Consider the following 144,179-nt stretch of genomic DNA (forward strand, 5'->3'; position numbering starts at 1 on the left):
CACTTCAGGAGGTTTCTTCACATACTCCTGTTCTTCCTCTTCTTGTTCTTCCTGATCCCATCCCTGTTTCTACACCTCCGGTGTCCAGTTCCTCCCCTACAGTTGATTCTAATGTTATGCCGACGTCAGCGCCTTGTGCAGTCCCTCTACCTCCACCATTGAAGCAGTATCAACGTCGGACCAAATCTGTTGCTCATTCAGCCCCGCCCGAGCCATCATCATCTCAGCCGGAGATCCCCACTTCTGAGGTACATTCTGACTCTCCCATTGCCTCTCGCACTCGGTCTCGCAATACTGCTCATCTCATTTCCTCTTTTGTGTCTTATGACTTTCTCACCCTTGTATTTCGTAGTTTTGTTTCGTCTTTGTCCTCTATTTCTCTACCTAAGACTCTACAGGAGGCACTTGATCATCAAGGCTGGCGGACGGCTATGGATCTTGAGATGCAGGCCCTTCAAGTCAATCAGACATGGGATTTGGTCCCTCTACCATATGGTGCTCGCCCCGTTGGTTGTCGTTGGGTTTATGCAGTCAAGCACCTTCCTGATGGCACAGTTGAGCGCCTTAAGGCTCGACTTGTTGCCAAAGGGTACACGCAGACATATGGGATTGATTATGGCGAGACTTTTTCACCAGTTGCGAAAATTCCTTTTGTCCGTGTCCTGCTATCCCTTGCTGTGAATCATGGCTGGCATCTTCATCAGTTGGATGTAAAGAATGCTTTTCTTCATGGTGATTTGGAGGAAGAGGTCTATATGGAGCAACCTCCTGGATATGTTGCTCAGGGGGAGAGATCTTCTCTTGTTTGCCGTTTGAGGAAATCCGTTTATGGTCTCAAACAATCTCCGAGAGCCTGGTTTGGGAAGTTCAGTGCTACACTTATTCGCTTTGGCATGAAGTAGTGCGCAGTTGATCACTCCGTCTTCAGTTTTCAGTCTCAGGCTGGTTGTGTTCTGTTGATAGCATAGTTGTAAATTCCGTTTCGGTCGCCATTTCGTTTTGGCCACCGAAACGGAATTTCGGTGGGATTTCGGTCATTTCGGTGCATTTCGGTCGAAACTTTTCGTTCACACAAAAAATATATTAAAAAATATGAGAAAAATCCAAAAAAATAAAAAATCAATAGAAAAAGATGAAAAACTAATAAATAGTCCAAAATATGTGTCCCAAAAGGCATATTCATTACTTAAACACATAAAGTCTTGCACAAGTGCAACTGATAGTCTGATACATAGAAAAACATTAAAAAAAAAAGATACATGAAAATGAAACATAAACAATAGCTAGTAGCAACAACTCTCAGTCATCATAACCCGGATGATCATACTCAATGTCTTCTTCGTCGTCGTCGTCGTCGTCGCCGCCGCCGTCATCACCACCTGGACCACCAGTATGGACATCTTCTTCAAGAGGCATGAGAAAGTCGTCGTTGTCGTCCCCGGCCCCAACCACAACAGTAGGTGCTTCAAGATTTTCCCACCCAATGTCTTCCGGCGTGAATATGACATCTTCTTCTTCTGCAACCCAATCCATCATGACATCCAGATGGTCTATGCTCAAAGGGTCACTAGTGGTAGATGATTTCCTCAACAAGTCCCTGAAAAGGAAAACATTAAGTTTAATCAATGTCAAAGGTTAAACTTAAAAGCTTAAAGTGATGAGATGAGAGTTGAAAACATTATATTACGTTGTATACCTTTCTCGAAACTTAAGATTGTAATGGACAAACACCAAGTCATCTAATCTCTGGTGCTCCAACCTATTTCTCTTTGCAGAGTGAATGTGTTCGAAGGTGCTCCAATTCCTTTCACACCCAGTCGCACTGCAGGTCTGACTGAGAATTCTGATCGCAAATGTCTGTAATTCTTCCACGTCACCTCCGAATTGATTCCACCATGCAACTGTAAAGTAACAAATAGTAAATCATTATTTGTTGAGAAACTGAAAGTTAAAATGAATTATACTTAATTAAACAAAAAACTCAAATATACCTGGTCCCAACTTCGTTCGGTTGCGGATTGCAAGCTTCATTCCAAACATACCCTTAGCCTCTCGATAATCCTCAATCTGATTGGTGATGAGGTCTTGTGTACCTTCATCAGGTACCAATCGAGTGATGCATGCCAACAAGCCTCTGGTTACTTCACTGTGCCTAGAGAAGGTAGGAGTGAAAAAGAGAGCAGGGTTAAGAAAATATCCTGCTGCATGGAGGGGACTGTGGAGTTGCCTATCCCATCTTTGGTCGATGATCCTCCAGATGGGATTGTAATCTGATTTTCTCTTCAACCTCTCCTTGATGTTCTCTTTGGCCTTATCCATAGCCTCATATAGGTAACCCATCGCCGGTTTGTCCTGCCGATCTACCAAGCGCAGCACTCTCACTAAAGGCTCGCTGATGTTTAGAATGTACTTGCATTGGTCCCAAAAAGATTTATCCAACACAGTACTAACTACCCCTTCACTCAGTGGGTGTTGGACAAACCTACTAGTACTATACTCATCAGACACAAACATCTGCTGAAGTGCTTTCCGATTCAACACCAGACTTTGTATGCTAATGAAATTTGTAGCAAATCTGGTTGCAGCAGGGCGGCACAACTCCTTCCCTCCTGTGAACTTCTTCCTCATCAAATTCAAGAGGCTTCCATGGTTGTAGATGAACTTTGTAATCGTTCGAGCCCTCTCAATTGTGGTTGCTATGTGAGGAAATACAGTCGGTTTGCACAGATGCTCCAAGATGAGATCTAAGCAATGAGCTGCGCACGGAGTCCAGAAGAATGTACCAAACGCGGCTTCTAGTCTTTTCCCAGCAGCTTTGTAACTTGGCTCACTGTCAGTTACAAATTGCACCACATATTCCGGATTCACCTCTCCGACAATCTTTGCAAAGATATTGTATAATTCATCGGCATTCTTCACTATGCCAGATGCATCAACGGATTTGAGGAATATGACTCCTTTAGGGCAGTACACCAAAAAGTTGATTAGGGAACGTTGTTTGGTGTCTGTCCATCCATCTGCCATAATGCTACAACCAGTGTATCTCCACGACATCTTAATTTCCTCCAAGTAGTTGTTTACCTCATCCACTGTATTCTTCAAAATGGGACCCCTTAAAGCATGATAAGTAGGTGCCTTATAACCCGAACCCACGGCATTCACAGCGTCAAACATAGGTTGCCAGAAAGGTGAATTGGCAACGTTGAAAGGGAGATTGGCATCGTAGCAAAGCATGCCAACCGCCATGTCTGCTCTATCCATTGTTTCTTTAGTAGCCAAAGCACTTTTAATGCTTGGCTGGGCTCCAGGGGTTGTTCGTGCTGCAAAGAAATTCCTGATCCCTCCTGTGATTCCCTTCTTCTTCCTTTTTGTACCACTCGGTTCTACAAGAACTTCCTTACCTCTTCGTTGAGGGACTTGAGGCAATTGTGTGCCAAGGTCTTCTTCATCCTGCTCTTCTTCTTCGTCTGGTGTGCCATAAAAACCTCCAACCTCTGCTCTGGATATGCTCATCCTAGCCCTTTCTTTTCTCTTTGCATCTAAAAGGTGCTTCATTCGATATTTTACATCTTCAGTCACTTTTTTGCATGATGCTACTTCACCAGGAACAGCCGCTAAATGTTCTTTCAAGCGGGTTATACCTCCACCCGATATGACTTTGCCACAGAATATGCAAGTTATTTTATTTCTTTGACCCGGAACCAATGTACCGTAAGACCATGCCGGGTCATCCGATCTAGCGGGTGCCGAACCAATAGAGGATGCTCCTGCAGAAGGTCCCGAACCCGACCCACTCATTCTGAAATGAAGTAGAAGAAGGGGAAAAATGAATTAGAAGAAAGAAAATTGAAACAAATTACAAAAAAATGAAGTAGAAGGGGACAAATGAAGTAAGAAATAAAAGAAAGGAAATGGAAAGAAATAAAGAGAACCTTGGGGTTGAACTTGAGTTGAAGAGAAGAAGAAAAAATTAGCCTTCACTCACTTGAAATAAGCCTTTGGAAATAGTTCTTGACTTCTTGTAGTGGTAAGTTGAATATATGCCTTCCCTTTGCTCCAAAATAGACTTGGATTGAGTTGAAGAAGAGGGTAGACTTGTAGGAAATTTAGTAGAATAGATAGTGTAAGTGAAAGTAGAGAAGAGAAGGAGAATCACTTATGTGAAGGTGGAGGAAAAGAAGGTAGGGAAAATGCTATTTATAGAGTTTTTTATTAATTGTGCATTTAAAAATGACTAAAATACCCTTCCCAACAGCTATAAACGGTCACATTTTGAGGTTAAAATTGTCAAAAACCAAAAAGAGCCGTTGCAGGGGCATTGTCGTAAATTCTGCAAGTCAAACTAGCCGTTATGGACGATTTCGGCCGGAATGGAGAATTTCGTCCGGAATGGACGAAATTCCGGATTTCGGAAAATTTCGTCCGGAATGGACGAAATGGAACGAAATTTCGTCCGAAACGAAATTTTGCCAATTTCATTCCGGAATTTGAACGAAACCGGTTCGTTTCGTCCATTCCGGACGAAACGAAACGGTATTTACAACTATGGTTGATAGTATATGTCGATGATATCATTATCACTAGTAGCGATACAGGTGGCATTCAGAGGCTCAAATCCTTCATTCAGACAAAGTTCTCTACTAAGGATTTGGGTCGTCTTTGGTATTTCCTGGGCATTGAGGTTGCCTATTCGACTAGGGGTATCTACCTCTCACAGAGGAAGTATGTTCTAGATCTTCTTGATGAGACAGGTTGTTTGGGAGTCAAGCCTGCCTCAACTCCTATGGACCAGAATATGAAATTACTTCCTGAGGAGGGAGTCCTGTTAGAAGATCCAGGGCGATACAGACGATTAGTTGGTAAGCTCATTTATCTTACTGTTACACGTCCAGATATTACCTTTGCAGTTAGCGCTGTTAGCCAGCATATGAGCTCACCTCGCACTTCACACTCGGCTGCTGTACTTCAGATATTGAGATATCTGAAGAGTTCGCCAGGTAAAGGGTTGTTATTTCAAAGGCATGGGCACCAGAGAATTGAAGGATACACTGATGCAGACTGGGCAGGTTATCCGGCTGATAGGCGGTCTACTACAGGATATTGCACATTTATTGGAGGTAATCTTGTTTCATGGATAAGTAAGAAACAAGATGTCGTGTCTAAATCCAGTGCCGAGGCAGAATATAGAGCTATGTCTCATACGAGTGGGGAACTCATGTGGCTACGTTCCTTACTTTCAGATATTGGATTTCGTCCTTCTTCATCTCCAGCTCAGTTATACTTTGACAACAAATCTGCCATTTACATTGCCACGAATCCAGTCTTCCATGAGAGGACCAAACATATTGAAGTGGATTGTCATTTCATTAGAGATTTGATTCAGCGTGGCTACATATCTCCCGTGTTTACCAGATCTACAGATCAATTAGCAGACATGTTCACGAAGCCTCTAAGTAGAGCTAAGTTAGTTGATAATTGTAACAAGCTAGGAATGTTAGATATCTACATTCCAGCTTGAGGGGGAGTGTTAACAGGTCTTTAGGTCTTTATTGTAATGCCCATCGGCATACCTGTCTTTGTACTTCACTCTTTATTATTTATATTACATGAGTGAGGGGGAGAACCCTAACTCAATCTTTTCTCTCACTCTTTACTTTCTCTCTTTTCTCTACCTCTCTCTACAAAAACATTTATTATCATTAAAGGCTTAGTATAAGCAAAACAACTACTCATTAAAATAAACGTAGAAACAGAAGTAGAAGTAGAAATATAAATAGTAATAGAGATAGAAACTAAAAGTGCAAAGATGAATGCATGAAAAGAAAAATGCATGAGTCTACCCCAAGACCATACGACATTTCAAACCCTTTTTTCATTTTCTTTTTCCCCTATTTCTCATTTCATGGCATTTATATGCCGGCCGTTGATCTTGACCATCAAGGCCCCCACCCATATTTGGGTGTAGCCTAGGTAGGATTTCCTCGGTCACCCTGTGTACCAGGTCCACCTGAATGCATCACCAACCCAATGTTGTACGCTCTCTTCTGGGTGGCTTTTGGCATCTCGCCAAGGTTGGCTCTCTGCCTCCCTCCCACAATTTACAATGCAATGCATGCATGAGTTTATACGCACTTCTTCCCTCTCTCATGAGGGGTTTTTCCTTTTTACCTCCACCTGCATGATTAGTACTTGGCATTGCCACCATATTATCTCAACAATTTATCAAAATAGAACTTGCTATCTATTTTAACAATTCAAAAGAAACAAGGAGGCAAAGAGACTAATCATACGAAATAAGATTATAATCACAAAACCATTTTTGAAGCCATTATGGTACAAATCACTATCACTTGCCTTATAGTTTGAGTATAGAATGAGACGTGAGGCTCTATGTATCAATCGGAAAGGAGCCTGTAAGGATTACATGTCAAAGTGTAAATTGATTATTCCAAGTGTTACAATTTCCAGCCCTTTATTGGTGGTGATTTTGATTGAAAACATTGCTAAAATGCATATATGATATATATCATGTCTTTCATTTAGGATTTATATATCTATTTTATAACATGTATGGGAAAAATATCACACACAACAGTCCCCAATACCACTGTTTTGTGTGCTGATTTTTTGAAATTACGCCCTCTAAATCGAACATAACCTTTTACCATATCATATCCTTCATACACAACAATATGCCTACATCATATGTCAATTAAACAACAAGGTCTTGGAAAAGCAATCCCTAATACAAGCTGATTTCAATTAAAAACAGTGACAAATCCCTTATAAAATCATACGCATAGGTTAAATTGATAAAAAAAACAAGTCCCTTAACACTTTGAGTTACTCCTAGTGGAGTTTTACATAAAGAAAATATATTATAAATAGATTTAGGGCACAAAACTTCAAAAAGAAAATCAATACAATGTTCTTGATTAGAAAGATCATACAAATCAAGAAACCTAGTTAAAAACCCTACTGTAGCCAAATCAAGATCAAAGGAGAATAATTATACCCAAATCGAATGAAAAATATGAAAACTAAATTTTTCGGGCACTTACTCGAAGAAGAAAATCAATTCGATAAAACCTAGCCTTTCCTTATTTTATTTTTTTCTTTCTTTGTCTCTTTCTCTCGGTTTTGGGATGGCGTGCGCAAGGGGAGGAAACCCATGTTTTGAGTCCTATAAATAACCTTTTTATAAAAAAGTTTCCTATCCTAAGTCTAAAAGGAATGGTAAGTGTTCAATTTTATTAGGTCTTATTAAATAAATTAACTACAAAATATATATTAATTGGTCCCACTTGCTATTCATAGTAAAAACGGACTTACTATTTATAGTAAGTTTGGACTTACTATTTATAGTAAAAACGGCCTTACTAATAGTAAGTTCGGACTTACTATTTATATTAAATACGGACTTCCTATTTATAGTAAGTTGGGACTTACTATTTATAGTAAAAACGGACTTACAATTTATAATAAGTTCGAATTTGACAAATCGAAAGACTCCAATCGAAGATCTAAACCGTTGATCTTCGACCGGGGGATCTACGACCAAGATTTTGATAAAATCATTAACTTTCCCGACCCTTGGTGGGGCCGGGTGTTACATTCTACCCCCTTAAAGTAATTTCGTCCCCAAAATTTGACTCCCCAAATTCCTTTAATTAAAATTTTTTTTCAAGTGTTAAAGTTACAATACTAAGGTGATATGCAAACAACACAACCAAAGGAGAGTACCTCTCCAACCAACTTTGAAAATTACTAAGTTAGATACAGTTTATGAATTTGAAGGAAGATTCAATAATTAAACATACGACATATTATAGAATTCATTAGTGTGTGTCTTAAACAAACAATGTATCAAGAAATTTAATTATAAACAAACTGCGTATTATGATATGATTTGGTCATTATTTGTGTTGTCAAATGTGATCATGTAATGCATCTTGGTGTGATGTTTTCCTTCAAGTGTATTATGAAAATCAAGGGGGAGGTGCATGACTTCACAACGTATCAAATTTCTTAGAACCTAATACATCTCACTCTATTATGTGGGATCTTACAATCCTGCCTCCTTGGGGCCCAACGCCTTCATTGGCACATATAACGGTAGGAGACACTCTGAATATATGTGAGAATACTAAATTGCCCTTGGAGCTCACAACTAGCTTTTTTGACTTCTACTGACATAACTCCCTCATATGTCGAACCAGGCGTTCCCGGTGCACGTGAGTCATGCGGTTCTTCAGATTATTCGGAGAGTGGGTAGGTTTTGTCTTTTCCCATTTGATTTTCTGCAGATTATTCGGAGGATGGATCCATGAATTTTCAGAGATGGGGTTGAAGGTGAAAACATCGGGTTCAGAGTGAGCTTTGTGTGAAAACAACTAATTACTCAAAAGGCTTAATCTGTTGGGTAATTAATTAAGGTTCATTCTTGGGGATTTTTTTATGTATATGAATGTCTTTTCTGCTATTGTTTTTTTTTTTTTTTTTTTTAATTCTATTATTTTCTTTGTCGCCCTTTGTCAATTTAACAGAAAGCCATTCAGCAGCGCACTTTTTCAGGAGAGAACAGCAACCTAGCATCAGACTTTGACATTCTCTGTGTGTATGTGTGTGTATTTTGACTATTTTCTCCCCCATGAACTATTGACTTCCAGCTATTGATTTTATCTATGACTTATGTTCAATCTGGATGGATTTTAAATTTTTTTACATTTTAGTTATTAGATGTTAAGAAGTTGACTCCCTGTTGTTTAAGATATAAAAGAAACTAGGCTTTTCTTTGAGACATTATTGAATCCAAGCACATGAATTTGATTAACTTCACTTTTGTTCATGGTTTTCTAATTGCAGTTTAATTTCTCTTAGTGGAATCCTAAATGAGGCATTAAGGATCATCAAGGGCCTACGAGCATCCGATAAAGGTCGTTTCCTTGGCATTTAGCAGTGCTTAAAGTTTCTCCTGGGATTATAACGTGGTTTGATGGTAAAAGTAAGTGGGGGCATAAATTGTTGATATAGCTCCTTTTATTCCATTTTATTTGATTTTTCATTTTTTTTCTTCTTCTTCCTTCTTGATTCTTTTATTCCATAGATGGGCTTATGTGTATTTTTCTTTGAAAAATTCAAGTATATTTTTAAATATGCACACACATGCCAATACATCAGTGTACCTTTCAATAATGAAAACACTGAATTATTTTGAAATCTAACGGTTTCTGTTCACTTTTATTTTTATTGTCTTGGTGCTTTTATTTTGAGACCGATCTAGCGGAGCATAGCTTTTTTATTTGTTTTTATTTTATTTGGAGTACCTTCCCCATGCTACTTTTCAAGGATTTAGATGCTTGCAATATGTTTGGATTTTGAGAATGCTTGGAGTGAGTATCAGGTCTCAAAATCCAAGCCCCTGTTCAATTTGGATTTTGGGAATTGATTTTGCCCAAGGGATATTTCTTCTTTGTGTTATCGAGTGCATGTAATTTTGTATTGCATTTTGGTTCTCATTCTGTTTTATCTTTGCTGAAATTTGATTATTTTGGCTACCGTTCCATCTTGGATCTTTGCTTTTATTTGAAGTTCAGTTATTAATGTTGTTGAGCACTGTTTGCAGGAGTGTCTGAGAAAGTGTTCAGATAAACATGGCTTGCAGCTGCATATGATTTATTGAAAAGAAAGTGCAGATTGGCTCTTATTTTGGGTTCAGGGAACTTTGGGCTTGGTATTTGGCATTTTTGCTATGTTTCCTAATTCCATTGCCTTCATAATTATGTAACAGAAAACTCCGAAATCTTTGATGTCCATTTATTTCAAGGTATGATAAACATTTCTTTTATCAATTGTCCTCCATTTTGATATGTTTTAAAATTTCCTTGGCTCTATAATTCTTTAACAGCAACCTACAAAATCTTTGAGCAGCCACTGAGCATGTCCTCCTTGCAACTTATTTATTTCTAATTTTGTTTCGGATTCATGATTTGTTAGGAGAAATGTAATGAATTCCTTTGTTTTTGGGCTATTCATTATTTTATTTTTTCAAGATATATGTCCTCTGGATGGATTTCTTATGGCCCTTTTGTTGAAATTTTCTCTATATGCTACTTATGAATCGCACGGCTCTGCAACTAGTTTTGATTATAATAATAGGTTTTGGGCTCAAAATCGGTTGTCACAATCTCAAACCAACAGGCCCTTCACAGCTTAAACTTTTAGATTAATTGGTTGTTTCACAACTATAATGGCTTTTTCATTTTTTTATGTTCACCGACAAATCCACTAATGTGAATTGGCTTTATGCGAAATTTCCTCCACGCCCAAACGGCTGCATGCTTGTGGTGGAGATTTTGGTGAACTTCAATTTCACGAGATCCCATATGCTAGGCAGTTTTGTGGAAAGGCATTTCGTGCTTTACTTTTACAATAGAAAATAGCCACGTCAGATGAATAAAATTAATAAGACAGAATCTGCTAAAAAGTGAGCCTGTGGTTGTTCTCTTATGCGCAAAATGGCTTTCTGCGAAATTGCCTAGCAACTCCCAGAATATTTTCGCCAAAATTAGGGATTTGCTAAGGTACATCGCAAAAGGATTTTCGCGGCTGGTCTGTTGCACGTCTGATGTGCAACAGACCAGCCGCGAAAACCCTTGTGCAATGGACGCTAGCAATTCCCCCAAAATTATTAGTCTATTCCAGTGGAGGTAAATTAGACGTGTTAACTCACTTACCCTTTCATACCTTACCTGCATGGGTGAGGGAAAGTGAAAAAAAAAAAAAAATCATAAAATTAAAAAATTAAAAGTAGGAAAAAAACTTAGAAAAAGGTAAATGACCTTATCATATCAAAAATGACCGAAATACGCCATTTTCATAAAAAATACCAAAGTACATTTATCTCATAGAAAGGGAAATGTTATCAGCACTACAGTATTTTGATGAGGGCACTCCTCACTTTATTAAAAGTAGGGTATGGCCCGCACCATAGGATCATCCAAACCGTCCATTAAATGGGCCACAGCCTATATAGGTTGTGCCTCAAAAATCATTTCCATAGGTTGATCCTAACCCTCCGATTTGAATGTTAGAGGGTTGTTCCTAACCCTCTATAGATCGGAGGGTTAGGATCAATCTATGGAAATATTTTTGGGGGCCCATCTAATGGACGGTTTGGATCATCTTATCGTGCGGGCCATACCTTACTTTAAATGAAGTGAGGAGTGCCCTCATCAAAAAACAGTAGTGCTGATAAAATTTCCCCATAGAAAATGTCCAAAATATCTTTATCCCATCAGAATAGCCAAAATGCCCTTACCTAATTGAAATTGACCAAAATATCCCCATTCCGTGGAAAATGTCCAAAGGATCTCATGAAAATAACCAAAACACCCATATATCACAAAATTACCAAAATACCCCATTTTATAAGAAAACAATCTAAGTAGCTCAATTTCATAGAAAATTGCCAAAAAATAATGGCCAAAATCCTCTTATATTAAAAAAAATAACAAAATAGCCCTTAGTCAGAAAAACTGACTAAAATACCCTTATTGCATAGAAAATGACCAAGGTGCCTCTTTCTCATAGAAAATGGCTAATATCACCCTTATTTCATGAAAATTAACCAAAATGTCCTTTTCTCATGGGAAATGGCCATTTCCTTAGGTAGGGATACTTTTGTAATTTTCTATGAGATATATGCATTTTAGTGAATTTAGGAAATAGGGATGTTTTTGTCATTTTCAGGAAGTGGGTGTATCTTGGTCATTTTCTATGAGCTAAGTGCATTTGAAATTTTTTGTGAGATAGGCGCATTTCGGCTATTTTCATGGACACTATTTTTATGGAATTTTAGGTTTTTTCTCAATTTTCTATTTTTTGTTATTTTTATTATTCAATTAAAAAACCTTTTCATTTCGATCCTAGATATATCTATGAAAATTGAAAAGGACCACATACTGGAGCCCACTTATTTCAATGATCCAAGCCATTCAATTAGTGATTCTTTATCCTACATAGGTTGTAACCAAGGTTTTAAATTTCGGCTGAAATGTCGGATTTTGGTGAGGACTGAAATCGAAACGTTCTGAAACCGATAGTACCGAAATTTACCAAATTTGTCGAAATTTCAGGAATTTTGGCAAAATTCTTGATAAAATATTAATTTTTATTCCTTTGCAAAAATTTCAGCCGAAATTACCAAAATTTCAGCCCAGGACAACGACATTTCAAGCGCTTCAACCGAATTTTGGCTAAAATTTCAATTTTGGTGACGAACGAAACTACCCTTGAAACCGAAATTTAAAACCTAGGTCGTACAGACAAATCTTCACAGGAAAAATGATCCTAGCCCTTAAAACTTAGTGACATATGAACAATTGAGAAAAGTTATAGATTTAGTTTTAGGAAAATGATCCTAGCCCTTTATAATTTGGTGACATATGAACAGTTGAGAAAAGTTAATACATTTAGGGCATGTTTGGCTCCTGAATTTTTTATTTTTTTTTGGAATATTAGCTTATCCAAAGGTGAACGAGGGTGGGAGAGGGACAAATATGAGAGGGACTGAGAGATGAGAGGGTGAGAAAAGCTCGAGAATCCAGGAAACAAAAAACTCCATCGAAAATGATCGACCTTTTCGTGGTTTTTTAGCCACTCCTCACTTTCCAGCCAATCGTGCCCTCCCAAGTCTCTCCTTTTCCCAGACACCCTACTCCTTCCTCACGCCTAGGAGAAACCAATTTATCATGAAAACAATTAATGGCCTTAGGGCACGTTTGACGACTACCATGAATTTATTTTCATGATAAATTAGTTTCTCCAAGTTGTGAGGAAGGCTGGAAGAGGGATTTGTTTTGTGGAATAAGTGAGGGACTCAGTGAGGAAAGGGCAAGAAAAACAAGGGAAAATAACCAAAAAGCTCCACTGCAAATGTGATCGACCAAGGGGCGATGCCAGAAATTTTGCACACGGGGGGCAAAATTTATTGTAATTTTTTCTCCAAACAAATGAAAGCAATATTATAAAAATGGTAGGAGGATTTAATTGGTTTTGGAATGGAGAAGGATTTACTTGGGAAGGGAAAAAGATATTTTTTTAGAAGGAAGGGATATAAAAATGGGAAAATTAAAATTTTAAACTCATTTTCTATCTTAAGGATGATTGGAAAGGGGGGCATATTTTTTTTAAAAGGGGGTAAGTATAAAAATATATTAAAAAATAAAGATATTTTTTTCCCCAAAAAGTTAAGGGGGGCAACTGTCCCCCTTCCCTTTCAAGTGCCATCGCCCCTGGATCGACCTTTTCCTAATTTTTTACGCACTTACTCACCCTCGACTCATTCTTGCCCCCGCATATGTCTACTCTTCCTACCTGCCCTACGCCTCTTACACCACTTGGAGACACTGATTTATCATGAAAAATATATTCTTGGCAGCCAGACACAGCCCTAGTTTCGGGAAAAATTCAATAAAATGACATGATATGAACAGTTGAGACATGTTATCCATTTAGCCTTGCAACATTTATAACTAGAACACTATAACACTAAACACAAAGTTCAGTGTTACCATCAGATTATTTGTTTTCCAAAGACACTCTCAAAGACGACCCCAACATGTTTCCATCAAGTTAGTCAATTATGTAACTCAAGGTTATTGAGCAGTGGAACTCTTAGGGGCCGTTTGCATACATGGATTTTAGAATCTTGGATTTCATGAAAATCATGAATGGGAGATAAGAGAAAAAGGACTCCAGCCATCATTTTCTAATTTCTCGCCCTTCTTTCCAACAACAAGAGATCGTCCCATGTTTCCAGATTTTAAAAATCTCAGTATGCGGGAGAGATCTCTATAACCTGGATTTCTTACTTAAAATAAGCATGCAGCAGCCTGATCATGAACTCTCTTTACACGGTTTTCAAACTAAAATCTGGATTCTAAAATCTGCATATCCAAACGGCCCCTGAGGTTTAGCGCTCTGTTTTGTCCATCCGATGTTTTGGGCCTTCCCCTCTCGTGTTCCAAGCTAGGGATGGCATCTGTACCCATGAATGTAACATCTTCTCCTTATCTAGTAAACCTGCAGGGGTCCATGCCAAACCCGGGCCACCAAAAAAAATGAACACAAGTCTTTGTTTAATTACGTTGAAATTATGGATAAACCACTTCAGATTACCCCCTATCACCGCCACTGAAACAACCAAAAAAAAGTATTAATATCTAGTAAAGCAAGGGTATTTAGATAACCCTCCCCAAATCCCGAATCGGATTTCGCCTGGAAGGAGAGGAAGGAGCAAAACTTTTCGTTTGCCTTTTCCTTTCTCTGCAATAAAGCCCCTCTCTCTCTACTGCTGCTGAGAGATAGAGATTCTATCCTTTGTTTTGTCTTTGAGGGAAAAGAAAAGAGGAGTGATGGGAGTGTCTGAAACTCGGTTCGTCCAAGAACTGGTGTTGTACGCGGCGAGTGCGGCCCTGAGTTGCCTGGTTCTGTTTGCAGGGCTTCGCCATCTGGACCCAAACCGCGAAGCAACCAAGAAAGCCCAAGCCCAGAAGAAGGAGCTCGCCAAGCGATTGGGCCGACCCTTGATCCAAACTAATGCCTACGAGGTTAGCTTCCTTTTCTTTACCTTTTCCTCTCATATATATATATATATATATATATATATATATATATATATATATATATGAGGAAACTGTTGGTGAGCTTAAGCTCACCAAACTTATGGTGAGCTAGCTTGCCCAATCACATGGGGGCCCACTTTGTTAGGATGATCCAAACCATTCATTTGCAAGGCCTTATCATAGATGGGGGGTGTAGCAAAAATCAGCTCCATAGGATCATCCTAACCCCTCCATTTGTGGAGGACAAAAATGGGGCAGATTTGTGTCTGTCCATTTTTGTCCTCCACAAATGGAGGGGTTAGGATGATCCTATGGAGCTGATTTTTGGTACACCCCCCATCTATGTAAGGGACTTTCAAATGAATGGTTTGGATCATCCTAACAAAGTGGGCCCCCATGTGATTGGGCAAGCTAGCTCACCATAAGTTTGGTGAGCTTAAGCTCACCAACAGTTTCCTCTATATATATATATATATATATATATGAAATGGTTTCTGTTTATGTGCAGCTGCACAGATAAGCTATCTGCACAAACCATGGGGGTCACATTTTTTGGGGATCCAAAGCATTCATTTGGAAGGCCCTTCCATGGATAGGGTGTGCACCAAAAATCAACCCTTTAGGATCATCCTAACCCTGCCATTTGTAGTGGGAAAATGTGGGCAGAAACAGTGTCCGTCCATTTCCCCCTCCAACTTTGATTGGGTTATGATGATCGTATAGGGCTGATTTTTGGTACACACCCTATCCATGGAAGGGCCTTCCAAATGAATGCTTTAGATCCCAAAAATGTGGCCCCCACTATGGTTTGTGCAGCCATGCATAGATAGCTTATCTGTGCAGCTGCACAAAACCATTTCCCCCCCCCTCTCTCTCTCTCTCTCTCTCTCAAAAAAAAAAAAAAATATATATATATATATATATATATATATATATATATATATTTATTTATTTATTTATTTTTTATTTTTTTTATTATTCTGAATTCTTTTGGTTGCTTTCAGATGTAATTTATTGGTTTTCTGAAGTGGGTTTCTCTTTACATGTTGGTATTCGAATGTATTGGTTTGCAATTTTTTGGTTCCTTTCTGAAGTGGGTGCTTCTCACTATCTTGTAATTTGGTTGCACCTGTTTGTAATTAGGGTTTGTTGTGTCATCTCTGTTGTAAATGTTTGATGGGTTTCTAGGTTGAGTTGCGGTTTCCATCATGTAATTTATTGGTTTCCTGAAGTGGGTTTCTCTTTACATCTTGTTATTCGTATGTATTGGATTGCAATTTTTTGTTCCTCTCTGAAGTGGGTTCTTGTCGGTATCTTGTAATTTGGCTGCACCCGTTTGTAATTAGGGTTTGTTGTGGGTCATCGTTGTTGCAAATGTTTGACGGGTTTCTAGGCTGAGCTGCGGTTTCCATCGTTAATTGGGATCGGATGCTGTTACGGTCCTGAGGGGGGACTGCCCAGGTATGGGACTAGGTGAGACCCAGCCTGTTATGGGACAGGTTTAAAAGGCCTAGCCTAATGCGTTTCATCAGCTCTCTAGAGCTTTGGGCATATTGGTTAGGTACCTAACACCTAACATTTGGTATCAAAACAGCCCCCACCTCCTGTGTTCAATTCACGGAAGGGGCAACATGTAGAGATGACTACCTGGTAAAAAGCCAGAGTGAAAGCCGCTAGAGTGAAGTTGCCACAGGTGGGCTGCGGTGGAAGGTGCGACCTGTGGAAAGGGCTATTCGGAAAAAAGGGCAAGACTGAAAGCCGTCACAGAGTGGGTTGCCGAGGACAACGGATGTAGAAGCGTGGTCGTATTTTATGGTCCTAAGTGGGGGCTTGCCTAGGTATGTGACTTGGTGAGACTGGCTTATTAGAATGAGATCATTATGTGACCGTTCTTGAGTGACCGGCTCTACTAAGTATCTGTTTGGACATTGAATTGAGTACTTATTTTGTAAGATATGATTTGATTGCATAAAATGATGTGATATTTAATTCTGTGTTGATTTGTGTCATTGTTCCATTCATGTGAAGTTTTTAATTGGTTTCTTAGTTTTGTTGTGAATGATAAATCTATTAGTACTTTCTAGTTCTACTTTAAGAATGGGGCCAGCTTATTGGAAGATTCTTATTATAGTATTTAAAAATCTGTTCACTTCCTTGATTGAACTTTTTTTTTTTTTTAAATTATTTTGCAGGATGTAATAGCCTGTGATGTTATAAATCCTGACCATATTGATGTTGAGTTTGAGTCTATTGGAGGTTTGGAAAACGTTAAGCAAGCATTATATGAACTAGTGATCCTTCCACTACGGAGACCCGAATTGTTTGCTCATGGAAAGCTTCTCAGTCCGCAGAAAGGAGTATTGTTGTATGGACCACCTGGAACTGGAAAGACAATGCTTGCTAAGGCAATAGCAAAAGAGTCTGGAGCTGTTTTTATCAATGTGAGGATATCTAATTTGATGAGCAAATGGTTTGGTGATGCGCAAAAGCTTGGTAAGTATAGGATTCTCACACTACTCCACTAGATGCATTTAATTTCTCCAATTCTTTAATAAACACCTAGTATTCTTTGCTATCATAATTGCGAGTTTTGAAAATCTATGTTTATCTTCATCACTTCCATGAATGAATAAAGCTTTTAAGTGTTTAGGGAAGGCACCACGCGCAACTCGTTGTGCAGTAGTAAGGCATCTTCGTCTACGCAACGGGTAATGATGGCTTGAACTCTCTTCAGGAGTCGTACTTCGAAAATCATTTCCTCCTTTGAAACATTGTATTCCTCAAAAAGTTGCACTACCTCATCTGATAAATGCGTCTTTTGGCATCTTGGATGAGCCATCCCTGATCGATTTAGGAAGACCGTTCTTCGAGAAGGAAGTGTGATTTTCTTTCTGTTCTTTAAAGTGAGATAAAGTTCCCAGACCCGATGGCTCTTGAAAAATCCTCACTACTGATTATCTTTGTCACAAACAAATAATTATCATCAACCACTGTGCTTTGTGCATTGATGATGCAGAGGAGGGGAGTAAACGAGCCGAGCCGAGCCGAGCCAAGCTTGGCCAGGCTCGTTAAGCTCAAAAGCTCGGCTCGGGCTCGAACCAGGCTCGAGCTCGGCTCGGTTCGGTCAGGCTCGGCTAGGCTCGTGAGCCTTATCGAGCTCAGGTTATATTAAGTTCACACCCTTCATCTTCCCTGGACAGCCCTATCTAGTGTAATTTGACTACTCTTTTTACACTACGAGGGGTGGTCCAAGTAACAAATGGGGTTCCAAAAAAGAAGTGACATATTTTGCCTCCCCCTTTCACTCCCTGGACAACCCTTTTAGTGTATATATTAATATATAATATATATATTTAAATATATTAAATTCTAACGAGCCTTAACAAGCCGAGCCGAGCCGAGCCTGGCCTAGCTCGGGCTTGGCTCGTTAAGCTTAACGAGCCTGGCCAGCCGGCTCGGCTCGGCTTGGCTCGTTAAGGATTCGAGCCGAGCTTTTTCCAAGCCGAGCTCGAGCGAGCTTCCGAGCCCGAGCCAAAATTGACACCCTTAATGCAGAGTTTGTCAACCACTTTATGATTCATTGTAGATTCATGCGCAAGATTTAGAATTTCATTTTCGGTCTTCTCAGTGTTAGATGGGTTAGTCTAGGTCATTTGGCAGATTTCCTTAAAGCTTGGGATTATGCCCGTTGGCCATCTAGAGGCAGAGCACTGTGGAACCTTACCTTTGTTGGTGTAATTTGGTTCGCTTGGAAGGAAAAGAATAGAAGTGTCTTTAATGGTGTCTCTTACATTAGGCATAACATTCAAAGTCAAATGACTCAAATCTTGTCTTCGGTGACCCAGTGGGCTTCGTGCCTCTCTATGTTCAAAGACTATCTTACAACCACTTTATAGATTTTCATATGAGATATTGTTGAACTATTTTAGGAAGGAACACCCCAACCCAAGGTGGGATCCTCCTCTCGGATTTTTGAAGTTGAATTTTGACGGTTCAAACTCTGGAAACCTGGGCCCAACGGGCATAGGGGCTATTTAGAGGAGCTCTGGGATAGAGATTAGGTGGGCCTTATCTGGGCCCATTGGTGAGAAAAACTACAACAAGGTGGAATTGAGGAACATGGTAGCGAAGAAAAGAGAGAATAGAAAGTCCTATTCGTTGAGGCACATGGTGGCAAAGAAAAGAGAGAAACAGGCTTATAATTTGCACCCCTCCAAAAATCCAAAACAACACTCACATCATCATTTCGTCGATCCCTTTACATGGGTTCTTCTTGATTCTCACTTTTTTTAATCAAGTGGAACCCAAGGAAAGGGATCAACGAATGATGAATGTGAGTGTTGTTTTGGATTTTTGGAGGGATACCAAGAACAATTTTGGGACTGTTATCAAATTCAGATTGGAATCCAAGGGTCGGATTGGGTTGACAATTTGAGATTTTACTCCCAATAGAGAATAGAGAACCGTCTCGGCTTGATCGGGTCATTTGATTTAAAGCTATAGATAATTGAATGAAACTGACAATGTATTTAAACAGCCCACAAATTTTAGTGTGTCCAAATGTCAAGTTCAATAGAAGAATAAAGAAGCAAATGAAACAAAAGACCTGGGAAAGCAAAGATATATCATATGTAAATAAAGGATAGATACTAGGCATCTAACCGCTAGTGTTCTCAAGGCATTACACCAAAAGTGGTGATGGGGACCATCGTAGGGCTGTATTATATATTTTAAGTGTGTTTTAGGTGTCTTTTCAGTCCTTTAAGTTATAGCAGGGCTATTAGTGTCTTTTTACATCAAAATAGCTTAAGTTCTTTGAGTTGTGTATGTTTTAAGAGGTCCCACATGTGTATTACGGGATTTTTAAGTAGGAAGCAAGTAAGAGGGTAGTTTAGTCCAAAGGTATTGGTTTTTAAAGGGTTTGAGAAAGTTCTAGTTGTCTTCTTCTTCTTATATATTGTAAGCCTTTGGGCACTTTCCAAAAAAAAAAAACGAATGCTATGTTATGCTATGGATGAATGAAAAGATTTGAACTTTTTTCCTCTTGTGTGGAAGTCATGTCTACTTCTTGCCAAGGTGTGATGCCTTGATCTTCCCTATGGTGTGATGCCTAAGAACCCTTGGTGCAATGCCTTGGGTTTTGTCGGTGAGATTCCAACCTTCCTTTCATCTCTTTTTCATGTTTCTTTTCCTTTTGTTTCTTCAGTTTTCCTCCTATAAATCAACTTCCCAGAAACCCTTAACTTATCTTGTAATTTTCTTTTTCACTTATTTTCTACCCCAAAACCCCTAAAATGTCCATTAATTTTTTTTTCTCAACCGTAGAAACACCATTCAAATATATCCCCATCCCGCTCCTCTCTTTTTTGTCCCAAAACTCATTTTACACCTTCCTGGCATCCTTCTGAAAGCTTCCCGACATATGTTTGCATCACCCAAACCTATCCTAAACCCCGTAGAATTATGTCCTCAACCTAATCACCTATTTTAGGAGCCAAAACCCTAATTTTCACACATTTTTTTCTCCCCAACATCTCTTTCTAAGAATCGTCTTACATGAGATTTGATATCAAGTCAAAATATCAGTTCAACATTCGATCGCCGTGCATCAATTTGGTATCTGAGCTCAGGGTGGAAACATGTCTTCTAGATGCACTGAAGCTCGAATAGTTGAATTGTTGGAGGGCTCAGATGCCAAACTTGACGGGTTGCTATCCCACTTGGATTGCGTGGGTCATATTTACCAAGATTTTCATGCCCGTCCTCAAGCCGTAGCAACTGACTTCACAGATTGCACAGAGTCAGGAGATCATGCTGGAACAACCTTTGTTGATACCTAATTTTGAGAGCACAAAATTAGAGTAACGAAATAGAGCTACTAGTGTCATACAAAGCTGGTTACGACAGATATTAGCCCGTGAAAACTACTTGAGAATCAAAAGGTTTGCAATTATTACCCAACATGCCTGGAACAGGCGAATCGTTTGACATACTCAGCATGAAGAGCATACACAGCAACAAGAAACTGATCCAAGATGATACTTTTGACATGCATTTGACAAAGTCAGCAATTTTAGTAATTGGACGAATTGCAAAGTTTTAGAGTGGACGTCTAAAGATCTAAAGAAGCAGAGGATTTGAGTTTCTTTCATCATAAGCTGATATGTTATATGGAATACATTGAAGGTGTGCTTATGATCATATTACATTGAATCAACGAAATGATTGCCCGCAGCTACTTGTGCGTTGGAAGCATGGTTTTAAATTTCGGCCGAAGCGAAACATTTCGGCCGAAATATTTCGGTTACAGCACAAACCGAAACGAAATTCACATGAAGTCGTTTCTTTACTAGATTTCGCCGAAATTTTACCTAAGTTTCACCGAAATTTTGAAATTTCGCTAGAATGAAGCCGAAATTTCATTTTTGGACTTTTTACAAAACTTCCACCAAAATTTTAAAAATGAACACCGAAATGTTATAATTTCCACCGAAATTTCAACAGAAATCTCCAAAAATGACACCGAAATTTTAGACGTTTTGGTCGAAATTAAAAAAATAAACGAAATCATAATCATATTTTTACATGATTTTGGCCGAAATTTCGGCCCAAAACCGAAACAATTCGGTTTCAACGGTGGCCGAAACCGACACTGAAACCGAAATTTAAAACCTTGGTTGGAAGTACCTAGTTCGTGGGAAAGGATGACCGTATGAGACGTGTGAAGATTCAAGTTGAAGAACTCTCACTCGGCATGCCAATCATTATATTCGACGGGGTCGAATCTTTTCAAGTGGGGGGGAGTGATGACGATCGTTGTAGGGCCATATTATAAATTTTAAGTGTGTTTTAGGTGTCTTTAAGGCCTTTAAGTTATAGTAGGGGTATTAGAGTCTTTTTACATCAAAATAGCTTAAGTTGTTTGAGTTCTGTATATTTTTAAGAGGTCCCACATGTGTATTACGAGATTTTTAAATAGGAAAGTAAGAGGGTAGTTTAGTCCAAAGGTATTGATTTTTATTTTAGAGTTTGATTTTAGGGTTTGAGAAAATTCTAATTCTCTTCTTCTTTCTTATATATTGTAAGCCTTAGGACAGTTTTCAAAAGAAAAAAAAGAATGCAATGTGATGCTATGGATGACTGAAAAGATTTGGAGTTTTTTCCTCTTGTGTAGATGTGATGTCTGCTTCTTTCCAAGGTGCGATGCCTAGAAACCCCTTGGTGCAATGCCTTGGGTTTTGGTTGGTGAGATTCCAACCTTCCATTTATCTCTCTTTCATGTTTCTTTTCCTTCTTTTTTTTCAGTTTTCCTCACATAAATCAACTTCCTGGAAACCCTAAGGGGCCGTTTGGATACGCGGATTTTAGAATCCGGGATTTCTTCAAAATTGTAGCTAAGAGACAAGAGAAGAAGCAGACCAGCCGTCGTTTTTGACTCGTTTTTTACTTCTCGCCCTTCTTTCCGACAGCAAGAGAGTAACAAATACTCCCATATTTCTAGGTTTTAGAAATCTCAGGATGCAGGAGAGATTTTTAAAACCTGAATTTCTCACTTAAAATCCAAGAAACACTGTCGGGACAGCATACAATTGTTGAGCTTAAAAAAAAAAGTGCAGCCCAATGCACGAGGCTCCCACCATTGCGGGGTCTAGGGAGGGTTAGATGATCTTGCAGTTTTCTTTTTCACCTATTTTCTACCCCAAAACCCCTAAAATATCCATTAAAAAAATTTCTCAACCGTAGAAACACCATTCAAAACCATCCCTATCTCGCGCTTCTCTTGTTTTATCCCAAAACTCATTTTACACATTCCCGGCATCTTTCGAAAGCTTCCCGGCATATGTCTGCATCACTCCAAACCTATCCTAAACCCTGTAGAATTATTTCCTCCACCTAATCACCTATTTTAGGAGCCAAAACCCTGATTTTCACACACCTTTTTTTTCACCCCAACATCCCTTTCAAAGAATCGTCTTATATCAGTTTCAAGATTTGATCGTCCTGCATCAATTTGGTATCAGAGCTTACGGTGGAAACATGTCTTTTAGATGCATTGAAGATCGACTAGTTGAATTTTTGGAAGGCTTTAATGCCAAACTTGACGGGTTGCTGCTATCCCACTTGGATTGCGTGGGTCATATTTACCAAGATTTTCATGCTCGTCCTCAAGCTCTAGCGATTTCGCAGATTGCACAGAGTCAGGAGACCGTGCTGAAACAACCTTTTTTGATACCTTATTTGGAGAGCATGGAATTAGAGCAACGGCCTAGAGCCACTATCGTCATACAAAGCTGGTTCCGACAGATATTAGCTCGTGAAAACTACTTGAGAATAAAAAGGGCTTCAATTATTATCAAACATGCCTGGAAGAGGCGAATCATTTGGCATACTCAGCATGAAGAGCATACACAACAACTACAACAAGAGACTGATCCAAGATGATACTTCTTTTGACATGCATTTGACAAATTCAGCAATTTTAGTAATTGAACCAATTGTAAAGTTTTATGATTCAATCATGAATGTGAGAGTGGACGTCTACAGATCTAAAGAAGCGGAAAACTTGAGTTTCTTTCATCGTAAGCTGATATGTTATACGGAGTACATCGAAGACGCACCTTATGATTATATTATATCGAAGCAACGAAATGATTGCCCACATCTACTTGTGCGCATTGGAAGTACCTAGTTTGTTGGAAAGGACAACCGTATGAGACATGTGCGAAGATTCAAGTTGAAGAATCCTCACTCGTCACGACAATCATTATATTCTACGGGGTCGAATCTTTTCAAGTGGGGGAGAATGATGGGGACCATCGTAGGGCCATATTATAAATTTTAAGTATGTTTTAGGTGTCTTTTAAGTCCTTTAAGTTATAGCAAGGGTATTAGAGTCTTTTTACATCAAAATGGCTTAAGTTGTTTGAGTTATGTATATTTTAAAGAGGTTCCACATGTGTATTACGGGATTTTTAGGTAGGAAGCAAGTAAGAGGGTAGTTTGGTCCAAAGGTATTGGTTTTTTAGGGTTTGAGAAAGTTCTAGTTCTCTTCTTCTTTCTTATATATTGTAAGCCTTAGGGCAATCTTTCCTCTTGTATCGATGTGATGTCTACTTCTTGCCAAGGTGCGATGCCTTGATCTTCCCTATGGTGGGATGCCTAGGAACCCTTTGGTGCGATGCCTTGGGTTTTGCTTGGTGAGATTCCAACCTTCCATCACTTCTCTCTCTCATGTCTTTTCCGTCTTCTTTTTTTTTCAGTTTTCCTCCCATAAATCAACTTCCCGGAAACCCTAAGCTTATCTTGTATTTTTCTTTTTCATCTATCTTCTACCCCAAACCCCTAAAATATCCATTAAAAAAAATTTCTATACCGTAGAAACACCATTCAAATACATCCCTATCCCGCGCCTCTCTCGTTTTCTCCCAAAACTCATTTTACACCTTTCCGGCATCCTACGAAAGCTTCTGACATCCTTCAAAAGCTTCTTGGCATATGTCTGCATCACCCCAAACCTATCGTAAACCCCTTAGTATTATTTCCTCAACCTAACAACCTATTTTAGGAGCCAAAATCCTAATTTTCACACATCTTTTTTCACCCCAACATCCCTTTCAAAGAATCGTCTTACATTAGATTTGGTATCAAGGCAAAATATCAGTTCAACATTTGATCGTCCTGCATCAGGTGGGTTTGATCAAGACATCACGGGTGTGATTGGATAGGTTAGGGCATCTCACCGCCAAGTAGCCCAATACATTGGGCCAATGGGACCAAAGGCATCACACCAACGTCCGAAGGCAATAGAAGCCACATCCACGCAAGAGCCAAAGGTTCAAAAATTTATGTTCATTCCTCATTCATGGCATGGGCCTTATATTATGTAGACTCTTGGTGCATGACAAGCTAAAAAAGACTCTTGGTACATTATGTAGACTCTTAAACCAACTTAGAAACTAGAATCCAATTCCAACTTGAAACAGAATCTAATTAAATACACTTTACCTTATTAAAAACAGAAATAAAGCAAAATAAAAACCTAGATAGACTTGACTCTAGCTTTTAACTTGAATCCTAAGAGATTCTAACTCGGACTCCAACCTTGTGACTATCTCAAGCACCCCCTCCTCCCTTCCTCCCTCCCTCTTATTCCACTTCACGTTGTATTCTAGTGGGGGTGGGGCTGCTATATGTGTCCCACTTGATTTCGAATTTTGATGGTTCTTCTCTCCTGGAGTCCTTTTTCTTGCCGTGGATGGTCCCCCATCAGTTATAGTTCCACCGAAGCTTCCAAAAGTTGTATGAAGTTGTAAATTGTATGTTGAAGGAGCAAAATCATTCATGCTTTTGCTTGATAGCAGATTTAGGGGGAAAAAGAAAGAGGTGGCATGGTTGCTACTATATGCCATGCTAGACATCGTTGTGAGTGCAGGACAGGATCTCAGCATATGGATTTCGTATTGAAATACCCAAGTAAGGGTTCAATGAAATTAGAAGAGTGAAATATACTGTTAAAAAAAAAGAAAGAGGGTGGAAAATCAAATGGCGAGGAAGGTTGGGAAGCTTCTGTAACATCTAGAAGTGCTTTATAGACCTTTATGTTTGTTAAGAGATATGATAGTTTTTATATAGTTTTCATAAATGTTTTTTTACGGAATTGGGATGGGGCCCATCATTACTTATAGTGGCATGCTTGTAATTGTGTTCCTTTTTTCTTTTTGGATTTATAAAATGAGTTTGTGGGATTCTGGGTTCTCTCTCAAACCTCTACGAACCTCCTCAATCTTTTCTTCTTCTCCCTTTGTTCTCTACTTTTTCCACAACTTGGGTGGCCTCCTTCAGGTACTTTCTATTTTTCTTTTTATGTTAACGTAGCATATTTCCCCCCTCTTTCGGTGCTAAATCAAAGAGGAATACTACTAACATAACTGTGTGCTGCCTTACCTAAGGAAGTCAAGTGTTGCTGCCCAGTTCATGTGTTTTTTATGGTGTTTATGTGGGGCATATCTTGTACTCTGCCCATATGCATGGAAACTGAGAATTCATGTGACCTATATGCTGCTTGTATGAACTCCATGCATCAATACTAGTGTTTGAAAGCTTTAATTTGTGGGCCCCTATCTGGATAATTGACATGTTTTCCTATTTGTGGGTCTCTTGCTGCAGTGTTTATGTAAATATATCATTGCCCTATTTGTGGATTTTAAGGCGTGTACCTTGTTTATTTAATCTCCCTACCGATTCATTTGTATGGAGCAGTTGCGGATCCATTTGTTGCTATCTTGCTAGTGGATTTTCAGGTTGCTGCCATACTTGTGTGATCTACGTGCTGCCTTCTTTGTTTGGGTTTGTTGTTGCCCACTTGCCCTATTTATGTGTCACATTTTGAGAAGAACGAAAGTAATAAGAAGAGGAGAAGAGAATAAAATCATAGGGGAGAAACCATTAAAAAAAAATCGTTAGGGGAGAAAAAGAGAGAGAACATGGGGATTATCTCATGATCTCCCTTCTGATATATTAATGTGTGGTTTTTTTTGCAAAATCCACAAACTTTCCTTATTTACCTAACACCGACTTTAGCCACAGACTCACCTTATTTACATAACACTGACTTTAACACCCCCATAGCTGGAGCATAAACATCATAAATGTGTAGCTTGGAACAAATGAAATCCAACTTATTTAAACTTACAACCTTAGTCAAAATCTCTTCCAATTGACTTTTAGAACGAACAAAGGGAGTTTCTACTTTGTTTATCACTTTGTTTCACACAAAATGCTTTAAAACTCAACTTTTCCATAAAGTAGCCAAACCAGCTCACAAGTAGTATGGGCCATAATCCTATTGATAGGGACCATCATAGGGCCATATTTTAATTTTTAAGTGTATTTTAGGTGTCTTTTAAGTCCTTTAAGTTATAGTAGGGGTATTAGAGTCTTTTTACATTAAAATAGCATAAGTTCTTTGAGTTATGTATGTTTTAAAGAGGCCCCACATGAGTATTACAGGATTTTTAAGTAGTAAGCAAGTAGGAGGGTATTTTGGTCCAAAGGTATTGGGTTTTATTTAGGGTTTTAGAACTTTCTAGTTCTCTTATTTCTTCTTATATATTGTAAGCCTTAGGGCCCTTTTAAGAAGGCTATGCTATGTTATGCAATGGATGAATGAAAATGATTTGAAGTTTTTTCCTCTTGTGTGGATGTGATGTCTACTCTTGCAAAGGTGCGATGCCTTGATCTTCCCTATGGTGCGATGCCTAGGAACCCCTTGGTGTGATGCCTTGGGTTTTTGGTTGGGAAATTCCGACCTTGCTATTTATCTCTTTCATGTTTCTTTTTTCTAGTTTTTCCTATAAATCACCTTTCCGGGAACCCGAAAACCTCTCTTGCATTACTTTTCGCTCATCTTCTACGCAAATCCCCTAAATATTCATTTAAAAAATTTCCAACCTTAGAAACATCATTCAAATCCATCCCTATCCCACGTCTCTCTCATTTTGTTCCAAAATTCATTTTACGTCGTCCCAGCATCCTTCGAAAGCTTCCTGGCATCCTTCGAAAACCTTCCAGCTTTTGTCTGCACCACTCTAAACCTACCCTAAACCTAGTAGAAATATTTTCTAATCTCCTAACTTATTTTAGGAACCAAAACCTAAATTTTACACGTCCTTTTCACCCCTAGCGTCCCGTCTATAGACCCATCCTCCATCAGATTTGGCATCAGAGAGAAATATCAGTTCAACATTCGTTCGTTCTGCATCAATTTGGTATCAGAGCCGAGTATTTGTCCAACCTTCGATCATCCTGCATCAGATTTGGTATTAGAGCTCAGGGTGGAGAAATGTTGTTTAGATGCACTGAAGATTGAATAGTTGAGATATTGGAAGCCTTAAACGCCAAATTTGACTGGGTTAGATTGCATGAATCGTACTTACGAGGTTTCCATGGACCTCTAGCCAAGACTCCACAGGTTGAAAAATTCGGGAGTTTGTGCTAGAACAATAATTCCCAATGCCTTTTATGGAGAGCGTGCAATTAAAGCAACGGACTAGAGCTGTTATCATCATACAAAGCTGGTTCCGACAGCCCGTGAGCACTACTTGAAAATAAGAAGGGCGGCAATTATTATCCAACACGCCTAGAAGAGGTGAATCGTTCAGCAAACTCAGCAGGAAGATCTTGTCCATCAACTACTACACACGCGAGCAGACGTCTGCAAACCTATTGAAGCTTCTTGAAGACTCGAGTTTCATTCTGCCGAAGATGACAGGTTATAAGGAATACATCAAAAGCGCCCATGGTGATTGCACTAAGTCATACCAACGACGTGACTGCCTGAAGCTTCTTATGTGTTGGTGTAGACACCCCATTTTGTCAAGATCAGACTAATGATAGTTAGCTGCAAGGATGACTTCGATGATGATTCCCGAAGCTTCTCTAGTCATTCTCTCAATCTCTCTCTTGTTTTCAAAACAACAGGTGGTCCGTTTGTCGAATATAGAAAACAAGTGATCCCCTTAAGGTTAAACTAAACTCCCTTCAAACCCACCCAAATCCACCAAAATCTTTAAACCAAGCCCCAAGCTGGCCAAACCAAGTCCCTAAGCCCGTTTCCACGCAGCATCCTCTCCCCACCTTCTACGGCAACCGAAAACCCAACCAAAAACCCAGAAAACTCCACAAAAAAACCACTTTTTGGGAACCAAAACACTGCAATTTCAAGTAATCGCAGGATACCCCTCCGATTTGATGTTGAGATTACTTTTGGAAATCGCAAGGGGTATCTTGCGATTTGATAATCGCCGGCAGTGTATTTCGATGTCTATAAATAAGTGATTTCTGGTCATTTGTTAGGGGATAAAAAATCTTTTGAGAGTTTTGGTTTTTTGAGAAAATTTGTAAGGGAGAAAGAAAGTAGAGAGAAGGATCCGAGGAGCTTCGGAACGCCGGCACTTTGCCAAAAACCTGAGGGCTTAGAGCGGCACCAACTTTTGCTAAGGAGCGGTGAAGGGATTTCTCAATTCCTAGGTATTTTATTTATTTATTTACTTGCTTTCTTTATTTTATTTTTTGCTTATAAAATTTTCTAAGGGGTGCGCCCCCACACCCCGGCACCCCAGTGAGTCACGCACATTAGTAGTAGCTAGGTTTTGGGCAGGGTAGCTATAAGATTTGAGGATCCTCTGGCCTCAAGTCGGATAGCTAAAAGCCTCTCCTTTTTTCTCGCTTTTTGTCATTTACTTTCTGTCATTTACATTCCTTTTTCAGTTAAGGTTACTTTTCTTTCTCTTCTGACCCACCTACTCCATCTCGGGCCCCACCATAGGTCGTGAAAGATAGAGAAGAGAGCTTGACGCTCGTTAAGGTGAGGGAAAGAGAGAGAAATGAACTCATTTTCCTGCTTTCTGTCATTTACATTCCTTTTCTTTTGAGCGGACGTCTAAGATTTGGGGATCCTGTAGCCCCAGGTCATATAGAGAAAGCCCCTCCCTTTTGTAGTTAGGAATAAACCCACTTCCTCATTTCTCGCGTTCCTTCCTTTTTCTGTTAATCCCAACCGGGGGATAAGCTTAATCGTAACAAGGGTTTAAAACCAATTTTTACTAAGTTTTCTCATATTCGCCAAGTCAAGTCAGGAGACCGGGTTAACCCGGGAATGGGGGGTGCCTAATCCCTTCCCCCCATGTAACCACATCCCTTGCTCAAATTTCTGTCGAGACCATGCTTACAGAGTTAATTATGGGTCCTAGGCCCTAACCTAGGTGGCGACTCTGGTCATTATATTTTTTATGAAATTCGAATTTTATCCCAAGTTCATGAGAAACGCAAATGTATTCAAAATCAACTAACGAGGGACAAAGTGAGTGCGCCAATAAAACCAAAAGAGAGAGAAAACGCACTCCCGAGACGAAATTCCCGTGTGGGGCCGCTCGAGAGGGATGACCTCCCGACGCCGGCTCCATTGTTTGAAATACTTGGTTCATTGGAAGGGTCAACCATTTGTAGATCGTGGGAGGATTAGAGCCGACAAATTCCCACCTGCCATGCCGATCATGATATTCGACGGGGTCGAATCTTTTCAAGTGGGTGAGAATGATCGGGACCATCGTAGGGTCATATATTAATTTTTAAGTGTGTTTTAGGTGTCTTTTAAGTCCTTTTCGTTATAGTAGGGGTATTAGAGTCTTTTTATATTAAAAATGCTAAAGTTCTTTGAGTTATGTATATTTTAAAAATGTCCCACATGAGTATTACGGGATTTTTAAGTAGGAAGCAAGTAGGAGGGTATTTTGGTCCAAAAGTATTAGGTTTTCTTTAGGGTTTTAGATTTCTGTAGTTCTCTTCTTTCTTCTTATATATTGTAAGCCTTAGGGTACTTTTAAGAAGGCTATGCTATATTATGTATGGATGAACAAAAATGATTTGAAGTTTTTTCCTCTTGTATGGATGTGATGTCTACTCTTGCAAAGGTGATGCCTTGATCTTCCCTATGGTGCGATGACATGGGTTTTTGGTTTGTGAGATTCTGACGTTGCTATTTATCTCTTTCATATTTCTTTTTTCGGCAGACCCCAAGTAGTTTGGGACAAAGGCTTCGTTGAGTTTATGTTTATGTTTTCTAGTTTTTCCCATAATCACCTTCCAGGGAACCCAAAAACCTCCCTTGCATTACTTTTTGCTCATCTTCTACACAAAACCCCTAAAATATCCATTTAAAAAATTTCCAACCTTCAAATCCATCCCTATCCCGCTTCTCTCTCTCGTTTTGTTCCAAAATTTATTTTACATCTTCCCGGCATCCTTCGAAAGCTTCCGGAAATATTTCAGTTTTGGTGGAAATCTTGTAAAATCATGGGAAGGTATGGAAACGTATCCAAGTGATTGAATTTTAAGATGAAACTTCAGGAAATGCTAGAATAAGCACAAATACACTTAAAACCCATCACATATGCAAGATAGTCATCCATAATAGTTTAACAACATGATAGTGAGATGCGCTATCACTCATATCTCGAATAATAAAGTGAATTCTATTGATATGCCTAAAATTTATCAGGGACCTACACTTTATAATGATCTTCCTAAAATTTAGTGACTTCAACCACAGTATTTCAAGTCTGATTTACAGGGAGTTGTACTTTTACTCTATAGTGATATGCCTAAAATTTATCATATCCCTCTAAATTGTGGAAATAAACAAAAATCATATAAAGAAATCTTCCTCAGGACATGTTTTTCTTGCAATCGAAACAGGAAAGTCCAAACAAATGAATCGACTATGCAAAAATGGCCTCATTTAATTCCAAAATATTTTTTCTTGCAGTCCAAATAGAGTCTTAGAGGGAGGGTATCATATAAACCGAGGCATGTTTGGATTGCAGAATTTTCTAGAAAAATTTAGAAAAGAAATTTTTTCCGACATTCATGCAGTAAACAGAGCCCTGTTTGGGTTGCAGGAATTTTCTGGATAGTTTGGGTAGGAAATTTTTTTTCTAAATTTTTTTTATTTCTATACATGAAAGAGATAACTTCAAACAACCCTATTCGAGTTTTACTTACAGAGACTTTCAATTTATGGTAATATCTCTTTAAATTAACCATGAATAGAAAAAAAAATGACAAGAATAAATTTTCTATTAGAAATATTTTTCTTGCAATCCATACATCATGGCCTTCGTCTCTATTTCGGTTGCACGAATTTTTAGGAAAAGTTTAGAAAGGAAAATCTTTTCCAAATTTTCCTGGTCTTTGTTGAATTTGGGCTACTGTGGTGTTTTATTTAGAGGTGCTTTCAATTTTTGATGATACCACTCTAAATAAACTATTACCATCCCTGTTTCGATTGCAGGAATTTGCTGGAAAAGATTGGAATGGAAAAATATTTCTTAAATTTCCGACTTTTTTTTACACAAGAAAAATTATAACGTCAACAATTATATTCAATTTTTATTTGGAGGGACCTTTCAATATATGATGATGTACTGCTAAATTTACCATAAAGAAACATGTATGTCTACTAATGATTTTTAGCCCAACTTTGCTATTGCTGCCTTTGTTTGTCTATAATTCGTGGATTGCATTTTGTAGTTATATCATTGATTTTTTAAGTTCGGTGTAAGTTTTCTAAATCATGTTCAGATGTGTGCATTAAATGCCATGTTCTTCTAGTCTCCAGTTTTATTTTGGTTGGTCATATTGCTACCTGATTCATGCTCATCTCTTACATGGTTTTAGATTTTGGCCAAAATACCAAAATTTCGGATTTCGGCTGAGATCGAAATTTAAAACAGAAATCGAATAAAAATTTTGTCCAAAATTATAAAATTTTCACCGGAATTTTGCACCGAAACTGAAATTGCCACCGAAATTTAATTTTCAGCTGATGCCGAAACCGAAATTTCAATCCTTGATCTGTTTATACATGTTTCTTTATGGTATGAAGGGTTGCTACCTTGGTCACGTCATGCTTTCATTATGTTGGTTTTGCCAGACTGTTGGGATTCTTGGGACTATCATCCTTGCTTTGTCTAATAATATCGACCCAGATTGTTCAAAATCTAGTAAGTATTTTTACTGTTGTTTGTCAAAACTTAATTTCTCAATATTGCTTTCTGGCCCTTTCTGCCTTAAAACTTGTAGTTTGACATTCGATTATCTTCTTTATGTTAATGACGAATATAGTTGACTTCTTTGTTTTGATTTGATTTGTTAGTGTGAAACAACCAATTACTCCAAAAGCTTAATATGTGGGAGAAGGCGTTATTTAATCTTTTGTACTTTCACACTCCCCCTCACTTGTTGCCCCTCTTTGGTCTACACGTGGCACATGTGGGCCCTCTTTTGGGCTGGCCATTACATGTGGATTTTAATATCAAGGAGGTTTGAACTCAGGACCTTTGCTTTGATACCATGTGAAACAACCAATTACTCCAAAAGCTTAAGCTGTTGGAGAAGGCGTTATTTAATTTTTTATACTTTAACTGTTAGGATATATCACTAATTTTCTAACTATGGTACAGTGTTTTAATTGCAGTTCTGTAATTTAAGATGTGGTTTTCTTTTCGATTAGTTTCATTGTATCTTGACTAATATTTGACTGGAACTTTCAGTGGCTGCTGTATTCAGTTTGGCTTACAAGCTCCAGCCTGCTATCATATTTATTGATGAGGTTGACAGTTTTTTGGGACAGCGCCGTAATACAGATCATGAAGCCTTGACTAACATGAAAACTGAATTCATGGCTTTGTGGGATGGTTTTACCACAGACCGTGAGTATTTTAATCGTTTAAACAGTTCATTAGCTTTTCTTCTTGCGGTTACATTTCTGATTGTGTCTTAATATTTTTGTTTTTTCCCCATTTGATACCAATCTCATGATGGTTATGTTGTTTATATATCCAGTATAGGAACTTGGTTTTATTTGAAAACGTAATATTTTTTTTTTCTGAACTTATTGTGATTGCCTTTTATATGTTGTTAATTGAAAGCTCAATCTATGAATGCTACCTGCAAATCCATGTGCATCTTCTAGGGAGAGTTGATTGGGTGATGCTGCCCTTGTAAGGGCGACTCCATCCGTCTCCTTATTATCCCTCAAAATTTTATTGTGACACAGCCTCTGATAGAGGGAGAAGTTTACTACCGATTGTAATTCTACCCATTCCTGTAATTCTTTTTCGAATTCTAGTTCATTAATGCACTGGTAGGAGTCCTCGCCAAACCACATCTTACTCAACAAAAAAAAAAATTGCCAAGCAATGAGCTAATGCCTTAAACCATTTTTAGTTTTGTTTATGGTTTTAGCAGGATACACAAAATAGTGCTGTTCATTGATATTGGAAAGGTGACAAGGAAATCGGTGGTATGATAGGTTCCTTGTTCTTATGATGTTACCTCTTACAGAGGCCGGGAATTAACTCATTTCTTAGACAAAAATGTTTGGTCGGTTGGTGAGAAATGTGCTTTGATTTTATTGCATTCTTTGATTACATCTATGAAATTATTGTGATTTGGTCCATTTGCGTGCAAGTTGCTTCATTTTATTGATCAGAGAAAGTGTTTTAGATCTGCCAAAAAGTAGACTTTTTATGCATTTCAACCCTCCAATTTGATTTTGAAAGACCCCCCGGGGGGGGGTTGTTTTCCTCAAATACCCTTAACCCATTTAATTTTTTGGGAAAAAAAATGGTCGGAACTTCCAATAATCTGAATCTTATCACAGCAGTCAACTGGAACTGCATTCCTATCAATTCCATGTCCCAAAAGGAATTTTTCGAACAATTCGGAACAACCAGAATTTCCAGAAGTCAACTCATCATTGTGTGGCTGAATTCTATGCTTGAGCAAGAAGTACTTGCTCAATGTTGGATAGTATTGCATGAATCTTATTCACAACAATCAGTCCCACATCATGCACAACTTCACATTGAACTTCATAATTTCCGAAAAGGGAACCTTTCTATCATTGCATTCTTTAACAAAATCAAGGCTTTTTTTGACCAATTTACCGCCTTTCAAAATCCACTTGATGTACATGATAAGGTTCGTTGCGCATCCAGCTTTGGTAGATGATTATGTGATGTTCAACACCTACTATCATCCTGCATCAAACACCACCGATGTTTGCTATGTTGTGTGTGCTTCAATGTTCTCTCTTTGACACGACCTAAGATGAGTAGAAAGAAGTTATATTGAAAGGTCATTACGTGCATCTTCCTTGGTTCTAGTGATGGACACATGGGGTATTGATGTTATTCGTTGTCTTTACAAAAGGTTCTAATCTCACGTCATCTTTTGATGAACTTCATTTTTGTGATCCTCTTACCATAGGTTGTGTGATTAAGGGGGAGTCAGATGTCACTTCTATTTCTCCCTCTTCATCTGCGGTGACTAATAGCATGTGTCTTGTGGAACCTTGTGAGAAGCACTATACTCGAGCATAAACATCAGCAAGCCTAGAATGAGCAAGTTAGCAACTAATCACCAGTCAAGTCTTCTTCCAGTGTAGAAGTTGTGACAGATGAAAATTTTATCGAAGAAGAGATAACAATTTTACGTAAATGCTACTTTGTAAGCAGTGGCTCATCCCAAAGATAAGAATGTTGTGGGCTGCAAATGGATGTATCAGATAAAGCAAGAATATGATGGAATAATAGATATCTGCAAAGCTAGACTGATTGCTGCAGGATTTAATTAGCAACTTGGTCTTGGCTATGAGGATACTTTCAGTTTGTAATCAAGGTAACTACAGTAAGATTTGCCATTCAAAAAAAAAAAAAAAAACCACTACAGTAAGATCAATTCTGGCTTTAACTAACATTTTTGGGTGGAAGGTCAACCAGATAGATGTGAAAAATGCATTCTTACATGGACATTTCTAAGAAGAAGTCTACATGCAGCCAAAGGTTTTTGAGGAAGCAGATAGGTACATATTTGTATAGACTTGAGAAAATATTTATGGGAGCAAGCAAGCCCCAGAGCTTGGTTTGAAAGGCTTAATTAAGCTCTCTCTAGGTCAGAGGATACATGAGGAGTGTATGTGGCACTTCACTAGTGGATTAGGTACAACATTTTTAGACCAAAATGCATTGATTACAAACAGGGGTATATCAACCAGGCTGCTTCCGCTTCCCATGTTTATAAATGCTCATGACAATAATGACTACATATTTAATTTAAGGTTCAAATAAATTAAATCATACCTATCAAAAACAGGGCAAAATACACCTATGACCTATTAGGTTAGGGTTTAAAATAGGCCCAAAAAATGAAAAATTCAAGTGTATCTCTCTCTTTCCAGGTCTCTGGGAGGATCCCTTGGAAGGTGGATTTTCGGTTAAGCCAGACTTTTTGGATGATTTCTTGGAACGACCCTTCACGGATGTATCATTTGCCCCTACATTTTCGGATGATTTTTTTGAACCAGCCATTTGTACAGCTAAAGGTTCGACACACAAAAGAAAAATTGACATGGCTTCTAGTAGGTGGACAGAGATGAGAGATTGAACGACAGAAAAGGAATAGGGGACAACGATGAGGAGAACGACTCAGAGGAAACCATTGGTTTCTTCCGGAGAGGAGGATAGTGGTTAGTGACTATGGCAGTGTTGATAAATGAACAAAAATAATAATATATTAATGGGCTGTCATTTAATACTCAACCGTAGATTTATGCTTCAACGATAACGATTATACCTTCCTTTATCGCGTGTCCAGCGGTCCTCAGACCGTAGTTATTACATAAATAATGTCACCGTTATTATGTTCCAAAGGAAGCGAAGGGTCTCGAGGTCACAGCCAGCTTACTCTCATGCATTTATGGGAGACGAGACATATATTTAATGCAAGAAGAAAGAGACTGCAATCTGGGGCTGCAGAAGGAATGATGGGAGTTGTACTGACTGGCAACTTGTCAGGAAGGGCAACATGGTCTTTTTTCGTGCTGATTGACTGGTGTACTTCGAGCTTCTCAAGAAATTATTTTGAAAACTAAGCAGGCACAGAAGTTAAGTGAATAAAGTCGCCGCATTTGGTAGTTTCCTCGAGTAGTCTGTCAAAGCTATCATAGTCCTTTGTCAGAGAAGGAATATTGCTGCCTAAAAGGACAAAAAGCATATAACTTTAATTTTTATATCATGTTGATGGGCTGGCTTTTGGATGCCTTTTTAATTCACGTTTCTCGGGAGGACTTATCAACTTTAGCACAAAAAGGTTGCATGAGAGAGCAAGCCACACAGGCTCACTTTCAGCAGATTTTGTCCTGTTAAAGTATAAAAGATAAATAACGCCTTTCTCCAACAGCTAAAGCTTTGATACCATGTTAACTTACCAACTTCTCCCAAAGCTTTGGGAGAAGTTGGTAAGTTAACATGTCCTATTCATTAAATTCATCTTTGCTGGCTACTCTATCATGCAATAGCCAATTGTGAAATTCCTTTTTGCGATAGTCCCTAGCAAATCCCCTCTTTAGAATTCATGTAACAGCCAGGTGTTAAATGCCTTTTTTATTATAGCACTCCTCACTTTTAATACTTGCACTAATCAAGCCTACACAGTATACACAGTTCACTAGAACTTTGGGGAAAAGTTTGAAAAGAAAATTTTTGCGATTTCTTCTACACAAAAAAAAAAAAGATAGTTTGAACGAACCTTATTTAATTTGTACTTACAGGTACCTTCATTTTATTATAATAACACTCTAAATCAACCAAAATCATATCATTTCCCTCTAAATCATGGAAAGAAAAATTTTCGGTAAGGAAAGAAAATCCAAAAAATTATGCTTCATTACAGATTTATCCCTTTCTATTCGTTGTGTCCCCGTTTCTAAATAAATTTTGGGAGGTCGCCGTGTCCGACACCCCGTGTCCATGTCCACAAATCATGGCATGGTATTAATAAATGATGGGTCTAATTTTTCTCAAAAAAAGGTATGTCTAGTAGATTATATACTTATGTTTTGCTTTAGCTTTCTCTATTCTTATCCTTTTATTTTACTATTTATTCTATTTAAAAACAAATTAATTTCTTACAATTTTTTCGCGTCTTTCCTAAGACAGAATACCAAAACAAGTGAATGGCATAACATTCCATTCCAAAAGAAAAACAGAACAACCATCAGGACAGAATTGACAACTATATGGGATTCTTAACCCTGTTGTTGTGGATTGTACTATAGTAGGAAATTTTCTTTATATCTTAGTTCGTATAATCTGTCAAGTTGCGGCATGTATTCTTCTTTTGTTATACTCTGTCCTTGTTTTGTATTATTCCAATTTTTTATTTTAAACAAGACTTATCTTTTCTACTGTTAAAATAGAAAATGCACGGGTGATGGTTCTGGCTGCAACCAATCGCCCCTCAGAGTTAGATGAGGCAATACTCCGGCGTCTCCCTCAGGCCTTTGAAATTGGTGTTCCTGACCGAATTGAAAGAGCCAAGATACTAAAGGTGATACTCAAGGGTGAGAAAGTAGAACCCAATATTGACTATGATTACATAGCTAGCTTGTGTGAGGGCTATACTGGTTCAGATTTGCTAGAACTCTGCAAGAAAGCAGCCTACTTTCCTGTGAGGGACCTATTACGCGATGAGAAGAGCGGCCAAGCATCTCAGGTAAGCACATATTTCATATTTATCCATATTTATTTTTCCTTACTTTTCGCTAGATACATAATTATTTGAAAATACTTAACTAGTGAATGGAGAAACCACCCAGATTTTCCCATGGTTACCGAAAGCTTCATAGTTTGATAAGAAGCTCGCTTCCCTGGAAACTCTCTTCGGAAGCTAAGTTCTTCTCGCTTCACAAATTTAGGGGAAGCGTGCTTCCCAGATGCACGTGTTTCCTCTTAATTAAGAGTATGTTTCCTATTTAGAAGATTATTTCTTCTTAAAAGAATATTTTATCTTTTTGACAATGTTCAGGGTGCATATTTGAAAAAAGAATGCATTTAAAATTGAAAGCTCATCTTAAGTTTTAAATGAAAATTATATGCAACTTTTCGCAAAATCTTAACATTAATATAAATGAATAAAACATGTGAACCTTTAAATTCCTAAAACTTTTAATTCTAATTTGTTGCAAGGTCTTCTTTTATACTTGTATTCTATACGTATATTAACCCTTCCTCCCTAACATACTACAATCCTACTTTGTGTACCTCTTGTTGGCTTCCAATGAGGCTTCTTACTCGATTCATGTTGACTTTGAATGATGCTTCCCACACATTTTATCTCTATTTTCTTTAGAGCTTTTCGTTTCTCGCATTCTCTTTTCGAAACCCCTCGCTTCCCGCTTCCGCTTCCGCTTCACACATTACTTCTCACAGTCGCTTCCCACTTTGGCAACTATGGATTTTCCTCTGATGGCTGAATGACGAACAAATTTACAAAAACTGCTTTGTTGAAATTTAAAGAGAAAATGGAAAAAGTAAAGGAAAAGTTGGATGTTTTAGCGAGTGCAAGGAAATGAGGTTCTTGGAATTATGTTGACCATTGGAGCTGCTTCCACTTTCTATAAGATGCCTAAGTTTGGTCATTGTAGAGACATCATTGGGACCCAATTATTTGCCTTTTTAACCTGTTATTTTACTGCCTCTTGCAGAGACTAAGAGCACTGACACAATCAGATTTGGAGCGTGCTCTATCCTCAAAAAAGCCGAGGACTTCAGCGAGTGAATATAGATACAATCCACAATCATCTTCCTGGTCAACACACAGAGAGCAAGATGATTTTCAGGTCCAGATTGCTATCTCGGAGCTCTCTAAGCTTATGTCCCGTATTGTCAACCTTCAGTCAGAAGCCCAAGATCCTTAAATATGTTTTTTGTCCAAATCTAAAGGTAGTTTGTATTATTATAACTCATCTTTTCAAGAACTTAACATGTGGATATTTTACTGTCAGGAATTGTAATGTTGGTTTTGAAGCAGCTGACTGCTTACACCATCACCCCCCTTGCAGGCCTTCGACATCCTCGCTTGGATAGGAGTGAACACATTTTGAGGTGTGCTGGTTATGAATGATGCATAAATATGATTTTTATATTTGTCTATTGCCCTTATGGGTTTCATCATAAATCAAATCTCATTCTCTTGTTCGTGGTAATTGGCGATGGTGTTTTATACCCTAGTTTCATTTGATCTTTTGTTAAAGAAATGCGCAAACCTACAGTTGTTGTAGATTGCTTATTAAGTTTCAGTTCTACTATTGAGTACTATTATTTACCTGTGTTATCACAAGAATTCTGAGTTACATTGTGATTGCTTGAACTAGAAAGATGGTTTATGCAAGGATCTGGCTTGAGATGAAGAATCCAGTAGCAGAGCTCACTCTTTGATACTCAGTTCTATCCACTGTTTGATTGAAGATGGAAAGTGGGCATACCTGTTGTGCTATTGCCGGTTTTCTGCTTATCCACATTTTTTAACAGTGAATGTTCTCCATTTTTCGGAGGGGATTGGAGTTTAATAGGTGAGGATTACTCCCAAATTCTTATTCGCGTATAAAACAGAGTACATGAATTATTCACCCTTGTGAGAGATGACAATCAAATATCATTTAAACAAACCAAATGGTAACTGACTATGGATTTTCAGAATCACTTGTCCAGTTATGACATGTTCTTTAAATCTTATTGCAATTGTTTCTGCCTCCTTTTGTCGGGAATGGAGCGTCGAATAACAGTTTGATTTTTGTAGTCCTTCATCTTCCGGGTGGGGGATATCCAACTAGGATGTGATAGCAAAAATTGATCAACGTTCTCCATTAGGGATGGGAAAAATGATCATTAGGATTAATCCCAGCAGGTTAAATTGAGATCTATCTTGGAAGCAATTGAATGGTTGATGAAAGTTTGAACAGGTTGAATCTCCCCGATATAAGAAGCTAAAGCTTCGATCTACATAATACATATGATTGATGGGTTTTGTTCTCTTGTTCGTATTGGCAACGGTCCAGATCGACAGACCTGTTGCCCTTCGAATGCAGACCATCCATCAAGTGGTTCTTATCATAGATTGGCAGTGGTCTAATCAATGGGCCCTTTTGTTGGGAAATCATAGGCAGGATGTTTCATTGATTAATCAATTTGACGGGAAGAGCTGAATTCTACCCAGATCCCTGAAAATCTTCTCTATAAGACAGATCCCCAACAAAAGGAATGGTTTAGATCACCCCCAACAAAAGGAATGGTTTAGATCACCCAATAATAATGTGAGCCTATGCTAAATGAGAACTATTCCAATAGATAAAAGGGCTGCCTTAAAAAAAAAAACCAACACGTCTGCAGGATTTGAGATATAACAGTTTGAGCTAATGGCAACCAATGTCCCATTTGCAAATACTAATATTGATGGCAACCAAAGAGGCCCTAAAAACTAAAAATAACTACAAAGGTTAAGTCAAATTACAAATCAATCTCAGACCATAGTTGAACCCTTTTGGTTTGATTATTTGGTTTCTCATAGTATTGTTTAGTATTTCCGGTAAATAATCAACAGCTAGGCCAGTATACACAACAGTAAGAGAAGTTTTCTAAGAATCAACAAGAGAATAAAAAGTTAAAACATCGCCACCTTGGAAAATTTCCTGACCTAGCTATGAACTCTCATGGAAAGAGTTCAAGCCTCATTATTTTACAGGGCCTTCAGAGGAAGTGAATCAGACAATTTTGAAGTTTTGAACATCTAATCTCCTTTAACTACCCGGAAGTTATCGCTGACCTTGTTCATCAGATCTGCCCCTCAGTTTTTTCATCCTGCAAACTTAAACTTGTTTCTTCTCCTTTCTCAGTTAAGGGGTTTTTGTTGTCCTGTTTATGAACTTTGTCAGAATACTTGGCAAAGGCAGCAACAAGGGCTGATCTAACACTCACATTGGGCTTTTTTGGATGCTTTGTCAAATCTTCCTCCTCTTTCTCCACTTCTACGCCATTATCTGGCAAATGGGATTCGGCCTTCTCCTGGGCAGAAGCGTCAGGTGCGACAGGAGGTTGGATAGGTGAAATCCGTCTGAACGGTTCATGAAATGTGTCATACAAGCGTTTTACCTGCAATAAATTGGGTTTCAAGGTCTAGTCTTTCTCCACATAAACAGGAAACTGATAATGACAGCAAATGAAAAGTAGAATAAATCAACATAGCATATTAATCACCAATTGCTCACATAAGCAAGTAACAGGAGCAAAAAAAGAGGGGAGAAAGGTAACCAACCCATTCAGTTGACAAAATGGCATCACTCAGTAGGCATGGAAGCACTACATTATTTTGATATTAAATTTTTCTACATGAAAAAAATATATATACAGCATAGATGTGCATTAGTAGAACTTGAAATATTATATATTACTCATCATTCAAGGTACAACATATCAGTAACTTGCCACACAATAGGAGCGAAAGGAGGCAGGAGCCTTAAAAGGAAACAGCAATTCAATCCATTTGGAGAAAAGATAAAAGCAATTAAAATGTAGAAAATAATATAAACAGATTTTAGAATTTGGGAGACTGATTAAAGAAAGAAAAATAAAGAAGATAACATAATTTTTGAAAAAAGATAATATAATAAATTATTGAGTTTTGAAATATAGCTATATTATATCCATTAATATATAAATCATAAAGAAATAATATTTAAGGATAACTTTATTAGAAGAAAATTAATATATTACAATAACAGGATATTTTAATATAATATAATATAATATAATAGTAAGATCTCCATGCCAACTTTGGCATTAGCACTTCATGGATGCAGTTTAAGCACCAAAACACTGCACCTATATTCTAACTGGAATATCAAACCGAAGAATGAATGCCGATCAGTCGGTTGACAGTTTTTGACATTTTCTTCGGTACGTGTTATCTTGCTGTGAATTTTAGACATTCCACTGCACCTTCATGTAAATCCTTCAGTAATTACAAAAACCCAACGTGCATAAACTGTAGTAGACAGATTTATGAGAGATGCGTACAGGGATACAGAAGTTGAAAAAATATAAGAAATGAATGAAAGAAAATAGAATTTAGCATCATGTGCAAGACACAAAGGGCCAAATTCTGAGGAAATTGTTTAAGCAAATCCTAGTGGAACCGTTCATAGAGAACCGATAGATGCAATATGTGCTTGCATCTTGTGAATTTTGTTTTTTTTATGGTGGTGGAATTGAAAGAAAAATTAGCTTAAGATATCGAGAAAAGTGAGAATCTGATATACCTCAAACAAGTACAAAATTGACCGTAAAGTAATAAATTATATTAGATTCATTGCATTACAAAGCACTTACACTTGATACTTAAAATAAAAGAACGACAACAGTGGAAGCATCACCACCGTGCAAGTCTAAAACTTAAAAAGAGTAATGTACAGCCATGGGGTTATCAGCTTGATGAAAAGTTTAGCAGAGAGTAGAGGACGACTGAAGACTATCACACACTGCCATGTGGAGAACTATCCAATTGTTGATCCATATTAAAGGCATCAGTTCGGGTAATCTCACATTTCCAGATGTGTGTTTAGGATTTCATTTTTTTAAGAGTTGGTTTGGCCACTTTAGAATATTCCTAGAGGAATACCAAAGCACCACTAGTATTTGCTCACCAAAGCGCCATAAATGTTAACTTTGATATTTTAAATTTTATCTAGAGTAGAAGTTCAGGGTTTAAAATTTCAAGGCAGCTTCCATTCCCATTTATTGATGAACATCTGGTGTGGTTACACTCTCCTTGATAAATGCCTCCCAAGATTGTACAGGGGTTCATTAATAGGTTATGCATATGTGCTTAAAAAGGGTTTCCATGGAAGTTATTTGCCTCCCACTCCACCGTATCTTTAATCCAATCTGAGGAATAAGTCTCAATTAGGGGCTCTGATGGAAAGACTAAACATATTAATAGGGACCCACATCAAAATGATATGGCTGTTAAGATAGGAAGAGACGAAAGGGATGAAAGAAAGACAATTACAGTTGGCTATGGTCTTCTACAGGTGGTCCATGTACTTTCTCGACGATGATGGGTTTTATGAAGAACATGTCCATTGGGTATCACCCTATTTTCTGAATGATAAGTCTAATGTTATTATATTTAATAAAGAGAAATTAAGTATAACTTTGAAAAGCAAACAAAATAAGCCAAACCTCACTATGTTTATACTTGACAAATAAGCATTGATTTTGCACTCTCAAAGACAATGTACAAACAGAAAATTCTGAAATGACTTTCAAACTTCTAGCATGGTCCACGTAACTTATTTAGTGACGATTAAAGATACAGAATTCACCTACTGACCAACATAATATGCTTTTCAGGTAATTAATTAAAAATTAATATACCATTAAACACAACGATGAAGATTAGTTAGCCATAGGAAAATAACATCATAATAAACCTATTTCATGTTAAAATTGAAAGCAAATATCATCCAGAAGTTTCCTTGCGACGGTGCCATATTTTTTCACCAAAAAAAAAAAAACAGAAATACAAAGACAATTAATCTTGACTAGAAAGGATATGCACATATATTTAACTGTTGAAAGTCAAGGAATGAATATATCAGAAAAGTACCTTGCGCTCACCTATGCCTGGGCAGCGAGCTAGGTCTTCCATAGAAGCATCCATAATATGCGAAAGTGACTGCATTGCCAAATTGAAATGCATACATAAAAAATGAAAACACATATGGCTGTTTGAGGCAACAAATCACATCTAAATAGTAGATACTGGTAAATAAGATCTTTCATACTGACATAATAATGGAGATTGCTATGCTTACCCCAAAAGAAGACCCGAGAGAGACCACATCACTCTTGTTAACATGCCGAACAGTTGTAAGTGCATGAGTCAGCTAGACAAAGGAAATTAAGTTTCAGTTCGACCAAGCTAAAATAGTATTCAAGTTGCTAACTCAGGGCAGCTGAGAGGGTACCCCCATTGGCTGCACGTCACCAACCGCTTTGACTTCGCAGCCATTATAAATGCACTTTGGTGATGTCCAGCCAATGGGGGAGCCCTTTCAGCTGATTTCTGCAAAGGTGCCCTTGAGTTTAGCATTCTTCATACATACATACGTACATATACACATACACATATATAAACATATATACATATGCACACAAAAATACACACGCACACGCACACACACACGTGTGTGTATCGGATTTGCTAGGGACCATCGCAGAAGGCATTTCTGCAAAGGTGCCCTTGACTTTAGAAAACACACACACACACACACACACACACACACACACACACCGGCCCATAATATTTTGATTCAAGAATTGTAGTAAACAATGGCTGACAACTGTCCAGTAACCTCTTTAAAAGATATATACCCGTGACATATAGTCTGTATCCATTCGCTCCTGAATACTGTCTGCCGGTTTGTTTTCATAAACTTTTATGGTTTCCAAGTACCGACCGCATTCCTCCAAGCTGGAAACCAGAAACGTTAACAAGGTAAATACGAATGTATTTTCTCAAAGGATTATGTCATTGCTAAAAATTTGAATCTTGCAAGCTTGACTGACACATGAAATATGAGAGATCAAGAAACAACTTGCAGGAACTACACTCAACATATTATCAAATGTTCCAACAACAAAAAGATGTATATTACGAGAAATCCCAAAAAATGTGAGTTTGAACAGTGTCTGTGTGTAAACACACACACATATACTACTGAGATGCACTTTTTGGGAATTCTATATATATATATATATAGAGAGAGAGAGAGAGAGAGGAAAATGATTGTGCGCTTGAAGCTCATATAGCTTATATGAGCTTGAGGGCCCACATTGTTAGGATGATCCAAAGCATTCATTTGAAAGGCCCCTACATAGATAGGGTGTGTACAAAAAATCAGCTCCATAGGATCATCCTAACCCATCCAAATGTGGAGGGCAAAATGGACAAACACCGTTTGCCACAAATCTGCCCATTTTTGCGCTCTGCTTTTGGAGGGGTTAGGATGATCCAATGGAGCTGATTTTTGGTACACATCCTATCTATGATGGGGCCTTGCAAATGAATGGTTTGGATCACCACAAAAAATGTGGGACCCATATGTTTGGGCCCTCAAGCTCAGATAGAATTTCTGAGCTAGAGTTCTTAAATAGGGCATCTCCCATGTTGTTTGACTCATCCAACCCATTCATTCCATAGAACCCGACATAGATAGGTTGTTCACAAGAAAGCATCTCCATAGGATCATCCTAACCATTTGATCTGTATAGGCACAAAATGGACCATTTTCTAGACGTCCATTTTAAACCTCCACAAATCAACGCTTACCATGATCCTATGGAGATGATTTCTTAAGGCCACCCTATCTATGTTAGGTCCTATAGAATCAAAATCTAACATAACCCAAACAACAAAGGGAGCAACCCTATTTAAAAACTCTAGCTCAGAAAACCTATCTGAGCTTCAACTCAGAAACCATATATATATATATATAGAGAGAGAGAGAGAGAGAGAGAGAAAACATTTCCTACACACTTGTGTAGGTAAGATACCTACACACTAGCTTAAAATACAGTGGGGGCCCACATTGTTTGGGTGATCCAAACCATTCATTTGAATGGTCCTCACATAGATAGGGTGTCCACAAAAAATCAGATCCATAGGATCATCCCAACCATTCAAACTATGGAGGCAAAAAATGGACTAATTTGTGAAGGTTTATACACGTCCATTTTACCTCCACAAATCGTAGGGTTGGGATGATCCTATGGATCTGATTTTTTGTGGACACCCTATCTCTGTGAGGACCATTCAAATGAATGGTTTGGATCACCCAAACAATGTGGGCCCCCACAGTATTTTAAGCTAGTGTGTAGGTAACTGAAATGTTTTCTCATATATATATATATATATATATATATATATATATATATATATATATATATATAGGGAATTGCTAGCGTCCATCACAAAAGGCAATTTGCGGCTGGTCTGTCGCATGTCAGACCAGCCACCTCGTAAATGGAGACAACAACTATATAGGGAATTGCTAGCGTCCATAGCAAAAGGCATTTCACGGCTGGTCTGTCGCATGACAAGCCACCTCATGAATGGAGACAATAGCTATTGTCTCCATTCACGAGGTGGCTGGTCTGACATGCGACAGACCAGCTGCGAAATGCCTTTTGCGATGGACCCTAGCAAATCCTATATATATATATATATATATATATATATATATATATATAGAGAGAGAGAGAGAGAGAGAGAGAGAGAAGTGTTGGTGCACTTAAGCGCACCATTTTTTTGGTGCGCTTCAGTTGTTATAACGCCTCCCATTCGTTTAAATGTTTGGGTCCCACATACAGGAACCAATGGGAGGCGTTATAACAACTTAAGCGCACCAACACTTTTCTCATATATATATATATATATATATTGTGTGTGTGTGTGTGTGTGTGTGTGTGTGTGAAGAAATGGTTTGTGAGCAACTGCTCAGATAAGCTTATCTGAGCAGGACACAAACACATGTGGCGCCACATTTTTTGGGGGATCCAAAGCATTCATTTGGAAGGCCCTTCCATCTTCACCTTTGATTGGGTTAGGATGATCCTATTGATCTGATTTTTGGTACACACCCTATCCATGGAAGGGCCTTCCAAATGAATGCTTTGGATCCCCCCAAAAATGTAACCCCCCCCCCCCCCCCCAAAAAAAAAAAAAAAAACAGGTTTGTGAGCTCTGCTAAGCTAAGATAAGCTTATCTGAGCTCACAAACCATTCCCCCCTCCTCCCTCTCTCTCTCTCTCTCTCTCTCTCTCTCTCGTGTGTGTGTGTGTGGAGAGAGGAATGATAAATACAAGGGCCCTCTTTATGCAAGGGCTAAAGAAGGGCCCTTGAATAGATCCACGTCATTACGTGCAACCGAATTCGGTTTCTCAACTGACTTTAAAAATGACGTCGATCTATTCAAGGGCCCTTCTCCGGCCCTTGCATAAAGAGGGCCCTTGAATCTATCATTCCTCGTATATATATATATATATAGAGAGAGAGAGAGAGAGAGAGAGAGGGAATGGTTTGTGAGCAGCTGCTCAGATAAGCTTATTTGAGCAGAGCTCACAAACATAGGGGCGGGGGGCACATTATTTGGATGATCCAAAGCATTCATTTGATAGGCCCTCATATAGGTAGGGTGTGCCCAAAAAGTCAGCTCCATGGGATCATCCCAACCCTTTAAACTATGGAGGCAAAATATGAACAAATTTGTGAAGGTATATACACGTCCATTTTGTCCATATTTTGCTTCCATAGTTTAAAGGGTTAGGATGATCCCATGGAGCTGATTTTTTGGGCACACCCTATCTATATGAGGGCCTATCAAATGAATGCTTTGGATCATCCAAATAATGTCCCCCCCCCCCCCCCCAATGTTTGTGTGCTCTGGTCAGATAAGCTTATCTGAGCAACTGCTCACAAACCATTTCTTATATATATATATATATATATATATATATATATATATGAGAAAAGGGTTCCTGCTCTCGAGCGCAGATAGCTTATCTGCGCTCAAGTTCAGGAAACTAGCGTGGGGACACATTGATAGGGTGATCCTAAGCATTCATTTGAAAGGCCCCATCATGGATGGGGCAAGGTTTCAAATTTCGGTTTCGGTCACCATCGAAACCGAAACGTTTCGGTTTCAGGCCAAAATTTTGACCGAAATCATGTAAAACTATGATTATGATTTCGTTTTTTTTATTTCGACCGAATTTGTCTAAAATTTTGGCGATTTCAATGGAAATTTTGGCTATTTCGGTGAATATTTCATAAATTTCGGTGGGAATTATAACATTTCGGTGGACTTTTTTAAAATTTCAGTGGATCTATTTAAAATTTCGGTGGAAATTTTGTTGTAAAAAAGGCTAAAAACAAAATTTCAACCGAAATTTCGGAGTTTCGGTGAAATTTTGTAAAGAAACGGCTTCATGTAAATTTCGTTTCGGTCGAAACCGAAATATCTTGGCCGAAACGTAAAACCATGGGATGGGGTGTGTACCAAAAATCAGCTTTCATTGGATCATCATAGGGTATCCATTTGTGGAGGTGAAAATGGACAGATACTATTTGTCCACTAATCTGCCCATTTTTTCACCCCACAAATAGACACCCTAAGATGATCCAATGGAACTGATTTTTGGTGGAAACCCTATCCATGAAAGGGCCTTCCAAATGAATGATTTGGATCCCCGCAACAATGTGGGCCCACCCATGTTTTTGCATTCGAGCGCATAAACGCTTTACTATATATATATATAAACAATCATCGTACAGTGATCAGGCCATGAATATTGTTGGTCGTCGCAAGTCTAGCCTATTGCCCTTGGTCCCATGGACCCTCATCAGATGATTCTAGACCTTTCACCAAGATGAAATAGACACCATTTTAAGATGTTACTCCATTAATTTTTGCATGCCTCAATTTTGCAAATGAGATCTATGTTTGGTACAAGACCTGGGCACACTAGATCGCCCTGTGATGGCCCATCAGATCAACAGTCCCAATCACGATGTACATATGCCGAGCCATGGTCATTTTCGTTCATCAAGAAGAGATTGTCTTGCACGTCGCCTATATGTGTGCGTGTGTGTGTGTGTGCATAGATGGATATAGAAGAATAATCCTAGAAAATAGGCATAACAATAAAAAATAAAATCTCTCCTTGAATTAGGCATTTTGTTATGTTTTGTAGGGAACGAATGGAATGTTTCTTACTATTACACAAAATGGTACCACGTAACAAAACAAAACATTTTGGACATGATTTCATTCCGTTTCATCCTGTTCCAATAAGTCACATTATGTTTTCTTCGTAAAAGACCAAATAGGGTAAAACCATAGTTAATGGAAACTTCTTATTTGGATCGGAAGCTCACTTTACCAGAAACTCGCTTCGGGAGTTAAGTACTTTCACTTCCCAAATTTAGGAGAAGTGTGCTTCCTACACACTTAGGGCTGCAAATGAACAGAGCGGCTCGCGAACATGTTTGGGTTCGGCTCGGGCTCGTTCGTTTACTAAACGAGCCGAGCCCGAGCCCAAAAATTAGGCTCGCCAAATAAACGAGCCGAACTTGAGCTTTGTATAGTTCGGCTCGAAAAAGCTAGCGAGCTTTTTAGGCTCGTTCATAAACGAGCCGAGCCGAGCTTTAAAGCTTGGAATGTGTTTGCTTTTTATATATAAAATAAAAGAATGGGGGTTGTTTATCACAAATGAAAGTTTAGCGGAGTGGTTAAGGCGCAGGATTTAGAGGGGGCTTGGGTTCAAATCCCACAGATGTATGTTTTTATCATTCTTGAGACGAGACGAGCTTAAGCTCGGTTCGTTCCACTTAACGAGTCGAGCCGAGCCCGAGCCGAGCTTTGTCAAATATTTCACGAGCCGAGCCGAGACGAGCTTTTTCGAAAACTAAACGAGCCGAGCCGAACACGAGCCTTCATAAAAACTAAACGAGCCGAGCCCGAACACCCCAAAGCTCGGCTCAGCTCGGCTCATTTGCAGCACACTTACTCTTAATTAAGAGTATGCTTCTTATTTAAGTGATTATTTTTCAGTAAAACAGTGTTTTCTGCTTCTGATATATCATATTTAGAATGGAAAAACTCATCCTAAGTTTCAAATGAATACCCATATTGATCTTTTTCCTAAAAATTAAGATTAAATCTACATGAATAAAACATACGAAAGTATAAATTCATAAAACTTGTAATTCTAATCAGTGGCGAAGTCTTCTTTACAACTTGTAATTCTTACGCAAATTAACTCAAGCCTAATATTACCCTACTTTTTTCCACACATTTCTTGTTTGCTTCCAATCAGGCTTATTAATTACTTCATGTTGACTTTTAATGACGTTTCCCACATGTTTCCTCTTTACTTTTTAGTGCTTTTCGCTTCACACATATTCTCCTTTCTAAACCTCCTCGCTTTCCACTTTTGCTTCTTGCGTCTCTTCTTGCACTCACCACTTCCCACTTTGGCAACTATGGGCGAAACACAGTGTTTCGAATGAAAATGATGGGAAATTTTGAAAAAAATCCAAATTTGTTATTTTAAAGAATTTTTATTTTTTCTCATTTAGCCTTATTTAATGACTATTTTATAGCCATTTGAAGGGCATTTGATGTCTTTTTACCCTCATAAATGAATGGGAAGATTAAAAAGACATCAAACGCCCTAATTTCTTCACTTTTCAAAACTCATTTCTTCCCCATATCCTACCCAAAACTTGAAAAGGGTTTTTTTTCCAATATTTTGTGCAATATCTCCTTCAAACACATTCTACACTATGGGGAGGAGTTTTGCATTCATCAAAGTGGTGGATTCAAAAGAGGTACCATATTTCAGGTTTCATTTGACTTGTTTAGGTATTTTTTTGTTGTACTTTCCATTTTCCAATTAAATCTAAAGCCAAAGATGAATTCAGGACCTTATGAAGGAGCATCCTCCATTGTTTTAGCCCCCGCTAGATTGGATTACCAGGCGTGGGCATATGGTACAGTCAATGGAATAAAATAATGTGCAAATTTTGTAATAATGTTATATCGGGAGGTGGTATTACAAGATTAAAAGAATATCAAGTGGGTGTTTTAGGAGAAGTTACAATATGTAAGGTTCCTCTTAGGCTTAATCATAACCTAAAGGATAGTGAAATTGTCAGCCTTTCTGTCTTTATTCTTGTTATTGCTCTCCTAACTCTTCGGATCAAATACTCTGGATTCTGAACCATTCAGGATCCTTCTCGGTCCAATCCTTTTTCTGCAGGTTGGCATCATTGAACAGAGGGGAATCATGTTGCGCAAGGGTCTGGAAATCGCCGGCTCTGCCACATGTGGTGGCGTTTGTAAGGACAGTGGCAAACAAAAGAAAAGAATCTAACACTTGTGACCAACTCAAAAAAGGAAAGCCCATATGGTTCGTTGGTCTGTATTTTGCAAGGAAAACGAAGAATCTTTGGAATATCTAGTCCATTGCCCTCTCTCATGGTCTATGAATGAGCATTATCAAAAGCTTTCATTTAGTTTGGTCGTTACAAGGAGCTATCAAGTCAATTCTTCTGGATTGGAATGGCATGTTTTTTGGTGAAATGAGTCAAAATCTATGGCGGTTGGTGCTATATGCGATGATTTGGCATTTATGGAAAGAAAGAAACAATCGCAAATTTAAAGATCAATATCAAGGTTGGGAAAGGTAGTGCTAGATATAAAAAATTCAAAACCAAGCTCATTCCATGGAGTAGAAGAGGGAAGGAGTTACCTTGCTATAGCGTTGGAGAGATCCTTAGAAATTGGAAGGTGATTATATTCAAAACATAAATAGGAATCTAAAAGTGTTGCCCAAGTGATGCCCGCCTCCTACTAGGTGAGACAGAAGTTAAAAGGAAATCCAGGGGGGTATCAATGGCCTATTCCGAGACTCCCAACGGACGAGTGATTACATCTTTTTCAGGGCCAGTCGGGATTTGTGATTCCAATGAAGGAGAGGCGAGAACCTTATTATGGGGTTTGAGGTGGTTTGTAGCACATATAGATAGGGAAGGGATGATTACCATGATAGCTGATCTTACAAACATTCAGGAAACTGTAGTTAGTGTGGGGCTATCATGTAGTGATGGGCTGTGTTGCCATGGATGATCCATCAATTGCATTAGGCATTTAGGCTAGACCATATTCTTATTCCCCCACCCCAATCCCCCACCTTGTTGTTTTCTCCATAGTTTCTGCAGGTATAGCACTGTTGGACTGTCCGCTGGCTATTGAATTTAGCAGACAACCCCTTCTCTCTATTCCCTTGCCTCGGTTACCCTCATCCCTCATTTGGGACTGTTAGATCATTCTCCCTTGCACTTGCAGTGCAACCAACAGTCACCCTTTGTTATATTTCGGTGCCTATTACTTTGGAGGCCTGTTTTTCCATCCAGGGTTGTACACGATTATCTCCGGAGCATATTTCCCCCTCTTTGGCTCTCCTATTTGGTGACGACTGCATTCTACTTTGTCCGATCGACTTACTAGTTATTCCACGACTTCTCTTGGGCCCCTTCGGGCGAGATTTGAGGATGGATGCGCCCACTTACGGGGTGAGATCATACCTTTGTTATTTCCAGCCATATCAGCCCTTGATATTGATTTCACGGACACCCTTTGATCACTCACACCTTGCAGCTACTTACCTTAGATTGGTGGATGTTTGAACCCTAGATTTTCAATTATTTCTCGATTATATATTGTGATTAGACATTATTTTTTTCCATCATGCTTATATATTCTCTATTGATTGTAGTAGTCTATTATTTGAAATGCATGTTAGGGTAGATTTCTAATCTCATAATTTTTTTTTGAAAGATATTTCTAATCTCATAATTGAACTATCAAAATGGTTAGCTTAAAGTAAAAATTGAAGTTTCATATAGTGAGCTCCTAAAGTTCTCCAGGATTACCCGCGAACCTCTGTGTTCGCACCATGGTTTGATGGTTAACTTAACAACAAGCTGACGCTGGTGAGGATTGAAGATATTTGTTACACCATATGACTTTTTTGTGTATATCTTAACCTAACCCAAACATCTAGATTAGGTATTTTAGTGGTTTACTAGGTATTTTTTTCAAAAATGACATATATATATATATATGAGGAATATGTTCGTGCGCTTGAGCGTTGGAACCAAATGGTGCGCTTGAGTGCACCATTCACATGGGTCCCACAATTTCTGTGAGGATCCAAACCATTCATTTGCAAGGCCCTATCATAGATAGGGTGTGTACCAAAAATCAGCTCCATTGAATCATCCTAACCCCTCCAAAAGTCGAGGGCAAAAATGGGCAGATTTGTGGTCTGTCCATTTTGACCTCCACAAATGGATGGGTTAGGATGATCCTATGGAGCTGATTTTTTGTACACACCCTATCTATGTAAGGCCCTTTCTAGTGAATGCTTTGGATCATCCTAACAATGTGGGCCTCATTGGTTTGAGAGCTCAAGCTCACCATAAGGTTCCAACGCTCAAGCTCACAATCCTTTTCCTCATATGAGGAATATGTTCGTGCGCTTGAGTGTTGGAACCAAATGGTGAACGCTCAAGCTCACAATCCTTTTCCTCTATATATATATATATATATATATATATATTATAACTTATACGAGAATTACAAAGGTTAGGGACCAGAGGTCCCTTTCTGATTCACAACGTATAGGATTCAGGGGGTCACCACTTGGCCATAAGAAAAAACCAAAAAATCCTTAACACCTCAGCATCATCCCTTCCATCAAGCTACAATCTTCGGTAGCTATCACCATCTAAAAACAAAATACCTCCATACTAACACCCCTGAAAGACCTTTCAAAACCCTGATATGTACTTGTCAAAACATGTACAACCTTCTATTAAGATCTTGAGAAAGCTCCCCTTAAGCTGAGCATTTTTGTACGTCCGACAGAAGTCGATCAATCTCATATGCAAAGACCTCATCGAGACTGATAGCCGAGAGCTCCTCGGTGTTTAGGTCCTTTTCTTCGGATGCCCTTTTCCGTTTTGATCATATCCTCCAACTTCTGAATCCCCGATGCCTTATCTCCTTCCCATCGAAGAAGCCTCAAGTTCTTCTCGTCCGCCAGCAACTTGGAAAAGAAGAGGTGCTTATGCATGGGTGAGTGAATTTCTTTAACATTGCGCGACCCGGTTACACTAAAGAATACTTCCGGCCTCCTATTAGCCGCCTCGTTAAAAAGCTTCCATTGTCTCTTCAAGAAGTCCCTAATGACTTCTCTCAGCGTTGGCGATAATTTGGAAGCTAACTCTTCATTGTAGACCATAGCTTTTATCCTACTTAAAGTTTCCTCCATCTCGGGTAAGTTCACAGACCGCTTCCTCTTCCGACCCAACACCATAGTACTCGAGGAAGAGGGCCGAGCTAAGGAGGTATCGGTCAAATTTCCCATTTGATATTCTTGTGTGTTTTCTTTTCCTCTACTCTTACTATTTAGAAAGGAAGCGAAGAGACGAGATAGGTGGCTATTCCTACTTTGGTGATACACCACCTCAAAATGACCACTGATCAAGAACCAGGTGTCCAAATTCACACTCATTGTGGCGTACAAGGATCTCATCCCGCCATAAATAGGCATCAATGGTGTCGTAGTACTCATTGCCATCCATCCCAACTCAAGGAGACCTTTTCAACTTCCCATGATATTAAAAACCGAAAAAATTGAATACTTTAATCAAAGATTTTAAAATGCCATAGGCGCTTGTCCCAAAATGGATATCTCAATTACTCCTTTCTTTAAATAAGAGTGATCATTCCTCCATTCAGCATCATCTCTATAGTATCAACGTCAGAAAAAATAAATATAACCTTCCTCAATGCTATCCCATTCCTCAAGCATCATCAAACACTCCCAAGCCAGAGGCTTCGGATACCCCAGATAACCTTCATCCGCAAGCGGCACATGCCATGGGTAGCTGGGAGACCCAACCATAGCTCGCAATATTTTCCATTTTATCCTTCAGCCCTTCTGAAGTAAGCTTCTTGGAAGCATCCACTTTTTTCATGGGTAATTTTCCACTAGCGTATCCCCGATGATGGCCGAACATTTCCGCTTTGGATCTTCGCTTCCAAGCTAAGCCAGATTTCACCTTTCGAGATCTGGACTTTGACTCTAGAACTGTCCCAGGAAAAGATGGTCCAGAAGTCCCAGGCTTAGTGATTCCCAAACCTTTCCTAGGCTTCGCAAACCTACCCTTCCGAGTCAAGATACGTGCAAAACTGGCACGCCTAGCACACCTAGGTGATTGTTTAGGATGAATACCCTTCAGCCTGAAACCTTCTTTAGTGGAATCTGATAAAGTGGGTAAAGGGCATTCTTGTCCAGGTTGTTTATTTGATGATCCCAAGGCACTGTCGTCTATCAGGGAAGGAGACAGAGAGGGGGAAGGAACTTCACCCTGCAGATGTCTTGACACTTCAGCTAAGTAATGAAGTTTGAAATTTGAATTCAATGAAGCGGGCCCCATGGGATCAACGGTCCTCCTACTTTGATATTTCAAAAGGTGAAGTGAGGGCCTCATCACCGGCGTCGACGGCTGCCTATCCAAATTCATATTACAATTCCTCACATATCCATTCTCTTGGGGGGGGGGGGGGGGGGGGGGTAGTAGCCCCGAACAGTGGGATTGCACACAGTGAGCAATGTCGAAGCCCAGCTGAGGTCCAGTATTCTGGACTTCGATTCCAACTGCATAACACTGACCAAAGATCCGAATCTGAACAAGGGATGAGAATAACTTCCACCGTGGAGCAAGAATTTTAGCGGATACAAAGTTCATACATTGGTTATGGCCCCCTTCCATTTTCACCTCCAAAACTCGGCCAAATATTTTTCATAAGGCTTCAATCGTTGAAGTGGCCCATACATGTAGTGGGATGCCATAGAAATTAACCCAGAGTGCTTCTGTGCCTTGAACATATTCCCTACTCCAGGTGGATAGAATACAATTAGCTACCCCACACCTCATTTCCTTTAGCCAGGATCCCAAAAGCCTCCTCCTTTGATTCAAACATAAACAAAATTTCATCCTTTGATAGGGTACATGGGTAAGAAAGGGAAGGGATATCCCAAGTTCGTTTAGCCCACAACCAAAGTTTATCAAGGGTCCCAGACGTGTCCTTCCTCTTCCCTATCAGGCAAGCTTTTAGGGTATCCAATCTCGTTTCCACCTCCTTACCCGAAATAGATAAGGACGGAATACCTCCCTCGACCGATGGAGAGATCATCCCAGAGTCGGGCCATCGATCAACTTCCTTACTAGCAGGAGCAGATAAGGCTTCCGGATTGATATGGTTCGCACCAAAAAATGACGCACCTTCTTTTCTGTCCAAATGGCACCTCCGGCATCTGCCCCGCCATCTGAAATTAAGGTAGTCGCAAGATAAACAACGCCAATCCCCAGGCCTCCGGTTCGATTCCTCCCGAGTTTTTCCTTTCCGTGACCCCCTGGAGATGAGATAACTCCAGTTGGGCGATCCCATTTTTCTTGCTAACACCATCGGCAACAACTCCGCCATTTGAAATTATAATAAGCACAAGCTAAGCAAAACCAATCCCCCACCTGTCTCTCCATCGCTCCTCGTGAAGTTTCAATTTTAGTGGTTTACTAGGTATTGTCATATGATTGACTATTTATCCCACAGTACTTCAGAGAATCTCAGTAAACCCAGCTCTATTGTATGTAGAGACATGGAGCATAGGCCTCAAAATGATGCAAGGCATAGTGTTCATAATGATCTAATGATTGAAAATACAGTTTTAGGCATCTGGATAGTCTCTTCTAACATTTGTACTAACCTTCCCTCAATGTCTCATAGATCATTTTGCCTAATTTGTTTTTTGAGTCGGTAAGCTAGGAACGAACCTCCGACCTCAAGGTTTTTTGTTTAATTTATGATGGTCGGTTTTTATTGCTTCTAGTAGTTCACGTTTCTCTCACAAAGTAGAATTCTATGTTCTTCAAGAGGTAAAGTCCTAACAAAATTTTCTTGCTTTTCAACAAAGTGGTCCATGACCATATAATACCAACGGAAAAGGTTGACTGGTGCACCAAAGAAAAGTAACCATGCAGTACTAAAAAATTGACACATCTAAATTCTTTGAACCAGAATGAGCAAATATCAAGTAGTACCTCCAACCACATAGAAGGGTGCAGTCATGAAGCAGCGCTGTCCTAGTAACTTCAAGCAAAGGCTTAACTACATCTTCCTGAAATCGAGGGCAATAAAGATCTATTACTCAAGCATAACATTGTAAGAGTAATATCAAATCAACACAATACTCTCTGAGTTACTTGCCCATGGGAAGTTGGTAGAGTAACGCATCTATAAAAAATGTAGATGGATACAAATAAATAGATTTGGGAAGTTTCATCAAGCATACCACGTCAACATGGCAGAGAACAACGCGGAGCTTAAAGTTCTTCTGCAACTCCCTAATTCGGTAATATAAGTAGTCCGGGTGAAGAAGATGATACCGTAGACTGCATTCAATAGCCAACTTAATCCAAAAAAATCAATAACACCAAATGTCACCATATTACTAAACAGATTGATTCCCTCCATATTCAAACAAAAAGCTAATACTGTAACGAAGGGAAAAAAAACTAATAATCCTTTTTATGTTTTCTAAATCAACAGCTATATAAAAATATTTAAAGGGAAGATTTACCAGTTTCCCTATGTTAAGATAATTAAAGGGCATGTGATTTCCCATTGTTTTAAGTATTTTATCAGTTTCCCTAAATTGAAGTATTTAAATACATCAGAAGAACAGTAGAACATATTCGTCCACTTTCAGCTTCCGGCAACAGTGAGACATTAGAAGAAACTGACTAAAAAACATGAAGTTAATACATGGAAACCATTCTACATGAGACAAATTTGGCGAGTAAAGCAGTTAACAGATGATCTATAAGTGATGGAGTTTGATGTACTAATGGAAAATCCAATCGCAACTGTGGTTAATTCTTGCATCAATTGAAACGAGCGCTTTTTCCAATATTCAATGCAGGAAAAACGGTACCATAACTCAATTCAACTCAACTAAGCCTTTTGTCCCAAACTAGTTGGGGTCGGCTAATGAATCCTTTAGAAAATTTTCATGAAGAAATGGTACCATACATAAATCATGAAAATGACTGACTAGCTTTGGAAGGTCACAAATCAATTAAGGATATCAGGGACAATCAATCAAACCAGAATACTAGATGCCAAAAAAGAAAAAGCCAAAAAGGCCATAAGGTAGATCTAAACTGTGCATCATTCTAATAATCATGTTTATGTTTAGCGTGAACACACCATAACAATTTAAATCCTCTCCACTAAAAAGGGAAGAGCCGATTCTCAAATAAGGCAGAACATTTGGATATCAATCAATACTTGAGTAAAGCCGGTGAAGTACTCAGGCAGATTTAAAACATCCTAAATATTTTCAAATTGCCATGTGTTGGAGCACGTGTTTCATCAAGGAATCCACACTTAGGTTGGCAAGAATGGTGCACAATCTAATACATTGCATGGTGCATTCCTAAATGACAAATAGAAGGAATTGAAAATTTTAAGAAAGTTATTTAGATGGTTAAATCCATATTGGACTTAAAAATTAACTTTGGAAAAAACCGAGTGGTGGGCATCAAAATGGAGGACGGAGAGGTATCAAAATTAGCGAAGGTTTGGGGACCGTATCAAAGGTAGCCTCCCAATCACTTATCTTGGCCTTGGTGTGAGAATTTTGGCACCATCCCTTATATTTTGGCACCATGCATAAGGGATCCGGTAATTGAAATGGTTGAAAAGAAGCTAGCATCATAGAAAAAGGTTACCTATCATGTGGGAGCAGATAACACTAATCAAAGCAGCATTACTAAATTGCGGATGTACTTTATGTCAGTCTTTCCAAATACCCACCAAGATTGCTAAAAGATTAGAAAAACTCCAAAGAAACTTTCTTTGGAAAGGTAGAGAAGAGAAAAAATATCAAACACCTTATAAATTGGAAGAGAATTTGCAAACCAAAAAGGAAAAGGGGCCTTGCCATTAGAAACCTCAAACTAAGAGACAAATCCCTTTCAGGGAATGGAGATTCGGAGAAGTTTTGTAGCAGACAATCATATGGGCAAAATATAGGCTAAAACTGGGAGTGTAAGAATCCACCTACAGGAAAAGGATTGGGGGCATGGCAGTTAATTTGTAAATGTCAGTCAATATATGAATCAAAGGTCAGTTTTATAATGGGCGGTGGGAGGGAATTAGAGTTTTGGGGGACATTTGATCAGGTTAGTCCACATTATGCCATGCTTTCCCAGACTTATGCCTTCTAGCTACAAAAAGGGAGGCAAGGATCAAAGATGTGTATGAGAAGGGGAGATGGGACTCTTGTATGGACCACAATTCTTAGGAGAAACCTAAAATAAAGAGAGATAGATAGCCTTTCCCTTCTTGTGGGTTCTTTGATCAGGTATATATACCCCCAACAAGAACTAGATAAAAGGATTTGGATCCCAGATCTAAAAGGCGCTTTATCGGTTAGACAACTATGGCAGGTGATGGAAACACCTCATCTCCATAGGCAAAGATTTGGTGGCATTTACTCCTATGGTGATCGCGCTTTCCTTTCACCGGTGGAGGAGAGAAAGATAGACAGATGTAAAAGGCTCAAGAGATAACATATTTGGTTCATGATTAGATACATCCTATGCAAAAGGGGAGATGAATCATCAGATCACCTAATGATCATTGCCCTTTCACATTACAAATTCAAGAAGCCATACTATTGTTATTTGATGTGGTAAGGGTATCTCAAAAACCCATTATATTTGGATAGGGATCTGACCGATTTGGAGACGTTGGCAAATCCCTATTTCACCTGTATACCGTTTGCACATTTTGAATGAATGTAAATATCAAATCTTTCAAGAGAAGCAAATACATTGTTACAATGGTAACGAAAATCATACTTGATTTACTATCATGGGCAAAAGGTAAAAATGTTGGGGAATCGCTTTCATCAAGTATTGCCTTACTTGGAAGATGATCATGTGGGAAGGAGATCAAAGCATAAACCATCGCCCTAATTGCAGCCACCTCCCATAGACGTGATTAAACTATATTTTGATGACAATTCCAAGGGCAACCCTGGGCCAGCCAATATTGGAGGAGTATTTAGAAACTCCCTAGGGAGAGGTTCTTAAAATGCTACTCTGGGAGAATATGTGAATCCGACTCAAAAGAAGCAGAAGCTAGAGTACTAGAAATGATATTGTGCATAGTCATGGAATCTATATTCGGTAAGTTAATGATAGAAGGCGACTCTAGCAATTTCAGATCATGGGTCAAAGCACGATCAGATGGACCATGGAGACTTTCTTGGATTATGGAGACTTTCTTTGATCATCATGGAGATCATTGATCGTTGTAGCACGATTAATCCTTAAATAATGAACAATGTCCAAGATCTGTAAACACGGAGCGCTTCTTGTCTACAAAACATGGTAAGAGTAAGATGGAGTAGGATAGGTTTGGAACCCATTTTCTTAATATATACATAATGTATAGGGTCAAAATAATATGGACCCGGTCCATTAAATGCTGGGATTTGTATTCCAGACACATATTGATCAGTGTCTTGCCAATCCGTCTTCCCTTGTCAGTAATCTATACATTTGTCAGCTTCTATCAAAAGCTCCCGCACCAAAAAGGAGCCAACAATCTTTAGCAAAACAAAAGTGACGCCTACCAACCAATCCAAAGACCTAATTTTCTCTATTCCATCCGCCATTTCCAAAAAAAACTAAACCACCATTCTGCATCAAAAAACAAGGAGCGAAGCTATATAGAAGATTTCTTTAGCTCCAGAATAAGGTTCACAACCTCCGAGGCATACACCCCTCGTCAAGAACCAACAGCGAAATCTCCTCATCAGAAGGGGTTTTGACTTCTAATGCTTTCTTTCTGGAGATCATTGTGTCTAATTTTTGAATCCCAACCATCTTTTGCTCCTCCCATCAAAGACGCCTTAAAGTCTGTTCTTCATTCAAAAGTTTGATGAATAGAGGATGTTTATGCAGCGGAGAGTGAGATTCCTTAATACTCCAAAAACCAGATAGCCTAAATAACATTTCTGGTGACCTGCTTGCTTCCTCCTTAAAGGATTTCCAGAGCCTCTTCAATCATTTGCGACTTCTTTTTGGGTGGGCGAATATCTGGATGCATGCTTCTCCAGATAGGCCAAATTTCTCAGACTTTAAGGCCGTCTCCATCTCAAATAGGTCCACTGGCAATTTCCTTTTTTGCCAGGAAGCAACCTCGAAGGGCTAGACACAGAGGAGGCCAATTCACTTTGGGCTTCCATGAAGAGACCAAGAACCAAATCCAGCAAGAAGGTGTCAATGGAAAAAGAATGAACCGCTTCGAATGATCTTTCAAGAAACACCTTGAACTAGGTATAAAGGAAGGGACAATTACCCACATTTTGAAGAGTTCCCACTATTATGAGGCAGCAATAAAGCGCCGGAGTGGCGGTTTCTAAAAAAATTAATTATATTTTAAAAAAATTATCCCCATTACACTTAAGACTCCTCCAACCTAAATCAGTTATCCTCCACGCTTCTAGATCTGCAATCATCATTATCCTTAGTGGGTTGCTCATTAGCACAATCGCCAAAAAACAAAAAGTCACTAAAACCAATTTACTTCCCTCCCAAGAGAAGGCAATTTTTGTACGACACCTAAGCCAGGCAGAACTTTGCAATCTTCAGTAGCAACCGCAAAGCAACCAAAATACGTCATTGTCATGCACACTTCTTTAAAATTCAAGAAACCCTCAAACAGGCATTCAAAAAAGAAAGAAAAAAAGAAAGGACTTCAAGTTACACTTCCACCACACAATCCTCTCAGTGCCATGCACACTTTATTTTGTTGTCGTAGTATCATCCAGTGAGTGGTGGCGAGCAGGATGGATGCATGTGTCTGGGGATGAGCTCGGGAGGTCTTGGAATTTGTATCATCTTAGTGTCATTCTGAAGGACTCTTCATGTTCTCAGTGCCCTACTGGCTTCTTTAAACTGAATTTTAATGGTTCTAGGATTTGAATCTAGGTGCATCAAGGATTGGGGCCTTATTAAAGATCATCTTGGTGCAACCTCATTGGCCTAGAACTATTGGCTGTAAGAATTCAAATGAGTTTGAGATTTTCATCCCTTGATGGGGAATTAACTTTTGGCCAGAAGTATAGATTAAGTTGTTGATCATGGAAGGAGACTCATTGAACGTGATAAGATAGATTTATGCCAGGGAAGCTTATTTGCCGAGATCTGCAGACTTCATTCCGCCATCTTTAGACAGAGTGAGGCTCTGAAGTTTTGTTTCCGCACGTTAAGTAAACTACCATCGACATTGCAGATGACTTAGCTCAGGCAGGGCTAGAGAAGCATTGGTTATTTCCCATTCCTACAATATATATATATATATATATATATATATATATATATATATACTGTTTGAACTGCTGTCTGGCTTCTTTGTTTAGTTATTTTCTCCGATGTGACCATCTCAATCAGTTTTTGCATTTTTTCTTCCTTAATAAAGTTCATCAACAATAAAAAAATAAAAAAATAAAAAAAAATTTACTTCTTTTCTCCTTTTAAAGAGAGTCACAGGAAATATAGGAACACAGTACCCATCCAACAATCCCATTTCACAGATCAGCTTACCCATCCAACATCCCATTTCACAGATCAGCATACCCATCCAACAATCCCATTTCACAGATCACTGTACCCACTGATGGGAATGCCAAAGAGCCATCAAAACCAAACTTTCATATTCAAATATTTTTGTGTCATTCAGTGATCAGTATGCACTCCAGATGATACCATGTTTCAGGCTACCAAATTCCACATTAATATGTTTGTCACTGTAGTGTGCATATGTTCTGCTTTATAGCTATAAGTAGATCAAACATGCACCTTAACCTCAATATCAATCATGCTAAATAAAAACTGAATTTGAGGTATGGAAATAAAGAAGCTTATATAAAGTGACAAATAGAGAAAAGTACCATGTCTTAAATTTTCAATTTTAATACCTCAAGGGAAAAAAAAAGGTAGCAATTTCAGAAACACCTTAAATATAGAGCACATGAGTTCTGTCCCAGCAAGTAATCGCAAACAATGTCTGCAAACATCCACCTTACGTTTCTGATATGTTTAAGCAACGGATTTCCTTTCTGCAAAGAAGACAAAATATAGGACACGAGGTCGAGATTCAAAGAAATCCAACAGTGTGAGAAGCTACTGCTCCTTCCATCAATTCCATAAGTCAGAAGAAACCAAATTTGAGAGAATAATAGCTAGAAGAGATCGAAAATCGACTCACCTGCCTGTGGCTGACAAGGATGGCATTGCGACTCTGAACAGATGGATATGGCGAAGAAGAAGTAGAAATAGTAGCGGAACCAGAAGCAGAAGTAGACGCCTCCGGTTGCGTTGATTGCCTGAACAAAAGATGCAACAACACTTTCAATTTCAAACAGACGAAACTTGCCCTGATTCCCATTAACAGATACTTCATTTCATATTCTAATGAAAAAAAAACCCTAGCTTGCCCTAATTCCTTCTACAAAGATCGCAGAGAGGAGGAAATCGAACGATCCTTCTACAAAGATCTCATAGAGGAGGAAATCGAACGATCAGAATCGAACTGACACAACGATAATTTCCATTTCAAACAGACGAAACTTGCCCTAATTTTGATTAACATATGCTTCTTTCCCCATTCTAATTTTGTTTTGTTTTTTTTTGAAAAAACCTAACTTTCCATAATTCGGAAGATCAAAGAGAGGTGTAAATAGAATGGTCAGAATTGAACTGACCTCGATGTAACGGTAATTTCAATTTAAATTTCAAACCGATGAAACTTGCCCCCAATTTCCATTAATATGTGCTTCATTCCATATTCTTATTTTGAAACAAGAAAACCCTAACTTGCCTTAATTCCTTCTACTCAGAAGATCACAGAGAGGAGGAAAGAGAACGATCAGAATCGAACTGACGCAACGATAATTTCAATTTCAAGCTGACGAAACTTGACCTAATTTCCATTAACATGTGCTTCTTTCCGAACTATAGTAAAAATAAACCCAGCCTTGCCCTGGTTCCTTCTACTCAGAAGATCGCAGAGACGAGGAAATAGAACAATAAGAATCAAACAGACGCAACGATAATTTCAAATTCAGACGAAAGTTGCCCTAATTTCCATTAATATATGCTTCTTTCCATATTCTCATAAATCTACTCAAAGACTGCAGAGAGGAGGAACTAGAACGTTCAGAATCGAATTGATGCAACGATAATTTCAATTTGAAACAAACGAAACTTGCCCTAATTTCCATCAACAAATGCTTCTTTCCATATTCTAATTTGACAAAAGAAAAACCCTAAATTGCCCTAATTCCTTCTAAAAGCAGATCGCAGGATTGAACGAACTGACGCAACGATGATTTCAATTTCAACCAGACAAAACTTGCCCTAATATCCATTAACATCTGTTTAAAAACCCTAACTTGCCCTAATTCCTTAACAAAGAAGAAGATCGGAAAGAAGAAAAAATAGAAGCATCAGAATAGAACTCACCTCGAAGTGTTTTCTAGGGGTGGCGCGGAGGATTCAGGAGGGGTATAAAATTCGGAGTTCTTTATGAAGGAGAAGGCTTCAGAGAAAGAAGAAGAGGGGCGGAAGAGAGAAGGGGGAGGTTGGGGTTGAGAGGTATTGAAGACCTCTTGGTATGAAGGGATCTTTATAAAGCTCTTCCCTTTGTTCTGCTCCTCTTCTTTTAGCTGTTGCACATTTTCGTCTCCCATCGTTTGGTTTTCCTCCGTTTGAAGCTGAAACTTTTCTTCTTCTTCGAGTTGGTTGTGTTGGGTGTGTTGCGACGAGGAGAGAAACGAGGAGGTCGGTGGGAAATGGACGGGAAATTTTACGAACCCTCTCTCATCACCTGGAATTTTTTTTTCCATGATTAATTAACCCCTCGCCTTTGGGTAAGCTATAATATTCCAGGAAAAAAAATTCATAGTAGCCAAACATGCATGCCCTTACGGCAATGTTCTCAGACTTACGTTACATTAGGTACAAGTAACCGTACGTTGAATGGTCATCCGTGAAAGTCACGAAGTAGACAAACCCTCTTCTTGCAGGATGAGAAAGAGGACCACAAACATTCGTATGTATCAATTCTAATACACTTTCACTTCTTCCACTCTTGCCCTTGAAGGGAATTTTAGTCATTTTGCCTTGGAGACATGGCTCACAATTTGGAAAGGGTTCCACATGGATTGAATCCAATGGACCATCTTTCGCTAGCCATGTGATCCGCTTTAGGCCAATGTGACCTAATCGAAGATGACAAAGGTGTGTTGGAATTACCGTGTCCATTGCCCTTTTGAGGCTTGGAACATCAACACTTGGAATATTCTCAACATTACTTATGTTCTCTAATGCTCTGTTTGGATGCTAGGTTTTTTTTGTTCCCAGGATTTATGTGGGTAAAGTTTTAGTGGTCACATCAGCTTTTTCTTGCTGACATCAGCAAAATCTTCTCTTGAAAATGGTGTTCTCTCTTTCTCTCTCTACCCTCTCTCTCCACTCATCATAATATCTTTCTCTAATTAATACTTGTCCCCTCTTTTGTCTCCTACCTTTACCCACATAAATCCCAGGTAAAAAAAAAACCCGGCATCCAAACAGAGCATAAGGCGTTAGTTAAGTAAAGGCCATGACTCATTGTACCTTCCACAATCAAGGAATTTTTTTAATGAAAACGGAACTTTTATTAAAATTAGTAAAATATCCATCATCAAATAACTTTGTAACTAAAATTAAATTCCTTCTTATTGAAGGTATATAGAGACAATCCTTTAATATTAGATAACTGCCTGAGAATGTCAAAACGTAGTCTCCTATAGCTTGGACCGCAACTGTTACTTCAGTTCCAACCTGTAGGCTGAGCTCGCCCTTAGTCAGCCTTTTGATTTTTCTGAACCCCTACTAAATATTGCAGATGTGTGAAGTCGCACCTGTGTCAACAAAAACTTGCAACATACCTAAAGTAGGCTTGTTACCCTGCTTGGTAGCTAAATAGCTCCTACAGTTCCGCTTCCAATGTTCATTCTTTCCACAATAGAAGCAAGCGTCGTTGCCCTTGGTTGACTTTTTCTTTTTAAATTTCTTCTTGTTCTTTACCATTGGCATGTTCCTCTTAGAGCCTTGGCCTTTTGCCCTTCCTTTTCCTTTACCTTTCGGCTTAGGTGCTGACGGTCCATTACCCTCTGCAAGGAAGGCACTTTTCTTATTACTCTTTTGTAGATCATCAGCTGTCTGAAGTTGATTCATCAGCTCTGTCAGGGTCATTATCATTTTGTTCATGTGGTAGGTCATAACAAACTTTTTGAATGACCCATATAGGGAAGATAAGATAATGTCGATCTGTGTCTCTCCATCCTTGATGGCCCCCAAGATGTCGAGCTCGTTAAGATAGCCCATTATCTTTAGCATGTGGTCCCTAACTGGGGTTCCCTCTACCATCTTGGGGACATTAGGCCTCTAATCGCTAACAGCCTAGCTGTGCGATGTTGCTCTCTAAATATTTCTTTAATATTTAGCATTATATCCGAGGTCTCTGCTATTCCAATATGTTGTTGCTGTAGCACATTGGATATAGAGCCAAGGATGTAATACTTTGCCACCTCATTGTCCTCAAGCCACTTAGACTTTCTATCGTGGTCTGCCTGAGGCGCATCGGGACTAGGTAGTTCAAGCTCCTCAATGGTGAGAACTCAATAAACTTTAGTGGCTGTAAGCACTAGCACTAGGTTCCTTTTCCAGTCGAGGTAATTTGGAGCAGTTAACTTATTTTTGTCTAGAATCTTAGCTAATGGGTTGAATGAAGCTATGGTATCTAAGAGCAAAGGAAATGGGCATAATTAGCAAAACTACAATTTTAGTAAATTTCATGACATATCCATCGGATCTGGAATTTTGATCTACGATGGAAATGCCCATTGCACGTCTCATTCACCGACCCCTCAACCTCGTAAATCAAGAGAAATGTATGATTTCTCCAATGGGCATCAAAAACTTGCTCAACAACTTTGAATAAGTGGATTTATCTAATCCTTTGCAATCCGATTTCAGCCTCCAAGCATTGCAGTTTGTGTATCATTTGGGCGTCAATACCCTTTGCTTCGTTAAGTTATACCCACAGCTTGGAAAAACTATGCAAATCTACAATGACTTCTGCTCTGGCATGTGACCAATATATTATGCACATTCTTCTTATCCTAGTAGGAATCTAACGGTTACTCTAGTCAAGAAACAGGAACGACTTCTGCTTTCGCATGTGACTGTCCTATTTCCTAGACTAGCCAACAGTCAGATGGCTATGGAAGGCCACGAGCTCTTGTCCTTTCGACTTAACCCCGTTTATCAACTTAATATTATTAAGAGGGTTATTTAATGTGGAAGTAATAATTATCATTGTGTATGTTTGATTAGGCAACCATTGCATTAAAGTAAAACATACATAGCAAACCAAACCCCACCATCCATCACATGAAAAGCAAACAAACAAACTATGGAAATAAATACACCATCCATGAAACCCAATTTGGCATGGATCATAGGAATTCTCCCACTAACCTTACCTGAATAAAGGAATCCTTACAACACCATCTTGCCAAATTGAGAGTGAATTATGGGCAACTATGTGCAACAGCACAAGGGGAACTTCGCTGGCCTCAAAGCGAATTTCCAAAGGAGTGTAATCAGATTTGCCTCATTATATGAAGCATAATAACATCAGCAACATCAGCAAGTGCGTCCCTTTTTGGTTGGATTGAATCCGCCTCCTTCTGCCGGTCAATCTGGAGAATTCCCATGTCGCAATATCCATGATCCATCTTTTGAGCTCCACGAGAATGATCTCATCCTCAATTGGTCTTGGACAAATAAATACAAACTACCCTAGTGTCCTACACTAGCTTAGATAATCTATACATCATCATCAATCTCCATGCGAAGTAAGTCGTCCGCCAACTACCCAGAGGGAGTACTTTAAAACTGAAATTATTAAATTACATTGCTGACTTTAATATTACAAACCATAATATAAACCATAAGATTAGAACATCCATAAAAAAATCATGTATCTTATGCATGAAGTGAGGTCCAATCTCCTTTTTGCCCATCTTTCACCAATAGCAATTAATTCGCACAAGAAACGGGTTAATTCAATTTTGATTAACCCACAACCATCTTGATTTTAATTAGAAACATCATAAAACACTTTTACATTGTCTAATAAATCAGCGTACAAAATTTTGCGAGAAAACAAGATTGTTTGATTTGTGAAAAACAAAAATTGTTCCATCCTAGGAACACAATCTGGATAACATGACATTCCAAGTAACTTTAAGTGGGATATAGTTACTCAAATGCTTTCTTAAGGATCTAATCATGCTACAAACACCCCAAGATATTATTTGAAAAGTCTTTGCCTGGGTTATAGGCTTTTCAAATCGTTTTGGGGTAGAGAAACAAAAACCCAAATCAATTTTTGGAATTAATTTTCTGAATTCCAACAACATGCACCCAACTTTGAAAAATCATCTCCTAAACCGCTCGTCAGATTTTGATGATTCTTGAAGTGTTGGATTCATATTTGAGTCTACTTTCCAACCATGTAAAGAGTCAGTCCAGAAATCCAGCATGCGATTCAGTTCCGCTGTTTTCTCACAAAAGTAACAAGAAAAATAAAATCAACTTATTTCATTTCAAATCCTTTGAAAATGCCAATCTAAGTTTAGAGACCGGATTAAGCCGCGCAAGAGAGGTGCTAACCTTCCTCAATTGTAACCACGCCTTATCAACAGAGCAAAATATAAGGGTTCACAGGCCCAGAGCAAAAGAACCCCTTTGGTTACTATTCTTTTAATGGAATTCGAGCCTCGTTGCTCATTCCCTTAGAAGAACAAACATGGGTCCTAGGCCCTAACCTAGGTGGCGACTCAGAATTGTCTTTATCTCGCGAAGTTAGGACTTTGGTCTCGAGTTCGTAAGATGTGCAGATCAAATAACACCCCCTTTCTTCTGAATACCCGATTGTGGTGATCCCTTGCCGTCCTGTGCAAACGAGGGAAAAAATCGGCTCCCACAGACTGGCGACTCTGTTGGGTAGAACTTAAACATGATAACCCCTCTCAACAGAGCCTGTTATCAAATTTAAAAGGTTGTAGCTCTATATAACTAAATTGGCATTTTTCAAGAATTTCAAATCAACTATTTTGATTTTTTCTCCTTTCTTGGATTATCCTTAACCTAATGTAGCCTTCAGGGGTATTCGTAAGCTGCGAACTTTTTTGCAAGTTGCGAACTTTTTTGCAAGTTGCGAACGCTCCCGCCGAGCATAACAAACAAGTGTTAGATTTACTTTCCAGTACATATATACACTTACTGCGCCTTTTATACAGGGATTGCTAAGAGCCAATGCTCGCAATTAAATCTCACGAAAATGTCCCGGGAGGCACCTAGGCTACCCCCTTTATTTTCATTTTTCACGCACACACCATGGGAGTTCATCGCCCACTTGCATACCAATTTACCCAGCAGTGAGTAGCCCTTGGATCAGATTCGGTTGTATTTGGGTGTAGACACCCCATTTTGACCGTGCCTTAAACCTTCTAATTTTGTGCAAAACCCCATCAAATGAATGAATTAGGGTCCCAAACTTCACCCTAAGCTAGCTTAGAGTCTCACCAAGGTCCCTGCAAAATTTCGTCAAAATCCGAGCACGTTTGCATAACGAATGAGCTGAGAGAGAACCATAGTGTAAACAAGAAAAGGGGGGTGAATTTATCCTGAACGGTTTAGATCGTGGTTCAAATGGGACACGAATCAGGTGTGCGATCATCAATTTCCGTGCGCCTTATAAAAAAAACCGCGCGCCTATCAAATGGTAGTGCCATTATCAATTTCCCATTTTCCCTACAAATACTCAACTTAACCCTTGTTAAGAAAAGAATTTTTTCTAAACCTAAATCACTGAAACCCTAGCATTCTTCTTCTTCTTCTCTGGCAATACCTCGTGTTTTCCGACGAAAAAAACTCCGGTGAATCTCGCCTTCTCTGTTCATTTTAGTCAGCTGATAGTTTTCCTTTACTTAAATCATCTGATTTTCTTGGTTTATAACATCATTAGATCTTGCTTTTGTTGTAGAAAACCCTAAGATTTCCTTCTCTTTCTTTAGCCTCAGATTTTCTTCCTCCTAAGCTTCAAAATCTTAATTCTAACCCTAGAAGTTCTAGATCTCTTCAGAAATCATGAATCTGTTGCAAATCAGGTGAAAGTAGATCTAATTTTCATTTTAAGATCTAAGATTCAGTGAGAGATCGAGGTTAAAAGAGAAAGAAAGTTGAGATTCCTTTTGTTATGTTGTGATGAAAAAAGAAGAATCAGAGAAAATGAGAGAAAAATTCCCAAATACCCTAGCCCTAGCTTTTTACTCCTTTCTTCTCCGATCGTCTTCTCCGGTGAAAATTGTCAGAATCCTCGTTGAAATCCTTGCCGGAGTTTCCTATTCAAAGCTATTAGCAGTTGTTTCTCTTCTTGCTGAATTCTTTTCCATTTTCAGATCTTAAAACCCTAACTCTTATACGTTTCCGATCATCTTCTCTATTAGATTTCACCGGATTCCGGCATAGCTCCGGTCAAGCTCCGGCCGGTCATCAACTTACTTTTCTCCTCCATTAATCTCTTATTATCTATTCTCTCTTCTTCTCCGCTCTCTCTTGTTAAATCTCTCAAGTTCAAACCCTACCTTTCCTTAAACCATAGATCTGTGATATTTTTTTGAGGTTAAGAGGCTTTAGATTTATTGCAATTTCGAGTCTGTCTGCGATTTTAGATCCAAGCTTTTAAGCTTTAGATTTCTAGCTCAAAGTTTCAGATCAGCTGCAGAAATCAATTGCATTAACAAGGATAATAAGAAAGAAAAATCATCTTCGGAATTCGCATAAAAGGTATTTCTTATTTCAATTGATTAGGTTTTAGATCTGTTTGTTTATAGTGTTCTGAATGGAATATTAAGTTGTAGAATTTCAATTAACTAGTTTATTTTTAAATGATAAAGTTTACTTTTGTTGTGATTTGCTTATTTTGAGGATTTAATATCGATCTAATCTATACACAGATTTTTATTGTGATTTGATTTTGGTTTGCTTTTATTATTCTCATTTTTTTTTCGATCTTAGATGGATGAGACCTATGAAGCTTTTGTTTTTTTTTATATATACTATGTTCTTATGATCGAGTGATGGTTCAATGATCAGGATTTCCTAACTTTCTCAGCTCCAGTTGAGTGATTATATATATAAAGTGTCTGCTCCATTATGAACTTTAGATTTTTTTTTTCAAGGCTGTTTTATAGAACAAGAAGGAACTGTTGTCTTAGTAAGATTATTTTAAAATTGGATTACTTAAGGCTGTTAATAGTATAGGCTGAAATGTTTTTTTAATGTATTCAAATCATGAACTTACTAATGCATTATGTTACTGTTGTAGTTATTATTGAATTCTGGTTAAAGAACAGGTTTGATTCAGGTTTTTTTTTATACTTTGCTTTGACTCCTAGTAAATAAGTTGGTCAAAAGAAGAAGAATTATTGTTGCTATTTTTTTTATGACTTCCCTCTAAACTATAATGTTTAGGATGTACATAGTATTTTGGTACTCTTATTTTCATATTTTTTGGGATCATTTGCAGCTCCAGAAAGGTTTTTCTCGTGCTTTTATTGAAGGATATTGTAAAGTGAAGATTTCAGTAGTTATTGACTTTAATTGCTTAGTGGACGATATTCTATATTTCCTGCATTTTTTTGATTTCATCCTAGCAACTAACCGATAAGAACAATGCTTTAAGGGCATTAAATAAGACCGAGAAAATAAAGTTGATTTTTTTATAGCTTTGAAGTATTCATATAATTTGTGTTTGGAGGTTGAATGTTGATATTTCAATAATACAGTCTACTTGGTCTGAAGTGTCTTTTAGCAAAGTGATTTGAATTTATTTATTGAAATAATGATGCTTCAGGATGGTGTTTTTCATCTACAAGTGAATATAGGATACCAAAGTGATGTAATCTGTTTGGAAATTAACCCATTTTAATACATTTTATAATGGTTTGTTTGTTTTGAGAAGTTAATGGTGTTTGTCCTGTAGAAATTGATTCTTTTAAGAAACGCCCTGTAGCAAGATACATCATCACAATTCTTTGAAAATGAATCTGTTATTTGGAATGCATGACATGTTTGTAATATCAAGGTGCTTATTTCTAGCTTGAATATCATCATTATGATATCATGTTTAAACGCTCATATTATGATGGATTTCTTCTCAATTTTCACTTACTTAATCTCATTAGTACCCTGTCTTTTTCTTTTTAAAGACTAACTTAGTCGTTTAGGTGCTTTCTTTAGTTGTTCGTTAGCTCCCTTCGTTACAAGGGCGATGAAGGCGCTAGCCCAAGCCCATGTTTAGAGGGACATACTTTGTCATGGTAGTCCCCCCTGCTTTCTTTCTCCTTCTTTAGATAGAAGTTTTTTAGCTTTTTAGACACCCTTTGAACCCTTTCTCCTTTCTCATCATTGAAAGGGCGATGAAGGCGCTAGCCCAAGCCCATCCTTTAGGGGACATGCACAGTCCTTATAGCATTCCCCTTTTTATTATTTAGACTTTCTTAGTCTTTTAGACATCCTTAGACATTGGTCCTCTAACATTGCACGGGCAATGAAAGAGTTATCTAAAGCCCCCTTAGGAGACAAGCTATGTCTCGTGCAGAAATGTCTTACCCTGTTAGGAGACATGCTTTGTCTCATAGAAAATCACACCCCTTTAGAGAGACATGCTTTGTCTTGTAGAGAAGTTTACTCTCAAGGAGACAGGCTATGTCTCATGCAGAGAAAGTTGTATCCTTTAGAGACAAGCTTTGTCTCATTAGTGAGTCCATCCCTAGGAGACATGCCATGTCTCGTTAGCATCCCTCTTAGAGTCACTAGTCTAAGAGAATCAGTCTTAGCATAGGAGTCGGTCCTTCAGTTTTCGGAGTCAGTCCTATCATCATAGGGGTTAGGATTATTTCCAACCTCTCATCAAATCATGTGATTTTTTATCCGCTCCTGCAAGGTATATGATGCTGTCCAACCCTTGCAGAGTCGTGATTTTGTCTTTTTTCCCTGCAAAGCATAGGATGCTATCCAACCTTTGTGGGATATCAGGAGTCTGTCCTCCCCTTATGATGATAGGATTCTGTCCTCTTGTGTCAAAAACATCAAAAACATCTGAAAAACCAAAAATCTCAAAATCTGAGTCATTAAGAGTAGTTAGGAATTTCTTTTCCGAACTACGTTGGCTTGATCCTCTTCCACGAGGTACGTAGTGCAGCTTGGGATCCACATCCCAAGTCCAGCCAAACCTTTAAAAATAAACATTTCAAACCTTCAAAAAATACAAAAACTCTTCAAAACCTTTTTCAAAAAGATCTTCCCCTAAAGTTAGGAGTCTGTCCTAGATATTTGGGGTGTTTTAGAGTTAGAAGTTTATCTTGTTTGTATTGATATGGTGTGTCCTGTCGTGTGAGTGTCTCTAGAGTTAGGAGGCATCGAGTTGATCGGTTAGACATTTAGTCGAACCGATGGCTAGACTAGGAAACATATAGTCAGCCCATGGTTTTCATTAGGTTGCACAGCCTAGATACACATAGAATGTAGGGCTCACCTGCATTTAGCTTAAGGCTAATCAACTTGCATTAGTTAAGGCATATAGAGAGTCCCAAAAATTACAATTCACTTGAACTTAAATAATCGTACAAAAAGCTTTAAAAATCAGTCGAGTCTAGTGGATCGAGTCTAGGATAGCGGTTCTAGATGGTTAGGCATTGTAGTTTAGAATAGGTCATCGAACGACGTTGACTGCGATTCTTTCCGAGGCCGGGATACGTAAAGTAGCTGGGATGTACGGTCATCTTGGTCCGAGTCAAGTCCTGCATTAGAGTTTTAGGATTCGTCTTGTCCAGTCATGTATAGAGTTGATTTGTGTCGTGTGTTTTGCTGTGTTTTCTTATTTTCATGTACAGATCCTATATTTCAGCTGTACCATGCATGTGTTTGCACACCAGAACTTAAACACCAATTATGTATGACATTCATAACCTAGCTATTCTTAGGCGACACTTCTTTCATTTCTTTTATGTGTGCTTATGATTCATCTCCGAGACATGCATGATCAGATAGACGTCTTCTCGGAGATATCCGTTCCCATTTCATATGACTTTCGCCCAAAACTCTTCAAAATTATTAAGTAAATGGCATAAGAGACGAGGTATTTGCACTTGGGCGGATGAGGTGCTCTTCGGACCTTCCAAATTCGTAACCAGGCACGAACCTTCTTTTATATCTCTGGTTATCCATTGCAACAGAGCATAGTATGGGATCCATGGCCCACTTCCTTGGATGACAACTCTTCTTTGTTTAAGATACGCCTCGAATCTGGGCTAGTCCCCGAATCGAGAGGTATCTCACCTTTTATCGCCACTCATGCTGTGAGAGGCACTTCTTTCGAGAGTTCCTTGGTGGAGCTCTCCATTCACGTGGATGATCCTGAGACTTCGTGTGGGACCCGTCCCCCGCCCCTCTCGGATCGGGGTCCACATTGGGATTTCATCACCCGAATCTGCTGGTCACACATCCATTTGAGGTGAAAGCACCACCTCTTTGCACATCACCCTTGTGGTGGCGTTAAAACAATGATGTACTAACTTTCTGTTGCTTTCGGGTACACTGAACAAGGAATTGCTTATGCACATTGGCAAGTGGGACTTTGAAGCCTTCATCCCCTGCATAGCCTTGCATATTACACGTAGATGTTATCATACTCTGCCTAAGGGTATGTTGAGCTTAGAGTTAAGCAAGCCTACCAGCTACTCTCGAGAGATGTGAGCGTCATCTTAATAGGGATACACTAAACCCCCAGCCCACTGCGGGCATGTTGAGTGGTTCTAGAAAGGTGTCCCCGGGTTGCCTAAATTCACGCTAGGGATGTCATTACCCTAGCCCAATGCGCACTCGGTCGCAGTTCAAATTTACCCAAAATTAGAGGTTATGTCTAACCTTTAGTCATGTCCAGAGTCATGTTTGCAAACCCATATCATCAAATTCCTTGAATAAGCAACCATTGTACCCTGGAAGAATATCTGTCTTACGGTTAATGCGCTTGACCAATAGACACCTTCATTCTGGTACCATCTTTCAAACATTTTGCAATCCCTCAATCATCCACCTTATCCAGACCAATTTGGTCTCAGCCATGTCAGGCTCTAATGCTTTTCGTATTTCAACCCTCTCTGACTATCGTTATAGTCAAGACAGTGTGGTCCTGTTCAAATGAATTTACCAATCTTTAGACCTGTTCTATTCCTTGTTTAAGGTTATTTCTCCACATAGAGATAAACCTTCCTTGACCCCTCTTGAGGTCAGATAGCGGCAAAACGCTACCCAAATTTCATATTTAAGGTTACCTTTCCACACAGAGATAGACCTTCCATTGACCCCTGTTGCGGTCAATAGCGGCAAAGCTTTGCCCAAAATCCCCTGTTCAAGATTACCTCTCCACACAAAGATAGACCTTCCATTGACCCCTCTTGCGGTCAATAGCGGCAAAGCTCTAAATCCTTGTTCACGGTTACCTCTCCACATAGAGATAAACCTTCCTTGAACCCTCTTGAGGTCAAATAGCGGCAAAGCTCTGCCCAAATTTTTGTCCAAGGTTTACCTCTCCACACAGAGATAGAACCTTCCTTGACCCCTCTTGCGGTCAAATAGCGGCAAAGCTCTGCCCAAATTTCTGTCAAAGGTTACCTCTCCACACAGAGATAAACCTTCCAAAGACCGTCTGTTATGGTTCATCGCGGCGAAACTCTACCCAAATCAACTCATCTTCTGGTACGAAGATACCCTTGTCATCTGTTTTGGTCACGGTACCCGAGCTTTGCTCAAATTCCAACCCATCTTTCCAAAAGGTTAGACCCAGTTTCTGGACCATTTGTAATGGTCTGTGGCGGCGAACCTCTGCCCAACTCAACCCATCTTCCGTTACGAAGATAACCTGGTCCTGACCATTCGTTATGGTCACACTACTTGAGCCCTGCTCACCCCTCTCAGTCTTTTCTTAGGATTAGACTCATTTCGGACAAGCTCGTACTGATCAAAACTAGGGTAAAATTCTGCCCGATTTGTCTTGTTTCCGAAAGGATACCCATCACTTGGTCTATTATATTCAAAGCATCGGGTCTCTGTATTTCTTTGCCAGAAAATACGTCAAGTCTAACCTTTGTTAGCCAACGTGTCGAACCTTTGTTCGCTTGTCACCATGAGATCAGGGTTATCTGAATCTTGATCAAATTCAATCTTTCAGGGGTGTCCTCCCATTTCCCTTATCGTAGGGGCAGACCTCACTTTCAGCTCCTCACGTGTCCAGGTTCTATCAAAATTCTATCAAAAGTTGAAAAAATTTGTAAAAAAAAAAAAAACTTTGTATGGTTTTTCCTCATTGCATGAAAAAGCTCTGAATCTAGTGTATATATATTTCCGTCTGCAGGTAGAAAATTCGTTCATTTGAAACCATTGCACCCGAGAAGTCAAAAGCCCGGTCTCATATCAACTCTCGTCTAGAAAGAACCTTGGATTTACCGAGTCCTTCAATTCCTACTCACTCAGTAGAAATTTTGGAACTTTCCAGTCCATCAACTCCTTGAATACCTATGGACCAGTCTCAGGCTATCCAAGAAATGCAACAGGCAGTAGCTAAACTCACTCAGAGTTTCCGTCAACTCTCGGAAGAGAATGCCGCTTTAAGGTCACCTCCTCAGATTACCGTGGCACCTCCCACACTTCAAATGCCTATTCCTCCTGTCCAGGAAACCATATCGGCCCAACCCACTAACCAATCTACGGCTCAGCCTTTAGACCCATTCCTGGAGGAGCAGTACGCCAATGAAAATCATCCCCTTGCGCAGATAGTTAAGCAGTGTGAAGATAAATTTGCCAAGGTTAACTAGGACCTCAAGGTCATTAAGGTTCAGGGATTATCAGGACTCACGATACGAGAGGTCTCTCTGTTCCCCGATGTACAACTTCCCACCAGCTTCAAGTGGCTAGATATCAACAAGTACGATGGAACTTGCTGTCCTCGTACGCATCTCGCGTCGTTTGAAGGCATGCTCCGATCGCAAAAACTGTCTCTAGAACAGTTAGCATTGGTCTTTCAGATGTCTCTGGAAGGCGTGGCGCAGAAGTGGCTTCTGAATTTACCTGGGACCCTATAACGAGTGAATTCATCAAACAATTCTCTCATGAGACAGCTTAAATGCTCAAACGACCGTCTGAAGAAGATCAGATAGACATGATGCAGCAGAACGTAACCATCTTCTTCCAGCGCCCTATGGCCGCCCAGAGTTTCTCGAGTCTCAAACATTTCATTGACACGGGCAACAAGATAGATGATTCCATGGCTAAAGGGTGGATACCAAGATCAGTATCAGAGCCAAGGCATGCATACTCCAAGAATCATGAGTCTGGGACAGAAGTAAACAACACTTTAGCCAAAGCAGGAAAACTTGCGGAAAAACCGTCACCATGACCCCACAAGGAATTCTCCGTATTACCATATGACGTGGTCGCGGTTATGAGGATTCTGATCAAGAACAATAAGCTCACTACTCGTGCACCTAGGCCTCCCCTAGATCCACTACCAATAAACTACAGTAAGTGGGAATTCTGTGAATATCATCAAGGAAAGGGCCACCCGACTGAGAAGTGTGTTTCCTTGAAGCACGCCATCCAGAAACCCATCGACAAGGGTGACTTCATCATCCCATCAGGGGCGGATGTTGCCCTCTAAAGGCCGAAGCTGCAAACATGGGCATTTGTGTTTCCCCCCACAAAGTATGGTTACCAATGCTGGCAATCTCCAACTGGTCGGATACTTTTATCCCACTCGTTACTCCTCCAGATACAGACTTCTTGTCTTCTGAGTCAGACTCCCTTTTCGATTCTGACTCATCTTTTGAAAAGCATCAAATGTAAAACAGCCCAACAAGGGCGCGTCAGTCAGTTCTTCTTCTGATGTATCTTGTAAATCAATAAAAGAACTTTCTCTGTACTCCATTTTCTCTCTCGATTCTTCTGAAGCAAAATGCTTTGAAAAATAATGAACAAGCCCTCCTCAAAAGAGGATTCAAAACCTTTAGAAGATGAGTTTGAAACTATTAACATAGGCACTGAATTCCTGCTTCAGGAGATTAAGATTGACAAAACCTTATCCCCTGAAGAGTGTGCGGAATTAACCAAATTGTTAAAAGAATTCAAAAAGGTCTTAGTCTGGTCTTACAAAGATATGCAAGGATTAAGTGAGAAAATTATCCAGCACCATATCCCTCTCTTCCTAGAAGACAACCCGAAAAAGCAAAAGCTCAGAAAAATAAGACCTCAATAGGTCATCAAAAAGAGAAGAAGTGATCAATCAATCTCTGAAAATCTTCAAGTATCCCAAATGATTAACAAACATCATTCAAATACCAAAAGATGGAAAAACTCGATGTTGTCCAAATGACAACTATCCAAACAGTAGAACATTGAATATCAAAGAAACCTTAAAAAAGATCAAAGGTTGTTTGTCATCTCCCCTAAAGTTGTCACCAGCTGTCGCCTCACAACCATTCGTCAGAATTCGACGTCACGAAAATTACTCCAAAATTTGTCAAAGACAAAGTCGTCACAGAACAGTTAGCTAATGCACCTACTGAAGATGCAAAGCATAGCCGTGAATTTCAGAGAGGGGGATATGGTGTTTAGAAAATGCCAAACTCACGAAATCTTGTCCGGAAAAGCCGTCAGACTTCTTGACCCAAATGGAGATAGAATTTCCAACTTACCAAACATTGATCAAATCAAAAGATATTCAAAGGCCTCCATGTGCCGACCAGAGCCAAAATGACTCATCTACAAAATTCAAAACCCTTTTGAAGAAACCTTCAAACCACGAACTACGTGGACCTGATCCCAACCTCTTTTTGGGGTACGTAGGCAGCTTGACAAACCCAGGTTCGATAACCTTTGGTAAAACCAACAAACCTTTTTCAGGATCCTCACATGTCTTCCCAAATGTCCAGAACAAGAAGATCTGAAGATCCGCTAAGTTAAAAGTCTAAAAGGGTGGCTTAGGCAAAAGTTAGGGTCATCATGCTTGTAGAAACAAACCCAGAAACATGTTTCTAGCAAAAGTTAAGGTACAAACGGTCCGTTGAGTTGAAAATCCGCAAAGGACAAACTTAATTGTTGGCAAAGCATACTTTCAGAATGACCAGATGACAAAAAAAATTGGTCTAAAACAAGATGAGTTAATACTTCAAACAATCTAAAGGGTCTCTGGACCATGATTGAAAACCAGAAGGAGGGAACACTGCCTATGTGTAAGAACATTTAAACTCATCCATCTAGGGTTCGACTTACCTAAATAAATCAAAAGCATTTGTTTCAGTGAAATCGAGTCTCCCTCCTTTCCTCCCTACGTGGGAATCCAGAAAAGAAAAGCTCATTTCCCTCAGCTAAGTCATTTGCCCGGCAAATGTAATCATAAGTTGAAGGAAAACACAGCAAATTATCCTATCTTAGAAGATCAGAATGCAGATCAGTACTCCGTGTACAGGTCTTAGAAGGTCAAAATTCGGTTTGGTACTCCATATGCAGAAGAAGAATGCTCAGAAAGATGTCACCTCATGATCAGGAGTGCTAAGAAAGAACCCTCTTTTCATTTGCAATGAAATTGCTCTCTTGTTTCTCACCTTGTATTAGCTTTCTCTTGTCTATGAGAATATATACGCTAGGGGCATTTTGTATTATTAGAAATAGAAGTATGACTAACACTACAAAATGTATGATCAAATCATTAAGGAAACCATACTAGGGGCATTTTGCATTGTTAGTTGCCACTAACAATGCAAAATGCTCAAAAAAACTAAACTAGGGGCATTTTTGTATAAATATCCACCTAGAATGAGTGTTTATTTATACAAAAATACGCTTTATTTCAAAACAAGCTGAGGCAACCAATGCCTCCCAGAAATCTTTTCCATCAGGATTCTGAGATCCTTGGAGACAAATCCAATAAATCTTGTATCATCCGTGGTAAAATCCAATCACTCCAAAGGAGTCTCACACCATGTCAAAATCTAATCTAGGGCAAGAAATCAAATTCAAGCCTAACAAGGATGAACATCAACTCAAAGCCCGAAGCTATGCTCAAGCATCAAAGGAGTTGATTAAAGACAAGTCAAAGCATCTTCAAAGTGCCAACAAGATTGAAGACCAAGCTAATTTCAGAATGTATATGGTCAATCATTAATAGTCTAGGTCAAGGGCACAAAAGGAAGTTAAAACCAACCATAAATTGAACTTAAATGGTTAGTGAATGATCATGGTGGTGTCCTCACATATTTAAACCCACATGACATTCCATTTAACATGGTAGAAGTGAGTTCCAAAGGCCCAAAGAAAATCAGCACTAAAAATCTGAAAACATGCTGAAATAGCCTTCTCGGAACTCCGATAATTATTCTCAGAGCTCCAAGCTTGAAACTCCGAGACAATTTCTCGGAGCTCCGAGAAATGGTCCAGGTTCAAAATTTAACCTGTAACGGTCCACTCGGAGTTTCGAGCGTGGATTCCGAGAAGACCGTCAGGGAGTCTAAAAAAGTCATATTTCACTCTCCCCTATATATATGATCCTTGGGGCCTTTGGAAAAATACTTAATGAGATAACCTAACATTCCAAGAGCATTAAAAAGGCATATTTACTCATTTCTAACAAGATTTTCAGTCTCCCTTTCTCTCTTGTGCTTTGACTTTAGATTGTTCTTGAGAGACCTTAGGGGTTGTATTTGTTCATCATTTTCTTGTGTGAGAGTGAGTGTTATTTACTTGTAATCAGCCTACTAAGAGGCAAGCAAGCTACATCTTCAACTCTTCATTGTATTTGGCAACAAAGGGCGCCGTAGAAGACCCTTGGAGCTTGGACGCTTGGATTGTACTTGGCGAAAGGAACGCCATATTTAAGTTTCTTGGGAATAACATAGTGGATACCTCAGGGAGACAAACTTGAGAAGAGTGGAGTAGGTCTTGAGTTTAAGACCGAACCACTATAAAAACCCTTGTGTCAATCTTCTTGTCTCTTCCTCTCTTCTCTTATGGTAAGTGCTTAACTCTTATCCTTGAACTTTAGTTTAAATTTTCTAATCAAATTAAAACTAGTGCAAACTAAGTTTTTAAATCCTTAAAATTTTAAAAGACACCCAATTCACCCCCTTCTTAGGTTGCTAAGTGGAATTTCACCTTATTTCCACCACCACTAGGTTGCTTGGGTGGGAAGGCAAGAAGGCAAAATAGAAACTAACTTTTTTAGGTTTTTGGAAGCCTATGATATAAGAGAGGTCTTTTCTCTTATGTGGTGTGTGGGAACGTGCAAGGGTGGAGTGAGAGAAAATAAAAAGGTGAGAAGAGAAAAGAGAGGAGAGAGAAAGAGAGAAATAGAAAAAGAGAGGTTTTTTTTTCTTGTGTTCTTCTTGTGGGTTTCTCTTGGGTTCTTCTCTTGGGTATTCTCTTGGGGTTTTCTCTCAGATTACTCTTGGGTACGGTCTTGGTTTGAGAAGCAAGGAAAGGATTGCGGGGTTTGGGTTTTGGGTTGAACCCATTGTAATCCTTGTATTTTTTTTTCTCATAGTAGAAGATCATGTTTCTCGCCCGTGGAGTAGGCTTGGCCGAACCACGTAAAATCTTGGTGTTTTTTTCTTTGGGCGCAAGCTATCCTAGACAACCGGACTCATCTGCCATGTTCACCCGACGCCGGGTACGAATTTTGGCATCATCACAAAGTAAGGTTTCCAAAAACAGGCCAGAACCAGGCGAATCTCCTAAAATTCTATCTTATTTATCAATCGAAAAAAGCTCCCCTAAGTATCTGTAACTTAAAGATGGTATATAAAATTGAGACAAGGAAAGAATTTGGAAAAGATTACAATTGCATTTCTCCTTTCATTAAAAAAACAAATGGATTTCTATATAAATTTTTTTGCATTCGTAATGTGTGGACGGAACATAAACACAGAAACAAGAGTTTGTCGATGCTTATATAGGTATTTTGGTCATTTCCAAAATATTAGCGAGGTGTAACTGACTACTTTTATATGGTTGTGTAAAGGTTTAAAATCAGGTGTCCCCAAAATTAAAAGGGACAAATATATCAGCTCCCATTTAAAAATTCCTATAAGAGTACTCATCCAAACCTTGGGTTTTTCATTTTTTAGGAAAAGTTATTTTTCAAGAAAAAGGATTCCCAAGATCTAAACAAACCCATAGATTAGGGTTTAAGAAGAGGCGCATACACTTGTGTAGACTTGGCAAACGGGTGGGCCGGACTAGGTTCACCCAACCCCGTACGGTAAGGCTGGGTCATAAATGACCCGAAATTTTACGAGTCATAATTTGGTGACCCGGACCCAACCCGTGCGGGCCGGGTGGACCCGCGGGCCATCCACGTTGTTTTGCTGTTCTTATTTTATGGGAAGATAGGGAAAGGAAGAAGATGAGGTGGAGGAAAATGTCTACTTTGCCCTCCTATGTTTCTTATCGTGTATCCCTTTTTACGCGGCTTCCAAAGGTATTATAGTCATATTCCCCTCCCTCACCTTGATCTCCCCAAAATTCAATTGCTAACCTTCTTCCAAAATCAAATCCCTAAATCCCTTATACATGTAAATTAAGATCTTTTTTTTTAACGGATGTAATTTAAGATCATCACAAAATAGAAACTAGGAAAACCCTAAAATACAACAAAGAAATTGAAAGTACATCCATTTTTTTTCTTTTGTCAGAACGAACAAGAAGAAGAAGAAGAAGCAGGATTCCAACAAAATTCTCAGGAAAAACACATACCGGACAAAATGCTAGAAATGTTGATGATGTGGAAGAAGATCAGAGAGGTTTCCATAGAGAATCTGCATTCCTTCATAGAAAAGCATGGGCTGAAAGAAAAGAAAGGAATCAAGCAGAACTATCCTCGAAATTCAGATGTGTTTTCTCCAACTCAAGGAAAGATCAGATGAAAATGAGCCGGACGTTTGTTTTCTTTCTTTCTTTCTTCTCTGCAAATCTGCAATATAGAGAGATTTGGGTTTCATCAGACGGCAAAAGCGAGTTGGGATTACGGAGCATTCACATCAGAGAGAGACAGAGCCAATGATGCGTAGTGGGGTCCATCTTATAATTCAGTTTCTAAAAGAACTCGAGCACTGATATCCCCCCCCCTGAACGGATAAAATCCCCCCCTTTAACGGCTTCTGTGAAAGTGGTTCATAGCTTTACGATAGATTCACCCCTTTAACGTTTTTCTTTTACCTTTAAAACCTAGCGAATAACGTTATGAGGGGCTGGGGGTGATTTTATCCATCAGAGGGAGGCAAATATCATTTCCCAAGAATTCACGTTTTTTTAACGGGCACCTGCGGGTCCAACCGGCCAGGCACAGTTTTGACGTCACTCGTAAGGGCCGGGTGAAATTTCTACGGGTCACAAATTTAGTGACTCGGACCCATGAATTACGAGTGGTCAGGAAGGACCCGCGGGTCCGGGTCCGGGTCCAGGTCCAGGTCTACTCCTGTGTAGACTCTGGAGCTGATTTAAAAAGAAGATCGACATTGAAACATCCCAATTTTTATTTATTTTTGTTTTGTTCTTTAAAAAAATATAATATGCATCGAAGTGGTTGAGGTGGGGCCGTTTTTGTCCTAAGTTGAAAATTGACAAGAGTCCTCTTTTAAAGAAAGTCTTTTATTAGGAAACTTGATAGAAGGAAAAACTTCCTAGTCCAATAAGATTAGGATAAACGAAATTTAGGAATTGTGGGACTCTTAAAAGAAATCCATAAGCTCACGTTAAACACATAACATGCAAAACTCTACCCTAAAGAAGAAAACTTTGGAACGTGAAGTTTTGAAGAGAGAAAAATTGTTCTTCCCCAAAAGGTATGTGAATTAAATTAATTTTCTTGTTTGGATCTTAATAATCTACTTCAAATCTGTAGTTATGATTAAAGAAATATAGAAAAATAAGATTTATTCTTAGATCCTGGTTAGATTGAGAGAAATCATAGATTTTCAAAAGACCTAATGATAGTTTATATTAATTTACTTGAAATCTGAGTCTGAGCTCTGTTATGACTTAAAAACGAAGGTCCTATGATCTGATTTAGGTTTTGATGTATTCTGTAAAATTTTAGATTTTTGAGTCTTATTTCAAATGGCTTTGGTTTTGTATTTGTTGAATTTCAGATGATTATTTTATGAATATTATCGTATAGTGCATCTAGTCTGCCTGAAATCTGAATCCGAGTTCTGTTACAACTTAAAAATGAAAGTCCTATGATCTGATTTAAGTTTTGACATGTTCTATGAAATTATATATTTTTAAGTCTTCTTTTCAAATGGAGTTGGTTTCATAATTTTTGGATTTCATATGAATATTATATGAATATTTTTCTGCCGAGTGTCTAGTATGTCCAAAAACGTATTTGAAAATCAGGCAGGCAGCACCTTTGTGGCGTGATTAAAGCTAAAAAATATATTCTAAAAGTTTACAAACCTTATAAATTATATATTACTTATAGTATATGCAAGGGAATTGGTTGTTCGAACTGTCGGTACGTAACTTGCGAGTTTGTGTAGGAGTTTTTCGTGCATATAAAATTTATTTTAAAAGCCATGTTTGTAAACTGAATTATGTAATTGGAGCTGATAACTTTTGGTTATTTAAAGCATATCTTTAGCATCATTAAATACATGAAAATCGGATCAAGTACGCCGTTTTTGCATGTTTTAATTGCACAAAAATCCACAAGTTATTTTATAGTTTTAAAGATGTTGGATTTTATTGATTGCAAAATCTCTAAATATTTGATCTCTTGTATTATTATTATTACTATTACCCTATGGAACGTTTATGATTGGGTCCGAGTGGGCCGGTTGGTGCTTTGTGCATGGTGACTAGCATAGCTATGAATTGGTATCCTGACCTTAACCGGTTGGAGGGTGATAATTGGTGCGTAGTCACATAAAAATCGGTCATTTGCCTCCATAGTGAGTGCTGGATAGTGGGAGAGTTCCTGATTCGTTACCTCTGCTAGGTAGGAGCTGTAAAACTTGGTTGTGACTACGTGGGGTCGATCGAGAACCACGCGAGTATGGGATGTGAAGTTGGCAAATTGCGATAGCCCGTCACTGTGGGAGATGATTGAAACCATAGCTATGTCTAGTGTGGAATTGTGGACTAGTTGGATTATTTGTATCATGAAATCTGTGTGTATTGTTCCAAACTATTACTTATGTTGTTTTTGTAAGCCCAAGGGTTCCCATGGGTTAATCATTCAACTTACCTTCTTGTTTTGATGATAGCAAACTAAATTGATTATCATTTATGGACTGATGTGCTGCTTTGAGGTGTTGTGTTGTATACAGGAATTTCATGTCATAATCGCCATTACACAACTCTTCACAACACATGGCTTGTGGGTCAAGAGACAAAGGAACAAAGAGCTTGCACCTACATTGGAGACATCAACATTTGTAGATGTTCATGTCAAGAAGCTCATCATGAAGATTTCACAAGTTCCTAGCAAGTGTCAGGAAGGAGCTTGGAGTTGAACATGCCATGGTGACACCTCATGCACCTCACAATATGCAGTGAAGATTGGAGGATGTCACAAGAGCAAGACAAGTTGAAGATGTTCACCTCAAGCTAAAGAAGTCCAAGGAAGTGCAAATGAGCCAAGACATTCCAAGAAGACTCAAGGTTCTTATTTTTAGAATGTATTTTGAGTACTCTTGATTTTATGTTTAAATGCACTTTCAAAAGATTTTCAAATGGTTTTTATACTTAGCATTTTACATCTTTGAAAACCATCAACACACCCAAAAATGTGTTTGAAAACCTTGGACTTAAGCCCAAAGACCATAGCCCAAAGCCCCTTAACTTTAAAGTAAAAATGAAAATTTATACAGGGCCGGTCGACCGGGGTGTCCCGGGCGACCGCGACAAGGTAGCTAGAAATCCAGCACTTGCCAGATATTGACGGGCCGGTAGACCCGGTCAAGCCGGGCTACCGCGGAGGTGTTCCTGGAAAGTCTGGAACAATTCGTCATAGGTTTGGGCGGGCGACCGTCGTGGGTCGGTCGACCGGGATAGGTTTTTTGAGCCGAGTTTTTTTGAGCAAACAGGTTAGCCTCGCCGGACGACCGCCATGGGCCTGTCACCGCGACAGTAAGAAATTTGTAAATAAAAAATGGGTGCCCGATAGGGGCGGGCGACCGCGGTGGCTCGGTAGACCGCGACGGTCAGGCAAACTAGCCGTTGGGGCGTTTTCTGCTTGACTTTTTCAAGCCAGTTTTTTAAGGTTTTACCCCCAAACGGTTATATTTCAAATACACTATATATACATGATTAAAACCTATCTAAACAAGCTTTTGAACATTTGAGAAAGATAAAATCCCATTTCTCTTCGTGTTTCATTTTGAAAATCAAAAGCAAAACCTCTTTGAGCTTTCATTTCTACATTATTTCAAGAGGCACTCCACATGGCTATTCTTTGCTTATTCTTTTGGAGTGAATGTGAGCTTATAAAGTTGTAATCCGCCTATTTAAGAGGTATTGAGTGTTTTTCATTGTATTTGTTCTTTATTGAGGGTCTTCTCTTCGGCCCGGTAAGAATTGTGAGGAAGAGGGTCTTCTTTTCGGCTCGTGAAGAAAGGTGAAGACGAGGGTCTCCTCTTCGGCCTGTTAAGAAAGGTGAAGACGTCATATGATGGTGTGTCCCCTTGCCGAAGGCATAGTGCAGATGGGCTTCGCTTTGGCCCTTGAGAATGGAAAAGCTTGTTGTAAGAGCTTCGAGATTATGCTTGAAATCTTACCATAGTGGAGTACTCAAGGAGCTAAACTTGGAAGAGTGGAGTAGGTCTTTTTGGTAGACCGAACCACTATAAAAACTTGGTGTTCTCTTATGGTGTGGCCCTTCTCTTCTCCTTTTTCTTGCACGTGTGGTGATTGGTAATCTCTAACCTAACTTGCATTTGTGCTTTTAATTGAACAAGGGTTAGTAAATGCACTTGATTGAAATGTTTAAACCCTAATTGCATTATAATGCCTATTTGAATAAGGGTTTGCAAATGTGCATGATTAGAATGTCTAAACCCTAGATTTCATTAATATGCCAATTTGAACAAGGGTTAAACTAATTAGTGTTTAATTAGTGGATTAACTTTTAATCATCCTCTTAATTAAGCCTAAAATTTCTAATTGACCAATTCACCCCCTCTCTTGGGTTGTCACACCTGTATTTCAGTTTTTACATTCTACCTCATGATATAAGCCTGTTTTGAATAAAATATGCATTTATCTTTATTAATGCTTTGCTCGTGTTTTGTGTACTTAATCCAACCTATGCAGACTCCTTGTTATGTATTAAGCGTAAAAGCTCATCCCACGTTGTCTATCTTTTTCAGATAATGAAGAGTAACTAGCAGCTCGTGGGGAATGGGAGTGAGGAAAGATTCGCTGACGTAGGAGAATCCGCTTCCAAGACACTGATTAGTAGCTAGTAGGAGTTTATTTTGAATAAGCAGACATTTTTTAGCAGTTTGTAGGGATTTATTTAGGTAGTAAACATTTATTTAGATTGGTATTTGAAGTTTTATTTAAATTCGGTAAGGATGTAGGCATTGTTTGGCCTTAGATTTTGAGATCGAAGCTTTTGTTTATTAAATTTTGTTTCCACAAGTAGCACTTTTTATCCTTGTTGTGGAGTGTTGTTGATCTTACCTTGCACGTTCTTGTGGTTGTTGAAAAGCAACGTGTGGCACTATCATAGGGACCCCGATTTGGGGTATGACAGACATTGTATTCTAATTCCAATTCTCCCTTCACCGGGGAGGAATAGAATACCACGTCTTGAGGCAGGAAAACGATTCCGGCATAATTCTACGGATGCCACCCCCATTGATTCCATTCTTTTTTCTGAAGCAAAAACCGGAATCCATCAGTAATGGAATCAGATCCCAATTCCAGGGACTGATTCAGGCAGTCCAAACCGGCTAGGGTTTAAGATTACGCGCTTAAAATAAACCCCGTCGTCTCAACTCAAAGTCGGTTTGACATGGAGATATAAACTCCCATCAAGGCCATTGTTTTCGTGTTTTATTTAAGAAAAAGGGTTGAATAGAGCAAGCTATGTTTGCTGTTGGAAAGTTAAGCCAGAAACTCATCTTCTTCCAAAAACAAAGGAGCTCTTTTTTCACCATGTCTAACACCGCTCTAAGAAGTCCAAGAAGTCCAAGAAGTCCTAGGGTTTCTTCTTTCTTCACCACCTCTCCAAATCCAAATCCAAAGAGAGTGGGCACTCACAATGGCAGTTTTCACTGTGATGAAGCTCTTGGTTGCTTCATGATCCGACTCACCAATAAATTCTCCGCCGCCGAAATCGTCCGAACCAGAGACCCTCAGGTATTCTTTCTGTTTTTTTTTTCTTCTTTGATCATTTTCTCTTTCGCAGTTTCTAAATGTAGATCCTTTCGGATGGTAGAAATTAGAAAAAAAAAGTAGCATTTACAGGCGTATTTCCATGCTCTATACAGTTTTTTCTTGTTTTTTGTTTCTTTTTTATCTTTGTTGGTCGGTAAGCTGGGATTAGCAGGACACTTACTGCTGTATTAAGACAATAGAAAAAGATATTACAATAAAAGAGAGCAAAGCACCGGCCTTAAACCCTAGATACAATATGGAAAAGTAAGGGCGAGTACAAGGAACCTAGATAATCGAAATTCTTCTTACTTTCCCTAGAAACAATAACTACTACATATGGTGGGGGCATCGGATTCCAAATGATTCATATTCTCCAAATCTTGGCCTGGAAGAATTCAACCTTGGTGTGGATGAAACTCAACTCTCATGGCATGGGTGTTGAGTTACATAATGGGGTCTTAGGGTGTGTCTTCGGTAGATAGTGCATGGATATTTCTTCTTTGGAACCTTCTGACATGGCTCACCTTTGGAGTCGTTGTGATCAGTCAACAATTTGTCTTTTGAGGCACCTTCATCTCTACCTTTGCCTCTATAGTGTAATTCATTTCCTTCCTATGTTGCATCAGTAAGGATACGAGTGTCGGAATCCGACACGGGTATCGAGTGTCGGATTCCGTAAAACTAAAAAACGATTCATAGATTTGCCAAAATATTTCAACCAATTCTCATTTTTTACATAATAATATGGTTATAACAAGTAATATATTGAAAATTTTAGTACATTCAGTAGATATAGTATTTTATTTTCATTTAAGAAACTTAATATTACAATGGGTAAAGCTCAAAATATTCGGTAATTATAAAGTTGTTGTAGTTGTATGCAGAAAAAAACAGATAAAGTAAACTACAAGTTCCTCAAAGGATCCTGAAGTATTGGAATCCGAGATGTGTCCGACATGGATTCTTCGCCCATTTAGAAGAATCCATGTAACACGGTTTCCTTCTCTTTGGCTGATTACATTATCTTCCAGAGCTGTGAACTATTTGCTCGATGCAGTGGTTGGGGGTTTGCTAATCTGTTGCCTTTGGATTGCTGATTGGTCTCACTGGTGCTTTCAGCCATGGAGTTGGATGCTCTTTCATTTCCATCTCCTATTCACTTAAGAACTATTGGCCTCCATTCTTGCTTGTTTGGTATGGTCTGCCACGGGTTCTCTGTTGTTTTTTGTTTTCACTGAATATTACACAAGATTTTTTATGAAAGCAGATATAGAACATTTTAATTCATTGCTGAGCTTTTTTTTTGTTTGTTTGTTTCCATTGAACATGGAATTGTATGTATTGTTATTAATGCTTTAGACCAGCCAACAGAATATCGTGGGATTTAGCTTGTTTTCTATGGTGAAATACACACCAAAAGGGTGTTGTGATGCTACAAAGCTAGTTTGATTGGAAAATCCTACGTAATAAACACGTGATTGTGGAGAAACTTCAGCTCTATGGTGAATATTGGAATAATTGATTTTGGTTTGGCCTTAAAGATGGTTCCTTAAATGGATGTGAAATTTATTTTCTTACACAAAAAACTGAAAGGAATAGTATACATGGCCTCCAAGATAATAAAACTCGCTCTATATGCTATATAATATATTGGGCTACAGTTGACTGCAATATGTATCTGGGACAATTGAACATTTTGAATCATCTCGACCTTTCAATCATGATTTGGGACAGTCCATGCAATAATCTACCCTTTATTTTTTGTTTATGTTAAATTCTATACGGTCTAGCAAATTTGTTTACTTTTTCCTCTAGAGTTAAGTACTTATGCTAGTTGTGATTGAACTGACTAAAACCTTTTATGTTGTAGATACTGAACACACTTGATGCTGTGCTTGATGTTGGGGGTGTGTATGATCCTTGCCAAGATCGTTATGACCATCACCAGAAAGGTTTCTCTGAGGTCTTTGGCCATGGGTTCACTACCAAACTCAGTAGTGCTGGACTTGTCTATAAGGTAATGTAACTTAAATGTAACATATCAGCAAAGGAACATGGCTAAGGCTGTTAAGATTATCCTATCTAATCCTAAAAGCTTACATCTTTGAAGTAATGCTCTCTTTGTGCACGGATATGAATGGGGGATCTAAAAGAATCTCTTTTGAAGTTACTTTTATCTTTGATCAGTTGAACACTGGCTTGGAGACCAACTTCTCCAAGCCAGTGTTCAACTGATTGTTTCATTTTATTTATGGATCTTATCTTTTGGCATGAACTATGTGTTTGCAAACTATACTTTGCTGAATTAACCTATGAATTAATTAACTCAAAAGCTTTAAATCTTTGCAAACTGTAGTTACTAGTTGATTATTCTGATGTTTAAATCTGTTCATGGGATGAATGTGCTGTCTTAATTGAAAGTCTAGACAATTTATGCTCCAACAGTTCTCCAATGAATCCGCGAACCCTAGTTTTGCACCAAGGTTAGTGTGAGTCTATTTGTTTCTATATCGTCTGGAATGATAACTGTTGTGAATTATCTAGATTTATACATTTCGTTCAGCAATAGAATTGATTTAAAGAAAGTTGGATTTATTAGCTTTGTGTTGAAGATTCATTTTTGCCTGCCGGGGTGGTAGTTATACACAATATTTGCAAGCTATTATTATTATTTTGTGTAGTGATGATTGATACTTGTCTTCACACCCTACACAATGTTTCAAACAAAAAAATCATTCAAAAAAAGGTTGGGTTTCTTGGTTAAACATGGCATGTTGGGTGGTTAAGAATAGTAGTGAAAGGTGTGTTCTGGGGAAAGGACTCTGAACAAGGGTGGTCTTAGTTAAACAGCAGATTCAAGAGGGAGTTGTGGCTGGAAGTGGAGTCGTTAGGCGCCTTAAACTAAGTGTGGAAAGAAAATCGCTGTAGATTTTTTGTGACCCGAGAACTGGTTCTCAGAGTTTTGGTTAACAGGAAATGTTGAGAATTCGATGGCTGCTTTTCATCACCTAAAATAAAGGAGAATCATGGACTGGTGCTGTTGTTGGAATCAGCTGAGAACAATGGTATTTGGGAAGGGTTTTCTTGCAGTTCCTTGTGGCTGATTGTAGGAATGCGGAGCTGTGCTTTAAGGCAAGAAGTCTGGAGACTTGCATTACACAAGGGCTGGTTATCTTCATTTCATATGCAATTGATATTAATATAATTATGTAACACATATTTGTGTAGTATACTGCCAATACACTTACGGTTTAGATTTTGGTATATGTTTTGGTTTCGGAATGTGTTTCGATGTTAATAGAAATAGAAGTATTTCGCTCCATTTGTGTCAGTTTTGGTGAAATTTAAAATCATGGTCTCAAGCAGTCCTCCCAACTAGGGGTGGACATGGTTTGGGTCCAACCCGAAGAACCAAACCGAACCGGCCTATTTGGTTCGGTTCGGTTTTGAAAATATGTGGTTCGGTTCTGGTTCCAAAATTTTGGAACCGTTGGTTTTCGTTTCGGTTCTGGGTAGGTCATGGGACCCAGAACCGAACCGAACCGAACTGAAGATATATATATATATATATATATATGAGAAAAGTGAAGCTACACCGCCCGTGTAGCTAACTTAGCTACACCGCCGGCTTAAAATACAATGGGCCCACATTGTTTTGGTGATCCAAACCATTCAGTTGATTGGCCCTCACATAGATAGGGTGTCCACCAAAAATCAGCTCCATAGGATCATCCCAACCCTACTATTTGTGGAGGCAAAAATGAATGTGTAAAATCCTTCACAAATTTGTCCATTTTTGCCTCCACAGTTTGAAGGGTTGGGATGATCCTATGGAGCTGATTTTTGGTGGACACCCTATCTATGTGAGGGCCTATCAAATGAATGGTTTGGATCACCAAAACAATGTGGGCCCATTGTATTTTAAGCCGGCGGTGTAGCTAAGTTAGCTACACGGGCGGTGTAGCTTCACTTTCCTCTATATATATATATATATATATATATATATATATATATATATAAATCAAATGGGATTTGCTAGCCTCCTTTGCAGAAGCACCTTCGCACTTCGTCCTTTGCAAGTGACAACAGCCATGTCAGATGAATTAAATGAATAAAGCAAAAGTCAACATATGCGACTGTCATCACTTGCAAAGGACGGCGAGTGAATGTGAAGGAGGCTAGCAAATCCCATATCAGATTTTAGATTTTCAAACTTAAGCAAATATGGGCCATTGGATTGAGCGAGGCTGAAAGGGGGTGTTAAAATTAATAGTCTTTTTTTGATTTTCATTAAAAATAAGAGAAGAGGGGGGTTGAATTTGGAAGTAAGGGGGGTCTTTAAAAAATAAATAAATAAGTTGGTAAACCTAGAACTGAACCGAACCAACTTGATCAAGATCGGTTCTGGTTCGGTTCGGTTCCAGGGTTTCATGGTTCGGTTCTGGTTCCCAATATTGGGAACCGATAGGGATTAGTTCGGTTCTGGGATTACGCCAGAACCGAACCAACCCGAACCATGTCCACCCCTACTCCCAACATTGCCATGTGTACCTAAATAAGAATATGTTTCTCATTTTATAAAAAAATAATGGTATATTTTTCATTAACATAGTCATTAATGGCGTGTCTTCCTAAGATATCTCTATCTTATTTGTTGGCTTGTCGATTGTGTATCCGGTTTTCGGGATCGAGTTAATTGATATTTTTTGTCTAAATATTTATTTTATTATTCTTAGGTTGTCTGACGAGTGCATTTTGTTGTTGTAGCACTATGGTTTGGAGATAATTGCAAAGGAGCTTCAGCTTGATGAGGGACACCCTGACGTACATAGGTTATTTTTGGCTGTATATAAGAGTTTTATGGAGGTAATTCAATTTAGTAGTTTTTTGCTATTTTCACCAAAATCTTTACAACATTTTTCATTTCTCTTTCAATAGTTGTACCTATCAATGATTCCGTTATTTCTTTAGTTGAATATTGAAACCAAAGAACATTGCTACCTTTTTAAAAAAAAAAGTAACTCGTAAGCGTGGAAAATTGATTAGTGAAAAGCCTTGGTTTAATTAACATGGCTTCAGTTTAAAAAGAAAAAAAGAGAGGAAATAGTAGAAAAAAATGAGTGAGTTGTGGTCTAGCATAGTTTTTATAAAATAAAAAATAAAATAAAAATAAAGATGTTTGCATGAGTGTGTAATAATGTGACAAATCTCTCATTTGAGAAAATTCCAGAGACACCCAATTGTTGAGGATTATTCAAGGGTATTATTGTGAACATATCTAAACAAATAAAATTAATAAAGTATGCAAAGAAAGAAAGAAATAATTTTGAGAAATTACCAAATAAATGTAAATAATATGAAACTCTCATTAACATATTGGAATAATATTTTGATATTATTGTGAGAATATTGAGAATCCTAGGATATCTCAGATTTTTTTATCTGGTAGTCAGAGAAATTTTTTTTTTAACATATCATGAACATATAGGGAGATTGTCAAAATCTCGAAGATATTTCACCGTTACATTAGACAACATCCTATTGTTGACGATTTATTACTCATAGATACCAGAAACTTCCTATTCGGATTGGAAGATAGCTTGCCCATAAGGGGTCATTTCATTTCTCCCCTCCCTAGGTCGATGGAATCCCTAGGGAGGGAGGCGGCTCTCTCTCTCTCTCAGATCTCCTTTTTATAATCCCTAGGGAGGGAGGCGGCTCTCTCAGATCTCTTTTTTATCTCTCTCTCTCTCTTTCTGATCTCTCCCTCTCTGATCTATCTCTTTCCCTCTCTGATCTCTCTATCTCTCTTGATGGGCTGTTGAACTCGAAATTTTACAAAAAATGGATAAAGGTAAAGTCCGTTAGTAAAAAAGAAGAAAAAAACAGAAGTGGTGGTTACGCACAGTGTTATTCCTAAAAAGCAAAAGAGATAAACACAAAGTTAAGATACTTTAGTAGAAAGGAGAAAAATCCTCGACTAAGAGAAAAGAAATCCCTAGATTTAAGGGAATAAAATAACTCTCGCAAAAGAGGAAAAACAACTCACCCACCTTTCAAAAAGGGAAGTTACGTAACTCCCCACAAAAGGGGAAGTTGTGATCGTGTAATCATGGATAAGGAGAAAAACTTGAGATCGTGAAGTGAAAGTAAGGGATGAGGTGGCACTTGCCAACTAATTCAAAAGACCTCTATAAATAGAGGAAAGACCCTTTGGAGAGGGGATCCGGATCGAATCCTGGAGAAAAAAAAAGCTACGTAAAGGGGATCAGATCTTTGCGAAAGAAAAGCTACGTGAAGAAAAGCGGAAGGAGGAGAAAGAAAGGTAAGAAGAGATTACTGGCTAACAATGCTTTCCTTTCTTTTCTTTGCAGGCTTCTTCCAAAAGGTTCTAGAAAGGAGATAAGAAGAAGACCTTTCTCCTTCGGGAGAAAGAGGAAAATCCCTTTAGAGAATCTCTCTCTAAAGGTCCCTTTATGATCTCTTTCTAGAGACTTCCTAAAGGGAGAAGACCTTTCTCCTGCAGGAGAATGATGATAAAGATGAAGGCTCCTGAAAAGAAAGACGAAGGAAAATCCCTTTTGAGAATCACTCTCTAAAGGTCCCTTTAGGATCTCTTCCAGAGACTCCCTAAAGAGAGAAGACCTTTCTCCCCCAGGAGAAGGATGATAAAGATGAAGGCTCCAAAAAAGAAAGACAGAGGAAAATCCAATTAGAGAATCTCTCTCCAAAGGTTTCTTTAAGATCTCTTCTCAGAGACTCTCTAAAGGGAGAAGACCTTTCTCCTCCAGGAGAAGGATGATAAAGATGAAGGCTCCCAAAAAGAAAGACGGAGAAAAATCCCTTTAGAGAATCTCTCTCTAAAGGTCTCTTTAGGATCTCTTCCCAGAGACTCCCTAAAGGGAGAAGACTCTTCTCCCCCAGGAGAATGATGATAAAGATGAAGGCTCTCAAAAAGAAAGATGGAGGAAAATCCCTTTAGAGAATTTCTTTCTAAAGGTCCCTTTAGGATCTCTTCTCACAGACTCCCTGAAGGGAGAAGACCTTTCTCCTCCAGGAGGAAGATGACAGAGATAACATTTCCCCAAAAATTAATTATGAAGGATCTGTTCACAAAAATCAGATCTTCAAAATATCCCTCCTTCTGGAGGACAATTAACAAAAGCTGTATTCAGATAGGGAACCTCTTGATGGATAATCAGAGGTGTTTTCTTCTTCAAGAAATGTAATTAACGGCCAATAGAGCTGGAAGTGTATGATCCCTACCAAAATTAATAAAACCTCTTCTCACGAGAGGAAAACTTGATCCCAATTTATTTTATGTGTGTGATTTCTCTTTTCATGCATGTGAAAATTGTTGCGATCATGGGCAAGGGAGAAGATGGTGGTTGGATGTTGCTCGGAGATGGTCCGATCTCGCAGGAATTGCAGAGATTGTGGCTGAAGGGGCGGAATGGCCGGGTCTAGGCTCGAGAAGGCCAGATTTAATCGCGAAAGGGCTGGATCCGATTAGGGTTGATGGAGAAAGTGGGTGGGGGAGTCGTCAGAGGCTGTGGAAGGGGCCAAAGTAAGAAAAATGATGTCCGGATTCATGGGAAAATGAGGAGGTTGGATGTGGAGGTGAGGGCGGTTGTGGACGGCGGCAATGAGACGCATTAGTAGCCATGTAGGGTTAGGGTTTGAAGGAGGAAGAGGAGGGGAGTATTAGGGTTGTTAGGGTTAGGGTTGAAGAGGGAAGGAGGAGGGGAGTATTATAGTCTTCAGGGTTACGGTTTAGGGTTAGGGCTTGGAGTATACTTTTCGATGGGATCTGAATGATTTGATTATAGTGGGGAGGAAGATTCTGATTTTTGGGTTATTGGAAGTATGTTTTGGACATGACAGTGAAGGATTTGATATATTTTTAATGGGGAGCCGACGGTGTTGGTGGTGGTTCGAGGTGGAGGCCGCCGGAGATCGGATAATGATGTTGGGTGGTTGGCTATTGTGCATGTTTAGGAGCGTACAATAACTCTGGGCCTTCGAGCGGAACTTTTGAAAATCGAATTTGCCAGCTGGATTGTGGTGGAGAAATTGGTGTGATGTGGCAGATCACGATCTTGACTTGGTGGGCCTCACAAATATGTCACTTTTTTGCTGGATTCGATTTAATTGAGGCTACTGGGTAATGTAAGGGGTAATGGGTTTTTCTCTTGGGCCAAGGAGAATGCTCCTGGGCAATTAATGCTATGTAAATCTGGTGGGACTACTGTTCCCCATTGTTATTTTGCTGGTATGAATATATTTGTCAATTTTCAAAAAAAAAAAAAAAGATCGCTTCCCCGTAAGCACTCGTTTTGTAAGCTAAGTTCTTCTCACTTACCAAATTAAGGGGAGCACGCTTGCCACACGTTTCCTCTTAATTAAGAAAACCTTCCTATTTAGGCCATAATTTTTTCCTAAAAGACTTTCTTGTTTTGATAGTGTCGATCTATGTCACAAATATCGTTCTCAGGAATTCCTCAGCAAGCGAAAATCTCAGGATATAGGATTTTTATTTTTATTTTTTGGGTTTATATTGAGAAAAAATGATAAACTTTATTTAAAAATATGTAAATTATGAAAGAAGTAAAAAATAAAAAATATCATGTTATTATCGTAATATTATCGTGGTAAATGAAAGTATCGCTATATTTTTTAAATTCTCGGCATTATTTCGTGATTTTGTCGTTTTATAAAAGTATCATGATAAAATCGCTATATTTTGAAAATATCAGAGATATTTGTAACGCAGATGTTGATGGAGCATATTAAAAAATATAGTTTATAATTATTTAAAACTTACAAACTCATCTTAAGTTTTAAATAAAACTTACGTAGATCTTTTACAAAAACTTAACAATAAATCTGCATTTCTTTTTCCAAAAACGTAACAATAAATCGCCATGAATAAAGCATGTAAAACTATAAATTCCTAATAATTTTAAGAGGAATGATAGATGCAAGGGCCGGAGAAGGGCCCTTGAATAGATCCACATCATTTTTAAAATCGGTTGAGAAACTGAATTCTGTTGCACTTGATGATGTGGATCTATTCAAGGGCCCTTCTCCGGCCCTTGCATAAAGAGGGCCCTTGTATCTATCATTCCTCAACTTTTAATTCTACCCTGTCACAAATTATTTTTTATTACTTATAATCCTTACTTACCTTAACCCTTTGCAAATTCTTGTAATCCTTACCAAGATTAATCTATTCTCCCTAACCTACGATAACCCTTCTCTTTATATAAATTTCTTGTTCGATTCCAATGAGGTATGTTGCATGCTTCATTTTTTACTTTCAATGAAGCTTCCCATGCGTTTCCTCTTTACTTTATTTAGAGCTTTTCGCTTCCCACATTTTCTCTCTTCTAAACCCTCCGCTTCTTCTTTCCGTTTCCCACATTGCCTTTCCTTTGCCAGCTATGATATTACTCTGATATTATTTTCTACTTCAGTCAATTCTATCAGTTATTGAAAAAAATAAAATCTAAGATCGCAACCTCTGATATGTGAAAAAAACAAGATAACTAACCTAGAATAAACCTCTATTGTGGTGTCTTGTTCTTGTAGTCCATAATGTAAATATGAGACACTTGTCAGCTTGATCTCATGCAAATAGACAATGGGGAGCCTTCATTACTCTTTTTCTTCTGCGTTATGCTTCTATTATTTCTAATAATTAGTGGTGCCCTTTGTCACTTCCTGTCCATCCAAACAGAATTTCCGAAAAGTTCTGGTTTGGAATGGAGTCCCAAAAAAAATAAAATTCTGTTCTATATTCTAGAAATTCCGACTAGAATGGCATGTTGCAGAAATTCCGTCTGGAATGGTCAAAACCGTAGTGAACTTTACAATCATGGTGTTTTTTTCTTTCTTATTTTTCCAGATTTTGCCCATTTTTTCCATTTTTCATGCTTTCTCTGAAACTTTCCTTTTCCACCCTATGTTGCACCACCTGGGAGAGTCTTTCTGTGAAGGAATATTAGAGGGTTCTAATCCAAGAGTAAAATGGATTGGCCTCTGGGACGGAATTGACAACTAACTGCTAGCAAATTTTGTGCTAGCAATCAATCTTTAGCTGATTCTTTGACTTACAAGGGGGTTGAGAGTGGATCACTGGTATGTCAGCCGTTGCTTCTTGAGTTTGTTCATTTCCCTTCCCTTCCCCAACTCCCCCCCCCCCCCCCACACACACACACGCACACTCGCTCTCTTAATGTCATTTTCCCTTTCTCTTCTTACAATCATATTTATTCTATGATTTAGCCGACATTTTGAATTTATTGCTGACACACGTGTCTTGCCGTGTCTGACACGACTTGTGTGTCCACAGGTTCGACAGTCCTTTGGACACTTTTAAAGTTATTGCTAGGAGTGTTAGAGTTAAAGTGGGCGTATGGACACGTATTTGTGTAATAATCAATAATTTTATGGGTATGCACATGTCACCATTTCTAGATTTTTAGATGATCCATGTCAGACAACTCATATCCGTGTCAAAACTCGACACACAAATCCATATCGACAAACTATGATTATATATGCTCTCTATTTTAGCTGTATCCCCTTTTCTAAATTTTGGGGGTTTGCCGTGTCCGACACTCCGTGTCAGTGTCGACACGCGACACTCGTGTCCGTGTCCACAAATCATAGTATTTATTGTGAATACTTCATAAGCTACTGTGGGCAGTTTTTCCTTTTTTCTTCTTTTTGGATAAATGGAATAGTTTATTGACGATAAAAGAAAATAACTGCTATTTGGCAGAGATTGCCGAAATCACTGGGTGGGTCAGGACACATTCTTTAGCTAGGACATCCACGACCTTGTTAGTTCCCATGGAACAGGACCAAAAGAACTATTTCATTTCTTTTCCAAATTCAAAACCTCCTATATCATGTTTGCCAAAGCCAAACACCATGTTCATGTATTTCTCTCAACAAAGTTTGCATTTCCCACATGTTCACAATAATGATTTGCGATCTTATGATTTAAAATTTAAAAACTGCAATTAGGAATTGCTATATGTTAAATTGGTGGCAATGCTTCAACAGAAAGCTGTTATTGTCTAGTGAATCCAGTAAGTTATGTTTAATTCTATTACCATTCAAAAAAAAAAAAAAGAAGAAAGAAAATTTTACTGCTGAAAGGCACAAACTTGTTGCTACTAAACATGCACAGGGTTTTCTGTGGACTCGTCAATATATTGAAATACATGAATTGGTGCCTAGATCCAGTACGGTTGTGCGATGACTTCGTGGGGACATTACCCTATATCTTTTTTTTTGGAATGGTTGCAATTTTCATTCAAATAGAAAGGAAGACCGAGGTGGTCCACCCAAAGATACAAAGAAAGGAAACAAATACAGAAAATAGTAAAATAATTAGGTCACCGCGGGAGGAAATCAAACCACTCAATTCCAGATTTCCCAACACCATTCCTAGCTAACCTCTCCACTTCACTATTAGCTAATCTTGTAACGTGTCTGAAGACAATGGATGATCCGATAATGATGTCATGAGCCTCATCCCAATAAGGTGCGAATCTCCATGGAGGAATTGACGCCCCACTAAGCCATCTAACCATGTTTTTTGAATCTCCCTCCACTACTACTTTATCAATATCGTTTTTGTCCAGCCTTTTAATCCCCATATATGCTGCCCTAACCTCCGCCCTCATTCGGATCGCAATTCCCTATAGTACTAGAATAAGATTCTTATTCTCGATTTTGTTCTATGATATTGATATAGATTCGTATATGTTGCCTTGACTCATGGTTTGAGTGAATTCAATTAATAATTTACGTCATTGATTACTTGTAACAGGCAATCGATGCTATTGACAATGGAATTAATCAGTTCGATACGGATCAGCCTCCAAAATATGTGAATAACACAAGCTTATCTTCAAGAGTTGGACGATTTAATTTGGATTGGATGGATCCTGACCAGTCATCTGAGAAAGAAAATGAGGCCTTCCAGCGTGCCATGATGCTTGCTGGCAGTGAATTTTTGGAGGTTAGAAATACTTTCAAAAAAGGAAAAAAAGAGGAAGAAAGAAATGCTTGGCGAGTTCTGAGTATGACATCAGATGTGGATATTTTCTTTGCTGAAATGATTTTAAGATGACTCCTGTTGGTGCATATTTTTCATACTCGAACAGTAAATAACTTTTCAAAATGGAAGTACTGATGGTAGTGATGATTTGAATTAAGCTTTGGTTTTGATTTTTCCTGATAACACTGATTTCATTCCCAGAATGTCCGATTCCATGCCAAATCATGGTTACCAGCACGATCAATTGTTATGGAGTCTCTAACTGCAAGAGGAGATCTTGATCCCAGTGGAGAAATTATGACCTTGAATAGGGTTTGCCCTGTAAGTGGATGATTTTTATTTATTTTATTTATATCAATTACTGCCGCTAAGTTAAGGTATTTCATTTATATTTGTTTGCGTTATTCAGTTTGCTGGTGTTCGTTCTTGTAGCTCTTGGAATTTTTCATAGTGTGATTTACTCTCTATTTTATTTTTATGTAAATCACAATCCGTTCATTATTTTAGAATTTTTTTTTTTGAAATGGGTCATTATTTTAGAATAAAACACCATTTCATTAAAAAAAATTGTCATTGGACTTTGGACAATTTGAGAACAGTTAGATTTTTTTTGCACATTTATTTAATTGTGAGAACATGTTATTTCAATTGTCTTATGATGTTTTCATTTAGGCTATCAATCATACATGCTGAATTTCTGAGCTTAGTCAATAAGCAATGGCCTACACCAATTTAGGAAACAATGTTTTAAATTTTGGTTTTGATTTTGGTTTCAGTTGTCACAGAAATGGAAATGTTTCGGATTTAGTTGGAAATTTCGGGGAGAATCCTGTTGACTCATGATTTTTTTTGTTTAAAAATTGACAATATATTACTAATATTTTACGAGGGTTACAATAAAGAGGGACCAGGAATCCCCTATGTTGACTCATGAAAATGAATAGAAACATATGTAAATGATTAAATTTTAAGATGAAACTTCAAGAAATGCTAGAATATGGCGGTTTGGGGATGTTGGAATATGTAATAAACCTAAGGGCATAATAGACTTCGTATACTTTTGGGTCTCATATAAATATATGAGTAAGGGGGAGATCTTCCTAACTCATTCATTCTTTCTCCAACTCTTTTTCAACATGGTATCAGAGCCCTAGGGTTCGCGTGCCCTAGGGACCTCCATTGAAGACCCCTTGTCTTCTTCGTCTCCGTGCAGCCTCCGCTTCTCTCCAGGATCCTTTCCTCTCCTTTATTTTTTTCTTTTTCTTCTTCTTATTCTTTTTCTTCTAATCTAACCCTAACCTCCTCCATCTGCCCCCCCCCTCCCTTGCACTCCCAGCCGTACGCCCCTCCCCCATCCCTCTGCAACTTCCCGCCTCCCACCCCTTCCTCCCCCCTCTTTGTAATTTCCGACGCAACCCCTCCCCCCCCTTCCTCCCCCTCTTTGTAATTTCCGACGGCAACCCCCCCCCCCCCAAAAAAAAACCAATCATTCATCAGATATCCCCCCCCCCCTTTCTAATATCTTCACCCCTTTTCTTAACATCCCCGTTTTTCTATTTATCTGATTTCTAGTACCTTGATGCACTAGATCTTCTTTACATTTGTATTTGTCGTCCTTCTTCGCGGCTTCATCCGGTGGTTCATGGCAGCGGTCTTTGATGTATGTTCCTATTGGAGCCGCATGTAGTGTTCTCGGCTTTCCCTAGTTTGCCCCCTTCTGTTGGTTTTTGGTTGTTTGTTGTGCCCCACAGTTGTCAGAGTTGGTCTTCCCTTTGTCGTTTGTTATCATGGATCCAGTGATTGAGAATCCATCGACCGGTGTGGTCCCTGTTGTCCGTCAGACAACTTTTCCGGCATCCTCTTCATCGTCTTCTACCTATGTGGATGGTTCATTCCCACAGATGACTACTGTTAAGTTGGATGGGGCAAACTATGTTACTTGGAAGGCCGCTGTCGAAACCTACCTACTTGCTTGTGACAAAGCCCACATTATTCGTCGTGATCCTCCTCCGAAGACCAACCCTACCTATGATTGATGGGAGCAGGAAGATGCTCTTGTTCGTACTCTTCTGTGGCAGAGCATGGCTTCTCACATTGCCAGGCCTTTAATGCTACTTCCTAACGCCAAACAGATCTGGGATCAGATTACTCTCCTTTACTCTGGTGTTGCCAATATTAGTCGTATCTGCTCCACTTACTCGGAGTGGGTTCGCCTTCGCCGTGGTGATCTGTCACCTGCCACTCACTACAGCCAGGTTGTGGCTTTATGTCAGCAGCTTGATGTCTTTATGCCTCTCACAACATATGTTCCTGTTGCTGCTCGTCAGAGGGAACAGATTCGTGTTGTGCAGTATCTTGAGAGTTTGGGTCCGGAGTACACATCTCCGCCAACTATTTTTGGGACATCCGAATGAGAAGGAACCTAAAGGAGGCGGGAATTTCGGAGAGGGAGGGAGAGGAGGGGTTCGGTTAGGTCTCTATTCAAAATGCGCAATGAAGGCAGCCAGGTGACTTCAAAGCGGGTGCGGGTGCGGGTGCGGGTGCGGGTGTGGAAGGCACCAATTCCTCCCCGGGTTGCCTCTTTTGCTTGGACGGTGGGTTATCGATGTATTAACACCGTGGAACGATTAAAGAGGTGTGGTTTTCATCTTGCTAGTAGGTGCGTACTCTGTCACAATGCTGAAGAGGATCTGGATCATCTCATGATACATTGCCACTATGCTCACAATATTTGGATGGCGATCATCAAAGCTTGTGGAATGTGGACTATCATGGGTTTCTCAATATCGGATATCGAAGACGATAATTAATTGGGGGAGGGCCTATGCTGGATGTCTGGGTCTGCCAATATGGATGGCGATCCCTAACGCCATTATATGGTCTATTTCGCGTGAGCAAAACAATAGAATATTCATGAACAAGGTGAAGTCATGGCAACATATGGTTTTGGAGATTAAACTAACAATTATTGGATGGACAAGGGCTAAAACGGGGCTGCCGTACTTGGCGGGGACTATTCTACGGAATTGGAGCCGGGTAATGCAGGAAAGAAGAATGCTGAATCGTATGACACCTAGATGGTTACCACCTCCTGAGGGATGGTTCAAACTAAATTTCGATGGGAGCTCTTTGGGTAACCCGAGTAGGGGGGTTTTGGGGGGTTAATTCGTGACGTGGAGGGGAGAACAATTATAACATTTTCGGGTTATGCGGGCATATATGATGCCAATGAAGCCGAGGCGAAGGCAGTCCTATTTTGTCTGCAATGGTTCGAAAAGAACAACCTGGGACCGCTTATAGTTTAAGGTGACTCATCAAACGCCATTGCTTGGGCATTGAGTCGATCCTGTGGGCCTTGGAGACTTTATCAAACTTTGGATGCAATTCGAGATTTAATTAGCCTGATTCACCCCCAAATCCAACATATGAGAAGGTCAGCAAAATCAGCGGCGGATTTATTGGCAAAAGAAGGGGCTGTTAGGGAGGATGCTAGGATTATCATCTCCAATTCTTCTGTGATATTATCCTAAGCTTTGCATTATGGCATTCTGATTTGTATTTTCACAACTGAATGATGTGGGGACGGCTTGTCCCCCTTGTAATGCTGGCTATCTTTTTTAATAAAATTGGTGTTTATCTTTCAAAAATAAAAATAAAAATGCTAGAATAAGCACAATTACACACTCAAAACCACCACATAAGTAAGATCATGGTTTTAAATTTCGGCTGAACTTTCAGATTTCAGTTGGGACCGAAACCGAAATCACCCAAACCCGAAATTTCAGCCAGAGTACTAGATTTCGGCCGAAATTTCGTAAGTTTCGGTAATTGTGGCCGAAATTTTGGAAAAATGTGATTTTTTAAAAGTTTGTTTACAGAATTCAGCCAAAATTACCTAAATTTCGGTACAATGATGAAATTTGCTTTGATTTTTAATGAATTTTGGCCGAAATTTCGGTTTTGGCTATGTCCGAAACCGAAATTTAAATCCATGAGTAAGATGGCCATCAAAATGGTTTAACAACATTGAGCACCTCGTGTCGCGCATGTCTAATAATTCAGTACCTACGACATTTCAAATGTAATTTATATATAAATAGCCGAAACCGAAATTTAAATCCATGAGTAAGATAGCCGTCAAAATGGTTTAACAACATTGAGCACCTCGTGTCGCGCGTGTCTAATAATTCAGTACCTACCACATTTCAAATGTAATTTATATAAATATTTATACATAATACGCAACTTTTCACATGCAATTCATATAAATATAATAATATAATACATATTGATATAGTATAACACTAATACACAAAGTTTTAGTGTGTATTTCGGTAGGGATGGAAACAGAAACATTTCGATTATTTTTTATCGATTTTGGTCGAAATTTAAAACCATCGTGGGTTTCTGTTTTGGTCGAAATTTAAAACCATCGTAGGTTGCTGTTTCGATGTGCAACCCAAGAGGGGGGGGGTGAATTGGTTAATTAAATTTTTTGCCTTTAATTAAGTGCAATGTTAAAATCAATTTACCAATTAAGCAATTTATATCTAAAGCAATTTATATCTAACCCTTGTTCATTTAAGCATAAACACATAAATGTTATAGATTACCAATCATCAAATGTAGAGGGCAAGCAAGAGAAGAAGAGGCACACCAAGATTTATAGTGGTTCGGTCTATCAACAAGACCTACTCCACTCTTTCAAGTTTGTCTCCTTGGGTACTCCACTAATGGTGAGATTCTATGCGTCGAATCTTCGAGCTTTACAAAACACCTTCTCCGCCTTCGAGGGAACAAACCCTCTTTGCTTTGGATTCCCCTTTCTTAACGGGCCGAATCGGAGACCCTCTTACAACTTCAAGATTCGCCTTTCTTAACGGGCTGAATCGAAGACCCTCGAGTATAATGAAGAAGAATAAAAGAAAGACTCTCTTAGCCTCTTGATTAGGCTTGATACAAAGATAATAGCTCACAAATCTCTCCAAAAGATAACAAAGATAAAAGTCCTATGGAGATCCTCTTGTTGAATGTAGATTCACAAATCAAAGCATGAAGAGGAGAAAACTAAAAACCTTAGATTTGAAAGTGTAGGCTCTAATAGATGTTAAATGATCCTGCAAAAGGTTATTTAGTGGGCCATGGATAGGGTATAAATAGCCCATTAAGAAATATGACCGTTTGAGGGTATTTTTGTAAAAACCTGGGTTGAAAAAGTCAAACCGCGCAAGCCCCAACGGCTAGTTTTCCAGACGGGGTTGGTCGACCGGGGTGTCGAGGCCGCCCGTCCTATCGGGCGCTCACTTTTTTATTTTGAAATTTCTTACCGCCGCGGTCAACTAGGTGTGTCGCGGTCGCCCGCCGTGAGCCTTCTGGACATTTATTTTTGGTCCAGAACCCTATCCGCGGCCGCCCATCCCTTTGGCGGTCGACTGGCCCAACCATGCTGGATTGTTTCTGGATTTTCAGAAACACATTCGTGGTCGACATCCGATGCCTCGGTCGACCGGCCCTCTTTGTTTCGGTAGGTGCTAGGCTTTGGGCCATGGTCTTTGGGCATTTGTCCAAAGTTTTCAAATACATTTTGGGGAGTGTAGATGGTTTCCAAAGATGCTAATTTGTTTATGAAAACCATTTGAATACCTTTTGAAAGTGCAAATACATTTTGACAAGAGGACTCCAATACAATCTATAAAAGGTATAACCTTGAGTCTTCTTGGATTGCTTGGGTCCTCAGCACTTTCTTGGACATCTTCAACTTGAGAGTGAACTCTTCAACTTTTTTTGAGTCTTGTGACTTTCTCCATTCTTTGAATCATGTTGAGTGGTACATGAGGTGGTCACCAATGCTGGTTCATCTCCAAACTTCTACTGACACTTGCAAGGCATGCTTGTGGGATCCTTGATTTGAGCTCTTGACTTGAACATCTTCCAAGGATGATGCCTCCAATGTATGTACAAGCTCTTCTTGGTTCATTGTGCATGTTGATCCGCAAGCCATGTGTTGAGATGTATTGTGCTAAATGTTCTATCTTTGGTTTGACATTTGACTTTCCTGTCTAAGGCATAATACTACAAAACACATTAGTTCATAAAGACTAATCAATTTGGGTTTGCTAGCATTAAAATAACAAGGTAAAGGTGAATGGTTGAACCTATGGGAGCCTTTGGGCTTACATTCTCCCCCTTTTTGATGATGGCAAACAAAATTGATTAGGAGGCAAGAGATATAAAAATAATAGATAAACAAGCATTAATGGATATTACCAATTAAGCAATGCTCTCCCCCACTATATGCACAAGTGTAATATAATCATAGAAAGCAAACAGTGCATATAGACTATGGACTGCCTAATCAATTCCAAAATTCTCCCCCTTTTGGCAACAGGAAAAAGGGAGGATTATAACAGTTAAAGTTCAAATTATAGTGCCATGATTACTCCCCCTATCTACTTATCATGAAAATGAGATGATAAAAGTGAAATATGCATGATAAGAGAAATCAAACATAGAGATATAGAATGGCAATGTGAAACATTCCTATGTTTGTGGATGGGCATAGGTGAAAGGTATATTGTAAGCCCAAGGGTACATCCCTTTCTTGTTTTGATGATCAACAAACCCAAATTGATGGTAGGTTGCTAATGTCTGCTCTAGTGTTGTGATTAGACAGGTTTCATTCATATCAACACTTGGAGCAAGAAGATCAAGGGCTAGTCTTGGACAGAGTCAAGTCTTAGTGGTCAACCTTCAAGCCGAATGTTGTATCAAAGAATCAAGGAAACCACAAGTGCTATGACAAAGTTGAAGACTATCTCAAGACAAGGAGAAGCTCATGCAAGCGCTCAAGAAGACTGAAGATTAAGAAGACTCAAGGTTCATAGTGTTTAGAATGCGTTGGAGTCCTCTTGGCATTTAGTGTTTGCATGCTTTTGATGTTTTCAAATCATCTTTAAAATCATTTTTCTTAGTGCATTAAAGCATTTGAAAACACATGTGTTAAGCCCAAAAACCATGGCCCAAAGTCCCTTGCATAAAATATTTAAAATCAGGTTTTTAAAGCAGGGCCGGTCGACCGGGTGGGATGGTACCTGGAATTCTAGGACCTCTCGAAATTAAGCGGGCCGGTCGACCGGGGAAATCCTTCCAGAAAACATCCAGGAAGGTCTTGGCGGACGACCGCAGAATATTTTTGAGCCCAAAATTTTTATCAAACAGGTAGCCCTCGGCGGGCGACCGCGGCGATTTGAAATTTGAGAATAAAAAAAGGGCACCCGATAAGGGCGGGTGATCGCCGTAGCTCGGTCGACCGCCACAGTCTGGCGAAAGAGCCGTTAGGGCCTGCGCTGGGTAGGTATACCTACCCAGTTTATTACAGTTTTGCCCTTGAACGGTCCTAGATGCACTTGGGCTATTTAAACACCCTTAAAGACCTTCATTGATACCTTTTGAGCATTCATCTTTCAAACCCTAGAGGTTCAATCTTTGAAATAAAAAGGATCATTCTTCAAACCTCTTGTGCATTTAAACGTGCATTCATTTATTGCCGAGAGGATCTCCCTAAGCATTTAGTTTCAATCATTGGGAGAATATTGTGAGCTTGAGAGTTGTATATGCCTTAAAGAGGCTTGAGAGCTTTTCATTCCCTATTCTCTTTCCTTTATTGTATTTGGAGTTGCAAAGAGGAGTTTCTTTCTTCAAGGCGGTGGTGCAACGAAGAAAAACGTCCTTGTCGGCGGATTGTAAACAAGGGTGAGTCCCCTTGTGGAGGAGGTGATCGTTTGTAAACGCTTTATAAGGCGGCGTTGGGGAGTCTCACCGTAGTGGAGAAAATCCCAAGGAAAGACCAAGTATTTGGATAGTGGAGTAGGTCAAGTTGTGACCGAACCACTATAAAATCGCCGTGTAGTCTCCTTGCTCCCTCTCGTCTCTCTTGTGGTGTGATTGGTAATTCTTTCCATTTTCTATTTGAATATAATCTTGAACAAGGGTTAAAACTAATTAGGTTAATTTCATAAGCCCTAACTTTTGAATATAAATTTTTTAAAACACCCAATTCACCCCCTCTTGTGTGTTGCCCTTTGGGATTTCATATTATACTACAAATGACTTCTATAGCCAATGAAACTAATGATCATATGACATTTAAGCTCTTCTAATGCTTATCAAAAGATTTGCAAAGAAAAATCAAACATAGTGTATGATAAGCAGTTTTTTTTATTTGATTTGATCGATAAGATTTACATTCTAAGCACAATTAATGGGGCAATGGACATTGTAAGCACATCACTATGGTCCATATAAATATACAAATGATATAATTTGGCTCTCCTCCTAAGTATTTGTCTTTGCCCTTTAGTAAAACCTATAAGACAAGGCATGACAATACAAACTGGCTATAGATGTGACAGTGAATGATTAGTCAAAGAAACTTATTATGGAGAATGATGTACTTAGCTTCAAAAGCACATGATAAGAGTGAGAATTTATAGGAAAAGAGATAATCAACTAGAGTACTATCCTATGAAGGAGAGTTCTAGAGAGTTTTCAAACTCTAGAACAAGATGCTTATCATTGGAAGAGATGATACCATATGAGTACAACCAAGATAAGTCTAAAGCCTAAGAGGATGTGACACTGAGGCATGCTCTGGGATTTTATCATAAATGAGAGATGATCTCAAAATGAAAGTATAAGACAATCCCCAACTATACCACAAATGGAGCAATGGGGCTCCAAATGAGTGTACTTATCATGTGTAATGTAATACCTACATCGAACAACATATGATAAGACAGGAAATGACAAATATTACATATATATAGCTCCCTTTTTGTTAGTGGCTCATACAAAGTATGAATCCAAATGACTGTCCTACACAGAGTTACCAAGGGTTTGTGAAGTGAATAGATGAAAAACAACCTTGGGCTACAATTACATGTTTGCTAAGAATACTAAAATGTTATCAAGTGAGGTAGTGAGACATCCTAGCAACACATGCTCCCCTAACTATGTGCATATAATATATATATATATATAAATAATAATTTCGGGCACATATGACTTATCATGGTTAAGATGTTGGCTAGAAGCCAAAGGAATTAGATGTATAGGTTTCACATCTTTACCATGCAGCTAATACCACACAAGGGGAATATTACATATATATAGAGTGCTATGAATAAACAAACAACAGCACACCAAGGATAGCAAAATCAAATAAGTTTGATGAGGCACACTATCCTAGGTTGAGTACTTCTATCCTATTGAAGACAACTAGTTCTAGAAGATTTCCTATAATGGCACACTAGTTTTCAACTATTTAGGGAATGTTCATTTTCATTTTTATGTTCCCTATTTGCTTATTAGATGTGTGTTGATCGATTAAGTCCAATTAAATAATTAAGTGTGATTATCAAAACACATTTCATTTAAGTTTTCTCTTTTAAAGCCAATATATATATATATATATATATATATATATATATATATATATATATATCACGTTTGAATGCAATTTGGCTTTTTAGGCATAATCTCATGATTCTAATGATGTTCACAACTTACAATGAACTCATGAGATACAAGTTTGAGTGCATGATGAAAATGTTTGCAAATAACTCAAATTTATGGTGATCTAGCTTGGGAATCTTTCACTATGTTATACATAGATCACATATATAGGCATGAAGTGTGTGTGTCTTTACTTTAGATCACATGCCTCTCATTAAATGGATTTTCATAATCATAACATTTAAAGATTCCACTTAAATTTGAAGTTCACAAGTATAGAATGTTTCAAGTTCAATTATTTTATGAACTTATCAATGTCATACGGATAATGTAGATGTTCAAACATGAAACACACTCCATAGTGACAATGAATTCTAATGTGCACAATTTTGCGATTTTTCCTAGATTTTCATTATTCTAGAGCACAGATTTGTTGTGAAGGATTAGGAATGACACAAGTTTCTTACTACTTCACAATCACTTAGAAATTCACTTGTTTGAAGGTTTTATGTTCATTTTAGCGTTCTTTTTAACAAGTGGTATACATGTCAAAGATGGATTACTATAGTAAGGCTCATAGACATGATTAATTCAATGAGAAATCAAGATGACTCTTTATATATTTCTCACATTGAACCAAGTTTCAATTTCCCTTAAGTGTTCTAAGATTTTAGGTTCAAAGGGATAATTTTCAATAACCAAGAGTATTCAAAACTCATAAATGATAGACATCTTGGGCTCATGAATCAACTTATGAATTTCTCATGATGTTAACAATAGTTTTAATTCACTAAGTTTTGTATTTTGACCCAACTTTATTTATTTAGAGAATGTCTAAGGATTAATTGACAATGATTTTGCTTAGACATAATGTTTTGAAATAAATCTTCTTATTTTCTTTTTATTTTCTTCTATGTTGCTAGAATGACATGATTAACAATTTTTAGAATAATAAAATCTAGCAATAGCAAGACTTGTTTCATTTTAGTTCAAGTTTCAGAATGTTGGACTTAGGAAAATAGCTTGAACCATCTTAAGCTATTCCTATGGGTCAATTTAGGTACTAAGTGCGAGAGCAAGTTTTAAGGAGATATCAAACACTTAGACCATACTACATGATCATACCATTATAAGAGTGTAATCTATTGTACATAATAACATGAGTTTATGTAGATCAACATAATATATCATGCTATTAATGGTATGAAGACTACTTTATAGATACATAATAATCAAGCAAGTATATGAGTATCTATAAAATATTTTCAAAAAGATGTGATCTTTAAGCATTATGAACTAGACATATGATATTCATTAATTACAACATGTCTAGTATGGAATCCAAATGACTTATCCTTTTAGCACAATATGTTTTGATACAAATGATATCAAATTAGCATTATGTATCTAACATACATTTACTAGATACAAAACGAATACTCACTAAGTATAATGTATCTAGCATGCAAGATTGCTAGAAATATAATCATTTAAGCACAAAGTGACTAGATACAAAATGTGAGGTATCTAGTGAACATTTTCAATAGATACAAAGTAATGTTCAACTTTAAATGCAGGTATCTTCTTGATATTTTTCAAAAGATTTTACAGTATAAGCACAACCCCTAAATCTATCATGCAATCATTATTAAGATTTAAGTAAGGGGCTTTGAAACCTAAACCATCTTGGGTCCAACCACGTTTGTGTAATGTAATAAATCTTTTCTAACCTACACAAACTTAGAATTCTTTACAAATCTAAACTTACATCTAGATTTGTAATGTCCAAGTCTACCACAATAATCACAAGATGCAAATGAATAGGTAGATGAGGAGTAAGATAAACTACAAGAGTGTTCATAAACATGCTTGGCTTTGTATTCTTGTAGTGTATGGTTTTCTAAAACTAGTTCTTCATTTTTAATCTTCATCTCATATATCTCTTGTTTTAGAACTTTTAACTCATGAGATGAGTTTGTCCTTAATTTTTCTTTACTGAGTTTCAATTTCTCTATTTCATTTTCCAATTTCTTATTGTTTTCAATTAACTCATTTTCTTCATCTAATAGATCATGATAATATTTTTCCGATTCTAATAGTTCATTAGAAATAGAGGTAAGAGAGTGTTTGAGTTTTTTATTTTTTGAAAGTTCAACATTTAAAGCCTCCTTTAATTTTTTACATTTATCAACAAGTTCATTAATATTTGGAGCTTCATAAGATATACTATCATTTATATTCTCCAAAGTAATAAGACAAGTTGCATTACAATTGTTTTCAAGTTGAGACCATATTTCATTAGCATTTTTGCGAGTAGAAATACTATCAAACAAATATGCCGGTAAAGCACAACATATGGCACTCATAGCTTTAGAATTCAAGAAAAACAATTTTTTGTCATATTCATATACTCTCTTAGATTTGCATAGTGTGAATCCATTTTCTGTTACTTTTAACAAGTCATTATCTAGACCCTTTAGATAAGATCTCATTTGGATCGACCAAGATCCAAAGTCGGTGCCATAAAATCTAAGAAGTCTAGATGCCTTTAGGTTGCCAAAAGATCTTTCTCTTGTAGGTTTTCAATAGAAAGCCTCTTTAATTGCTCTAACTCTGATACCAAATGAAATCCCAATAGGGCAACCCAAGAGGGGGGGGTAATTGGTAAATTGAAATTTTTGCCTTTAATTAAGTGCAATGTTAAAATCAATTTACCAATTAGGCAATTTATATCTAGCCCTTGTTCATTTAAGCATAAGAACAAATAAAGGTTAGAGATTACCAATCATCAAATGTAGAGGGCAAGCAAGAGAAGAAGAGACACACCAAGATTTATAGTGGTTCGGTCTATCAACAAGACCTACTCCACTCTTCCAAGTTTGTTTCCTTGGGCACTCCACTAATGGTGAGATTCTATGCGCCGAATCTCCGAGCTTTACAAAACACCTTCTTCGCCTCCGAGGGAACAAACCCTCTTTGCTCTGGATTCACCTTTCTTAACGGGCCGAATCAAAGACCCTCGAGTATAATGAAGAAGAATAAAAGAAAAACTCTCTTAGCCTTTTGATTAGGCTTGATACAAAGATAATAGCTCACAAATCTCTCCAAAAGATAACAAAGATAAAAGCCCTATGGAGATCCTCTTGTTGAATGTAGATTCACAAATCAAAGCATGAAGAGGAGAAAACTAAAAACCTTAGATTTGAAAGTGTAGGCTCCAATAGATGTTAAATGATCTTGAAAAATGTTATTTAGTTAGTTGGTCATGGATAGGGTATAAATAGCCCATTAGGAAATATGACCGTTTGGAGGTATTCTAGTAAAAAACTGGGTTGAAAAGTCAAACCGCGCAAGCCCCAACGGCTAGTTTTCCAGACGGGGTTGGTCGACCGGGGTGTCGCGGCCGCCAGCCCTATCGGGCGCTCACTTTTTTATTTTGAAATTTCTTACCGCCGCAGTCGACTGAGTGTGTCGCGGTCGCCCGCCGTGAGCCTTCTGGACATTTTATTTTTGGTCTAGAACCTTATCCGATGTCGCCCAGCCCTATGGCGATCGACCGGCCCAACCATGCTGGATTGTTTCTGGATTTTCAGAAACACATCCGCGGTCGACCTCCGATGCCTCGGTTGACCGGCCCTCTTTGTTTCGGTAGGTGCTGGGCTTTGGGTATTTGTCTAAGGTTTTCAAATACATTTTGGGGAGTGTAGATGGTTTCCAAAGATGTTAAATTTGTTTATGAAAACCATTTGAAAGTGCAAATACATTTTGACAAGAGGACTCCAATACAATCTATAAAAGGTATATCCTTGAGTCTTCTTGGATTGCTTGGGTCCTCAGCACTTTCTTGGACATCTTCAACTTGAGAGTGAACTCTTCAACTTTCTTTGGGTCTTGTGACTTCCTCCATTCTTTGAATCATGTTGAGTGGTACATGAGGTCGTCACTAATGCCGGTTCATCTCCAAGCTTCTACTGGCACTTGCAAGGCTTGCTTGTGGGATCCTTGACTTGAGCTCTTGACTTGAACATCTTCCAAGGATGATGTCTTCAATGCATTTACAAGCACTCTTGGTTCATTGTGCATGTTGATCCGCAAGCCACGTGTTGAGATGTATTGTGCTAGATGTTCTATCTTTGGTTTGACATTTGTCTTTCTTGTCTAAAGCACAATACTACAAAACATATTAGTCCATAAAGACTAATCAATTTGGGTTTGCTAGCATCAAAACAACAAGGTAAAGGTGACTGGTTGAACCCATGGGAACCCTTAGGCTTACACTTTCAATCTGCATATCATAGATAATGTTTCCGTTAAATCATAGACCGGCTTGAAAATAGGTATCTCCTATTCTATCTAGATTACTTATGAAATAAAACATCAAAAAGTTCTTTTATAAAAAAAAAAAAAAAATCACCAATAGATTGCCCTTTACCCACATTATTAAAGTTTTCAACGAAAAATCAATCAGTCAAAACTTTGAAAGTTGATTAAAGTAGACCTTTGAGGCAGTGGGTTTGCAGAAAAGGAATTTCACTACCTCAAAGGTGGAGACTTATTGGGTAAAGTTGTGTTGATCTACAGTGAAGAATTATGATATGAAATGGAGACTTATTGGGAAGACAACCTCTGCTTATGGGCTATTAAAGGCGTATGGGGCTTAATGTAATAAAATCCGACTTTGTGGTTTGTGTTGGAAAGCACATTATGTAACATGTATTTCTTAATAAAATTTGATTATCCGACCAGAGAATTTCCAACTCACATGCAAAGGGTCATTGCCTAGTTTAATATACAATAATGGAGACAACTGCATTACTAATTTCTTCTACCCTAGCTCGATTAAGAGTTATTAGTCATGGGCTTGGGCATGTAGCTCAATGGTTGAGGCTTTGTTTCTCAACCTTGAGGTTGCAGGTTCGATCCCAGCTTACCTAACACAAAAAAAAGAGTTATTAGTCATATCGGACTTACTATGATAAAATCTGCCTTTGGGCTATGTGGATTGAAAGGACATTCTTATGCAACATATTTCTTAAGGATGAAAGAATCTGGGACATTCGTTTGCGTCGGAACCTTAAGGATAATGAAATTCAAGAATTTCAGAAATTACTCCTACTCTTAGACCCGACATATTGCTCGCAACATAAGGAGGATGAAAGAATCTGGATTCCAGCATCTAATGGGGGCTTTTCTGCCAAGTCTTTCTTTACTTTGTTAATTGATGGTCATATCTCTCCGATGAGGCGCATTTGAAAATCACTAGCCCCACCAAGGGTAGCGGCTTTTGGATGGACATTGATACACCGGAGGATTAATACATGTGATTGCCTAAAGAAAAGACACTTCAGTATGGCGGGTATGTGTGTTCTATGTCATCAAAATGAAGAAACTTTGGATCATCTAATGTTGCATTGCCCTTTTGCTTATCATTTATGGATAAGAGCAATTGGAGCTTTTGGGATCTCTTGGGTGTGTCCTCAACCTATCTGCTCCCTCCTATCTGGATGGCGCACAGGGCCTTTTGGAGAAATATGTAGATACCTCTGGGCAACGGCTCCATATGCCATAGTATGGAATATCTGGAAAGAACGTAATAGACGCATCTTTCAGGAGAAAAGTAGAACCGCGGCTCGTATTGCTTCGAATATCAAGATTGAAATGATTTCCTGGACAAGGGCGAAGAAACAAACCCCGTATGGGGTGGGCGACCTCATAAGGAACTGGTGGTCAGTAATTTGGGACAGAACTATCCGCTCCAAGCCTAAACCAAAATGGGTGAGTCCGCTAATGGGGTGGTTGAAATTGAACTTTGATGGTAGCTCTTTGGGCAACCCTGGAAGGGCAGGGGTCGGAGGAGTAATTAGAAACTCTTCCGGATCAATTGTTGTGACGTATTCGGGACCCTGTGGAATATGTGACTCCAACGAGGCTGAAGTTAGAGTGTTACTTTTTGCTCTAAGGTGGACGTCTGAACATGATCAACGTCCTCTTATAGTGGAAGGCGACTCCTCAAATGTAGTGGCCTTGGCTTTTGAATCATCAAAGGGTCCTTGGAGATTGCAAGAGATTGTAGCGGAAATACTGGATATAATGCGGGTACTCAACCCGAGTCTTGAACATCGCAGGCGATTGGCAAATGAGATGGCTGACACTCTAGCCAAAGCGGGAGCCGACCAGGAGGATTTTGAAATAGTATCGTATTTGTAATGAGCTCATTCCACGAAGGAAGGATACTATTGTCCTAACTTCTGGAAGGATGCTTTCTCCCTTTTGAAAAACATCGGATATGTCCGGTGCTCTGCTAATATTTGTAACAGCAGGCTGGGACCACTGGTCCCGAATGCTTATTAAATATTAATGAAAATTGTCATCTTTAAAAAAAAAAAAACATATTTCTTGTAAAAAATTTGATTAGCTGATCAGAGAATATCTTGCACACATGCAAAGGATCATTGTCCAGTTTAATCTGCCAAACTGGGGACAGTTGCTTTAAAAATATCTTCTTCCGTAGACTATTTATTCTATTTGGTTGCTTAAAGCATTACCATGATCTTATACCAGATGCAAGGAACACCTGGAATTGTGATAAAAAGGCCCTCACCTGAAACCTTATCACTATTTATAGTTGCATCACAATATAGCCTACCTACTTCTATCACCAGTGTGCAAAAGTAAAGATTTCGACCAAAGAACCAAATCAGTAATTAGGTGGTTCACCCTCCAAAGGCAAGCTCAAACTGTGCACAACTTCATTTTGTGAACGATGGCTTATGATTTGTATAATGTTCTTCAAACTAGTGGCGGATGAAAATTTGGATAAAATGGTAGTGAAAGGGGATTCCCTCAATGTGATTCACTTGTTGAGTGAGTCCCAAGTTGGCGGTTTGCTCTTTATTTCGATGAAATTCATGACCTTCTGGGCTCCTCATTGATTTGTTTTCACCACGTCAGAAGATCCGCCACCGAGGTGGCGGATAATTTAGCTAGGAAAGATGTCCGATTGGAGGCTTTGGAGCAATAGGATTTCCTTCCACCTTTAGCTCCTTTTGACATATTATTTTCTGTTTATTATGCTTATTAAATTCTGGATTTTCAGTAATCTCTTGGATGGTTTTCATTAATCACTAAAGTGTGCTTGAATAAGCACTTACAGAATGAGATGATGATAAGATGAAGATCATCTTGATCCTTATCCTAATCAAGCCACCTAGCTAATCCAACCCAACTACCTTATCCAGTCAGATCTTATAGATATTCTCTAACATGCCCCCCAACCGTATGCGGATTGGAAATCGACATACATTTGATTACAATGAAATTTCCAAATTAAAAATTTCCCAACTACAATTCTCCAATTTGATGCACTGATAAACTATCTGCTGAAGTGCACCATTGTTGCCGAAGACATGATTTTTGTCTGTTGCTTGATGAATAATGCTATTTGCCGAAGATGCTGTCACTTGGAAGATGAGCCTTCTTAGGCTTGATGGGACTCCCGCCTTCATGAGCAAGTTTTCATTGACCGATTTTAGATATCGATCTTCAATGATGGATCGGTTTTAGATACCGATCTTTAAGGAAATTGGCCACAATCAATGGGCAAATCATCACGGTCAGCTTTTGATGCCAATTCTCATGAAATTTGACTCCCAGGCACGAACCTCGACGAACCGAGTCCCCTCAACTGAATAGAGCTACTATTTCAGGCACGGACCTCGAAGAGGTACCTCAACTGAAAATAGGCGAAGGAAGAAAACAAAGAAATTTGGAGAAAAGAAAGGATATGAGCGACATTTAGTGGCTTTGGATGATTTTGACGACAAATATGGGCAACAATTGTAATGGCTCTATGGATCAAAAGGAGGTGTGTGATTTTCACTTTACATGAGAAAGTATGTTGAAATAGAATAGATGGGTGCCTAGAGAATAAGAGGTATATGATTTTGGCTTGTCTCAACAACTTTTCATCATTACTTATCTATTCTAAAATATTTACTCCAGAAAAGATTATGGTGCATTAAATGGCATTGCACACATACACTACTGAAAGGTAACACAAACTTACTTCGGATGCACATGATGACTGAGACAAAAAGGAGAATACAATAATGAGTGGTTGGGAAGGAAATTGGGTGTCTATACCAATCTTGGGGGTAAAAGAGAGAGATGACATATCAAGGAAATGGATTTTTAATTGTAGGCAAAGAAAGTGGGTGCGTGGAAACTGAAAGGTGGGGGTGCTTATTTACACCCTTTTCTTAATGCCTTATCTCTTCTCCTCATGAGAAAACTAATTGACAAGACTTACACCTGCTTTTTTTTTGTTCCTTTTTATTTCTCACACATCTCATAATTGCTTCTGTAAAGGGTGATGGCTGCTAGTATAGTGCTCTCATGGAAAACAAGGTGAGCAGCTGGGCAACCATGGCCTTGATGTCGCCGGACACCAACAGCAAGCCAAGCTGGATCTGAATCATCGTTGTTGATGCCGGAATCGCAACTTTGAGCGGGTTCTTGAAGAGGAGTTCCGGATTTTGTCTAGAAGAGATGGAAAAAGATTCCAGATCCATGATATTGGTAGATGGAAAGATGGGAAAAAAACCTTTGAAATAGAGGTAACGACAAGGCTATGTGCTGGTTTGCGTGTTTGGGAAGGAGGAGGTGAGCGGGTTACCGGTTTGCTGTCACTTCTTCTTAGGAAGATGAAATGAGGGTGTTGCAGGCGGTCGGTGGTGGGGATAGTTGGTGGCCGGGCGGACAGCAATCGGCCGTCCGCCGGAAAACGAGTGCACGGATATTGTTACAGGATCTAAGTGCTCTGATACCATATTAAATTCTGAATTTTCAGTAATCTCTCGGATGGTTTTCATTAATCACTAAAGTGTGCTTAAATAAGCACTTGCAGAATGAGATGATGATAGGATGAAGATCTCTAACAATGCTTATATGATGTATTTATCTCTGTTTCATTGTTGTGGACTATCTCGGCCTTCCTATTAATGAAACTTCCGACCATTCAAAAAAAAAAAAATGCTTTCAATGTTGCTTTTGCTTAACGAGTTTGAATAAAGATTCTTAAGTGCTCCAATTGTTCTTTCCATCATTTTTTGAATGATTTGTTCTTTCCATCATATTGGTTGACAACATGATGTTTAGACAGATTTCTTGGTAAAAACTTAGTAGTAATCCAAGCATGCCCTGATATACTTTCATGCTGCTGATTAGTCAAAAAAAAAGAAGGCATGTAGATATAGTTGTTCTCTCTTGTTAGTAATTTATTGGTAAGGCATGAACTTTGTCTAAAAGTTCTATCATGCCAAAGTTTGGAATATTTACTGAATTTAGTTTGCCCTACAGTGGAAACTACACTTGTTCGAGCTTGAAGAGGAGATGAAGATTGACCCTCCCATCAAGTACGTTCTTTATCAGGTAATTATATCCATCTATTATATGCAGCTGCTGACAGTTGGCGTCTTACTTCCTATTGTCATTCATATGTATTTGCAATGGATGACTACTGGAGATTATATCAAAGGTGTTTCAGTAGTAAAATATCTTTATGATATAGTGTTACTTTTTTTCAACATTTACATTTTTCAGTATCTAAATTCTATTGATCTTTTTGTCAATCATCTTATACAATATAATCAATAGTTTTCTACCAATGTCATTTTAAAACTGTAGGATGATAGGAGCAAAAGTTGGCGATTACAGGCAGTGGCAGTGTCTCCAGATAGCTTTGAGAGCCGAAGGCCTCTCCCATTGCCCTGGAGAGGTTTGAGAGACGATGTTCTTTCACAGGAGGCCGGTATTCCTGGTTGTGTTTTTGTTCATATGAGCGGGTTTATTGGTGGAAATCAGAGTTACGATGGAGCTCTAGCTATGGCTAAAGCTGCTCTTACACTCTGATAACATGAGGATAGGGTGTTGAGATTTTTGGAGGTAAACGGATTGCCCCTTGCGGTTCGACCAATTAGAAATCTTGCCACAACTGTTGGATCAGATCCAAAGTAACCATTTCTGTTATCAGAGCTCCTGTGCCCTTTGCAGATTAGGAATCTGAAGGTTTAACTAACAGTTCAGCTGCAGTCGAGTTCTTTAAGTGTTTACCATTTTTGGTCTACCTTGGGGAATAGTAAACCCTGTCATTGAAAGCGGATTTTGTTTGCAATGGATTCATGTCTTTGCAAGAGGAAATTACTTGATTAAGTTTCGAAAATGTGTACGACACTAACTTTATTATGTTCTTCATATTTGAAATTATTTCTGTACTTGGATTATTGCATTGTACTTTAGTTAGAACTGGACTTTGTACACACCAAGTTTGTTTATTTTGTTGGATGTTTTTCCTGTTACTTTTCTCCTGCGGCTGTCAGGTAAGTAATGACACTGTTCTCTTTTATAAGGGAAAGGATATCATTTCTTTCTTGTTCTCGACATTTTGTTTTTTTTCCCCACTTGACTTTTTATAAGGGAATGGATATCATTTCCTTCTTGTTCTTGACATTTTGTTTTTTTCCCCACTTGACTCAATATGAACCATCTTTTTTGTAACAAGCTGCGGTTAGCTTTGTAGTTTAAAATACCCGTTTTTATACCATACTGACAAACCTTCGTATGTGTTCATTGTTTTTAATAGCTATTTTTTTTTGAAAGATGACAGTTTTATTGAACAGATAAAGACCAGGATTATATCCCTGAGCAAAAAGATCCGATAATTCTTCAAGAACCAAGCCACGAATAACCACCTCCACCCCCAGCCTTTCCAAAGACTTCTAAACCCTCATATACCCGTCCTCAGCCGATGAAGATTAGACAAGGATGTCTTAGAGAGCATGGTCTCTCAATGTAAACTTTTAGTCTCACCATCCATTAAGCAGTAACTTGGAAGCGTTCTCACATAGGTAAATTACATTAAAGATTCATGTCTGTAGCATCATCGCCCTAAGTTTATACGAACATTTTCCAAGCTCATCAAGGAAGCTTTGGAGAAGGGAAATCGGCAAGCACTCACCTTCGGCTCCCAAAGGCCTACCCATGAATCCAGGGGAAGATTGAGATGCGATTTTACCTTCCAAAACAGAAATTGCCAACTCCCTAGACGCAAGCCACACTCTATTCCAATTCAACCTATCCTCTGGCCGATCTGGTCGATTTCCAGCCCTAGCGTTGAAGCCATTAGCTACTGCTAACTCATCAACATATGCCATTCCTCTTATCTTTCGAAGAATCATGTTCAACACCATAATTTCTATGAAGAGGTTCCACTTTCGACTTCCAGCGCAAGAAGGAGATTCCTAGGGATCAAAATGATCCATTTCTACGTCCAGAGAAGGATCTTGAGAGCTTAGCTACTGCTATCCCCGGATTCCAGAGAGAACTAAGGAATTAATGCTATTTTCAAGCAAGCCATCCCTTCCCAAAATAATAAGACGCCTTCCCAAAAAACAAGACATCTTCCCAAGTAATATTTCTACAGGTCCTAGAACTAAAAGATTTCTAGTTAGATTTCCAAAAGAAAACATCTCCCTGGTCCGCGTGGATGGAGCCATTAGACCAATCAAATCCCCTTTCTTTTGGCCAATGACTTTAAGATCTTGAGCACCCCACCCCTCCTAGGGCCCGGAGTCAAATCCAGAATAACGTTCAGCCGGTGCAGCATAGTACTCCCGTGGGACCCAAGCCGATTAGTCACCTCCTTTGTGCCATCGTACCTTCTCCCATCTCGAAAATTGATCAATTTCCTAATTTTTAAAAGAAGGCCATCTGACTTGGAGTATGTGCCCAAGAAATCTCTTTTGCGTCTAGGAGTAGAAATGCCAACCTTAGATAAAGGAAAAACAGAGGTTTCGAGGGTCCTATCAAGAGGATCTTTTCCAGAAAAATCCGTCCAAGCAACTTTTTTCCTAGGGGCAACATAGTTAAAGCTCTTGCTCCTCTGACCCAGGCTTGTCAGTACGGGATCCACCTAGATTTTTTCAGAGCCCTTGTAGACGCTATCTGTAAATTTGAAATTTGAATCAACAGGGAGCTTACTCACAAGCGGCACGTACACCCCAATCGGCGGAGGAACCCCTCTCGGCAGAGAGGCATACGGAACAACAAAACCCGAAGAACTAATGGGTTGTGAATCGCCATTTGTAGTATATTGATGTCTTTGAATATCAACCCCAATTGCATAAACCTTATCAAGAATTCTAATACTGACACAGGAGCCGTTGAAACGCCACCAGGGGCCAAAATTTTAGCTGATACAAAGTTCATACAGTGCATATTATTACCTTCCATTTTGGTTTTCAGAACTTTTCCAAATAAGCTTCCTAGGGCTTCCACTGTTGAGACAACCAAAATGTGTAAATGAATACCATAAAAATTGACCCAGAGGGTTTCCTCCCCTTTAATAAAATCCTTATTCCAGGGTAGGAGAGAAATTAATTGGTTTCCAGGGGCTTTAGGTCCCATGTCTAGGATTTTAGATACTTGGGATTCAGAATTGAACATAAAAAGAACTGAATCCTCCGCAAGAGTACAAGGGCAAAGCAAGGAGGGATGTTTATGTATTAATCGAACAAGGGTTAGTGAATGCATGCTTAAAGTAACATCTAATCCCTAGCTTTCATCATCTAGAATATTTGAACAAGGGTTAGAATATAAATGCTTAATTAGTAATTTAATTTTAATAATCGAACTAATTAAGCCCAAAATTTTTAATTAACCAATTCACCCCCTCTTGGGTTGTCACACTTGTATTTCATTTCGTATCAGAGCTAAAGCTCTTAAAGAGATTTTTAAATAGAAAAATCTATAAGAGAAAGATCCGTGACAATCCAAATGGATTTCGAGTTAGGCCAATCCGCTTTAATTCCTCCATTTTTTGATGGAACGAATTTTCGAGCTTGGAAAGTAAAATTTTTAGCCTATCTAAAATCCATAGATTATGACATGTTAGATGTTAATTGAAAGGGGATTTTCTATTTCAAGGAAATGTAGTAAAAATGATTTAAAATTATTTTTCTTGAACTCAAAAGCAATGATTTTATTGTGTTGTAGTTTAACCCCAAGCATCATTGAGAAAATTTCAACATGTTTAAATGCAAAAGATATTTGGACCATACCTGAAAATATTTTTGGGAAAAATATTTCTCTCTTTTCAAACGATAAAATTTCTGAACGAAAAGAGACTAAAAAAATCTTTTGCAAATAAAGAAAATGTTGAAACTTCAATTTCCAATTTGAAGAATCAAATTGAAGGATTAAAAATGGAAATTGATGAAAGTTTAAAAAGAAATAAAAATTAAGTCAACTGAGCAAAATCTTGATAAATAAAAATGATGACTTAATTCAAAGATGTAATGCTTTTAAGAAAGAAAAAGAAAGCGTTGAAATCACAAACAAGGATTGAAATGAAATATATAAACTTGTTTGTGAAAATGAAGAAAAATGAAAAACTAATTCATCTGAAAAGATAAATTGCCTTGAAGATCAACTAAATGAAATAAAATTAGTAAATGAAGAACTCTTTAAAAAGAACCAAAGAATACAAGAAGAAAAGGACAAACATGTTTGTCATCATATCTATTCTCATGGTTCTAATTGTTCCTCATCTACCAATATTTATTCTTGTTCATATTGCGTTAGATTAGGACATCACAAATCTAGCTGTAAGCTTGGATTTGTGAAGTCAAACAAGTTTATTTGGGTAATAAAAGATACACTCCCGCAAACAAACTTGAGTGGAACCAAAGCAATTTCGATTCCAAAATCCCCCACTCAAACTATTCATTGAATATGTTAATATTAGGGGTTGTGCTTTAATTGCCATATCATGTGAATTCTTTCTAGATGCTTTACTTCAATATTACATTATTTGTATCTAGTTTAAATGTGCTTAAATGACATATCATTTTATATTTGTGCTTAGATACATATCATTTTACATGATTTAATGGAATGTATGTTTGCAAATAGAGCTGAATGATCTCATCAAATTTATCTCATAGTCTATGTAGAAAATAAGAAATCACTTCTATAGACTATGTCTGTGCTTTATTGAATACCATTCTAGAAATCAAGTATAAGTGCTCACACTTGTCTCATATCCTCTTGCACTTAGTATTCATCCACAAAGAAAATCCACAATAGAAAATTCAATAAGAAAACCATATGTGTGCTTCCATGAAAATCAACCACTCCTTGCCCATGAGTTCAACTTGGTCTAACAAGTCAATTTCCTCCATATTTGAACTCTATCTAGGACAAATTTGGCATTTGCTAGATCTTAGAACATTCAACTTGTTTGAAATGTCATTTCTAGCAAAATTAATGAGTTAAAAGCCATGTCTAAGGAAATCCACTCAAATCCCTTCTTAGACATCTTTTGTGCCCTAGGTGAGTAATCATGTCTATTACTATGTACCTAGATGTCCTTCAAACCCATTCTTGTGTGCTTAATTATTATCATTAAATACATAAAAAATCTTGATGGGTTAAAGCAGATGTGTTCCAAAAACTTTAAATGAATATTCTCTCGCGACTAAGATGAAAATATCTAGTCATAGTAGTTCATTTTGGAACACATGTGTCCAAGGCGTTTATCATTTGATAATCTCTAAAGTGTCATTGGATCTTTCCCTAAGATCATATAAGAATATATTATATAGGGTAGTTGGAAATGAGTCTAGATTCAATATAAGAAACTCAATTGAGTAACGTTGAAATGTTTTAGGAATATATTATCATTGTTGGGCATTTACCGATGTTGATGGTTGGTATACAATGCATTGTGATGGGAACACTTGTCTCCTATACATTTTGGTTTTCCATGGAATTATGCACTTGGTGCTTAATACCCTATCTTTATATAGTGGTTTGTGGATGTAGACATAGATGTTAGGACCATGAACCTTATGTGTCATGTTCCTTGTGTCCAAACGTGGTAGACTATCCATGCATGTTTTTAAAATGTCATATCTTGCTCATGGTCACCCATAGTGGTGTAATGTTACTTGCATAAGTCATGGATGTCCCTCTCAGACATTGTTCTTGTAAGCCCAAGGGTCTACTCTCCTATCTTGTTTTGATGATTCTAAACAGAATTGATTGTGTTATTGAATACTAATCAATTTGCCTTGAAGTGTTGTGTTTAAGATAGGATTGATCATTGAAGAAACCAACACACTACATGGTCATGCTTGAAGACGTACGAACACAAGAGTCAAATGAGCTAAGTGGAGCTCACATCATCTCTCAAGCAAGCATACAAAAGATGGAAGATCAATTGAAGACCAAGACTAAAGAGAAGTTGAAGGTTACATAGGTATCATTGTACATCCTTTCTCTTTAGATTTCCAAGGCAAGGCAAAGTGTTTTTAACAGAGTTTTTCAAACACACTTAAGAACTTAAAATGGATTAGTGAATGGTTATGTGGTGGACTAACATGTTGGGACCCTCATAAACATTCCAAAATTATCATAGGAGTTGAGTTCCAAAAGCCAAAAATCAAACAAGCAATAAAAATACAAAATCTGCTGATTTTTAGGCTTCTCGGAACTCCGAGAGTTCCCTCGGAACTCCGAGAAATGGTCCAGTAGCTTCTGGCCATTTTCTCGGAACTCCAAGAAATGGTCCAGTAGAAAAATTCCTTCTTCTGGCCGTTCTCTCGGAACTCCGAGAATTTCTCGGAGCTCCGAGAATGGTTCTCGGAACTCCGAGAACCTCGCGACAGATCAAAATATAGCCGTTGGGATTTGAATTAATTTGTGGTTTTTGATATTAACACCCCCAAACGGTCATATTTTGTCAAATGCTATATATACAACATCAAGAGGATTATTTTCCTCTCTCTTGAACAATTGAAAAACTTCCTTAAGCATTCAAGAAAACTTACAACCCATTTGAGCTTTGGATTTTGTTTTTCTCCCCAAACTTGCCTTGCACTTGCAAATCTATTGAGTTGGGATTTAGAGCTTTCACTTGCAACCACTATTGAAGAGCAATCAAGGGACTACAAAGAGCATCAAGCTTTCAAGAAGAATCCAAGCTATTTCTCTTCTAATCTTGTAAAGGTGGCTAGGGCATCCTATTGTAATACCCTAGAGAGCAATCGCTTAGAACTCGGCGAAGAAGGAGAGTCGGTGTAAAGGTGTAAGGGCATCTTTATTTAATATCCCTTGGAAGTGTAATCGCCTCGGAGCCGGGCATCGTGGAGGTCTCGCATAGTGGAAAACCTTAAGGACGACCTTAAGAAGAGTGGAGTAGGGCTTTGCCCGAACCACTATATATCGGTGTGTTCTTTCCTCTTCTTGCAGTTTCATTCTTGTCATTTGGTTTGGTATTTCATTTGTTTCTAATCTTACTCGATCTAACCAAAAATCTAATCTAGAGAAGAAAATTCAAATTAGGGTCACTAATTAAATTTGCAAAAGGCCTAATTTAGTGTTAAAATCAATTCACCCCCCTCTTGTTTATTTCAATTGGTATCAAAGCCTCGTCTCTAATTTTTAAAATCCTAACCGGTCTAGAGAAAAGATTCTAAAAATGGCAAACCATCCTCAACACCATGAAGGTTACTCAAACACTAGGCCACCCTACTTTGATGGAACAAACTATGGATTTTGGAAAACCAAAATGAAAATCTTCTTAACCCAAGATTACCAAATGTGGAGAGCAATTAATAATGAATATATATTACCCACTAGAAATCTAAATGATTGAACCGAAGCCGAACAACAAGCCTGAAACTACAACGTCAAAGCCATGAATTTCCTAATTTGTGCTTTGTCTCCCGGAGAATTCAATTGAGTGTCAAATTTGAATTCGGCTAAGGAAATTTGGGACACCTTAGAAGTCACCCATGAGGGAACCAACCAAGTCAAAGAATCTAAAATGAATCACTTATTTAGGCAATATGAACTCTTTCAAATGACACCCGATGAAACTATTGCCGACATGTACACTAGATTCACGAACCTTGTAAATGGATTAAGGGGACTTGGAAATCAATTTTCAAATAGAGATTTAGTGACCAAAATCCTTAGATCCCTACCTTTGTCATGGGAATCCAAAACATCCGCAATCATCGAAGCCAAGGACATGAATACATTGAACCTAGATGAACTAATAGGGTCCTTGATAACTCATGAAATGATTTTCAAAACAAAAGCACCCGAAATTGAAACTAAAATTGAAAAAGGAAAAGGAGTTGCTTTTGCTTGTAATGTAGGTGACAATGAAGATGCAAAGGAAGACATGGAAGATGAAGTTGCCCTCCTAACAAGAAGGATCAAATTCTTGCAAAGGAACATGGGAGGCATAAAAAATAGAATGACCAATCCTCCATTCAAGAAGAAAGACGATCTCGGTGATGGATCGTCTCAACCCCGATGCTATGGATACAAGAAGCTTGAACACATTCGCCCGGATTGTCCACTCAACAATGTGCCCTCTTCAAACAACCGTTTCAAGAGAAGAGAAGGCAAGAAAGGAATGACCGCCACATGGGATGAGGAAATTGACAGTGAAGGCGAACAAAACGATGGAGAAGATTGCTTGATTGCAAGAAACGTTTGCTTCATGGCCTCAACAAACGACAATCAAGAGGTAAATACTTTAAATAATGTCATTGTTTTAAAGAAGTTCTAGATTCCTTGCAAAATGCACATGATGAACTTGAGATTGAATTTGATAAAAATGCATCACTTGAAAATTCTCTCTCTAACATGACAAAAGAATTTGGTTGGTTAAAGAAAGACCATGAATTTTTAGAGGATGAAAATGAAAAATACAAAGTTAAAATTCATGATTTAAATGCTTCTATCAAAATCTTAAATGAAAATCGTCAAGAACTTTCTATTGAAAACAACAAGCTAAAGTATGAAAATAGTAAACTATCTTTTGAATATGATGAACTAAAGAAACTATTTGAAAAATTTGAACATAGTTCATTGAAATTGGATAGGCTTGTTAATATTCAAAGAATGCCACATGATAAAAGTGGACTTGGACACAAATGAAATACTACAATATCCAATTATAAAAATAAACTTGTAAAGGCTTCTTCTAGTAGTACCAAAACTTGCTTTTATTGTGGTTTAGAAGGTCATTATAAAGTTGCTTGCATGCATGCTAAACAAGATAAAATCAAATTGAACTCTAAAGTGAAAATAAATGAACATAGCAAGATTACTAAGATTTGGGTACCTAAAGGATCTCACTTGCCTATTCATATGTAGGTATGCCTTAAAAGCTATAACAAGAAGAACACATGGTACCTTGATAGTGGATGCTCTAGACATATGACCGGAGACCTCACTCAATTTGCATCCCTATCACTCAAGGATGGTGGAGATGTTACCTTTGGAGATGACAAGAAAGGAAAAGTCAAAGGAGAAGGCACCATAGGTAACTCTACCTCTCCCATACATGATGTGTTTTTTGTTGATGGGTTATCCCATAATCTTATTAGCATTAGTCAATTATGTGATCTTATTAGCATTTTGAAGTAGTCTTCAACCCCGACAAATGCATTGTTAAAAATAAGATAGATGGAGAAGTGAAATTCATAGGTTCTAGAGATAATAACATTTACACTATTGGACTAGATGATCTTAGACTCCAAAATGTGACTTGTCTTAATGCCATTAGTGAAGATTCTTGGTTGTGGCATAGGAGGTTGGGTCATGCCGGAATGGATCTCATTTCGACCCTCTCCTCAAAAGAAATTGTTAGAGGATTGCCTAAGTTCAAATACACCAAAGATCACATTTGTAGAACTTGTCAATTAGGAAAACAATTAAAAAGCTCATTTGCCCCTAAAAATATGATTTCAACCACCTACCCCTTGCAACTACTTAATATGGACCTTTTTGGACCAATGAAGACAAGTAGCTTAGGTGGAAAGAGGTACGTGTTTGTCATCGTGGATGAGTACTCACGATTTACATGGGTCATATTTTTAGCACATAAAGATGAAACCTATGAAAATTTCCTTAAATTGTGTAATCAAATACAAAATGAAAAAGGTATTGCCATATCTTACATTAAAAGTGACCATGGAACTGAATTTGAAAATGTACAATTTGACACTTACTGTAATGAACATGGCATCAAACACAATTTTTCGGCACCTAGGACACCTCAACAAAATGGGGTTGTAGAAAGAAAGAACCGAACCCTCCAAGAAATGGCTAGAACTATGTTGCATGAAAATGATCTCCCTAGATAATTTTGGGCAGAGGCGGTTAGCACCGCTTGCTATATCATAAATAGGGTATATATAAGGCCAATTTCTAAGAAAACACCTTATGAGCTTTGGAAAAACTTGAAACCAAATATAAGCTATTTTAGAGTGTTTGGTTGTAAATGCTTCATCTTGAACATTAAAGATAATTTACACAAATTTGATAAGAAGTCAGATGATGGCATATTCTTAGGGTATTCTTCAAATAGCAAGGCATATAGAGTATTTAATAGAAGAACTCTAGTTGTAGAAGAATCCATGCATGTGACATTTGATGAGAGAGAGCCAACACCTTAAGAAATGCCACATGATGATGATGAACCTATTGAACATCTATTACCTAAGACAAATGTTCCTTCCCATGCATCTACAAGTAATACATTGCCTAGTGAGGAAGTAGAAAATGTAGATGATGACTCATTGCCTAGGGATAGGAGAATATTGGTAGATCATCATGAATCCCAAATCTTAGGTGATGCCACATCGCCGGTAAAAACTAGATCATACTATCGTAGTGTGAGCAATAACTTGGCGTTCCTATCCGAATTAGAGCCTAAGTCCATCAAGGAAGCCGAAAAGGATGAATATTGGTTGATGGCTATACAAGAAGAGTTGAGTCAATTCGAAAGGAACAAGGTGTGGAGGCTAGTACCTAGACCTAGTGATCATCCAGTCATTGGCACGAGATGGGTGTATAGAAACAAATTGGATAAAAATGGAATTATCACTAGAAATAAAGCTAGGCTTGTAGCCCAAGGATACAATCAGGAGGAAGGAATAGACTATGATGAGACATTTGCTCCTGTTGCCCGTATGGAAGCTATTAGGATACTCTTGGCATATGCATCTCATAAAGGCTTTAAACTATATCAAATGGATGTCAAAAGTGCCTTCCTAAATGGCTATATCCAAGAGGAAGTGTATGTTGAGCAACCTCTAGGTTTTGAGGACTACAAACATCCAAATCATGTCTTCAGGCTTGATAAAGCTTTATATGGATTAAAGCAAGCTCCTAGAGCTTGGTATGAGAGGCTTTGCACTTTCCTGGTGGAAAAAGGATTTGAGATGAGAAAGGTGGATAAAACTTTATTTATCAAAAGAGAAAATCAAGATATCCTCCTTGTACAAATCTATGTAGATGACACCATCTGTGGCTCAACTAATCAAAAAATGTGTGATGAATTTGTAACTCTAATGAAAAATGAATTTCAAATGAGCATGATGGGTGAGTTAACCTACTTCTTAGGACTCCAAATTAAACAATACCAAAATGGGATATTTATAAGTCAAGAAAAATATACAAAGGAGTTACTAAAGAAGTATGGCATGGATAGCAGTAAGACATCAAGAATTCCCATGAGTACAACTGCTAAGCTAGAAAAGGATGAATTTGGCAAATCTATAGATCAAAAGATGTATAGGGGTATGATAGGTAGCTTACTCTATTTGACAGCCAGCAGACCAGACATTATGTTTACTGTCTGTCTCTGTGCTCGATTTCAATCGGATCCAAAAGAGTCTCACCTATCGGCAGTCAAGAAGATCTTCAAGTACTTAAGAGGAACCCAAAGTCTGGGACTATGGTATGAAAGATCATCTGCCTTCACTCTCATTGGATATTCAGATGCAGACTTTGCTGGATGTAGAGTGGATAGGAAAAGCACTAGTGGGACTTGTCAATTCTTGGGAAAATCACTTGTTTCATGGTTTAGCAAGAAACAAAATTTAGTAGCTCTGTCCACAACAGAAGCAGAATATATGGCAGCTGGAGCTTGTTGTGCACAAGTCATATGGATGAAAAGCACATTGATGGACTATGCAATTAAAATGGAAAATATTCTCATCCAATGTGACAATACTAGTGCTATAAGCTTGACAAAGAACCCAATACAACACTCTAGAACAAAACATATTGAGATTAGGCATCACTTCATTAGAGATCACTCACAAGAAGGGGATATTTGCTTAAAATATATCAATACTGAGGATCAATTGGCGGATATCTTTACAAAACCCCTTAGTGATGATAGAATATGTTATATCCGAAGTGCCTTAAACATTTGAAGTGCGGATCAAGTTAAGGAAATTGCCAAATAAATACTTTGTGCCTTTCACCAGCTTATCTATATAGTATTTATATATATCATCTTTGTTTGGTAGTATCTGCATGAATGAGATGTCAAATATTAATCTTAAAAATCACTCAATTGGTACTCTTAGCCTTCTTAGTTTTCTAAGTTGGAGAGGTACCTTCACTTTAATTAAAAATACCTAACAATTTGACTTATGTCAACATCTCGATCATGAACAAGTATATGTGCATTACTTGGTTAAATATTTTTATACCATAAGCATTGATTTAGGGGGAGTAACTAACTCAATCTTCATTTACTCCTAAATTGCTGTACATTTTAGTTCACCCTTTATGTCGATGACAAAAGGGGGAGAAGTTTGAAATTGATTATCTATTCAATTGACTATATGCACCATAAACTTTTAATTGTTATAATTTATCTGTGTGCATATATTGAGGGGGAGTTCCAGCAATCACTTGCCTACTATGTCACTTCACACACACCTCATAATCAATTTTGTTTGTCATCATAAAAAAGGGGGAGATTGTAAGCCCAAGGGTCTACTCTCCTATCTTGTTTTGATGATTCTAAACATAATTGATTGTGTTATTGAATACTAATCAATTTGTCTTGAAGTGTTGTGTTTAAGATAGGATTGATCATTGAAGAAACCAATACACTACATGGTCATGCTTGAAGACGTACCAACACAAGAGTCAAAGGAGCTAAGTGGAGCTCACATCATCTCTCAAGCAAGCATACAAAAGATGGAAGATCAATTGAAGACCAAGACTAAAGAGAAGTTGAAGGTTACATAGGTATCATTGTACATCCTTTCTCTTTAGATTTCCAAGACAAGGCAAAGTGATTTTAACTGAGTTTTTCAAACACACTTAAGAACTTAAAATGGATTAGTGAATGGTTATGTGGTGGACCAACATGTTGGGACCCTCATAAACATTCCAAAATTATCATAGGAGTTGAGTTCTAAAAGCCAAAAATCAAACAAGCAATAAAAACACAAAATCTGCTGATTTTTAGGCTTCTCAGAACTCCGAGAAATGGTCCAGTAACTTCTGGCCATTTTCTCGAAACTCCAAGAAATGGTCCAGTAGAAAAATTCCTTCTTTTGGCCGTTCTCTCGGAACTCCGAGAATATTTCTCGGAACTCCGAGAATGGTTCTCGGAACTCCGAGAACCTCGCGATAGACCAAAATATAGCCGTTGGGATTTGAATTAATTTGTGGTTTTTGATATTAACACCCCCAAACGGTCATATTTTGTCAAATGCTATATATACAACATCAAGAGGATTATTTTCCTCTCTCTTGAACAATTGAAAAACTTCCTTAAGCATTCAAGAAAACTTGCAACCCATTTGAGCTTTGGATTTTGTTTTTCTCCCCAAACTTGCCTTGCACTTGCAAATCTATTGAGTTGGGATTTAGAGCTTTCACTTGCAACCACTATTGAAGAGCAATCAAGGGACTACAAAGAGCATCAAGATTTCAAGAAGAAGCCAAGCTATTTCTCTTCTATTCTTGTAAAGGTGGCTAGGGCATCCTATTGTAATACCCTAGAGAGCAATCGCTTAGAACTCGGTGAAGAAGGAGAGTCGGTGTAAAGGTGTAAGGGCATCCTTATTTAATATCCCTTGGAAGTGTAATCGCCTCGGAGCCGGGCATCGTGGAGGTCTCGCATAGTGGAAAACCTTACGGACGATCTTAAGAAGAGTGGAGTAGGGCTTTGCCCGAACCACTATATATCGGTGTGTTCTTTCCTCTTCTTGCAGTTTCATTCTTGTCATTTGGTTTGGTATTTCATTTGTTTCTAATCTTACTTGATCTAACCAAAAATCTAATCTAGAGAAGAAAATTCAAATTAGGGTCACTAATTAAATTTGCAAAAGACCTAATTTAGTGTTAAAATCAATTCACCCCCCTCTTGTTTATTTCAGTTCTCTTTAGTCTATTCCTCTTTTGTCTGAGTCCTATAGATTTGAGCTATAATAGCTTATCTATATAATCTATATGTTTATCCCCTCGTAAGGCATTAACTACATGGTAAAGATGATAAACTTAAAGTTAAAAACTTCTCAATTGGTGCTTTTAACCTTCTTACTAGTTAAGAAGGAGAATGTACTATCATTTCTTTAATTAAAATATCTAATCTCTTTGGTTTCTAGCCAACATCTTCGCAATGATAAAGCCATATGTGCCTAGTTAGGGGAGCATGGTTTGCTAGGTTGTCATTTCACTCGGTATCACTTGATTACCCCTAACAATCATGCATTTTTAGCCCAAGGGTTGATTGTAAATCATTTATCTATAAATCCCTTGGTGACTATGTGGTTGGACAACCCTTTGGATTCATAACTTGTATGAATCACTCACAAAGGGGGAGCAATACTTGTGTACTGTCTGTCCATCTATCTTATCATATGATGTTTGATGTATACACTACATCACATATGATAAGTACACTCATATGGAGTTCTATTGCTCCATATGTGGTGCAGTTCGTGTCTTGACTTATGCCTTTATGTTGAGATTATCTCTCATGTATGTCAAGTTCTATTGGCCTGAGCATTAATGCTATATTCTTGTAGGCTTTATACTTATCTTGGATGAACTTATATGGTTTCATCATTTCCAATGATAAGTATCTTGTTCTAGAGGTTCAAAAATCTCTAGAACTCTCCTTCATTGGATAGTGCTTAAATTCATCATTTCATTGCCTTTGAAGTTGTTTCTTATCATGTGTTTTTGAAGATAAAGATATCTTTATCATGATAAGATCTTGTGGTTATACATTAACATTCATATCTATAGAACTCTGTATTGTCATGTCTTGCCTTATATGTTTTACCAAAGGCTAATGACAATTTCTTGGGAGAGAGTTGATTCTTTGAGCTTATCCTGTCCCATCTTCTCTTCCAAGATTTTTCTTCGGAGGACTCCAGTTGAATGATATAAGATAATCGGTCATTCGCAGCATTTCTAAGGTACTTGTCTCCTTCCATCATGCCAGCATGTGCATTTACTGAATCCTCTCGAGGATGAACTTTTGATGAAGGAGAAAATTTAAAACAAGTACCCAATCTCTCAATTCGGGAAGATTTGTAAGGATGCTACCCTTGCATGGAAGAAAGGATCAAGCATTGATCTAAGCTCCTCTAAACATTCATCAGTAGAAGAGTTTCTGATAGATTCTTTCGTGAGATTTTCAAATACCACTTTTATCATTTCAAGAGATATTAATTGAAATGTGGTATCAATCTTCCATCATTGGTTCATGTATATAAAGCTCCATCTTGCTCTATCATATATATACATGTTCCTTAGTTTCCATGGATATGTACCTCATTGGTTTGATTCTTGTATCCCTGTGTTTATTCGACTATTTTCTTCAAGATCATATCCTTTGTCTAATAAGCATCCATTCCAATTCAATATGTGATTATCATTTGAATGGAGCAAAAATTTTGAATGGTTAAGGTGATTTCGAATCAACGACTTATATGCTTGGAATTCACATTTAGATTGATTGCACAAAGTCAGGGGGAGCTTACATTTCTACATATGTAAATCTCTAAGGGCAAGGAACAAGTAGGGGTGTCAATGGATCAAGACGGTCCGATGGATCGTCCGAATCTGAACGTTAATGAACGGGATCTAAACATAGGAATAGGATCCATGGGCATATTTTGGATCATCAAATCTGGGATCCGAAAAACTTTGGATTGTGCATGGGCACGCCACAGATCCGTAATGGTTTACAAAAGTACCGTCCAAATTTTGTTAATGCTAACCCTTCTATGAAGGGTATTTTGGTCAAAACCTCTCTTATCACTTAACGAATAGGATGTGAACACCCATTTCACCAATTTCACCCATGTCAAAACCCCTCTCTCTTTTTCTTTCATGAAGGAAAAGAGAGAGGGGTTTTGTTCTTTATGCATCATATTCTTTGATAATAGTTATACATTATATTTGTGTATGTAATTTTGATTAGCTTTATTGTTTTCAAAGCATTATTATACACATAGATTAAACATAGATAAATTTTTTAATTTAGTTGAAGAAAATGCATAGAGACACACTAATAGTGGACTGCCATTCTATCTCTTTTTTTTAAAATTAATTATTAACTTAGCTTAGTGGGACATAATAGGACACTCCGATGGACGGTCCGAATTAAAATGGATCGTGATCATGACGTGGAAAGTAGGATCCGAAAAAACAATCTGACTCCGAACCAACCGATAAGGAATTTGAATGGATCATGACTGTGACACAGGTGGATCCGACCCGAAGTGGATCCGTTGACACCCCTAGTAACAAGTGATCTCTAAAAGTTATGATTATAGTTCAGAGCATATCCATGCTCTGGAAGAGATTTGTCTGCTTCTTGTCAAGAGATCCCCTACATGAAGCAACTTGTGAACCTAAATGGTTGTGTCATAGATTTGAGCATATCCTTGCTTAGGTAGATACTTACATGATTAAAAGTTGCTAATGGTGCTCAAGTGTTCAAATCATTCACCTTTGCCATCATAATGTCTTGTCATGCTCATTCACATAGGTTTCATCTAGGGCCTCTGACAAATTCATAGGGGGAGAGCTAAATGATCTTATATTCATATTTATATAGATCATTATGCTTACATGATTTACAGCCCCCAAACTTGTGCTTAACTTGCAAATCTTTTAGATAAAAAACAAAGTGGCTTATCATGCACTCTACTTTCTTTTCTATTTTGATAGCATTCTATGAGCATAAATGTTATATCATATACCATATATACAACTTATATAAGTTATCATTCATCTTGACACCCCACTTGCACTTTCACTGGCATATCCCTACCTTTTTGCTGTTGCCAAAAGGGGGAGAGTTTTGGGAATTGATTAGGTAGTCCACATTGTATTTGCACCATATGCTTTACATTCATGCATTACACCCGTACATATAGTGAGGGTGAGCATTGCTTCATTGTTTATAGTGTTTAAATGTTTACTCATCTATTTGGTTGATATCTTCGCCATCATAAAAAATGGGGAGAATGTAAGCCCAAGGGTTCCCATGGGTCTAATAATTCACCTTACCTCTTATTTTGATGCTAGCAAACACAAATTGATTAGCATTTATTGACTAATGTGTTGCTTTGAGGTTTTGTGTTGTATACAGGAATTTCATGTCATAATCGCCATTAGACAATTCTTCACAAGACATGGCTTGTGGATCGAGGATCAAAGGAACCAAGAGCTTGTACCTACATTGGAGACATAATCATTTGAAGATGTTCAAGTCAAGAAGCTCAACATGAAGATCCCACAAGTTCCTACCAAGTGTCATGAAGGAGCTTGGAGTTGAACATACCATGGTAACACCTCATGTACCCTGCAACATACATTGAAGATTGGAGGGAGTCACAAGAGCTAGAACGAGTTCAAGATTGTAAGCCCAATGATTCCCATCTTGGCATTCCCATCTTCTTTTGATGATTCCAAAGCACGAGTGATTTTATTTCTCTAATGTGTTTGAATGTCTTAGTTGTAGATCATGATAGTTTGATATCAAGGTTGCTTGGATCAAGGCCAAGAAGTTCTCATTGGACCACATTCGGAAAGCCAAAGACGCTGGAGATCCAAGACGTAAGAAGACTTGAAGTGGTGCAATGTGAAGATCGTTTTAATTTAAGACTTTTTAGATTCTATAAATCCAATCCTAGTTTAGGTTTTAAGAAGCATAAAATGGAGTAAATAAAACACCTCTAAATAGACCTATAATGGTAGAGTGACTGCCCTTGTAGTGTTTCAAGACTTTGGAACCCTCATAACAATCCCATCTATGCGTGAATTGGAAGTCTAAAAGGCCTAAAAATCAAATCAGCAAAAATATGAAAAATCTGCTGAATTAGGCTTCTCGAAACCCCTAGATAATTCTTGGAGCTCCGAGCTTGGAACTCTGAGAATGTCCTCGGAGCTCTGAGAAATAGTCCAGGGATCAAATATTTAATCCTTGCTTGTTTTCTCGGAACTAAGAGAAATTGTCTCGGAACTCCGAGAATGGTCTGAAAGCAAAAAAAATAGCCTTTGGGACTTCTGCGAAATTACCATTATGCCCCTGTAACGGTCATATTGGGTTCTTTCCTATTTATATGGGTTCTAAACTTCACCAAACTTAATCCTTACACTCTAAAATATTATTGGAACATCCTAAGAGTGATTCAAGCTTATTTTTGTGCCTCTCAACTTCTAGATTAAGGATTTGGATTATAGGCTTTATTTGTACATCTTCTTCAAGTTTGTAAACCCTTGTGAGGGATTTTTATTTTCTTCAATCATTGTAAGAAGAGCAAGTGTTGGTGGAGATGAGTAGCCATCTCCACAAAGCGAGTGCCGAGGACACAGAGCTACCCTCATCGTATTTGGGTTGATTCTCCTCCGTTTTGGGAATCGGACTAGTGACGCTATCAAGAGTTCTTGGTGGAGTGGAGTAGGTCCTTGGTTTGGATCAAGCCACTTAAAAATCTCTGGTGTACTCTTTCTTGTCTCCTTTACATTTTATTGCACTTGTGATTTTTTATCTTCCGTTGTGCTTGAGTTTTAATTGCCATTATTGTTTTTAAGCTTTCGTGTTTTGTATTTGGCAAAAGTTTTTTAAAACCCTATACAGCCCCCACTTTGGGTTGCCATCTAGGGCCTACGACTATTTCAATTGGTATCAGAGCCTAGGGCTCTTGATTTTTTTAAAGCCTTAATCGGTTTGAGTTTTAATAACTTTTGGGAAAACCTTCTTTTTGTAAAATGGCTGGCATTGGAATTCCCTTGGGTGGTATTACGGAGGGCCATTCTACAACTAGACCTCCCTTCTTCAATGGAACAAATTATGGTTATTGGAAGTCAAGAATACGCTTCTATTTACTTTCAATTGATGTTGAACTTCGGAACATGGTTGAAATTGGATACACGCCTCTAACCAAACCATTTGAAGAATGGAGTCTGGTGGAAAAGAGACAAGCAAACTTGAATTATGAGGCGGTAAACGCTATTTATTGTGCTTTGTCTCCGGAGAAGTTTGGTAGAGTTGCTCTCTTTCACTCCGCCAAACAAATTTGGGATACACTTGAAGTCACTCATGAGGGAACTAGTCAAGTAAAAGATTCCATGATAACCCTCCTTAGAAGTAAATAAGAAAATTTTTGAATATCTAAAGATGAAATTGTTTCAGAAATGTATACTCGTTTTTCTTCTATTTCTAATGAATTAGCTAATCTTGGTAAACCTATTGCTAATGATGAGTTGGTGAGTAAATTGCTTGGGTCACTTCCAAAAGGTTGGGATCCGAAGGTGACAGCCATATTGGAGTCAAAGAACATAAAAACAATCACCTTGGAGGAGCTTGTAGGATCACTCATCATCCATGAGATGCTTCTCTTTAGCCGAGAAGAAGACGAGAAGATATTTAAGGAGAAGGATAAAGACAAATCCAAAGGCCAATGCATCATCTTCATCAACTTCATCTAGTGCCAATAGTGACGAAGAAGAAGCCTTGAAGAAGTTCAAAAAACTTTGGAAGAAAGGAAAGAAAGATAAGGAGGAAGGAAAAGGAAAACGAAAAGAAATAGCGGAACCTCGGTGTTTTCAATGCAAGAAGCCCGGACAAATTAGACCGGATTGTCCTCTTCTAAAATCCTCTAAGTACAAAGAAAAGAACAATTGGAAGAAGAAGCAGAACTTGGTTGCAACATGGGATGACCAAGGAAGCGAGAAATCCAAAAGCTCAAGCGAAGAAGAGGATGCTCACATCGCCATCACTAGCTACAAAGAAGATCCAAATATTTGCTTCATGGCTCTTGCACATAAAGAAGAGGTATGTTCTCCATCTAGTGATAATGAAAATATGTCTTATGATGAAGTATGCGAGACATTGGATTCTCAAATTTCAAAAAATAAAGTTATCAAAATATCCATTTCAAAACTTGAAACAAAACTTAATTTTTTTAAAGGATGTTCATTCTTCCAAAACTCAAGTTGAGCTTGATTTGAAAAATTCAATACTTGAGAATGATACCCTAAAGGGGAGATTAGGAGAACTTGAAAACAAAATTTTAAAATTTCAAAACATACAAAGTTCATCCAAATTATTTGAAGAAGAGAAAAATGAGTTTTTGCACCAAATAACTCATCTTCAAAATAAAAATGAGAGGCTTAGGATATGTCTAAATGGATTTATGAGTGGAGACAAAATCATAGACAAAATCCTTAGGAAGGCTAGTTCTAGAAATGGTTATCATAAGAAAACTAGCCTTGCTAATCCATCCATTTGGTGCCATTATTGTGGGCTTCATGGCCATTACCAATTTCAATGTGCATCCAAATGGAATGGAGATAGTGGTAGAACCAAGAGATCTTGGTTTCCCAAATCCCCAACTCGATTTTCATTTTGAAAATGAGTTAGATAAGAGGATTGAGCTTATTTATTGAACATCTTAATTGTTGATGTATGGTTTTGAAAATCCCCTCTTGTGTTGTATTTGTATTCCAAATAGGGAGAGTTCTATTGTTGATTTTTTCCTTCATAAAGGGGGAGTTTAAAATTGAATATTTTTATCCCTTTTCTCTTGCCTCTTGCCTCATCTTTTCTTTGATGACAAAGAGGGAGAGAATTCTAGTATCTTTGATAACCAAATAGGGGGAGAGAAATGTGTTTGCTTTTATTAGAAAATCCCTTGTGCTTGTAATCATAAAAAAGGAGGAGATTGTAAGCCCAATAGTTCCCACTTTGGCATTCCCATCTTCTTTTGATGATTCCAAAATACAAGTGATTTTATTTCTCTAATGTGTTTGAATGTCTTAGTTGTAGATCATGATAGTTTGATATCAATGTTGCTTAGATCAAGGCCAAGAAGTTCTCATTGGACCACATTCGGAAAGCCAAAGACGCTGAAGATCCAAGATGCAAGAAGACTTGAAGCGGTGCAAAGTGAAGATCGTTTTAATTTAAGCTTTTTTAGATTATATAAATCCAATCCTAGTTTAGGTTTTGAGAAGCATAAAATGGAGTAAATCACACACCTCTAAATAGACTTATAATGGTAGAGTGATTGCCCTTGTGGTGTTCCAAGACTTTGGAACCTTCATAACAATCCCATCAATGTGTGAATTGTAAGTCTGAAAGGCCTAAAAATCAAATCAGCAAAAAATTGGAAAATCTGCTGAATTAGGCTTCTCGGAACTCCGAGAATGTCCTCGGAGCTCCGAGAAATGGTCAAGGGAACAAATATTCAATCCCTGCTTTTTATCTCAGAGCTCCGAGAAATTGTATCGGAACTCCGAGAATGGTCTGAAAGCAAAAATATAGCCGTTGGGACTTCTGTGAAATTACCACTATGCCCTTGTAACGGTCATATTTGGTCCTTCCCTATTTATATGGGTTCTAAACTTCACCAAACTTAATCCTTAAACTCTAAAATATTATTGGAACATCCTACGAATGATTCAAGCTTATTTTTGTGCCTCTCAACCTTTAGATTAAGGATTTGGATTATAAGCTTTATTTGTACATCTTCTTCAAGTTTGTAAACCCTTGTGAGGGATTTTTCTTTTCTTCAATCATTGTAAGAAGGGCATGTGTTGGTGGAGACGCGTAGCCATCTACACAGAGCGAGTGCCGAGGATGCAGAGCTATCCTCAGTGTATTTGGGTTGATTCTCCTCCGTTAAGGGAATCAGACTAGTGAAGCCATCAAGAGTTCTTGGTGGAGTGGAGTAGGTCCTTGGTTTGGACCAAACCACTTAAAAATCTCCGGTGCACTCTTTCTTGTCTCCTTTACATTTTATTGCACTTGTGATTTTTTATCTTCCGTTATGCTTGAGTTTTAATTGCCATTATTGTTTTTAAGCTTCCGCAATTTGTATTTGGGAAAAGATTTTTAAAATCTTATACACCCCCCACTTTGGGTTGTCATCTAGGTTCTCTCAAGCCAAAGAAGTCCAAAGAAGTGCAAAGGAGCGAATACATCCAAGAAGACACAACAGTATCATTTTTAGAATGTATTTAGAGTCCTCTTGATTTTATGTAAAATTGCACTTTCAATAGATTTTCAAATGGTTTTCATACTTAACTTTTTACGTCTTTGAAAACCACACACACCCAAAAATGTGTTTGAAAACTTACGACTAAAGCCCAAAGACCATGGCCCAAAAGCCCCTGATCTTTAAAGTAAAAATGGAATTTTATACAGGGTTGGTCGACCGTGGCTTCCCGTGCGACCGCGAAAGGATGGCTGGAATTCCAGCATCCTCCGAACAATAGTGGTCCGCTTGACCGGGGTTAGCCAGGCGACCGCGGAAATAGTTCTGTTGAAACATAACATTTCGTCATGGTTTGGCCGGGCGACCGCCATGGGTTGGTTGACCGAGATAGGTTTTTGAGCCGAATTTTTGAGTAAACAGGTTGACCTCGCCAGATGACCGCCATGGGCCGGTCGACCGCGATGGTAAGAAATTTGAAAAATAAAAAAGGGCGCCCGATAGGAGCGGGTGACCGCGGTGGCTCGGTCGACCGTGACAGTTGGGCAAACTAGCCGTTGGGGCTTGCACATGTTGACTTTTTCAACCCCATTTTTTACAGTTTTGCCCCCACATGGTCATATTATCAAATACACTATAGATACTTCATTAAAACCTATCTAAACAAGCTTTTGAACATTTTAGGAAAGATAAAATCTCATTTTCTTTGAGCCAAAACTTTTTTATCAAAAGCTAAACCTCTTTGATCTTGCATTTGCACATTTTATTAAGAGGGACTCTATAGGCTTTACATTTTATCTTTCATTGGAGTGTTGATGAGCTATTAAAAGTTTGTAATCTGCCTATCTAGAGGCAAAGAAAGTTATCTTTTATTTTATTCATTTGTATTTGAGGGTCTTCGATTCGGCTCGTTAACAAAGGTGAATCGTTGTAAGAGGGTGTGTCCCCTCGGCAAGGCATCGTGTGGAAATGGTGTGTCCCCTTTGGAGTTGAAGGAGTTAGTGTACGGCTTTGAGATTCACCCGTTGAAGAATCTTAAGTTTTAGTGGAGATCCCAAGGAGATAAACTTGGAAGAGAGGAGTAGCTCTTGTGATAGACCGAACCACTATAAATCGTGTGTTCCTTGTGGTTGCTTCTCTTCTCCTTCTTCTCTTGCACGTGTGGTGATTGGTAATCTCTAACCTAACTTGTGTTTATGTATTAATCGAACAAGGGTTAGTGAATGCATGCTTAAAGTAACATCTAATCCCTAGCTTTCATCATCTTGAATATTTGAACAAGGGTTAGAATATAAATGCTTAATTAGTAATTTAATTTTAATAATCGAACTAATTAAGCCCAAAATTTTTAATTAACCAATTCACCCCCTCTTGGGTTGTCACACTTGTATTTCATTTGGTATCAGAGCTAAGGCTCTTAAAGAGATTTTTAAATTTAAAAATCTATAAGAGAAAGATCCGTGACAATCCAAATGGATTTCGAGTTAGGCCAATCCGCTCTAATTCCTCCATCTTTTGATAGAACGAATTTTCGAGCTTGGAAAGTAAAAATTTTAGCCTATCTCAAAACCATAGATTATGACATGTTAGATGTCATAGAAAGGGATTTTCTATTTCAAGGAAATGTAGTAAAAATAATTTAAAATTATTTTCCTTGAACTGAAAAGCAATGATTTTATTGTGTTGTAGTTTAACCCCAAGCATCTTTGAGAAAATTTCAACATGTTTAAATGCAAAAGATATCTGTACCACACTAGAAAATATTTTTGAGAAAAATATTTGTCTATTTTCAAACGATAAAATTCCTGAACAAAAAGAGACTAAAAGATCTTTTGCAAATAAAGAAAATGTTGAAACTACAATTTCCAATTTGAAGAATCAAATTGAAGGATTAAAAATGAAAATTGATGAAAGTTTAAAAAGAAATGAAAAATTATGTCAATTCAAAAAAATCTTGATAAATAAAAATGGTGACTTAATTTAAAGATGTAATGCTTTTGAGAAAGAAAATGAAAGCCTTGAAATCACAAACAAGGATTTAAATGAAAAATATAAACTTGTTTGCGAAAATAAAGAAAAATTAAAAACTAATTTATCTCATAAGATAAATTGCCTTGAAGACCAATTAAATGAGATAAAATCAGTAAATGAAGAACTCTCTAAAAAGAACCAAAGAATACAAGAAGAAAAGGACAAACATGTTTGTCATCATATGTATTCTCAAGGTTCTAGTTGTTCCTTATCTACCAATGTTTATTCTTTTTCATATTGTGGTAGATTAGAAAATTACAAATCTAGGTGTAAGCTTAGATTTGTGAAATGAAACAAGTTTGTTTGGGTAAGAAAAGATACACTCCCGCAAACGAACTTAAGTGGAACCAAAGCAATTTGGATTCCAAAATTATCCATTCAAACTATTCATTGAATATGTTAATATATGGGGTTGTGCTTTAATTGCCATATCATGTGAATTCTTTGTAGATGCTTTACTTCAATATTACATTCTTTGCATCTAGTTTAAATGTGCTTAAATGACATATCATTTTATATTTGAGCTTAGATACATATTATTTTACATAATTTAATAGAATGTATCTATGGAAATAGAGCTTAATGATCTCATCATATTTATCTCATAGTCTATGTAGAAAACAACAAATCACTTCTATAGACTATGTCTGTGCTTTATTGAATACCATTCTAGAAATTCAGTATAAGTGCTCACACTTTGTCTCATATCCTCTTGCACTTAGTATTCATCCACAAAGAAAATCCACAATAGAAAATTCAATGAGAAAACCATATGTGTCATTCCATGAAAATCAA

General features: G+C 38.3%; 4 protein-coding genes and 1 long non-coding RNA gene across 15 annotated transcripts; 3 read left to right on the forward strand and 2 right to left on the reverse strand.

The window, feature by feature from the left end:
* Positions 1–1,282: 1,282 nt before the first annotated feature.
* Positions 1,283–4,318, reverse strand: LOC143885369 (uncharacterized). Of its 2 annotated transcripts, none has more exons than XM_077389514.1 (4): positions 3,986–4,318; positions 1,992–3,799; positions 1,697–1,901; positions 1,283–1,597 (listed from the first exon to the last, which is right to left on the reverse strand). In XM_077389514.1, exons 2-4 carry the CDS (start codon positions 3,796–3,798, stop codon positions 1,300–1,302), a joined length of 2,310 nt encoding a protein of 769 aa, XP_077245629.1. In that variant the 5' UTR covers position 3,799; positions 3,986–4,318; the 3' UTR covers positions 1,283–1,299. The 2 variants fall into 2 exon arrangements, with proteins under 2 accessions (XP_077245629.1, XP_077245628.1); XM_077389513.1 differs by having other exon boundaries at positions 3,933–4,318.
* A 1,048-nt stretch (positions 4,319–5,366) lies between these two features.
* Positions 5,367–9,869, forward strand: LOC143885371 (uncharacterized). Its single transcript, XR_013253251.1, has 4 exons — positions 5,367–8,422; positions 8,547–8,617; positions 8,866–9,004; positions 9,626–9,869. It is a non-coding gene; the product is annotated as an uncharacterized LOC143885371 (long non-coding RNA).
* Positions 9,870–14,154: 4,285 nt separating this feature from the next.
* Positions 14,155–39,812, forward strand: LOC143885372 (uncharacterized). Of its 9 annotated transcripts, none has more exons than XR_013253254.1 (7): positions 14,155–14,612; positions 16,820–17,120; positions 32,738–32,896; positions 37,447–37,742; positions 38,734–38,971; positions 39,091–39,133; positions 39,403–39,812. XR_013253254.1 is itself a non-coding variant. In XM_077389517.1 (6 exons), the coding sequence occupies exons 1-5, from the start codon at positions 14,418–14,420 to the stop codon at positions 38,944–38,946; spliced, it is 1,164 nt and encodes a 387-aa protein (XP_077245632.1). In that variant the 5' UTR covers positions 14,155–14,417; the 3' UTR covers positions 38,947–38,971; positions 39,091–39,381. The 9 variants fall into 9 exon arrangements, 3 of the variants coding, with proteins under 3 accessions (XP_077245632.1, XP_077245631.1, XP_077245633.1); XR_013253255.1 differs by having other exon boundaries at positions 39,407–39,812; XR_013253256.1 differs by having other exon boundaries at positions 14,158–14,612; positions 38,734–38,868; positions 39,034–39,133.
* A 607-nt stretch (positions 39,813–40,419) lies between these two features.
* ERCC1 (nucleotide repair protein) lies at positions 40,420–64,710 on the reverse strand. 2 transcript variants are annotated; one of them, XM_077389519.1, is made up of 9 exons: positions 64,323–64,706; positions 63,067–63,184; positions 62,814–62,917; positions 57,074–57,173; positions 56,823–56,899; positions 44,459–44,558; positions 43,900–43,971; positions 43,692–43,760; positions 40,420–41,176 (listed from the first exon to the last, which is right to left on the reverse strand). In XM_077389519.1, the coding sequence occupies exons 1-9, from the start codon at positions 64,703–64,705 to the stop codon at positions 40,859–40,861; spliced, it is 1,341 nt and encodes a 446-aa protein (XP_077245634.1). In that variant the 5' UTR covers position 64,706; the 3' UTR covers positions 40,420–40,858. The 2 variants fall into 2 exon arrangements, with proteins under 2 accessions (XP_077245634.1, XP_077245635.1); XM_077389520.1 differs by having other exon boundaries at positions 41,015–41,176; positions 43,703–43,760; positions 64,323–64,710.
* A 23,185-nt stretch (positions 64,711–87,895) lies between these two features.
* Positions 87,896–120,438, forward strand: LOC143883651 (MYG1 protein C694.04c-like). The gene is made up of 7 exons (XM_077386986.1): positions 87,896–88,394; positions 90,283–90,429; positions 93,180–93,278; positions 100,258–100,449; positions 100,690–100,809; positions 119,359–119,430; positions 119,686–120,438. The coding sequence occupies exons 1-7, from the start codon at positions 88,122–88,124 to the stop codon at positions 119,908–119,910; spliced, it is 1,128 nt and encodes a 375-aa protein (XP_077243101.1). The 5' UTR covers positions 87,896–88,121; the 3' UTR covers positions 119,911–120,438.
* The last annotated feature ends 23,741 nt before the right edge of the window (positions 120,439–144,179 follow it).

This window comes from Tasmannia lanceolata, unplaced genomic scaffold, assembly GCF_043159265.1.
Source record: "Tasmannia lanceolata isolate RefF3 unplaced genomic scaffold, GAP_Taslan_0.1 ptg000008l, whole genome shotgun sequence".
Taxonomy (NCBI): domain Eukaryota; kingdom Viridiplantae; phylum Streptophyta; class Magnoliopsida; order Canellales; family Winteraceae; genus Tasmannia; species Tasmannia lanceolata.

Excerpts from the sequence above, each read along its gene's own strand:
- LOC143885369 (XM_077389514.1), bottom strand. The coding sequence starts at position 3,798 with ATGAGTGGGTCGGGTTCGGGACCTTCTGCAGGAGCATCCTCTATTGGT. Across the intron at positions 1,902-1,991 it reads CCGAACGAAGTTGGGACCAG|TTGCATGGTGGAATCAATTC; the intron begins GTATATTTGAGT and ends GTTACTTTACAG. Across the intron at positions 1,598-1,696 it reads AATCTTAAGTTTCGAGAAAG|GGACTTGTTGAGGAAATCAT; the intron begins GTATACAACGTA and ends TTTCCTTTTCAG.
- LOC143885372 (XM_077389516.1), top strand. The coding sequence starts at position 14,418 with ATGGGAGTGTCTGAAACTCGGTTCGTCCAAGAACTGGTGTTGTACGCG. Across the intron at positions 14,613-16,819 it reads TCCAAACTAATGCCTACGAG|GATGTAATAGCCTGTGATGT; the intron begins GTTAGCTTCCTT and ends ATTATTTTGCAG. Across the intron at positions 17,121-32,737 it reads TGGTGATGCGCAAAAGCTTG|TGGCTGCTGTATTCAGTTTG; the intron begins GTAAGTATAGGA and ends TGGAACTTTCAG.
- ERCC1 (XM_077389519.1), bottom strand. The coding sequence starts at position 64,705 with ATGGAAAAAAAAATTCCAGGTGATGAGAGAGGGTTCGTAAAATTTCCC. Across the intron at positions 56,900-57,073 it reads TTCTCTGCCATGTTGACGTG|GAAGATGTAGTTAAGCCTTT; the intron begins GTATGCTTGATG and ends CCTCGATTTCAG. Across the intron at positions 43,761-43,899 it reads CTCTCGGGTCTTCTTTTGGG|TCACTTTCGCATATTATGGA; the intron begins GTAAGCATAGCA and ends TTGGCAATGCAG.
- LOC143883651 (XM_077386986.1), top strand. The coding sequence starts at position 88,122 with ATGTTTGCTGTTGGAAAGTTAAGCCAGAAACTCATCTTCTTCCAAAAA. Across the intron at positions 100,450-100,689 it reads CTGGCAGTGAATTTTTGGAG|AATGTCCGATTCCATGCCAA; the intron begins GTTAGAAATACT and ends TTTCATTCCCAG. Across the intron at positions 119,431-119,685 it reads TCAAGTACGTTCTTTATCAG|GATGATAGGAGCAAAAGTTG; the intron begins GTAATTATATCC and ends TTAAAACTGTAG.